The sequence below is a fragment of the Babylonia areolata genome, chromosome 26, assembly GCF_041734735.1.
Source record: "Babylonia areolata isolate BAREFJ2019XMU chromosome 26, ASM4173473v1, whole genome shotgun sequence".
Taxonomy (NCBI): Eukaryota; Metazoa; Mollusca; class Gastropoda; order Neogastropoda; family Buccinidae; genus Babylonia; species Babylonia areolata.
In genome coordinates this window covers 33,819,337-33,932,178 of record NC_134901.1, presented here as the reverse complement: position 1 = coordinate 33,932,178, position 112,842 = coordinate 33,819,337, and the positions used below count along the sequence as shown (strand labels likewise).

The following is a 112,842-nucleotide window of genomic DNA, read 5'->3' as shown; positions in this document are numbered from 1 at the left end:
CCCAGCATACATGAACCACGACAGAATCATCGGCAAATCGATGCTGGTCGTGTAACGGAAAGAAGTCTGTGTGTGTGTCTGACGTCGGGCCTTTCCCTTCAGTCTCTTTGCCTTGGAACGGCCTTTCTGCACAGTCTACCGATCGTTCTGAAGCAACGGTTTCCCAGATGTTCATGTCGATGCTTAAGGCCTTCAGATTTCTCTTGCAGGTGTCTTTACAGCGTGGTTGGGTCTGCCTGTGGGGTGTTTTCCCTGTAGGCCCACCAGTTCTCCGTTACTGAACTTAGAACATCCTTGGGGATCCGTCATTGTCCATTCTGGCGCGTGCACAGACGCACATAGACATACACAATGACTGATCCACATACTCGTGTACGCACACAAACATACAAAGGAAAGCACACCCCAATTTCAATCAAAAATTTAAGATGATATTTGTCGAATCCTTTTCTGTATTAATCAAGACTTATCCTTGTTTCTTTCCGATTATAAAAAAAAGATAAATAAATATAGATAGATAAAAATAATTCAGTAAATATATCAGATGTTTGCGGTGAACAGTGTCTCGTTGTCTGTTCTCTAATTTGCCAACTTATTTTTTCCTTCTTACTAAAAATGTTTGACTGATTGGCATAAATGTCCCGGAAGAAAAGTCAAATAATGTCCGTGTTGGTTGAACACGATCAACTTGGCTGGCATACACTCCTACTTGTTGATATCTTTCTCCTTTTTTGACTCACTTGTGTAAACAAAGTGAGTCTATGTTTTAACCCGGTGTTCGGTTGTCTGTCTGTGTGTGTGTGTGTGTGTGTGTGTGTGTGTGTGTGTGTCCGTGGTAAACTTTAACACTGACATTTTCTCTGCAAATACCTTGTCAGTTGACACCAAATTAGGCATAAAAATAGGAAAAATTCAGTTCTTTCTAGTCATCTTGTTTAAAACAATATTGCACCTCTGGGATGGGCACAAAAAAAATGAAGCCTAATTATATGCAAACTGCATTTACTGTTATATGTATATTTTTTATATTCTCTAAACTTGGCACTTTAATCTGATATTCTGACCCAACAACAAGAGCAGTCATTATTATCATTTTTTGTTCAAACAGGAACTTCTTTTGCTAAGCATGGAAGTTTTATTTATTTTGCAAACGTTTTGGTGCAGATAGTAAAAAAGGGAAATTACTGTGTAATTAATGCTAGGGGACTTAATTCGCTTTAAACTGATCTTTCTAATCTTAAACATTATATTTTGAAATTATACACAATACATAAAAAGCTTGGATTTTTTTAAGTGTATCTCAAGTGAGTCTTGAAGGCCTTGCCTCTCTTGTTTTTTTTTCTTTCTTTACTGCCTTTTTTGTTTTCTCTCTCTCTCTCTCTCTCTCTCTCTCTCTCTCTCTCTCTCTCTCATTTTAGTATGTATGTAGATTTTGCTCCTTTAAACTATCTCCTTTTTTGACTCACTTGTGTAAACAAAGTGAGTCTATGTTTTAACCCGGTGTTCGGTTGTCTGTGTGTGTGTGTGTGTGTGTGTGTGTCTCTGTGTGTGTGTGTCCGTGGTAAACTTTAACATTGACATTTTCTCTGCAAATACTTTGTTAGTTGACACCAAATTAGGCATAAAAATAGGAAGAATTCAGTTCTTTCTAGTCATCTTGTTTAAAACAATATTGTACCTCTGGGATGGGCACAAAAAAATAAAAAATGAAGCCTAATTATATGCAAACTGCATTTACTGTTATATGTATATTTTTTGTATTCTCTAAACTTGGCACTTTGATCTGATATTCTGACCCAACAACAAGAGCAGTCATTATTATCATTTTTTGTTCAAACAGGAACTTCTTTTGCTAAGCATGGAAGTTTTTTTTATTTTGCAAACGTTTTGGTGCAGATAGTAAAAAAGGGAAATTACTCTGTAATTAATGCTAGGGGACTTGATTTGCTTTTAACTGATCTTTCTCATCTTAAACATTACATTTTGAAATTATACTCAATGCAAAAAAAGCTTGGATTTTTTTTAAAAGTGTATCACAAGTGAGTCTTGAAGGCCTTGCCTCTCTTGTATTAGGTTAGTATGGGCTACGTACCGTCTGTACTTACAGTTAAATGCGAATCATGTCTTATGATTTAATCACACACACACACACACACACACACACACACACACACACACAGAGAGAGAGAGAGAGAGAGAGTCACTTACATGTACACATTTGGGATGGTCTGACATATAAAACTTGAAAAAAAAATTAAGGTTATCATCTTCACAATTTAAGAAAAATAAAAATTCATTGAAGCCGGGAAAATTCAGTCCAAGCCACTTTTAACGAAGTCGTGTGTAACGATTGCCGGATAAAACTTGACGAAGCGAAAAGATTGGACACGGCAAAATTCTTTCTTTACATGACTCAAAAAAACCATATGTCAGATGTAATGAAGTCGGTTGTAACCAAATGCTGCTTGTACCGAAATGGTTTTGGGGTCCCTAGCGGGTGATCACGCCATTATGTTCGGCACACTGACCTATTTTTTAGATCATTGGGTTCGGCTCCATATGAAGAATTGAAACCGGAAAAAGCGAAGCGGTTACTTTTGTGTTCAGGCGCCATTTCTCGGAAATGGTTGGTTTGTTCGCTGCGATGTTTAATATATATATATATATATATATATATATATATATATATATATTGCTTCATACGATCGCTGGCTATTCTTGGGAGATGGAGAATGTCCGCATAGGCACATGAAACGTGGAGCTTTCTATGCGTTGCTCTTAACTTGATAGCCACGTTTATACATGTACTTGACATGCTGCATAACCCCGCTTAAAGCTTCTTTCATTTTCTTTCAATCTTCACATACACGTAGGTAGATAGTTAAAAGTTCACAGTTGTTGTTTTTGTTGTTGTTTTTTACTGTATGTTTGCAATAGGCCTATGGTAGTCACATCTGTAGCTCGCAAGCTATAAAACAGTATTCTAACGTCCTGTGAAGCGAATGCCTATGATCAGTTGTCGAAACAATGTGATCGACTCACGTGGGGTCAAAAGTTCAACGACTGTAGATGAATGAGAGATGCCAGAGGGACGAGGGTGGACGTATATCATTTAAAGTCCGTGGTGGAGTGCAGGGGAAGAAGCGTGTCAGGATTTGGTGTCACAGGCCATTTTATCATGGCGTCGGCACGTCACAAAGGTCTGTCGTCAAGTGAAAGCGAAAATTTGAAATCATTCAAGACTATGTAAGAAAACTTGATGTTGAAGACAAGTTATAAAACAGTAAAAATAAAATTTAATAGAATAAAAAAAACTTAACATATTCTTTTCAATACCTTATTCAGACACTGGGTATATTTAATTTTTGGTTATTGTGATTTTTTGTCAAACTGTGAAAAACGCAAAATGCTCTCCAATTGCCTACGGCAAACTAAAATCAGTTAAGTTTTTTATTTCTATACCAGTGCATACTCCAGTGACTTTACAGTGTGAAACAATAAACTAACAGTGCAGAAATAGCCGAGTGGTTGGACCGTGCTTTCAATCTGCTGGAGTGTCTAAGGTTCGAATTTCGGTAACGGCGTCCAGGTGGGTAGAGGGTGGAGATTTTTCCGATCTCCCAGGTCAGCATATGTGCAGACCTGCTTGTGCCTGAACCCCCTTCGTGTGAACACAGACAGAAGATCAAATACGCACGTTAAAGATCCTGTATTCCGTGTCAACGTTCGGTGGGTTATGGAAACAAGAAACGTGACATACCCAGCGTGCACATCCCCGAATTCGGTGCATGGCTGCCATGGCAAAGTAAATAACCAAACACTGTCATACACGTAAAATGTTTACATGTCTGTCTGCGTGCATGTGTCCGTGCTGAAATCTGGATTGAATTACTCAGGGGGAAACAAATGATGAGCGATGGACCCACATTGGCAGCCGTCAGTTGGCTCTACCCATACCTGTTGTGTAAATGATCTGTGTTTGTAAAGTGCGTTGAGCTCGGTCTTCGACCGAGGATACGTGCTTTTCTAATAAGTATCCATATCGTTCATTCATTCAAATCAGTCCCTATTTCCTTTCCTCCCGCCTTCAAATCATGGCGCTGTGTGATTTCTTCTGACAATCTTTTCTTCTGAATTCTTCAGAATACTGTGAATTTTGTTTGACTGTTTTACTTATCGGTTTCAAAGGGTTCCTTCAAATTGCAACCTATGTGATCTGTTTACATCAATTTACAGCCATATTTTAGAAAGAAATTTTTGGAAATTATTATTATTAAAGCATATCACAGCCTAGGAAACGAGCTTGATTACTGCCCATGTGTGATGGCGCACACGTGTGTGTGTGTGAATGTGTGTGTGTGTGTGTGAGTATAACAAAGCAACTTGATAGAAATTCATTATAACCAGTGCGTCAGATGTAACGAAAGCCGGAAAAAATTCAGCAATTTTGAATGTCCATGGTGATTCGTTATAAGTGGCTTCGACTGTATGTGATCATGTGGGCAGTCCAGAAATAACATTGTTTCCATGATCGAAAAATATGCATGAAAATCCAGTGTGAATGTCAATGTGGTGTCTCTTGAATTGTGTAAGCATACTTGATCAAAAACAGAATTATTGAAACAAAACTTGACTCTGCTCTCTTCACACACACACACACACACACACATTAAAGTATCTGTCAATAAATTCTGACAATGTCTTCGCACACTCTATGTGTATTGTCATCAAACTCAAAAAGGAGTTGAGTGTTTCTTTCTGATTGGTTGCTTGGTAAACACACACACACACACACACACACACACACACACACACACACACAATTTACATCGCTAAAGTGAAAAGACAATAAATTAAAGAAAGATACATACATAGGGCACACACACATACCATGCACATTTTCTCCTTTTCATACAGAATTCTGTTTTCAACAGCTGAGATACTCTTCATCACTTCAACTTTCAAGTCAAATTTTTATTGTCCACAGTAATTCAGTATTCAGCACAATATTGTAGATGTCTGATGTGAAAAAACTGTTCAAATATGTTGCATCAATTTGGTTGTACCTGCTTATGCCTTAATGTTACACCCATCCCTGTGTTTGCATATGCAGAAGCTCAATATTCACACATTAGAGATTCTATATTCAAACTGTCAGCATTTGGTGGGTTATGGAAACATGACAACATCCAGCTTGAACCACCCTCCATCCCCCAAAACAGAGAACAGTGACAGGGACATTATTTATAGCCCAATGATTGGAGAGTGGGACTTTCAGTCTGAAGGGTCTGGGTTCCATCCTTGTATCAGCACCTGATGGGTCAATGGTGGAGATTGTTCTTATCTCCCAGGTCTACATCATATGCAGACCTGTCAATATCTTAACCCCCTTTGTGTGTTTACACATGCAGATCAAATATACAAGACAAAGATATGATGATCTATAACATAACAGTTCAAAGAGTTATAGAAACATGAACATACCAAATATGCACAGTGTACTTGGCAGGGTAAATATGGTCATACACATAAAAGTTCACTCAGATTCTGTACAAGTGACCATTGAGTTTCAGCCCAAAGAAAGAAAACAGGTATGACTGCCAAACTATCAGGGTAAAAATAATCTTACACATGAAAGCCAGCCATAGAAACAATTCAGCATGGCAGTAGCAGGCTACAGAAGCAGAAAAGATTTTGATGTGTTTTGACTTCAATGACTGACATATTTGAAAGCATAGGACTAATGTATGTATCATAAGAATAATGTATGTTCCAGTTCATATTATAACACAATGTTCCCATCAATACAAATATAAGCATGCACTTTCTACTAGATACTTCCTTGGTATTCTGGATGCATTTTTTGGTAGTGTTTCAATAAATATGGCCGGCGTGTTAGGGCTTTGCCACACACTTGACATTTAAACTGGGGTTCGGTGTGTTTTAACTGGTGTTTTTTTAATGTATACTTGTCACGGAATTTCTTCTTGCACACTTCACACTCAAACTGCCAGGTGTCCAGATGGGTGTTCATGTGAGTCTTCAAGTTACACTTGTAAGTAAACCTCTTGCTGCAAATGTCACAGACAAACCGTGCTTCTCTGTGTTGATGCATGTGCGCAGACAGGTACTCAAAGTTTTTGAATGTTTTTGAGCATACTTCACACTTGATCACTGATGCAGAGGTGGCAGATCCAGAGCTGGAAAGGTGATGACCAATGGGGGATTCTCCACTGAGGCTTGTGCGGCGACTGTGAGACAAGAGTGCACCTCTGTGCCACTTGACGTGTTGATAAAAGAGAACTATGTTGCTGGTCATGTCCCCACACGTTGGACAGTGGAACACTTCTTGGCTACTGTCTGGATGGGAGAGACACACACCATCCTCCAGCAACCCACCACAGACAAGACACTGACGACTGACATGTCGAGAAATTGCCTCCCTGTCTACCTCCACCCCCATTTTCTTCAGCCCACGAATTCGATGTTCTAATGAAGGGCCACACTGGTGAGTCTTCAGAAGGTGCTCGTTCAGCAGATACTGTGCTTTGAACATCTGTGAACAAATGTCACACTGGTAGGACTTGGTAGAGATGTGAACAGAACTGTGATTGTTCAGAGAACTGTTGTGAACAAACCCTGCTCCACAGATGTCACAGAAAAAGCGTTTGATGCCCTCATGACCTGCCATGTGCTTGTCAAATGATGTCCGTCCTGCAAACTCTGCCCCACAAATGTGACACAAGCTGTTGAAATGGTGACATGCTTTCTTGTGGGCACTGAGAGCAAATGTACCAGGCTGCACTTTCCCACAAATGTCACACTCCACTGGCTCTTCTCCAGAGTGCTTCCGCTTGATGTGTGCTTTCAGGGAGTATCTGTTCATAAAGATCTGTGCACAGAACTCGCATGTAAAGTTTTGTGGGCTTTCTTCTTGTAATGATCTATTTTCAGTGCTGTGAGATTTTATGTGCTGGTTAAGGAGACTCTTGGTACAAAATGATTTACAACAGTAAAGGCATCTGTATTCATTCTGAGATGTTTTCAGTGGGGTTCTCAAGCTGGCACTGGCTGGTTTAACCTTGCAGTTGGCTGTCTTCTTTGACTTTGTTAAAGTTGAAACAGAAGATTTTTCTGTGCAAAAACTTTCTTGAGTCCCGACAGAATCCAATTTGACATTCTCTCCAGTCTGTGAAAAAACGCCATTACAACTGCTGCTTGATTCCTGGGATGAAAAAATTCCATCTGCAGCAGTGTTTGTGATAGAATCTCCAAGACCTATTGATATTTTTTTGCCAGGTTGAACTGAGTCAGCACCAGAAGCTGGCCTGGTCACTGGGTGTTTGTCAGAAACAGGCTGTGAGGCTGCAAACATCTCTTCATCTTGCATAACAACTGGCGATACATGCTCTGCTGCATACACATCTTTATGGGCATTCAGACTTGGCTCCTGTAATAAATCCATCTCAAAATGCACAGGAATGCAAGAGGTATCCAGATCTGCATCACACATCTGCAACTCTTCACAGTTTGCTTCACACAACAGAAGTAATGATTTATCATCCTCCATGGCAGTTGAGGAGGATGAGCCTGTTTGAACAGATTCACCATTTGGCTTATGCTCAGCTCTTTCACAGTCAGGTGTCCGTGACAGAAAACTATGTCTGCTATTGTCTTTCTCATGCTCAGAGTCTGCTGCAGTATTTTTACACCACACACACAGAACCCAGCTGACTAGAAATCCTTGTACAAATGCCCATGCAGTGCGTGTCAGAATATCTGAACAGTTTGAGGAACATGATACTACACTCCAGGTATGACTACGATATGATTTGTTTTCAGCAGCCAGGGGTTTCTGACAGGTTAGGCAGTACTGCTGGTTCTGGTTGAATCTGTCTTGGAGCTGCTGCAGATGCATGGAATTCATGATGCAGTATAAGGGCTGTGTGCTTTGCTGTGACAGCACCATGGACTTTATGTATTCAGCTCCAGTGGATTCTGGTGGTTTACAGCACAACCACCTGCACACATTGGAAGAACACCAATCATTTTCTTTTAAAAGATAATGTTAGAAAGTTACAGTACACAGGATGATGTGGTGAAATTAGCATACATCCTAATATCCTTAAACAATAGAGTGACCCAAAAGGAGTACACAGGATGATATGGTGAAATTTAGCATACACCCTAATATCCTTTAAATGCACAGTGACCCAAAAGACTAATAAAGCTGTTTAGAGGTACATGATGATAAATGCATGTGTATGTATGTGTGCATACTGCATGCACATGTGTGTATATACTGTGTGAATGCATGTGCACATGTGGCACATGTGTACAAGTGTGTGTGATATTGGGGGTGGGTGGGGGGAACTGGATGGGGGGAGGGGGGTACATGTTGGTATGCCAATGTGTACATCTAACAGTGCTAAAAGAAGGAGAGATGAATCATCACCATTTGGATAAGTGTTGCTTTGCTGTTTGCTTTCCAATGCATGACCTGGAAAAATAAGCAGAGCTTTTTTCGTTTCCCCTGGAGTCACTTGACTTACAGTGAGTCAGAGTATATTATATGCTCGCATGTTTCCGTCCAAAAGTAACAGACCTTCACTTCCTCTCTTCTTTTGTAATTGGCTTCCTCTTATTCCATTATCGAGAAAGGCTCAGTACACAGAGAGATGTGGTATGGGAGCAAGCAACAGGTGGAAAGTCAAGTGCCATAGATTGTGGAATAAGTTTATTACCCTGGCTCCAGTCCTCTCCTAAATAAAATATTTTTTTAAATATAAAAAAAATTTGAATATGCATTTTTGGGAGATCACTCAAGAGAATAATTGATTTTTTTCCCCTGTAAGACACTATGGATAAAGCAGCAGACATCAGCTCTGTTCGCTGTGTCTCACTGTGCCTCACTCAGTCACTGGGAAATTCCAGTACTTTTCCAATTCCTGGTTACAGACAAGACAGTGAGTTTCTCTGGATTCATGTCAGGCCATGTTCCCACTCTTCACCCACCTGGCCTGCTGATGGGGGTCATGCTTTTAAGCCAGATGTTGTATTGACTTACAGCTATTTTATTATTTTATTTTTTGTTGTTGCTACTCTTGTTACTCAGACTTTTTCAGTGGCATTCCCCATACGCTGCTCATCCCAAATTCCCCATACACAGCCACAACAGGGTTTATCTGCTCCAGTTCAAGTACCACCAACCCATAGGGTGCTATCATTCTCATGTCACCATGAGGGCACACACCTCAGGTGTCCCTGCACTGCTGCTGAGTTACTTTGGTGGTGTCCACATTTGTCTACCCTTATTTAACACTCAATAGTGTTGTCAAATACATTTTGTTTTCTTTTTCTCTTGTGATTTTAATCTGAATATACACCAAATACAATGAATCATTCAGTGTTGTCAAGAATGCTGTTGTTTTGTTTGTTGCTTTAATTAAATTTATCACGACAAAAACTACAAAGGCACATTCATTTTGATTGGAGAATATGTGTTAAATTTATACACTTATTGCACTTGTACTTCTTTAAATTCTAATAGTTCATGTGCGTGTGACTCACTCGATCTGCGCGCGCGCGTATGTTTGTGAGTGCGTGTGTATATGCTAATGCGTGCATTTTGTGTGTGAGTGTGTGTGTTGACGTGTGTACATCTGCGTCCGTGCGTGTAGAATGCTCGGCTATATATATATCTGAACTCATGTTCAAGTTGTTTTTGTTTGTTTGTTTGTTTTTTACTATAAATATTACACGCTGCCACACACAGTACCTTTCAGCAAGTGTTTGAATACATGTTTTGGAGACAATGTTCGATTGAATCTTTGTCTCGATGTCTCTTCTGGTCTGAATTCATGCTTTGGCTAACCCGGAAAGAGATTAGTATTTGACCTGTGAGCACACGACATGAATCCGTTCACAGACAAGAATTGCAGAAAAAAAAAATTAAGGAACCGTTCACTTGGAAATGTAGGGCTAGAAGTATAAGTTCGGGAATTTATGACACAAAATTGGGGGATTACAGCATCAGTACTGCCTCATTTACGTTATATAATGCATACAAATACACGAACACAGCGCGCTCTTGGACATTGAATTATCGTCTGCTAATTGTTAAAGCCTACCGTTTGAAGATAAAGCTCTGTTGAAACAGTTCTTTTAAACATCGGAGATCAGGCACAATCGTCTCCAAGTCCCAGTCTCTTATGTATTACGTATCTGGTCCAGGATGTTTTCGTGCTGTGTCCCGGATCTCTCTCTCTCTCTCTCTCTCTCTCTCTGGTGTGGTGGGTTTGTCTTTCATGTTTATTTTGTTCTTTTTTTCCTGTGTATTTTGCTACAACCATGCTTGTGCATGTACCTGTTTGTGTGTGTGCTGTGAGTGTATCACTGTATGTCTGTGTGTGTGTGTGTGTGTGTGTGTGTGTTTTGTTTTGTTTTGTTTTGTTTTTCCTTGTATATTTCATTTAACACCATGCTTTGGTTTTTATTTAGTATTGTGTATTGTAGACCCTGTTCATGGCGGGGTCTGGATATAAAAAGGCACACAAGTACTTATCTATTATCCTGTTCATTACATAGAGGATATATATAAAGGATTTCATATCATATAAAGGATTTTCTCTCTCTCTCTCTAAGAGGGGTGGGGGAGAGGGGGCCTGCCAATCACATGATTTTCCTGGAATTTTCTGTGTGAGTGGGCCATTATATTTTGTGTATTTGCACACAGACACAAATCCATCTCTGGAAATAACAGCCCCAGCAGAGTCTGCACGTGATAGGTGTTTTCATTTCTTTCTTTTTTCTGTTTTTTGTTTGTAATATTAGACAGGTGCAATAGCCGAGTGGTTAAAGCACTGGACTTTCAATCTGAGGGTCCTGGGTTCAAAACTTGGTAACGGCGCCTGGTGGGTAAAGGGTGGAGATTTTTCCGATCTCCCAGGTCAGCATATGTGCAGACCTAGCTGCTTGTGCCTAAACCCTCGTCATGTGTATACACGAGCAGAAGATTAAATACACATGTTAAAGAACCTGTAATCCTTGTCAGCGTTTAGTGGGTTATGGAAACAAGAATATACCCAGCATGCACACCTCCAAAAACGGAGTATGGCTGCCTACATGGTGGTGTAAAAAAGGTCATACATGTAAAAAAAAAAAACCCACTCATGTTCATACAAGTTAACGTGGGAGTTACAGCCCACGAACAAAGAAGAAAGAAGAAGTCTGTTACTTAGCCTGCTTACATTTACAAATTGGCATCACTTAAATTCAACAGGAGACAGGTAGGACAATGCCTCTGGTTTAATCAGTTATCACAGCGTCAGTTATCCTACTAAGTTCCTGAATAGCATGTGTTAGTGATTTGTGTGTGTGTGTGTTTAAGTCACTGTTTCCATAGTTTGTTTCTCACATGTCTATTTCAGCACATAATCTTCACGATATTCAAAGGACATCTGCAGAAATGGGTGAAGATCAAACGCTTGAAAAAATATTTTGAATTGCCTTCTTCAAATGTAGATAGACAGAGACAGACATATAGATAATAAAGAAAAACATTCTTACTGTTCATACATTCATCAAGTCCTGGCATAGTAAATCCACTATTTATCAGACACAATCATACAAACTTTCGAAAGTACTGTTATTCAAACCAGTTGACACAGCACTGGAATGCTTTCACCCAACAACCTGAATAGGGAGCTGTACTCATGAATAGAATATACACTCAAAGAAGAAAGGGCATACAAGGAGTGCAAGGCCCACCATTTTAGTCACTACCATAACGACAGCTGCTTCTTTCTCAGTCAGGATGACCTTTTCAGGTCGGTGACAGGATGTTTCAAAATGGACTGATAGTGATTTTTGTAACATGTTTTGTAATGTTTTTACCACACTCTGTGTTATCCATCTGGAAAAGTCGGGGGGGTTCCTAGGCAGCGAGGCTTGAATGTTGAAATGTAAATGATTGCTGTGTATGTACTTATGTGTCACAGAGTCTGTGTGAGCAAGTTTGTACTTGTATGCATGCATGCGCACTCTCATGTGTGCACACACATGTGCATGTGTGTGTTGTTGACATTGATTGACATCCATCTCACTCTGAATTTAGCCTGAAGCAAAGAGAACAGACAGGCCTAACAGTGTTTCAGCCATGAAATAGCCAAGCTGAACGCTCTCAGTGTTCACAGTGTTTTAACCTCCTGTATATCCCATTGAATCCAGAGCTGATTTTGCAAAAATAAGTCTGCTTTTTATTTTTACTATTCTTCCAAGTGTTTTGACTGGATTGAGATTTAATTTTTAAAGAGACATTACCAGAACGGATAACTCCAGCTGTGAAAGTGGACCTGTCAAGTGACAGATCTTTCATGTTCATGGGCTGCAACTCCTACAATCACTGGTACCAACAAGGGGGCTTTTGACAAGTAGGAGGAGACATGGTACAGTATACGACACCAAAATGACCATTTTTACCCATCATGTAGGCAGCCATACTCACAGTATCCATAGCAGGTGGGTATGTTCTTGCTTCCAAAACCCACTGAGCCCTGACACGGATTATGGGATGTTTGACATACTAATTTTATCTTTCACATGTGTTTTCACATGAACAGAACTCAGGGCACTAGCAGGCTGGCATGTGTGTTAAACTGGGAGATTGGAAAAAATGATGCCATCAGGTGGCAATACTGAGAACAACCCCTTACACTGAAAGTCCAAGGCTGAAAGTGTCAGTCTCAGTTTCTCCAGGAGGCATCACTGTGTTCAGACAATCCCATATACACCACAACACATCTTCAAGGCAGATGCCTGACAACAGCATAACCCAATGCGCTAGTCAGGCCTCGAGTGCATGCACATGTATTTGTGTACCTCAGAGTGGATTTCGTCAACAAAATTTACAAGATGAAAAATAACTTTGTTGCCATGGGTTCTTTTTCAGTGCACTCAGTGCACGCTGCACAAAAGACCTGGTTTTCATCTCATCAAAATGACTAGTCACTCAGTTTAATTTTCCAGTCAAACCTGGCACAAAGGGCAAGAGTGGAAATCAAACCCAGACCCTCACGGACACTGTATTGGTAGATAGGCATCTTAACCATTCTGCCACATTCCTCAAAGGTTCTCACCTCTTGGATATTGCACATATCGCACCTATCAGGGGGCAGATGTTTGACAAAATGGGAGCAACATTCGATTGACGGAACTCATCAAAAACAACTCTATCACTCAAGTTTGATCCTTCAGTGGAGAATTTTTGTGAAAAATGGAAAACATTGGCATTGCTCAATGGAAAAAGCTTTGCAGGCAAGAGAACTTTACTAGTTTTTGTTGTTGTTGTTGTTTTGTTTGTTTTTTAATCAGCAACATCAAAGTGAACAAGAGGTGTTTGAAATGTCCATGGCGGTATTATCAGGAAATTTTGTAAAGTTAGAAATAATGTCATTCTCAATGATATTTTGGTGATGAGAAGAAAACCAACTCCCAGATAAAGTATACTTCACAGATTGCTCATGTTTGTCCATGTTTTCACTTAATTAGCAATGAGCATCCAGTGCTCAGCATGAAAACTTGTAAATGAATGAAGTCCTTTAATTCTCTACCTCTCTCTCCATCTCTCTTCATTGATAACTTCTGTATGTTAGAGCAGCATAACTGGAGAATCAAAAGTTCTCAGGACTTCTCTGAACATTAATAAAATGTGAAATGATGGAGATGATCCACTCTAACCTTCCACCCACTCCTTTTCTGTGCCCTGTATTGCTTGTTTGATGCTTATCCTCCCCACCCTTCCTTCTCCATCACAGAGAGGGGGACATTTTTTTTTTGATACAGTATATTTATCAAACACAAGAAACCAAAAATGTCTGAGTCAGTGACACTTTATTATTTGCTCATCATGCCACAACAGCTCACCTATTCCTGAACACCTCTCACACTCTTGTAGTATACACTTCCCTGTCCACACCCATAAACATGCACACAAACATGCATACGAATGCATGCATGCACACAAACACACACTATGAATGTATGAGCTACATTCTCAAAAACTAGCAACCAGTAATAATTGACACTGTCATCAAATCTTTATCAGCTGCCTCCAAAGCAATTTCTATAAACTGACAACTTACTCTGAAACAACTAAAATGGCTTTAACCCAAAAAAGCCTCATAATTTAAAACATTTTCACGCACTCCTAAAATTCTAAATTCTGTATATTTCTAGATAAAAAGTGCTCCAACCACTCTATACAATCAGTAACTCACATAATCTTATCCCTCTCCAATAAAATGTACTCCAACCACTCTATACAATCAGTAACTCACATAATCTTATCCCTCTCCAATAAAATGTACTCCAACCACTCTATACAATCAGCAACTCACATAATCTTATCCCTCTCCAATAAAATGTACTCCAACCACTCTATACAATCAGTAACTCACATAATCATGTCCCACTCCATTAACATCAAGCCAGTAACAATAAAAACTCTGAACACGTCATGCAAGAACAAAATAATTACACACAGGTACAAATTTCAGGCAAACTTAGCTTTATCCAATTTCAAGATGAAGAAATACAAAGATTTACTTTGAAAATAATGTTTAAAAAAAAAAGCATTTAAAATGTGTGTATTAGTTAATATGTTAGTCTCACTGCTGTATTGACACTAATCATAGATGCAATGATTTTCTTTTTAACTGTAGTTTTAATTAAGTGAACATGGACCGTCGTTAATATTCTTTTGATCTTGAAACAGGAGACGTAAGACCAATCAGCTACGACTGCCACTGTACGGTGTTGATCTCTTTGCTGCCGTAATTCTTTTCCCTTTCACTTTGCTCTGTGAAACAAATATTTCATGTTTAATGAACCAGACCAGTGTTGCACACACACTTAAACGCATGTACATGCACACTACTCACAGAGACACGCACACACAACATCAAAACAAAAAACCACACACACACATGGAGCAAAGGCTGATGGCAAATGATAATCTATTAAAACCTTTGGAGATACAAATCATTGTTTCAAATCTAGATTACTGCACAAACCAAAGAAAAGCATCTTTTTATGATTATTTTAAGAAAATACAACTGCACAAGTGATCTGACTGGTCCATATATAACTGTTCTTGATATTTATAACCAGTTAAATTCAGTGAAATAATTTTCACAACCACTGAATAAATTCTGAGGCATGTAGTACTCTGCGTTCACTTTCACTGTTGTTCAGTGGCAGCTAAATGATGTCCGGGATTCATGTTGCTCTAGAATGAGTTCCTTTCTCTGCTCTCTGCTTTAAATCAATTATAATTTGCCCTAATTTACTGGTTCTGTTATATTCTAATTTTCAAGTCTTTTTCAAATATGGATTGTGAAGGAAGTGATGGTTTCTTGGGTGTTTTTTTTTGGTTTTTAACTTATATATTTTTCCCTGCCAGAGTACTTTTACCTGTGGTTTCCTTAAGGTGTTAAGATATCTGTTCTCCAAACAATACTCCAGTAACTGATTTTAAACATGGGTCTGTTTTAGAACAGATTATTCACTCAACAGAACACTTAATTGTGTATGCAAGTGGACGTTCATTGAAAAAATGTTCAATATAGTCTACGATATCATGGAAAAAAAGAATGTATATTTTATTCTGCTTCATTTATATGAGGAGAATATTCGTTGAGTATATCTCATGTAAGATTTGCAAGGAAGTAATGCCTCCAAAACAGTGCAGATGATGGGGCAGCAGCAGTAGCACACACACACACAAAATAATAATTCAAAAAACCAAAAACATCAACAAATACCTGTTTGGGAGTAGGTGCAGTCAACCCTGCACTGTTTGGGGACCACAGGCACAGCAAAGAATCTTCTCCACCGGTCACCAGTGTCTCTGTCTGTTCAAATCAAATCAAAATACAGTATGGATTAAAAATTAATCCAAGTCCACTGCATGATATTCCAGTTGGACTAAGCATGCAAATACCCCCAAAACAATAACACACACGCACATGCTCACACACACACACATACACACACACACACAGAGGCATTTATCATAATTCAAAACATTGCTTTAAGCCTGACTAACCACAAAGGCCAGCAGGACACAAAACAAAAACCACACAACACCTAAAATCTTAACAAAGAACAGGGTTCATAAACAAAACATGCAACCAACAAGCTCTCTTTGAGTAGCAGTCTTTCACCAAGAAAGGGACAGGGCTGTTTCCTTTCAGGCATCTGTAGATCGCACAGAATGACAATCATCGCCAAATTTTGATGAAGTTTTAAAAATCAGGAATTTTTCACCAAAATGACAATACAGAGAATGTTTTTTTGTGAATAAGGAGTTCTTCATAAAACCAGGGAGCTCTGGAAGCCTTCGTCAAATGGCGATAAGCTTAACAAAAAACAAACACACACACACCCAAAGTGAGAGTTCATCCTGAATGAAATGCCTTATTAGTTATTCTATTTTACCTTTTTATCCCAATGCAGACATCTCACTGTGTCCGAGTGACCTCCAGCCAATGACCTTATGACCTTGATATTTTCTGGGTCAGTGACATCAAGAAGGTGAAGGTCACCTGAATGTGTCCCTGCCACAATGCCTACAGCATCACAGGGTGTGGCTGCCAGTATACAGTCCACAAGATAGTCCACTTTGCATGTGCTCTGAAATCAGCAATATGAATTCAGTTATGCTTTGCATCTGACTGTAGTAAGATTATCTACTTTGCACCCACCCTAAAATCTGTAATACATATAACAATAATGTAAGTATAACCTGCCACAACAAGCCTAGCATGAGCACTTTTAAGCAACAGTTATCAGCTTTGATCCATAGGAAAATTGCTTCTGAAATGCCCAAATCTTAATATGCCTGTCCTAGTTAATGAGAATATAGTTCTTATTTCATAGTATATTTTCCTGACCCTTCCAACCCCCTTCCACCCCTCCTGTACACTCCCCGTCCCCTTTCCCACCATGAATTTTATGATTCAGGGTCAATACCTGAACCTCATGCGGACAAACACACACACACATACAGATACAAACACAAATACACAAACAGAACACACACAAATTGTTTTTTTGTCAAGTTTTCCTTTAGAGATCAATGCTTCTTGCATAGGGCATTGAGTATTTCAATAATCGAATAAACAAACAGCAGTGGCAGATATCCTTGTGGTTCATGTCTCAAGAAAACAGTCAAATGTTCACTACACTGTGCAGCAAATGTGATGAGAGAAAATCACACTTTACCTCCAACTTCTCTGCAAACCCTGAGATGTGTTGAACATCTTCATTCTGAAAAAGTTCAAATGCGCATCGTCAGTATCTCTTGTTCAAAGCAGTGACCTACTTTGTACAAATGATCAAATTATTCTTTTCATGCATGAGTGATTAGTGATTATACCTAAATTATAAAAGCATCTACTGACAACTTCACACAAAAAGTTAAACACTGCATGTCCTGGATGTAAACACATAGGAGAATGTTGCTGCTGAGATGGAGATTTCCGAAAACAGAAGCAAAAGAAATGAACACAGAATGGTGAGGGAACATTCTGGTAAAAATACAACTTTTTCTTCTTTTTTTTTTTTTTTTTTTTTTAATTATTTTTTTTTTTTTTTTTTTTAGTACAGCTCACTGCACAGGACAACATGAGGGCTGGAAATACTTTTGTAAACAAAAACAAACCCAAACCATGTCAGCCACAATACCTGAGAAAAAAAATTGTATAAGAAAATAAGGAACCATTACAATTTATTGCACACAATTCAAAAGATATGCCTCTGGCACTGACAATTCTTCAAATTTACTAACAGAGGACTTAAAAAAACAAAAACGAACTTAATACTACAGCATAACTATACATAGTACATTGAAAATACAGACAATGGAGTCCAGCTTGCACAAGTCTCAATAAGAGAATAGTCCGGTTGACGAAAACAAATTTCATAATAAATGTAAATGGTTAAATGTGAAGTTTTCTGATTGGTTTAAAACATGTATATCACTGACCCAATTCACACACCCCTTTGCACACTTTTACCATATGCATAGGCATATGGCTGCTTACATGGCAGGACAGAAATTAACAAAGAGTCATTCTTGTAAAAACTTACATGTCTGTGTGAGTATGTGTGCGTGACTGAAACCTGACCGAATAACACAGGAAACGAATGATGAGTGCCCAAATGCATCTCTCAGTCAGCTCCACTCTGGTAGGCAGCCTGTTGCACAAATAACTCTGTGTTTGCAAACACTTACAGCTTGGTCTCTGACTGAGGATAGGCACTATATAAATATCCACATCACATCATCATCATCATCATCATAATCATCATCAACACAGCAGTTGTGATGCAGAAGCCCCCCACAAAGAGGCAAGGACTTACAGTCTCAGAGTCCCACACATGCCAGGTGAACATGTGAGTGGTGCTGTACACGTGCTTCGCCTCAGGCCCACACCACCCTGCTCTTTCCTGTACACAAGTAGCAGGCCTCAGATGTTACAAAAGTTGGGGGTTTTTTCCACAAAGATTTTTTTCCCATGCACAGAAAGTATTCAATATACATAATAAAAATAATCTCTTTGCTGTACATAAGTAGCGTACATATTATTTTCACAGCATATGATGCAGTCTTACTTTCATAATGTTAACTCTTCACTGTGCACAGAAAGTATGCATCATGCGTGATAAAAATTATTCACTTTACTGTACACAAGCAGCTAGCATCATGACAAAATCTTTGTGCACAGTACATAAGCTAATTTCCATCATGCTCATAAGTAAAAGATTGTATCATACATCATAATAATATGTATTTCGAAAATTCAGATTTACTGACAATTTTTTGTTTTTTTCTAAATGATGATTAAAAAGAGAGAGACAGAAAGAGGAAAGTATGCATTAGCCCAGCATTGAGACAGCAACACCTGTTGGCCCCAACTTCGGAATGCAAGATGCTAACCCCACAGCCGTTATCCAATCTATTCACAAATCGTCTGTACGTTTTATACAGTATTTATTTAACTGCCCTGTTCACCTATTTGTGTTTGACAATTAAGCATAATTCCTTACTTATATGAATCTATTCATTTCAATTTTTCACTGAACAACACCAAACCCCAACACCAAACGACTTGACCTTAAAGCTGAACACCAACCAGTCAAAAACTCAGCTCTGATTTCCAATTTTCATTTGATCATGCAAATTGTCAATCTGACAAACCTGAGCTTAATTAGTTTAGTAAATAAGGGCGTGTGTTACTTTCAACAACATACAGAGGTTGTTGTTGTTGTTGTTGTTGTATTTCTTTTTATCACAACAGATTTCTCTGTGTGAAATTCGGGCTGCTCTCCCCAGGGAGAGCGTGTCGCTATACCACAGCGCCACCCTTTTTTTTTTTATTGTATTTTTTCCTGCGTGCAGTTTTATTTGTTTTTCCTATCGAAGTGGATTTTTCTACAGAATTTTGCCAGGAACAACCCTTTGTTGCCGTGGGTTCTTTTACGTGCACTAAGTGCATGCCGCACACGGGACTTCGGTTTATCGTCTCATCCAAATGACTAGCGTCCAGACCACCACTCGAGGTCTAGTGGAGGGGGAGAAAATATCGGCGGCTGAGCCGTGATTCGAACCAGCGCGCTCAGATTCTCTCGCTACCTAGGTGGACGCGTTACCTCTAGGCCATCACTCTACACTATTTTATTGATAGTCTGGTTTAAAAGCCCAAGGGATTATAGTCATTACAAATCCTGAGGAATGACAGTCTGATTAAAAGCCCAGGGGATTATAGTCTGGTTACAAATCCTGAGGAATGACAGTCTGATTAAAAGCCCAGGGGATTATAGTCTGGTTACAAATCCTGAGGAATGATTGTCTGGCTAAAAAACCTGAGGGATGATAGTCTGGTAAAAAATTAGGGATGATAGTCAAGATAAGAAACCAGAGTAATGACGGTCTTTCTCACCACTGTAGCCTCTGTGTTGTAAGTGGACACCAAGGCATCATCCTCTGAGGTCTGCATGATGTCAAACACATTGACCAGACCATCTGTGGAGCCAGTCAACAAGCTCTGCTCTGTTGTGGGGTGGAAGTGTACCTGCAGCATCACGCACACCATTCAGCCTACATCCACATCCATCACTGCAAAGGAATTGTTAAAATTCACTATATTCCCCTCCCCTTCACAAACACAAACACCCACAACCCCTATGGTTCCACATTCCATACAACCCTACCCTCTCCCCTCCTCTTGCTTGATTTCTCTGGTTAAAGATAAATCATGTGACATGATTTCCACTGCCCCTCAACAATTATCTTCCAGATTTTAATAGCATATTACATGTAACTCCTTACACACACACACACACACACACACACACACACACACACACACACATCAACATAACCAATGGCTTACCTGAGTTACATCATCATCATGTGAATCCTCGTAACAACCCAGCAGTTTGTTTTTCCGCCGATCCCTATTGCAAATACAAAAGAGAAAAACATATTAAGAAACAAGCGTGTACATTAAATTGTGATGTACTCTCCTTTCAGTATCACTTAAATTTTACAAATTCATTTATTCACTGAATGTTTCTGATCCCAAGGCACCTTCCAAACAAAAATGTTAAAAACATTATATTTTTCACTAAATGAAATCACTTCATGCAATTTATGACATTAACTGTGCTACGTACCATAACACAGTACTTTAATTCATTGTATCAAAGCCTGTAAACTATAATACAATGAATGTGGTCAAGGAACAGCTCAGCTATCTATAATAATTGATTACAGTTTCTAATTCCAGGTTCTGTTGACACAGGTAAAAGCCATTTTCAAAGAAATAGAGGCTGAAACTGAAGTAAACAAACAAAAAGCTTGTTTATGCTCATCAATGGTGTACTCAGTTTGCACACACCAGTTTACTGATGAGTCTACCAGAAAGTAAAATTGAGTTTAAGAAACAATTGGGATTACCAAAATAAAAGGTAGGCATCCTCTTTCAGTTTCTCTGTCCCAGCACACAGGATTTTGTCGGACAAGTTGATATCACAAGAAAGAATTCTGCACATGGTGTTGTTATCTCCTGAAAAAAGAACAAACTGCAGTCAGTAAACACAAAAAAAGCCAGAATGCGGTAATGGGGGATGAGGGAGAGATGAGACATGCATGGAGAATGGCTGGAGGGGAGAGGGATGGGGCTCTAAGCATTAACACCTCTTGTGCAATAGGAGATTTGTTGATCAGTACTGAACCTAGAAAAAAATGGTGAAATCTGAAATACTGGAACATGTACCAGTTTCTTTGTTATCACTGAAGCTAGAACATGGGTTGGAATATAACTGTCTTGGATGAGCATGACCTTCACTGCAGGGATGAGGGGGGTATGGGGGGTGGGGGGGGGGGGGGGCAGGGCGAGGGGAAAGACAAACACACATACTGTTTAGTATTACAAAAAAATCTGATGCTGCCTTTGAAAGAATTTTTAAAAAAAAGAATACTTTCAAAACGGAAAAAGGAGATATAAATCTTCCCATATATATTGTTTGTGCATGTTACACGATACATAAATATCTGCAGCATGTCTACATAATGTCAGTATGCATGAAACATCATGGAAGACATTATCTGAAATGAATTTTTCATAAACGTTCAATCATGACATACACACATATATGTGTGAGAGTGTGTGTTTGGCTGAGTGAGGTGTGTGTGTGTGTGTGTGTGTCTGTGTGAGTATGTCTGTGTGTCTCTTTCAGTCTTTGTGTGTGTGTGTGTGTGTCTGTCTGTCTGTGTATCTGTCTGTCTCTGTCTGTGTCTTTGTGTGCCTGTGTCTTTGTGTTTGTGATCTACAGAGCAACTGATCACATTGTAATACTTATGGTGTCACAATCATTAGTTCCACAGAAATATGAACAAAAGCTGTACAATAAATACAAATACAAAATTCAGAGATGATACTACCAAAGCTAATTTTAGGTCCAGTCTATTCATCAGTTTTAATGGACTGAAAAAAAAGGCATAAAATCCCATGCGCTAAGCATGAAAAACATATACACACATTTGTGTGCAAAAACACAGGTAAACCAACATTCAGATACAAGCAGTTGTACACATACATACACATATTTTAAAGTAACAATCAAATACCTGTGAACAGTTGTACTTCTTTAGAAACACTTGCTCGAGGATCCCATATTCTGCACACAAGAACAGAACAAGACTTTGGGTACAGTGGTGTAAAATTTCTCTTTTCACCCATTTCAGTATATTCCCACTAAGATTATATAAACATTTTCAAAGGATGTGCTTTTCTTTTTTTTCAACAGTATAATTCATCATATCGTAACTTTCCATATCAGTCCACAGGTCTAGAATCCTAAGATGCTGATCCCAATCCTAAGAAATTCATTTGAGTGACTTTTGACATTCCAAACTTAACCTCCAGGTATCACACTGTCTGGTGTTTTAGCAGCCATTCTCCAGATTCCTAAAAGTATTCAATTAAACCCACAAATAAGTTGCTCCAATTCCAGAGATCTTTTAAAATTGTGCTAAACCGACTTGAAATAGATTTTAAGTAATGAATTTGAAACATTCAGTCATAGAATTTCATGCTGTAACTGCTTTTGTACTTGAGAAAGTCATTGTGTGCAGAAATTGGCTTCAGTGTTGTTTCATTCGTTAAAAATACATTCCAAAATGTTCTTTGTCATTCTCAGATTTTGTTTTTTTCACAACGGTGCTACAGCAACTTTATTTGAAAAAATTTTCTGCTTTTGTGCCCATCAAAAACTAGCAAAGAAAGGTGTGTTTTTTCTGCAACTAATGTGACATTATATGTTAAAAGTGAATGTTGAGGTGACAGACCAAAATTTAAAGTGAATTGTAAAGTCCAATCCACTGGGTATATAAACAGACACTGTGCACACAAACTGAATATATTGTGTGCACACATATACATACCATGGCAATATACAAAGCTAGGTTTAAACTCAAGATTTTGCTAGTGCTGTATACATTTATCAGTTTTCAACATAAAGCTGCCCATGCTTAGTACACAGAAGCATGCATGTTTGTGGACTTCATATCTTAGGCTGTCACACAGGAGTTATGAAACACTATTAAAGGAGGAAAAAATCTCTTGGTACCTGTGTTGTCCCCATGACACACATGTTTCAAAACATTTTCAAGTGTATTTTCCGTAACGAGTGACAGACTGTTGGCACACCAGTGAATGGCACCATGTCATGTGAGCCCCCTTTCTGCCACAACAGCTGGTTACAACTAAATCTGACACTGGCCTTATTCAATATTTGAACCTGGAAAAAATCTAACTCTCCAAGACCTATTTCAAAGGCCTCAACATGCTGTGGAATACAGAAACAGATTTTTAAAAAAAATTATAAAAAAAGCATGCAGTTGGATTACATTCAGGATTATCTTAACCTACAATCACCTGTTCAGTGCACTGACATTGTGCTGTTTGCTGTCAGTTTTAGGGCACAATATTCAGGGCACAATATTCAGTGTGCATTCTGTTTTGTTGCATTCTGGACTCAAATAGATTCAACACACACACACACACACACACACACACACACAAACAAAACAACAACAAAAAAAACAACACCAATGTGACATCAACATATCAAACTTTATATAAGAAACAAAAACTTTCTTTTATATTAGCCATAAATTGTTGTGACAGTTTAGTCACATCTTTTCTTTTGCAGATTATTATCTTTATGACTTTTACATGCCATCTTCAGTTCTCGCTTTCTTGCTCACCTCACTGATTTGTCCTCAGAAGAAGTCATCACCAGGTTTGGATCCGTGTGCAAGAACTGAATGCCAGTTACTACATCCTCATGTCCTGACACAAAAACATTGCAATATCTTGTTTTCACCACACATTCTTACACCTTTACACAAATGTAAAAACATAGCTATATTTTGATTGTGCTTAAACCGTCCATACTTTAACAATGTCTATTCTCATAATATTTCATTTATTGTATCATAATATTGGAGAAATTTGCAGCATCAAATATATATCAGGTGTCCCCAAAAAAGTGAACCGCTTTTTGACAAGTATTTTCTCAAAGATAGAGAAACCGAATTCATTAAAAAATTTCACACAGTAACCTTAGGGTATCATCAACATGTCAAAATATCTAAAAGTTCGGATGCAAATTATGCGAGTATTGTCAAATTCAAAACAGCATGTCAAAAAATCCAATATCAGAGCTGTGCAATGTGACCTTCATCATGTTCATGCCAGCTGCCAGGTGTTGGCATCTGTCAATCAGTGTCAGTCTAAAAATAGCCTGTCTGGGTGTCAAATCTATTGATTTTTTTATTGTCATCTATATCCAAAATGAGTTCTGTCCAAAGTTTCAGTTTGGAAGGATCAACCATGCCTTTGAGTGAAAGTGATAAGGTTACCATTGAAAACTGATTCAAGGAGAAAGGCTGGGGTGGATGAAGGATTGTAAAGGAATTTCCAGGCAAGGAGTGAAGTCATGTCACTGTAAATAGACTTATTGCTAAAATACGCACTACTGGGTCAGTAGCAAGTAAAATTGGCAGTGGGAGACCCAAGACTGCATGTTCGGAGGAGAACAAGGACCGTGTTGAGGAACTGATTCAATCCCAGGAGAACCCAGGAACCCACAAATCTCTTAGAGAAGTTGCAAGCGATTTACAAGTGAGCAAGTCTTGTGTGCAAAGAATGGCGAAAGAGCTGGAGCTGAAGCCCTTCAAGAGGATACGGGTATCAAGGAGGGACCAAAATGTTAGAGGGAAAAGAAAAACTCACTGCTGTAACTTGAATGACTGCTACTCGGCCACTGATGTAAAAAGGATCATTTTCACAGACGAGAAAGACTTTACGTTAGAGATAGCTAAAAATCTCCAGAACGATCGCGTTTATAGGAAACGGAAATGAGAAATTCGGGCATCTCACCTCTATCATGAGAATTCTAGATTTTCAAAAAAGATAATGGTTTCAGCTGGAGTATCCTGGAAAGGAAAAACAAACGTTCATTTTATTGACACTGATACAGCCAAGGTGAAAGCTACATTCAGTTACTGGATGACAATCTTCTCCCGGATTGTAGGCATCTTTATCCCAGAAACAATTATGTGTTTCAGCAAGATGGGGCTCCTTCACACACAAGTAGGGTAACCCAGGCCCATCTGGAGGAGGCTATACCAGAATTCATCACGAAGGATGAATGGCCTCCATAAAGTCCTGACTGTAACCCAATGGATTATGCCATATGGGACTCTCTGAAGGAGAAAGTTTACTGGGGAGTGAGAGACAAATTGACTGAGCAGGTGTGAAAGGACAGGATAATTATGTCAAGGGAGGAGATATCGGTGGAAGAAATATGTAAAAGCATTTCTGCTTGGAAGAAACGGCTTCATTTAGTCGTGGAGGAAGATGGAGGCCACACTGAGCAAAAACTGAAATAAGTGTCTTTTCCTCTGATATCGGATTTTTTGACATGTTGTTTTGAATTTGATAATACTCGCATAATTTGCATCCAAACTTTTAGATATTTTGCAGCCTTGTTGATGATACCCTAAGGTTACTGTGTGAAGATTTTCAATGAATTCGGTTTCTCTGTCTTTGAGAAAATACCTGTCAAGAAGCAGTTCACTTTTTGGGGGATACCCGATATATATATATATATAACATATGTTGATTATAATGATAAACGTATGATTAAGATAAAGTTTCTTCTATTATCACACACAGACACAAACACACACATATGCCCATGCTCACTCACACACACACACACAGCCTGTGCATTCAACCATTTCCTTTGTTCATCATGCCAGTACCTGTGAGAAGGTTTGTCTGTGCAAGGCGACAACGTGAGAAGAGGCGGACTGTGAAGTTGCTGCTGGAGGCAGCTACAAGACTTTCCCTTCCAACTCTGAAACACAGTAAGACAGCAGAGGAATGGAAACCTGTCTAAAAACATAAAAATCCATGATATTTGACAACAGACGGAAAAAGAACTTGAGGACTTAGGCACAGTGCAGAACAGCAGGAAATAAAAAGCTGAAGAATGGCTACCCCTGGAGGAAGCTATTACAGCTAGCTGAGACAGCACAAGATAGACAGCAGTGGAGATCTCTGGTGGTGGCTGTACTCACCACAGGGTAAAAAAGGGATTATGTAAGTAAATAAATTGTGTCCCTCTCTCAAGGGAACTGGTTATCATCAAATTCAAGTGGCTCATAACTGTTGTATCTTTCACAATAGCAACAAAGAACAAAGCAACAAACAAGCACACAACATTAAAACTAACAAAAATACACATGTATACAGATTTACGCATAGTTGCTCGTGCAAATACACACAATATGTGTACACACCTACATATGATAGTCAGTCATGTTTGACTTTGACCATCAGAACAGCAGAGGAGGTAACTGCTGTAACGACTATCTAGGCTAGAATTTGATTATAGTGGAGAATGACTTGCCTAAGTTACATTCCCACTCTCTTGGCTAAGAGGGTGTTCAGACACTCAGTGTTGGGATGGTTCTCAAAAAGCCAACTAGCCCCCAAGGCTGCAGCACTAAGAGCCGGTGCAATTTTGCCTCCTAGTTTGAGAGTCATAGTCCTCGACAAAAGACTAATCTGTAAATGATTTACCATTGCAATGGAGAAATCATTGATAATACAGCTCTCACTTTGCTGTTGGCCCAACTGTAAACTTATGTCAATCTGTGATATAAGCTGAGTGTTGGGCACACACCCACACCCACAGGGTCATACTCACATACACGTCACACACACACACACACACACACACACACACTGACAGACAACATGCCACATGCACATTGCTTCATAAGTTACAACTCAAACATACTCACATATCCTGTGCTGCCAGGTCCAAGACATAGTGGGGCTCTGTCTTTTCCAAGGACACAGCCACCTTTTGCTGAAGCCCCAGTCTCTCCAGATGTGTGCTCAGGTCTTCCATCTTGGTGTCTGTCATCAAAGTAACATGAACAAGGGGATGCTTCACATCTTGCAGCAACTGTTTGTAAGATACAAATAAATACATAGATACAAATAAATAGATACAAATAAATCAGTATCATTAAAAATAAATGAATAAATCTATATCATTGTTCAGCATAACAATGTACAAAACAAGAAAATAAAAGGACATGACCTGACAGACATCTTTTTTTTTTCTTTTTTTTAATCAATAAGTTCAGAAAACAGTATTTTTCATTAATGCTATTCGTAAATTTCTTTTTGCATCAAGTTTAATCAAAACGAATCAAGAGCAGCAAGGCCTTCGAAACTCACATGTGACACACACTTTATTACAAGAAAGAAACAAATCTCAAGAAAATTCAAATAACTAACAATCACTCGTGATGCTCCACAAGAAGAGAGGCAGCAATCATCAAGAAAAAGAATCAATCATGAGTTTCAGTTTCAGTAGCTCAAGGAGGCGTCACTGCGTTTGGACAAATCCATATACGCTACACCACATCTGCCAAGCAGATGCCTGCTTCAGCAGATGCCTGCTTTCATGAAGAAACAGTAACCATCATTGCATCATGAACAGCACACACACACACACACACACACACACACACACATGACTGGAAAAAGTAGAAAATCCAACATATAACAGCAAATTAGCCTAAACTGTTATTAAAATGCAAGACAAAAGAATAATTTAAAAAATAAATAAATAACAAATAAAGAAAGAAAGAAAGAAACACTTGGTTGGGGCAAACGTTGCAAAAGGCCTGGGGAAACGATACGAGAAATAAAAAACAAAAAAACAACAACAACAGAAACACATGGAAACGCAGAAATACCAAGTACACACCAAACAAAACAATAATCATCAGCCAGCTGAAGTTAGCTGACCAACATTGGTAACTGAGAGAATAGTGTGGGCACACGTGTTCAAGCAAAGCCTAATCAATTCTTTAACTCACTCTTTAAATTATTCAACTCTAGTTAATCACTTTGACTTGAATTACTAATAAATCTGCTTTCTGTAGACAGTGAAATACTTACAAAGAAAAATTATGAGTGCAATAACAGATATGTCACAGGAAAATAATGAGACGAACTGGCCAGTCTGTTCTTGGACTCAAGCAGTTGTTTTTGCTCGTCAACATGTGCGCTGGCTGCTCAAGGGATATAACTCTATTCATGTCCATGCATCGTGGCAACATTCCTATTGTTGACTATAAGAACATAATTAAAAATGTAATATGTGCCCCTAGATTACATTTAAAGTTTGATTACAAATCTGATGCTTTTTAAAGCTACGCCATGAGAGAACTTCTAAACACTTCCGATAAAAAGACGAAAATAAGCACGGGAGTTCACTCTCATAGCCAACTTAGGTTCATCCTCGTGGTAAGAGTGTCACAACAGAAAGAAAAAGTAAGACTACCAATTTGTCTATTCCTGTTGCATTGTACCAGACTGATGATTACATTTGGCCTTTTATTTCATTTTATTTTTCCCCCATTTGTATTATCCCCCCTTTTGTTTCTTCATTTAAAATTATCTTCGCTCTTCCTCTGTGGCCGTCATCCAGTTATTGTTATGTTTCCTTGTTTCTCTATGACTCAAAAGAGATAATGGGAATAAACAAACTCTGAAACTCTGAAACCGGTGGATTTTATTCCATATCGTTTGTCAAATCCCGAATTTCAGTGTATTATTTTAAGTGATAAAGTAATCTGAATTTGAAACAAAACAAGACATAGGCCATATGCTCACTGTATCAATATGGCGTGACTTGGTGTTTTGCAGGGCTGGCTCATCAACAAGGAAAGGAGCGTCAGCACAATGGTCATTGCTATTGGGTTTGAGGGCAGTGCCAACAAGCTTGGAATAGGAATTGTTAAAGATGGGGTGGTGCTGTCAAATCCCCGTCATACCTATATCACCCCTCCAGGACAAGGTAAAAAGTGTGACATGTAATGGTACATGTCTTAGAAGTTAGATGTGCACGCTTATGCTGCAATACTTCAAACACCCCAGGAATGACCTGGTCTGCATATAGCACACCATACACTCAAGGTATGTACATGCACACACACACACACACACACACACACACACACACACACACACACACACGAAAAAAAAAAAAAAGCACACACACACATGATCAGACATCATAGCACACTCCCACCATCTGCAGTAAGAATTAACCAGTATTTTATATCCACCTTTTAGATATGAAGTCAATGCCTGCAGATATCACACTATGTGACACTGTAGTGCACAGGCACCAAATTTACCAGAATAGATCAGCTTAAATGTCTCAGGCTCTTCAAACTGCTGTAGCAAGGCTTGTGAGAGTCAAGAAGTTTGAACACATCAAGCCCATTTTAAGGAGACTCCAATGGCTTCCTGTCCAGCAATACATCCATCACAAACTGCTTTCCATTATATTCAAGTCCAAGACAGAAAATCTACCACTGTATACATATATAGATCTCAGCTTCTTCACTCTCAAAACCCATGTCACACGTGTTCAGCGCTTGACGTTTAGTTCATCCGAGGAGAGAACTTGACCCTGCATTCAACTCAGGAGGGAAAGGCGCCGCCTAAAAATAACACGCTACCGCGGGAAGGGTTAAAGCTTTAACTTGGAAGAACTGAGAGCACAAAACGCTATGAGTTCTCTTTCACGCTGCGCCTCCAGCCGTTATCAGCTGTTGGGAGGGAGAAAGACCAGTGTGCTGTTACGCGCGATGGCAGCGGCCACAGGGAGAAAACAACACCTCTTCGTTAACTTTTGATAACATGTTGCTTGTCAACGCAATCGCTTAATGAATAGTATGGTCTGAAAGAGCACAGTCTTAGCTTTAAAACAATAGGAAACTCAAATGTGAACATCCGATTATTTTTCTCAGGATAACTGTTTGAAAATAGCAGGTATGCTTACCAACAGTTTGTTAACATGCATTTTGACACATTTTTAACACACTGAATCTAATCTCACAAAATTCGCTCAACACAGACAATACATTCCATGCACAGCATTACACATCAGCATGCCTCTCACTAACCTGTGTTGATAGCTGGAAATTCTGAAGGAAGCTGTGGCGTGTTAAAGATCACAACTGTTTTGCAGCTTGTACAAGTACTCCACAGGCACACTGATTCAGTCATTCACGCACACTGAAGAAAAGAGAGAGAAGGAAACAGAACGAAAGAAAGGAAGGGATGAAGGAGAGAAAGAGAGGGAAGGAAACAGCATGAAAGAAAGACAGGGAAGAAAACAGAATGAAAGAAAGGAATGGAAGAAAGAAATGTGAGAGAACAGAATGTGAAGGAAAACCAAACTCACGGTACTTCTGCTATGAAAAAAACCCACACCACCGCCAGTCACAATTGTCAGCACAGTTCTGTCAAGTAAATACTGCTATCTTAAAAAATATTTTCCAGCCAAAGAAAGTACTACCACCAACAAAAAGAGAAGTGTCCGCTCTTTCCAACAGTGCAAATATTAATGCCACAGAAATTCTGAAGGAAGCTGTGGCATGTTAAAGATCACAACTGTTTTGCAGCTTGTACAAGTACTCCACAGGCACACTGCTTCAATCATTCACACACACTGAAGAAAAGAGAGAGAAGGAAACAGAACGAAAGAAAGGAAGGGATAAAGGAGAGAAAGAGAGGGAAGGAAACAGCACGAAAGAAAGACAGAGAAGAAAACAGAATGAAAGAAAGGAATGGAAGAAAGAAATGTGAGAGAACAGAATGTGAAGGAAAACCAAACTAACGGTACTTCTGCTATGAAAAAAACCCACACCACTGCCAGTCACAATTGTCAGCACAGTTCTGTCAAGTAAATACTGCTATCTTAAAAAATATTTTCCAGCCAAGGAAAGTACTACCACCAACAAAAAGAGAAGTATCCACTCTTTCCAACAGTGCAAACATTAATGCCACAGATATAGGAGTATGCTCACCAGCCCGCTCAAAAGAGGCGCGCAAATTGCCACGCTTTAATAGAAGACAAAGAAGGGTCAGTGACGGGTTAGCAGGCACAGCAGCTGACCTACTTATCAGTGTCTGGCACTATCAGGCCTGTCAGGGGGATCTCGCAGTCGGCTAAGTGTGCGTGGTTCTGCTTATAGCCCAGACAGCAGTGATGTTCACAACATACATTCATTGTTAGATTGTAACTATATATTCATGAACATTGTAGATAGTTCATCAAACTGAAATTACATAATATCATAAATATTGGATGCATGTCATTTAATGATGATTTATTTTCTTGTTTCATATATATCCATGGTTCCTCATGTCCAAATATTGTGATTTGATTCTTTCTTCTTTTTTTGGTCAGGATTCCTTCCCAAAGACACAGCTCGTCACCACAGAGAACATGCCCTCAGTGTGCTGAAGCAAGCTCTGGATGAAGCCAAAATCTCTCCCCAAGACATTGATGTCATCTGTTACACTAAAGGTGACTTTCATTCAGTGTTTTTCTTGTAATTTCTTATATGTTTTTTTTTAATTTTCCATACACATAAATAATTATCTTATTTTATTAATGTAGGTTTTTCTTTTCAATCCTCTAGCATCAAATGGCACAGGATAACCAAAAACTTACTTACTGCCCTTTGTGCCCTCTGGCATGAAGGGCAGCAACAAAGAACCACCACTCTTATCTGTTTTGGGTCAGTCTCATGGTACCCCATGTGTGAATCAGGGTCTTTGAGTTCCCCTTTGACTGTTTTGCGCCAAGCGATCTTGGCCTTCTATTCTTGCATCTACCTTCTGGTGTCCGGAGGTTTATTACTGGTTCAGGGGCTGCAATGTAACTGTGATTGTGCCATATTTGCTTTCCGAGGGTTGATGGGATCATCACTGCCACTGGCTTGATGTGAGTTTGTTTTCAGCCCTGGTAGAACCATGTGCAATTAGCAGGACTTTGAGCAGTGTCTGATAAGAGTGTTTGATAACCGTCATACGTTTGTGCCTCTGGAGGAAGGTGGCAGAATTGTTAAAATGCTTCATTGAGTGTCTAGGTTTGAATATAAGTCCCACCCTTTCTCCCGAGTTTGACTGGAAACTCAAAGTGTGTAGTCATTCGGATGAGATGACAGATAAACCAATGTTTTGTGCAGCACGCACTTGGCACACTGAAAAAGAACCCATGGTAACATAAGTGTTGTCCTCTGCCAAAATTCTGTAGAAGAAATCAACTCTGATATGTACACAAATATAAGTATGCACTCAAGGCCTGACAAAGGGCATTGGCTTATGCTGATGTCAGGCATCTGCCCAGAAGATGTATGGATTTGTATGAATGCAGCAACGCCTCCCTAAGAAACAGAAACTTTGTGCCTCAGGTCCGGGTATGGGAGCCCCACTAGTGTCCACAGCTCTGGTGGCCAGGACTGTGGCCCAGCTGTGGAGGAAACCTATTGTGGCAGTCAACCACTGCATTGGACGTATCCTTTGGCTGTATTGTTTATTCCCAGTGAAACAAGGCTATCAGATCTGAATGCTGGGATGTTTTTGTGTAGTTACTGGATTGATGGTTTTAAAAAAAGTTTTACATTTTCATTTATAATTCAGAACTCTGTCAGTCTGTGATGGCAGATTTCTCTCTTCCAATTGGTCATTTGGTCTCTTGAAAGTATTCAGAATATGTTTTATTCTGTTTGCTTACTTGTTTACAATCACGGATGTTTTATGGATCTTTTCACTTACTGTCATCATCACTATCAGTATATATCACCATGGTATGGTCATGTTACATGCAGATGCCTCAGACAATACTGATGGTTTCTCCAAATCCATCAGATTAGCAACAACAACAACAACAACAAAAAGTAGCAGTCTTTGTTTATTGATAAAAAAAATATATGAAAATCTTTGCCAATGTTGACAGTGATCAGTGGCAAAGCAACACTGTGTGAGTACACATTGTTTCATCAGCTTTTTCACATTCATACCAAGTCTTGACATTTTATTTTGTATAAATACCAAGTTCAGACAGTCTTGACATTTCATTTTTTATGAGCACCAGGTTATGTCAGTTTTGACATCTCATTTTTATTTATACCAAGTCATATCAGTCTTGACATTTAATTTTCTTGAATACCAAATTAAGTCAGTCTTAACATTTCATTTTTATGACTGCCAAATTAAGACAGTCTTGACATTTCATTTTTATGACAAGCAAATTAAGAGTATTGACATTTCATTTTATCGCGTCAAAATTTGGTTTTGCAGATCTCTTTCGTGCATTGAAACTCATGCCATGTGAGCTTATATACAGCATGTGTCCTTGACAGTGTCCAGATATTGAAATGGGGCGCTTGATCACAGGTGCCAAGAACCCCACCGTTCTGTATGTCAGTGGGGGCAACACGCAGGTCGGTTCTAGTCCTGAAAACTATGATAGCAGTGTGATTTATTTCTTCTCTATCTCCAATTGTAGTTTGTTTACTTTCTATTTTATTTTATTTTATTGTGTCTGTTGTCTTGATAGACTGATCAGTTCAACATAATTAGAAATAATAGAAAGATTGCTGTGTGATTTTAGAAGCTTTTTTTTTTTTTTTTTTTTTTTAAAAACAATCAGGTAATCAGGTTTGAGTTTCTTTCTTAATATTTCTGATTTTTATGCTTGTTTGTAAAACACACACTGACACTATTGCAGTCACACTCAAAGGCACAAACCGAACATGTGCACACACACTTACAAGCATACACATGCATGCACGCATCAGTGACATATTTCTTACATGTCATATGCATGTGTATACATGTAAAGTTTGTGATGTACTGACAAATAAATGTTCTTTCTTTTTTCTTTTCTTTTTTTGTAAATTATGCAAATTGTTTGTATGTAAATTACTGCATAGTTTGGAACGTTGCTGTTAACCAGGTGCAGTTGCATTTAGAACATGTATTGATGTTAAACCAAGTATAGTTGCATATGGAACATGTGCTGCTGTTAAACCAAGTATAGTTGATTTTTATGATGCTGTTCCCCAGGTAATAGCGTACTCTGAAAGGTGTTACAGAATATTTGGAGAGACCATTGACATCGCTGTTGGAAATTGTCTTGATCGATTTGCACGTGTTTTAAAGGTCAGTAAATGGTGTTTTTTGTTGTTGTTTTTGTTGTTGTTGTTGTGTGTGTGTATGTGTGTGTGATGTATATTGTGTGTGTATATGTGTATGCGTGTGTGTTTATCAACAAGGACACTTCTTTAAAAACTGGAAATGAAAAGTATGGGTCACAATGGATGTCTGGATGCTGAAAATAGATTTCCTTTGTTCTGTTCATGTTGTTCGGTAGTCATGTCGTTCAGTATTTCCTTTGTTTCATTTTTATGAGGATAAGCATCAGCAAGTATTGGAATGATGTTAACCTTTTTTCATGTAAGTTTGTTGTATTATCCTGTTGCCTGCTGAAGGATGTATGGCTTACATCTCAGTTGTTGTATACATCAATTTTTTATCAACTGTCCATGTCTGATAAAGGGAACTGACCTACTCTGTTTCTGCCTGTCTTCTAGAATGTTTGAGGATTGTTTACATCCTTTGGACTTGTTTGGTCTGCACAGTGTGACTCAGATGCAGTGGAAAATTTACTTGCTGATGGTCAAAATGGTATTGTCTAGCACCAATTGATCTTAGCTCATTTTTCAAAGGTTTACAGCCATAAAAGTGGCTCAGGAAATAATCAGACATATGGAAAATGGGGGAAGAAAGCCTGTGTATTTGTGAGGGTGATGATTCAGGTTTCGGATTTAGATTGTGATGATAACAGTCACCACCCACTTTTGTGAAACAGAGTGAAAGCGACAGTGATGTAAGTTTTGTGTCTTGGACTGATCAGTCTGCATCTGAAGCATGCCAGGGGTTCAAGTGACAGTGGACACAAACCAGTTGCTGGTACAAGCACAGCTTAGATCATGTATAGCCTGGAGAGGGAAGGGGGGTGAGGAGAGAGGTGGTCAGTCAAGCTGGCCAGGAGGGGTGGGGCATGGTCTGTTGGCCGTGTGCCAACACTCACCTGGCTGGCCAGTTTCTTTTCCATCAAGCACTGCGATAATGCTGGGCCACAGGCACCCAGAGAAAACAAATTAGACTGGAAATCCTGGAATTAGTTGTGATACAGAGAATTTTTAACTGGTTGTTTTCATGGAAATATTCTGACTCGGACTTAAAAACAATGATTTTTCAGTGGAATTAAGTTAACTTTATCATTTTTTTTAAAGTACAATGTACGAGCAATCATCTTGCAAATTTTTTTTTTTTTTTAGATGTCTTTGTATTTGAAGTAGTACTTGTGGGGTTTTTTTGTGTTTTTTGCACATTGACTTAGGTGAAAACCCCAGTTTTTTACACCAGCACACAGGAATAACAAATTGTCAAAATGTTTGGCAGGTGAGGGGTTTAGACATTTGGATATATTTTTGTTAAAGCAGATCACTTTTGATATTTTGATGGTTGCTATTGCAGCATATTGTCAAATGTGAATTCTGTTTCCTTTCAGTTATCAAATGATCCAAGTCCTGGGTACAACATTGAGCAGCTTGCCAAAAAGTGAGTTAGACAAGAAAGAGTGCATTTCAAGTTCCTTTGTTGTATTTCCAAATAATTGGATTCTGCAGTGTGTGTGAGTGTGCAGATCATAGTAGTTATAACAGCATAATCATAGGGTTTTTGTTTGTGTAATAATGTGCATGTATCGTGAATGCAAAGGTGCTGGTGTCACATGATGGGGTTGAACACTCAGGTTCAAGTTAATGAAATGCACTTTATCTACTTTAGAAAGTGACTCTGCTGTCTCATTCCCTTTTTATTCTTCTTTTTTCAACTCTTTTTTAAATGATTGACAAATTGGGAGGAAGAAGTTTAACCCCAGTTTCACACATGTGCACACACACTCACATGCACACGCAGATGCACACACGCATGCATACATACACATGCACATTCACGCAGACACACAGACACACAAACACAAGCACACATACACACACATAAATATACACACAGAGAAATACATCTCTGTAACTTTAATTGCAATAATCCGGTCAGAACAGACATGCTGTTGAAATGCAACCTATTTCACTGATGTGGTTTGGACTTGCATCACTGCACTGAATCCCAGGGGTGAGAACATGAACTTGAGGCATTCAGCACATTCACAAACACACATGTAAGCATTCACACATGCTTATGCACACACACATGCACACACACACACATGCACACACACACAGAGTGCTGTTGAAAGTGACCAGTGCTTCACTTTCATCTTTTCTTTTTTGACTGTCAGTGGTCTGTGTTTCAGAGGGGAGAAATTTCTGGAACTGCCGTATGTGGTGAAAGGCATGGACGTCTCCTTTTCAGGCCTTCTCTCTTTCATTGAGGTCAGTGTGTACATGTGTGAATAAATCAAGCCTCACATTTGTACATTTAGTTTTGCTTCAACCATTCATTTCCATCAGAGTTGTGGTTTGTTGGTGATGATTCGTGCACTACACAGAGAATGAAAGAAATGTGTGAATGCTCAGTGTGAATGTGATGCATGCTACTGATTCAGAGCGGAAAGTGACTTTTTTTTTCTTTCTTTGAAGACCTAGGCTTTTAATGTAAATTGTGTGTTTAGGTCATTTTACATGGTGGTGTGTCCATCGAGATCGATGATGACCATCGTTGTCATCCAGCTGGGGGATGGGGGGAGGGTGGTGGTGGGGTGGGGGGGAGGATGCTCATGAATCTATCTGTGAATGCGCAGATGACTGAATAGTCCAATCTGCGCACGAAATGTTCGCTGACAGTTGGGGCAGACAAAGACATATCATTGTCAGGGGGCTTGTTTGCCCGTGACTTTCTGGCCTGCCTCTTCTGAACAGCTGCAGCAGCAGTCCTGTTGGCCTCGCACAACTTGGCGCCTTTGTGCACAGCAGCGCGCCATTTGTCACGGTCCACTGCAGATTCCTCCCAGGAGTCAGGGTTGATATCAAACGCTTTAAGAGAGACTTTCAGAGTATCTCTGAAGCGCTTCTTCTGACCTCTGTGTGATCTCTTCCCTTGTTGCAGCTCGCCATATAAGAGCCTTTTGGGCAGCCGATGGTCTGGAATGCGCGCCACGTGTCCAGCCCAGCGAAGCTGGGACTGCATCAGGATGGTGAAGATGCTGGGAAGGGTGGCTTTTGCGAGCACCTCTGTGTCTGGGGTCCTGTCTTGCCACTTGATGTTCAGTAGCTTCCTGAGGCATGTTGTGTGGAAGTGGTTCAGCTTCTTGGCATGTCGTTGGTACACTGTCCAAGTTTCGCAGGCGTACAGTAGTGTGGGGAGAACTACTGCTCTGTAGACCTTTAGCTTGGTCTCAAGACTAATGCCTCTTCTGTTCCAGACATTTGCACTGAGTCTGCCAAAAGTTGCGCTTGCTCTTGCAATCCTGACGTTCACTTCATCGTCGATGGTCGCATTTCGTGATAGTGTGCTGCCAAGGTATGTGAACCGCTCCACCGCACTGAGTCTCTGACTGTTGACTGTGATGTTGGGCTCAACGTAGGGTTTCCCTGGGGCTGGCTGATGGAGAACTTCAGTTTTCCTCGTGCTGATGGTAAGGCCAAAGTTCCTGCTGGCAGTGGCAAACTTGTCGACGCTGAGTTGCATGTCAGCTTCAGATCCAGCGTTGAGGGCACAATCATCAGCAAACAAAAAGTCTCTGATGATGTCTGTCATGACCTTCGTTTTTGCTTGAAGCCTTCTGAGGTTAAACAACTTGCCATCTGTTCGGTACTTTAGGCCGATTCCAACATCGCCATCTCTGAAGGCATCAGTAAGCATTGCAGAGAACATGAGGCTGAACAGCATTGGAGCCAGGACGCAGCCTTGCTTGACACCATTTGTGACAGCAAAAGGAGCAGATGTTTCGCCATTGTCCTGGACTCGAGCCTGCATGCCTTCATGGAATTGGCTGACCAAGGAAATAAATTTCCGAGGGCATCCGTACTTGGCCATGATCTTCCACAGTCCCTCTCTACTCACGGTGTCGAAGGCCTTAGTGAGGTCGACATAGGTGGAGAACAGATCAACATTTTGCTCCTGACATTTCTCTTGCAGCTGCCTTGCAGCAAACACCATGTCGGTGGTTCCGCGCTCTTTCCGGAATCCACATTGGCTCTCAGGCAAATGACCTTGGTCAAGGTGTGCTGTGAGGCGGTTTAGTAGGATCCTGGCAAGTATCTTGCCTGCGATGGAGAGCAAGGAAATGCCCCGATGGTTATCACAGGCTTGCCGGTTCCCCTTTCGCTTGTACAAGTGAATGATAGATGCATCTTTGAAATCCTGGGGGATCGTCTCTTCTTTCCACATGAGTGAGTACAGCTGATGGAGCTTCTCAGTCAGCACAGTGCCTCCATCCTTGTAGACCTCTGCTGGTATGGAGTCTGAGCCAGGTGTTTTGCCACTGGATAGCAGACGGATTGCTTTCTGGGTCTCAAGAAGTGTTGGCGGATTGTCCAGTGCTTCATTGATGGGGACTTGTGGGAGACGGTCTATGGCTTCATCATTTATGGAGGAAGGGCGATTTAAGACACTGTTGAAGTGCTCAGCCCAGCGTTCGAGAATTTTCTCATTTTACATAACCAGTGTTCTAAGACTATGTATGTCGGCCTGTCTGTCTGATCCAGTGTTCACCAGTGATAGGGGTTTGAGGCCCCATTTCAGCAAGATGTTGTGTCCTTGAGAAAGGCAGCTTACTTCTATTTTCCTCACTCCATCCGGGTGTGAATGTGTACCTGACTTTGTTTGAGAAAGGTTAAAAGGGCAGAAGGGGAGGATTGGGCCCCACCTTCCTATTCTGTGCCCTAGACACTGGATACGAACTCCCTGCCCTGATGGCCATCAATGGCTGTAGGACCTTCAAGAGGCACGGTGAGGCCTCACAGGTGGTAGGACCTTCAAGAGGCACAGTGAGGCCTTAGAGGTGGTAGGACCTTCAAGAGGTACAGTGAGGCCTTAGAGGTGGTAGGACCTTCAAGAGGCACAGTGAGGCCTTAGAGGTGGTAGGACCTTCAAGAGGTACAGTGAGGCCTCACAGGTAGTAGGACCTTCAAGAGGAACGGTGAGGCCTCACAGGTGGTAGGACCTTCAAGAGGAACGGTGAGGCCTCACAGGTGGTAGGACCTTCAAGAGGCACGGTGAGGCCTTACAGGTGGTAGGACCTTCAAGAGGCACAGTGAGGCCTTAGAGGTTGTAGGACCTTCAAGAGGCACGGTGAGGCCTCACAGGTGGTAGGACCTTCAAGAGGCACGGTGAGGCCTTAGAGGTGGTAGGACCTTCAAGAGGCACAGTGAGGCCTTAGAGGTGGTAGGACCTTCAAGAGGCACGGTGAGGCCTCACAGGTGGTAGGACCTTCAAGAGGCACAGTGAGGCCTTAGAGGTGGTAGGACCTTCAAGAGGCATGGTGAGGCCTCACAGGTGGTAGGACCTTCAAGAGGCACGGTGAGGCCTTAGAGGTGGTAAGACCTTCAAGACGCACAGTGAGGCCTTAGAGGTGGTAGGACCTTCAAGAGGCATGGTGAGGCCTCACAGGTGGTAAGACCTTCAAGACGCACGGTGAGGCGTCACAGGTGGTAAGACCTTCAAGACGCACGGTGAGGCCTCACAGGTGGTAAGACCTTCAAGACGCACGGTGAGGCCTCACAAGTGGTAAGACCTTCAAGACGCACGGTGAGGCCTCACAGGTGGTAAGACCTTCAAGAGGCACAGTGAGGCCTTAGAGGTGGTAGGACCTTCAAGAGGCACAGTGAGGCCTTAGAGGTGGTAGGACCTTCAAGAGGAACGGTGAGGCCTTGCAGGTGGTAGGACCTTCAAGAGGCACAGTGAGGCCTTACAGGTGGCAGGACCTTCAAGAGACACAGTGAGGCCTTACAGGTGGCAGGACCTTCAAGAGACACAGTGACACCTTACAGGTGGTAGGACCTTCAAGAGACAAAGTGAGGCCTTACAGGTGGCAGGACCTTCAAGAGACAAAGTGAGGCCTTACAGGTGGCAGGACCTTCAAGAGACACAGTGACACCTTACAGGTGGTAGGACCTTCAAGACACAGTGAGGCCTTACAGGTGGTAGGACCTTCAAGAGACAGTGAGGCCTTACAGGTGGTAGGACCTTCAAGAGACACAGTGAGGCGTTACAGGTGGTAGGACCTTCAAGAGGCACAGTGAGGCCTTACAGGTGGCAGGACCTTCAAGAGACACAGTGACACCTTACAGGTGGTAGGACCTTCAAGACACAGTGAGGCCTTGCAGGTGGTAGGACCTTCAAGAGACAGTGAGGCCTTACAGGTGGTAGGACCTTCAAGAGACAGTGACACCGGTGGTAGGACCTTCAAGAGACAAAGTGAGGCCTTACAGGTGGTAGGACCTTCAAGAGACAAAGTGAGGCCTTACAGGTGGCAGGACCTTCAAGAGACACAGTGACACCTTACAGGTGGTAGGACCTTCAAGACACAGTGAGGCCTTACAGGTGGTAGGACCTTCAAGAGACAGTGAGGCCTTACAGGTGGTAGGACCTTCAAGAGACACAGTGAGGCGTTACAGGTGGTAGGACCTTCAAGACACAGTGAGGCCTTGCAGGTGGTAGGACCTTCAAGAGACAGTGAGGCCTTACAGGTGGTAGGACCTTCAAGAGACAGTGACACCTTACAGGTGGTAGGACCTTCAAGAGGCACAGTGAGGCCTTACAGGTGGTAGGACCTTGAAGAGGCACAGTGAGGCCTTAGAGGTGGTAGGACCTTCAAGAGACAGTGACACCTTACAGGTGGTAGGACCTTCAAGAGACAGTGAGGCCTTACAGGTGGTAGGACCTTCAAGAAACACAGTGAGGCCTTACAGGTGGTAGGACCTTCAAGAAACACAGTGAGGCCTCACAGGTGGTAGGACCTTCAAGAGGCACAGTGAGGCCTTACAGGTGGTAGGACCTTGAAGAGGCACAGTGAGGCCTTAGAGGTGGTAGGACCTTCAAGAGACAGTGACACCTTACAGGTGGTAGGACCTTCAAGAAACACAGTGAGGCCTTACAGGTGGTAGGACCTTCAAGAGACAGTGACACCTTACAGGTGGTAGGACCTTCAAGAGAGACAGTGAGGCCTTACAGGTGGTAGGACCTTCAAGAGGCACAGTGAGGCCTTAGAGGTGGTAGGACCTTCAAGAGACACAGTGAGGCCTTACAGGTGGTAGGACCTTCAAGAGACACAGTGAGGCCTTACAGGTGGTAGGACCTTCAAGAAACACAGTGAGGCCTTACAGGTGGTAGGACCTTCAAGAGACACAGTGAGGCCTTACAGGTGGTAGGACCTTCAAGACACAGTGAGGCCTTAGAGGTGGTAGGACCTTCAAGAGGCACAGTGAGGCCTTACAGGTGGTAGGACCTTCAAGAGGCATGGTGAGGCCTTAGAGGTGGTAGGACCTTCAAGAGGCATGGTGAGGCCTTAGAGGTGGTAGGACCTTCAAGAGGCATGGTGAGGCCTTAGAGGTGGTAGGACCTTCAAGAGGCACAGTGACACCTTAGAGGTAGTTACATTTAATGCCCAGATGCAGCAGTGGCTTCAGAGTGCTCGTTTCTGTGTATTGTGTGGCAGTTGTGGACATTAAGAAATGATGGTGAATATTTGGGGGCTCATTTATGAAGCAGAAGTTAAATGTCATCAAAAAGGCAACTCACATCAGGCCATTAGCTGATGTCTTCAGGCAGAGGAGGTGGAGCAATAACAGCTGGGAAAAGTACATATGAAATCATGAGTTGAAAGGGAAAGTTAATAGACATTGGGTGACATGAAGATAACAGGTTCATTCTTCAGTTTAATATCTGTCAGTGGAAGTCATATGATATATGGGAAGGGGGAAATATGTATGTGTGTGTTTGTATGCATGTAAGTGGATGTGAATCAAATGTGGCTCAAGCAGCTGTAAACAGTCAGGGTAAGAGGGTCCTTTTGGAGGCTTAAGGGTCTTTCAAAGGTTCTCTGATAACATGCTTGTTTTCAGGGAAGGCTTTGGAGCTTAAATCCTGCATGGTCATCTTAACCTCCAACACTTGACTCTAAATTTTATTTAATAAACATTTCTCTCTGCACTGAACACAGTGTCACAGCCATCCACCACAAAGCATTAGGGGGTCAAACATCATCAACAAATCAGAATGCGATGTACAGAGCACACTGGTAACTCCCACAATGACAGAAGGAGATAGAATGTACGTGTTACTCTGCCCTAGTCCTGTCCTCTTCTTGGTTTCTAGGATGCCATGTCACCCACTGAGCCACCAAAGTCACTTCAGTGGGGGCCTATGTGTGCTGCAGTCATTTTTTTTTCTGCCCCATCATCTACACTGTTTCAGTGGCATTACTCCCACGCCGCTCATTTAGATTCCCCCATACACAGCCACACCCGGGTTCATCCGTCACAGTTCCACCATCAGCAGTCCGCAGGGAACCATCCATGTTAGGTTGCCAGGAGGCCACACACCAGAGGACACCCTGCACTGCTGATGAGTCATTTCGGTGGTGTTCAGTGGTGCCTGTTCTGATTCAACGTACTTAGGACACCACCTACTAAGCCCCCTACTAACGACAATAATGGCTTAGTCGTGGAGCCAGACTGCTGCAGTCCTTACCTTTCAAGGAAGTATGAGAGACAACAGTTGATGGTGTGCCCTATACTGCAGTACCTGTAACACTGAAGAAGGGCAGCAATCCCCATGTTTCTGCTGAAGTGTTGGAACTCTCTGTTGTGTTGTTAAAAAAAAAAAAAAGAAGAAGAAAATGATAATGATTTGATAAAATTAATGTGAATGTCTCCATGAGTAAAACATGAAAGGAAAAACACAAATGTTTTTTGTTGTTGTTTTTTTTCAGGAAAAAGCCCCAGAACTGATAGACAAGGGAGAGTACACTCCAGAGGACTTGTGTTTTTCTTTACAGGAAACTGTGTTTGCCATGCTCATTGAAATCACAGGTTAGTTATTTATATATATTGATGTTATATACAATAGAACTAAGAAATTACTGTGAAAAACCTGGACTGACTGGATGTTCTTTTACAAGAATCATTTAATTCAGACATTTATTTGATACATTTGGAAAAAAAAAAAAAAAAAGTGCAGATAAACTAAATGCGCAAAATTCAATCTATATTTATGATGGTTTTTTGTTGTTGTTTTTTGTTTTTGTTATTCATCAAATTGTTTTCACAAAATTTTCATGTTTTTTTTTTCTGTTCCATTATTTCCTTCATTCAGTCACTCTTCAGGTGATGGAAATTAAATGAAATAGCTACTGGAACATCATGAATGATCATAGCAGTATTCTTTGACAGCCAGCATACTCAAAGAAGAAAAACAAACAAAACAAAAACATGACTGTAACACCAACTAGTGGGTCATCAGTTTTTGTCAAAGAAGGTGGGGATCTCCAAAAAAAAAATCAGTTCCATGTTTTTTAATGATAATTCTTACTGAATCAGTTCTTGTTTTTTTTTCACTCACACACATTTCCTCTCAAACTTTCACCCATATATGCCTGTTTGTAACATGGGTTGTTATGATTGATTTAAAAAAAAAAAAAGAGAATGCAGTGTTACCTTTGTTGTAGTTAAGTTTTTATCGGTTTTGTGAGAGCAGGACCTTTGATGAAGATGGTGTTCACATGTGAGATGGGTGTCTGTTGCAGAAAGAGCCATGGCACACTGTGGCTCAGAAGAGGTTCTGATTGTTGGAGGAGTCGGCTGTGAGTTTGTTTTTACATGTCTTTGCATTTCTCTGTATGTTCAGTGTCCGTGGAATATTGTGAATCCCCAATTCTGCTGGTGACATTAAACAATGTCGAGTTCATTTCTTTTCTGCTTTGTTCCTCTTCCTTTTGTTGTTTTCACAAAAACTGAAAGGGCTTTTGTTGTTAACTATTTCAGGTTAATTATTTTCATGTCCTGTTGAAAGCATGCACATGATTTTTTCTGACTTTGGACAGTTCAGATAAAGTGTACTTATCTCATATGAAAAACTACACTCGTAATGCTTTTCCACATCCTAGCTTAAAAGTTTCCACACATACGTGCACGCATGCACACACGCGTGGAGCCACAATAGAAACTGTTGTGGTCTGTGACCAGCCAAAACAGATTGATATGGTTGTGTTATTTTTATCTAGTATTTTGAATCACTCATGCATTTAGCCAATTTTGGGGTTGTAGTATATACTTGGTATCATGGATATGTCAAAATCTTTTTTCTTCTCAAATGAAAGACAGATAAAATGTTGGCTGTGTTTTCAGGTAACAAAAGATTACAAGAGATGATGGGGGTGATGGCTGAAGAGCGAGGTGCCACCTTGTTTGCCACTGATGAGAGGTGCTCTATATGTATATACAGTGATTTTTTGGTTTTTATTTACCTGATATAGCGCAAGTGTCATATGGCTTAAGCATTGGACTTTCAATCTGAGGATCCTAGGCTCAGTCCTAGTATAGCTTAAAATCTTTTTAGCTTTACCTTATTCATTTTGTGATTAGACAGGTGCAATAGTTGAAGGATTAAAGCATTGGTCTTTGAATCTGAGGGTCCTGAGTTCAGTCGCAGTATTGGGGGATATATTTATGCAGACTTGGTAGTGCCTTTGTCCCCTTTGTTTGTGTACAGATGCAGATCACCTACACACATTAAAGACACAATGAGTCATTTTATACCTTTCCAGATCTTTAAAAATGTATGTTTGTGGTTTTATGAATTTATGTGTATCTGTATACTTTATCAGTTTGCATATATATTTATAATCATATATAACGAATTCGGGGATTCACTATAGACCTTTAGATACTTTTTTTTTTAGATTAATTTTTCTGCTTCTGCTTGCAGGAAAGCCTTTCAGATGCCTTTTCAACATTATCAATTTTGGGCAATAAGTGGAGTGTAATACAGCCAGCATGCACACCCAAAAAAACCAGTATGGCTGCCTACACAGCGGTGTAAAAATGGTCATAGACATGTGCAGATATGAGTGAATGTGGGAGATGCAGCTCACTAATCCAGATACAGATAAAAGGAAGACTGAAGATTTATGGTTTTATAGTTCTTGTTTATACTTATTCATTCATCTATTTAATCTTCTGTTTGTATTTGGAAAACTTTTAACACTGGCTTTTTTTGTGTGCTCAAACCATGACTGAAGAAAAGGTCTTTCAAAACATCTCCCACATACACATAAATATCAACTGGTAATCTTTAACACATGTGTGCAGGGTTGTATAAAGCGAAACGGATGCAGCAAACCATCGAAAGAATTGGCAGTAGACATACTTTTTTTTTTTTTAAGTCCTTTTCTCATATAAAACTAATCTGTTTAGATGAATCACTTTTTAAAAATCTTTTGTATGAGAATTAAGTGAAGAGACACAGGAGGAGATGATGTTTATTTCTTTTCTGTTTGTAAATGTTTGGGGGGGGTTTTGTTGGGTTGTTTTTTTCCTGAAATGGACTTGTTTTCTCTGTCTCCAAGGTTTTGTATCGACAACGGCGCCATGATAGCTCAAGCGGGCTGGGAGATGTTTCATTCTGGCATTACCACGGAGCTGAAAGATACCACCTGCACCCAGAGGTATGGGCAGCATCACACCATCAACAGGATTTCGTGCAAAAAACAAAACAAAAAAATTCAAACACATTACATGACCTGTTTTGCTTCTTGTCAAAAATACTGTTAATATATTTTTCCAAATATTTTTGGGTGCAGTACTGGATTCTGTACTTGGTTTTTTTTGTTTGTTTGTTTTTGTTTTTTTTTTATGGTTTTATCTGAGAGGAGCACATTTTTCTGGTAAAATACTGGATAGTATTGATACCTGTTGCACAGTGAAGGGGAAAAATTGAAGGAAAAAAAACATGCTTTTTTTTGCAGCACAGTTTGTGCCCCCAAGATCTTATCACATTGTGGAATGTTTTCCAGTGCAGAAAGGAAATTCTGTAAAAAATTGTGTGATTATGATTTCATCACAAATGTCGTTTTAAATACTAGATTGTGTTTTCTTTCGGTCTCTACCACCAGCACTATCCCATTTTGTTATCATTTTTTTCAGGTGGGTTTTTATGGTGTGGAAACCATAACTTGTGCTTCCATAATAAGGATTTGTTTTAATGCATTCTGCTCTTCAGGATGCTGTGCACAGCATCCCACTGTGATTCCAGGAATCTTTGATCAAAATCCTGGCCCAGTAGTTTTCCTTATTTTCTAGATTTACAAAAGGTCTCTTCCACATGTTGAACGGAGGGAGTCTCACTGTAAAACCCATCTTATTTCCAAACACCAGTTTATCTTCTTTTTTTTTTCATCAGTATTGGTGTTTTAGATTGTGCTTTTCTGTGTGATAGAAAATCCCCACTTGTTACATTTCCAGTTTTACCCATCATGAAGGCACACTCAATGCAGAGATCAAGGTTGAAGAAAAAATATAACCCCATAGAGTCTGAAAATTATGGTACACAAAGCACCTTGCCTGAACCTGATTTCCAGTTATAGCTTCTGTGGTGGATTGAAGCTGTACACAGGGAGCTTTTGTTCTCAAGTTGTTGTTTTTTTATGATCCTTTTGTGGTTTCTTTGTGTAGACATTTTCTTATAACATTGAGTGGGATTATGCATTTAAGGGTTACAAGAGTATTTCTCATAGTACTCAGTTTTAATGAGACAGACACATTTGTAAAAGGAATACAGATATGGAGAAAATGCCATTCTTTTTGTATACTATTCTGATGCATGTGCCTGTTGTTTGTTTCTCATGACCAGTGTGTTGTGTTTAAACCTTATTTTTTCTTTCTTTTTTTTTTAATGGTTGGGGCTGGGGGTTGGGGGGGTGGGGTGGTAGGTATCTTATTGTGGTTGTTTTTTTGTTGTTGCTTTTTGGTCGGAACAAAATCTGTTAAGTCTATATGTTAGACCTTCACAGTGAAAAATGACATCCCTGGCAGTCTTAATTTAATTCCTGTTAACATTTATATCTTTCAGGTTTCGCACAGATGAAGTTGAAGTGACATGGAGGAAATAACGTGGCCGTTTCCGTGAGAATAAAGTGGCAGCAGCAGAAGCAGACTGGTGCAGTAAAGACACACTTGCAGTGAAAGGTTTGATGCTGAACTTCTCAATGACGGTGTTGTTTTTCATGGAAGCAGTTTCACCATCCAGTGCTGACAGAAAACATTGGGTGTTGAGAGCAGTGGCCATGTAGTTGATGGTCCACATATACCGTGTGGTCTGCAGTGATCTGACAGGTGTGACATGAAGTGCTGAAAGACTAACTCTAATTATGTGTGTATGTATGTGCAGTCTGTGCATAGGAGAATGTTGGCTAAACCTCGGATGAGGCTCACACTTTCTTGGCTGGTTTTATGCTAAATACATGGCTGAGTGTAACACAAAGACGTACTGAAAGCCAGCCCATGTACTAACACTAACATAAAATTGCATAGAACATATAATAACAAGCATCACTCAAGTGTCAAAACATTCATTGAATATCATTATGAATATATACAGATGCTCAACACAATAAATAAGTGCTGAAATTTAGAATTGCTGTCATTTCAGTTGATATGGCCCGTCTCGTGCCAGAACAAATTGAAGAAAGATGCATTTTGTATGTCTTTTAACAGTTGCATGATACAGTTGATATCTACAACACAAGAGTTGCTGACACATTTGAAGGAGAAAACATTGAAAACTGAAAATATGAAAAGACAAGCATTCACCAACTTTTTTTTTGTTTTTGTTATGACCTGTTCCTTCTGGTCAACTGGAATAACTGGACAAGTGCTGTTTCGTTAGCATGGCGTTTTGAAAGGAAGAGCAAGACTTTTAACTGTACAGTTTGTGTTCAAGATGAGCTTTACACAACACAACTGAATGCATGTAGATTGTGTTCACTTTTTCTTTTGAGACAATGTCTCAAAAGTTCCTTTTCTTAATGACTCCCTCATCCTAGAAGGGCTCTTTACTGATGGAGTTAAAGCAGTCTCAGTTCCAAGAGTGTTTATGTGCTCTGGACTGGCAGTAATTGTTGATCCTTAAGGATTCCCTGTATCACAGAGAGTGATTACATTTCATCATTGAGTTTTAACCTTTTTCTTCAGTTTGTCATTGTCCAGTTCAAGTGTTTTACAATCCAATTTATACATAAGAAGCATGCCTGCTTCAAAAGCATATTGAACAAATTGTAAAAAGTTTAAAAGATGCTACCATACGCACTCAGAATAAATGGCCGTTATTCTTCCAAGAAGATATTGATTGTCACACATCCTGTTAACCACCACCTCAGTAGGATATTGCTCATCACACACCTTGTCAGCCTCCATCCACCCCCATACACCTTTTTCTTGTGGTCTGTCCTTCCTGTTCTATTCAAAGTTGATGTGCTGACTGGAGTTCCCACCCTCTTCACCCAATCACTCTCCCCACCAGTCACTCCTAGTATTTGACCAGCTTCAGGAGGGAAAACTCCCTTCAGCTTCTGCAAAAACAGTCTGTAAATACAAACACACAAACAATCAGGCCTGCATAAGCTGTGAAAATGTTGGATAAAATTTGTTTGAACCCTATTTCTTGTTTAAAAAGGTTCTCTCAGTCTAGGATTTCCATTCATCTTGAAGCTAAATAAGGGTGAACATTCACCATTCACTTCAATGAAAACGATACTCACAGTTGTAATTTTAAGTTTTGTCTGAGAAAAAGAGTGAAAGTTACTGTATTAACCTGTTCTCACTTTCTCAAGAAACAAATCAGAATCTGTGTCCCAGTTTTGCATATTTTTTTCTCTTACATAACTAATCATGGACATCTACTCTGGAAAAAAAATAATAATAAAACCCATCTCCTCTTTTTCTCTCATCCAAGACAAGTTTTATGTGGAACTGAATATCATGTACATGGAATATGTTTAAGAATGCATTTACTTGCATACTCACAAGTGTTTTCTTTGTGTAATAGATTATCAACAGAAACATAGCAGTACACTGGTTTAATTGAAGCATGATATGTGAACTGCTGTTTCACGACAATCTAATGATGCATGTCCAGTATTTCACCATGGAGTTCAGGCTGAAAGCAAGTCATGATGTGGGATCAGTTGAAGAGGACCGTCCCAAACCAAGTCTGCTAGAGAGTACTGTTGTGACCCTATGGTCTCAAGGAATCCATAGGAAGTCAAACCAGTCATAGTATACATCAGTCATGTTATGCATTGCATTCATCGTTTTCATCTCATTGCATAAGGTAGTGAAAGCATTCACAGACTCGACTACTGGTATGTATGACCGAAAACAATGCATTGTAGTATATATACTGAAGCACAGACACCTAAATACATAGAAACTGAGCTGGTATAGTGCTTTTTTATGTGTTTTTTTAATGCACTGTTTGGTTCATACAAACAAGGTATCGGTATCACATTTATAAGCCTCATTAAAGTGTACGTTAACAGAACATAGGACAGGAATGGTCAATATAACATAAATGCAGTGCATTAAGAATTTTTTTCAAAGTAAAATGTACACTGTTAATATAAAAACTGAACACTTGTATATAATAATTTCTGATCAAGCAATCACAAGATTGTGAACCAAAAAAGTGCAAGTGTTTAAAAAAAAAAAAGAAAGAAGTATAGCCCCACAGTTTTGCCCAGTCAGTGTCTGTTGTAAAGTGTACATTCACACTGCAGAACCATCCAAGTCTTCCATACTACTGTTACCGAAGTATCTGTTTAATTATAATTCAAGGACATTCAGGTCTACATCATGCCAGTACAAAAAGTCAAGACAGGCCCAAAACACTGGCATAACACATCAACCATCAAAATTTTAATCCACATTGAAATAGCATACAATCCCATTCAACTACTGGTCTATATCTGCCAAATCTTTGCAAAACAAAAAACATTTAAAAAAATTGTTTCAATATAAACATAATCACTCCATGTGGAATGAGGCGTACATCTCTAGAAATGTACCTTGCAAAGAAATACAATGCACATTTTTCATCATTATAATCAGAATAGTTTATTCATTCTCATTTAAACATCATAAAATGCATACACCCAATGACATGAACAGTGAAAACACTAAAGAAACTGGAACAGAAATCCATTCAAGTGTTTGTATGTTCAGTTAAAATTGGAGATCATTTTGAAGGTCCTTAACCCCTTGCCTGCCAAACATTTTAACAATTTTGTCATTCCTGTGTGCCAAGTGAAAACTCTGGGTGTGCACAAAAAAAAGAAAAAAAAAGAAGTGTACTACTTCCTAAAATACAAAGATATCTCCTTGAAATTTTGCATGATGATTGCTCATGCAATGTACTGTAAGTAGATGACAAATTTGTTGTGATTCAATTGTATAACTTGTTGTTATTGTTTTAAATCTGAGTCAAAGAAAATTTCCATGAAATCAAGTGGTTAAAAATTCTCTGCATCACAATTAATTCCAGTATTTCCAGTCAGATCTGTTTTCGTTGGGTGCCTTTGGCACAGTATTACATCAGAGCTTGATGAAAATGATACTAGCTGGCTGGCTGTGTTTGTGACCAGCCAACAGATACCGCCATCCCCTCTCTCTTCCCCACTGGTGGCCAGCTTGACTGACCCACCCCTCCAATCATCCCCCTTCCATTTCCAGCTACACATACAGTGTGACAGTACTTGTGCTGCCAACTGGTTCATGGTCACCGTCTACTCCTGGCCTTCTACACACCAAGACTGATATTTGCTAAACAACACCATCTTGACCAACTGTGTATGCAAGTGACTTGGGAATTTCCTACTGCCTATGAGTCATACAGTACAGAACCTGCAAGTCCAACAGTCTTCAATCATTTTACAAGACAGAGAGAAACAAATCAGGTCGTTTCCATTAAAATATCAACCATGAATTGCTGATGAAAACTGGACATGAGAGATACGTCCGGTAGGTGTATAACAGTTTCAGTTTCTCAAGGAGCCGTCACAGTGTTCAGACGAATCCATATACACCACATCTGCTAGGCAACAAAGGGATGCAAGTCTCACATCCCAAGGCAGGCAACAGGTTAAGAACCTGTCTGAAGCTGCAAAGGTAGGGCAAGGAGCTTCTGAAAGTCCGTAAACCTGCAGCAATATATAAGAGGTCTGTGTTTGTGTAATGAAAAGACTTGAGCACTGGTCAAAGTATTGTGGACGTAACTGTTACCTGTGTTGTAAAAGAGAAAAGTTGTCAGGTCTTTATATAAAATTATGCACAAAATTTTATACACACACACACACACAAAATAAAAACAATGCCTGCTCTTTCTTATTGTGTATATGATGAAAAAAGGGGAGAAAAAAACTCAATAAATAAATGGACAGTCCAAACACTCATAAATTTCTTTTCAAATATGCATACTGAACAGAACTTCAATAAATAAAAATTACAACAACAAAATCATTTGTCCAAAAACTGATAAATGTCTTTTCAAACATGCATACTGAACAGACCTTCATCACACAAATTTACAAGAAAAACAAATCAGATGTCTGAACATTGATAAATTTCTTTTCAACATGCGTACTGCACAGAATTTCAACAAACAAACAAACAGAAAACAAAAATCATATGTCCGCTTTGAGTTGTTGCTGGGACAACTGAATCTTCTCCCCAGGTTTGAAAGCTGGCATGCCGAGGTAGGGACAACTGGCACAGCGGAAAGCATCACCCAGATAACACTGAAACACACACAGCAAATGCATTTCAGTCAACTTGAAGTGCATATTTATACTTTTATTTGTACAGTACTAACGAAAGGCTTCTGAAAATAATGTGTAACTTTACTGTAACATTCATCTTTTTCAGCTTGTTAATTATGAAAAGTTTATGAGATGTCCTTGATTCTGACCATTAAAACCACATGTTCTTTAGAAGAACTAATATTTCCTAAAACTTCCCTCATTTTTTCCCTTTTTGTGAAATCATTAACTGGAAGATGAAATATCAGCAAATTTCACTGTCCTGTTTATCTTTTCAGGTTGCCGCTCTCTAAATATTAACTCTTTTTTGGCTCATGTATACAAACACAAAGTGAGCCAATGTAATTTACGCTGATTTCATTGTGTATATATATACACGTATGTGTGTGTGTCCATGGTAAACTGTAACAATTTCATTTTCTCGGGAAATACTTTACCAACACCATATTTGGATTAAACACAGAAGACTGCGCCCTCAATGCTATCAACCAGAATGAAATGCAAAGAAGCAAGAACCTTTCCACCTCAGCCTGCGAGAACTTTTGTCTCACCATCAGCACCAAGAAAACTGAGGCAATGCACCCACCAGCCCCTGGTGCCTCCTACACTGAGCCCACCATCACAGTTCAAGGCTAGAAACTAGCTGCTGCTGAAAAGTTTGTCTACCTTGGCAGCACACTGTCCAAGTCAGCCACGACAGATGAGGAAGACACCCTCTGCATCGCCCATGCTAACATAGCCTTCGCAGACTCCAAACAAATGTGTGAACCCTAGGAGGACTTACCCTAAAAACTTAACAAAAAGTCTACCAAGTAGTCATTTTGCCTTTACTGCTGTATGCCTCAGAGACCTTGACAGTATACTCGCAGCACGCAAAACAACAAAACTCATTCCATCTCCGTTGCCTGAGGAAAATTCTTCACGGAAGTTGGTAGGATTACATCCATGACATAGACATCCTTCAGAAATCTGGGATGGAAAGCATTCACACTCTACTGATGAGGTCCCAGCTCCGGTAGACTGGACATGACTGATGAGTGCCTCCACAAGAGACTGCTCTTACCAATATATCAAAGCGAGTACCAAATAAACCAGACTGCACATGCTGGAAATTCCAGTCAATGAAATGATAACTACTTCATCCGCCATCTTGCCTGAAAAGTTCATCACTATGGAATTTGTTCAGAGATAGCTACTTCTGCTATGAACTATCTGAGCAGTAAAGTCACAGAAAACATAGGAACATGTTCAATCAACAGGAACCACAAGTGAGCCACTAAGGCTCTGCCTCCTGTTTTTGTTGATACCAAAATTACCTCGACAGGATATAATTCAATCACTATTATACTGATCTAAGAAAATATTGCTTGCTTCAAGTATGTTTGACAATGTACAAGTTGCAACATTCAACTTTAACTTTCAATATGATATGGAAAAGTGTAGAAAGTGATGGACATAATTTCTGACTAGTTCTAAATATAAAATTAAAAAAAAAAAAAAAAAATTTTTTTATCAAATTCTAAGAAAAAATATTTCCAAATGTTAAAATTAATTAATTCAGAAACATGCATCAAGATGGTGACTTTCTTTGATGTGCAGCATCTTCAGATAAGTGAGGGTTAGGTTGGATATTCAAATGTTAAAATTAATTCAGAACATTCATCAAGATAGTGACTTTCTTTGATGTGCAGCACCTTGATATAAGTGATGGCTAGGTTGGTTTTATTAATATATGTCGCCCTGCCCAGTTTGGTTTCTCTGTTACTGCTATTGTTGAGAAAATCAACTTTTACAGTTTACCACTTACACACACATCACATTCAGACACACAGATTACCAAAACAGTGCTATTTCATTGACTCACTAGGTGTGCACACATGAGCCAATATTAGTATACTGTTATGTAATCCTTTAATATTTGTGGAAGAAATAAATGCGGGCCTGGGAGAGTCTCTTACCGAGTCTCAATCCCAGCATCATGATCCCCTGCCTTCGTGGTATGGAACACGAGGCATGGAACCCGCGCTTAGGCACCCAGCGAAAATCCGACCCCCAACAGAGAAAGGAAAGACAGGATCGACTTAGAGGCAGAAAAAATCGAACGAATCGAGGGTGCCGAGTCGAATCGAGTACACAGAATGTAAGAATACAATAAACACAAGCTGCATGCAACAAAATAAGGCCAAAAGGACACGCTGAACAGCCGAAAAAAGCGTAAGACGAGACAGAGCGTAAACCTGACAAGATGGCGTGGAGAGCCTTGGCCAAAGGAATGATTAAGCGCTTATAGTTTTTAGAGGCGTTTGATTGGCTGAGAGCAGGTGGGCCCGTCTTTTCACTGTTAGCCGCGCGAAATTTGGCCAAGCAGAGCAAACCAATATGCCTAGTTTGCATCAGTTTGACATGGTACAGTATATGACACCAAAAAATGCTTATCATTTTTTGGAAAACACCTATCTCACATTTCTACAAAAAACACCAATCTCACATTTCCACAGGCTGATGTTTTGGGCTGTGTTGTTGCCTTTCCTGCCTCCCCTTCTAGTTCTTCAGCCAACCCACACGTGCAGTTTTTACAAGCTTTCTTCTTCTTGGGCCCGTCTGCACAACTGGCTGTGATGGACACAAACACACACATGCACACTGTGATGCGAACATTTACACATGATCAATGAAACATTTGCAAATAAATATAGATGTTTCCAGCAGATCTTCATTCCATCGTGTGGATGATTACAGAGTGAATAGGAGAATGCAATCATTTTGGTCTCTCTCAATCATCAAACAGATCATAAATACAACAAGGTTTCTGACATTGCCCACACACATCAAAATATTGCCTTGCAATTTGATTCTGTTTGATTTCTGTCTGGTTAAACCCAAACCCAACAAATGGACTGGTACTCTCTCATGCTAACCCTGATATTTAAAAATAAGGCTTACACTGAATGTCACTGACAAGTATTGATTGTCAGGATTCATACTTGACATTTAAAGAAACAATGACAAATTGGTCTGAACAGCAAAATGACACTTCAACCAAGCAAACTTCCTGTACATCCCAAAACCGAAAACTTTACTTGAAAAAGGAAATTATAATCACAGTTACCTCTGAGTAAGGAAGGGTCTGGCTTTTTCAAGTCATCTTCATCTAACAAATCATCGTCATTGATCAGTTCCAGGTCATCATCCACCAGATCATTGGCTGTTAATGTCCACACATCTGCAGCCTTTGTTGCAGGAGCTAACAAACACAATAAAAGAAAAAAACAACACAAGAAATCCTTCAGAACAAAACATGATTATCATAATGATCATCATCAATGTAATGATTAACCACAACCATCCAACAACTCGAAATCTACAAGATGAATTACAATCAATCTCTTGAGTAACAAATTGAGTAAACCATGTGGATCACCAATAATGCAACAACAGATTTTACACTCCAACAATGTGAATAAACAATGCTAATAGTAATAAACTGAAGGGATTTTCTAGGAAGATAAAAACAGACATCACTTTAAAACAAAAATTAACCATTTCACTTCACAGATGTGTCTCTGGATGGGTTGCTCAAATTTCCTTACCAAAATTGCAAGTGTCTTTATCTCTCAGGCCTGGTTACTGCCAGAATAAGGAAGTGTAGGGTACAGCCTTGATATGTAGTCCCAAACCTAAATGGACCTCCAAATCAACATCATCATCCACACTGGGGGAGACATCTGGCTCTGCGACTAAGCTATTATTGTCGTTAGCAGGGGGCTTAGTAGGTGGTGTCCTAAGTACATTAAATCAGAATAGACACTACTGAAAACTACCAAAGTGATTCAGCAGTAGTGCAAGGTCCCCTCTGGTGTGTGGCCTCCTGGTGACCTAACATCAATAGTTCCCTGCGGACTGCCGTCGCTGGGACCATGACAAACGAACCCAATTGTGGTTGTGTATTGATTGGGGATTCAGAATGCCACTAAAACGGCACAGATGACGGGACATATATATATATATATATACACACACACACACACACACACACACACACACACATATCCCAGTTGGACAAATGTCTGACATACTTGAAGTCCCAGTTTAAAAAAGAATGACTAGAAAACAGATAATCTGATAGTAATGATGTTCATTATATTTTTGTATATTAAGGTCTCTTGCACCTCTTCTTTCCCAGTAAGTGGAACCAATATTTGCAACAACAAAAAGTTTCTAACAGAAGTGATATTTTTTACACCACTGTTGTGCTAATATACATTAAACTCTTATTTGATTTCATATCAGTTCAAAATATGTTAAACTCGCATGCACAAAGTGACTCAGTGCCTTTACTTTACATGTACATGTATTATGAATCCATGCTGATACCAATGGCCATTTCATCAGAATAATATGAATCCTGAAATCCTCCCTCTTTGTTTCATTACCAAAATATAAACAAGCATGCAAACTGTTTTCTTCAACAGCAACAAATTTAACCTCAGGAACAAAATGAAACATCATCCACATTGTTTTTCAAAGTGAAGTTTATTTGGTACCTTTGGCTTTTGGTGCAAATGAAAGTTTCAGCTGTGCTGAGGAGCCCACCTCGTAGTCAGGTTTGGCGGCATGGATTCTGTACAGCTCTCCATTGTCTGAGGTGGAGCCCCCGTTGTTTTGTTGTTTCACTTTGACTGGCTGTCACAGAAAACATGGATGCCTGGCTTTTTGAGTAAGCTAGCAGTAAAAATCATGCATCAAAACTGCGAATGTTTTGGCTTTTTTCCATTTATGGAGCAAACAAGTATATCACCTGTTACAACAGCAGCTGACAACACTGGAGTGTTGGCCTGGAGGTAACGCATCCACCTAGGAAACGTGAGAATCTGAGCACACTGGTTCAAATCATGGTACAGTCGCTAGTATTTTCTCCCCCTCCACTAGACCATGAGTGGTGGTCTGGAGGTCTGGACGCAAGTCATTCGGATGAGACGATAAACTGACGTCCTGTGTGCAGCATGCACTATGCGCACGTAAAAGAATCCACAGTAACAAAAGAGTTGTCCCTGGCCAAATTCCGTAGAAAAATCCACTTCAATAGGAAAACAAATTTTAAAAACTGCATATTTACATATGTGACCCTCCATCACGGAATGAGTCGCTTTGTCCCTGACCAACTTTCCTGCTAGCGGCGATTTTAGGCGTGTGGGGGTCAGGTTGTCGATTTTCAGATTTTGACTTCATAGTAAACTTTAGGCTTTCTTTTATCTCATATTGAAGTATCTAGGCATAACTGTGTCTTCTTTTGCCTTAAAAGTGTGCTTAAAATGCCTAACCCGTCATTCTGATCGCCTATGACTTCGCGAAATCGATCAACTTTGACAAGCTTGCCCTCCGTCATCTCTTGGAATCGACCGGTCAAATCATACATTGTTTTAAAGGTCAAGTCCGTCTCTTTCAATCTATGTCCTTCTCATTGGTTGATTTTTTAACTACGAGCGAATCGTCGCTTTCAAAATAAGGATACACTACGTAAACAATGCGTCACTATGAAGGAAAATCCCCTCTGTCATTGGCCGAGAGAGGCCACGTGACGAAACCAGCCATTCAGCACGCTAGCTCAAATAAACATGGTCGCAGGGTTCGGAAGCACGTTTTCAAGAGTGACTTGGCGATTTCCTGACAAGATACACTTGCGTTGCACACATTTTGCCATTCAGTGAAGAAGACGACATTTGTGAGTTTCTAACCCAGTATTTCATTGATGGAACTGACCGTTCATGAAATCGATCTCAGTGAACACGAAGGCAACGCTGATTTTGAAAGCAGACGACGCAGGATTGTCGTTCAGTTTTCATCAACAATAATATTAATTTTGATGTAGATGACGAATCAACATTTGCACTAGATACAGAAAGATTGGAAGCCTTCGCCTGTAATTGCCGAAATCACATGCACCAGGTGCCATCAGTGTTTGACTGACATGGAAACAGGTGAAACTGACTTCCTGCACTGAAGTGATAGAACTGGGTTTCTCACAGCTCACACAAGGAATATGCAAGCAAAGTGACTGGGGGACTGGATATAGCTGAAGTGTCTGAAGGTAAGCTTTCTTATTTTACCCACATTGACAAATACTGAAATGTAATGATGGTATAATCAATTGATAATAATTTATTTAACAATGATTCACTCAAGACTGATTTATTGTCTTACATTGGAACAGGAATTCACTGTTTGACATGTGGAGTAAAAATGATTAAAAGAATAAAGTGAATCTGAGGAAATTAACAGAATGTAAATTAAAAGATCTCTCTCTCTCTCTCTCTCTCTCTCTCTCTCACACACACACACACACACACACACACACACACACACAATGTGTGACACAGTGTGTATACATGTCACTCACACACACACACACACACACACACATACATACATACACAATGTATGTCACACAGTGAGTCACATACTCACTCACACACACACACACACACACACACACACACACACAATGTGTGACACAGTGTGTATACATGTCACTCACACACACACACACACACACACACACACACATACATACATACACAATGTGTGTCACACAGTGAGTCACATACTCACTCACACACACACACACACACACACACACACACACACACTCACACACACACTGTTCCTTCACAGTTTAACCATTTAACTGAGCAAGGGGAGGTTCAGGGGCATGACATTATGAACAGTTTTCAGTTTCACAGAATTTGCTTCAATGGATATTTTATGTGAATGTGTGTCAGGTTGGTGGGTGTGTGTGTGTGTGTGTGTGTGTGTGTGTGTGTGTGTGTGTGTGTGTTGTTTTAAATAAATATAGAGTTGTGTCAACAGTAAATACTAACAGTATTACTAATAGTTCAATTTCTTTTTCAGCCCTGAAAGATATGATGGTACTTTATATGCCTGCCTGTACACCAATGAATAATTCTGATATCACTGCTGGCAAGTCATGTCATCAGAAGGAGAGGCAACACCACCAAACTAACTACAGTGTCAACTAAAGAACTGTCTGCTGGTGAACTATCTATGAGTGAGTGAGTCAACTGTTAATGTACTATGATTTATAGTATAAATTTACCATGAAGTGTGCAAACTTAGTTTCTTTTTACAAACTTTGTCTAGATGTACATGTATGGAATTGTAAACTTTTGCACAGACATTTACATAAATGATATAAGTGTGCATGTGCTTGACATGCCACTATGCATAAATTAACTTAATGGATTGCAGCATGTCATGCACATGCACACTGATATGCACACTGATACTCATAGTGATACAACATTAATAATCACTATTTCATACTTTTATTATCAGTAAACTGCTTTGTCTGATTATATTATGATATATATATATATATATATATATATATATATATATATATATATATATATATATCATAAGTGTATTCTTTTTTTATTTTCTGATAAAATACATAGAACTAGAAGTAAAGCATTTTGTAAAGTCCTGTGTAAAGAATGAAAGCTGTGATGTAAATGTACAAAACTGAAATTACTGTTGATATTTAATCTAATATTATTAGCATTAATGAATAAACTTTAGAACATATAGAAAATAATTCAAAACAAAGGAAATGAAAAGAGATAAAGAAGTATTACATAACAAACTGTTTCAGGATAAACCATGCATTTTTGGAACATACTGACACCACCGGTGGAGAAAAAAGAGTGGAGGAAGAAGGTTCAGTATCAACACCATCCACCCTGATGACACTTTGTACCACAAGAATTGATTACCTGTGCCACATATCTGCACATTTTTTTAAATTTTTTTAAATTTTTATTTTTTTAGCAGATCGAGTGTTTGTTTGATGAGGTTGTGTGTCTTTATTGTGTGAAGTATGGGTTTGACAAGTAGGTTTTCTTTGCAGATGAAGTGTCTGAAGTGTTCATTTGGATTATGAAATGTATTTCATTTGATGCTATGCTGGGATAAAACACACATGAACTTGTACCTTTTGTATGAGCAGTTTTGTTGTGTGGATCTTTTTTGTTATTTTGTTGTGCTTGTTGTATGGATTATGGTAATATCACAAGCACACTAAGCCAGTGAGCACATTGAATTACAACAATTACATGATTCGGCATCATGATTTAGCATTTTTTACCTCTAATCTGGCATAAATTTTAGTACACATACTATACAAAGCAAAAGTTTCATAGTAATTGGACCACAAACAACACCACAACAAAACTGATCTTAAAACTGGAAGGTTTTTAGTCATGTTGAGCTGATTAAAAAGTAAGTATACTAATACTTCAGTTGCAATTCTTTCCAAAAAAATTAGAAAATTCTTATTTGAATAAAATCAAATACACTCAATATTTTTCTTTCAAACTTTGTGCAATTGTGGATATTGCCACTAAGTATGTGTGCGCCAAATTTCATGAACATATCTTGCTTAGAAGTATGTGGTTGCTATGAACATGTTCCAAAACTTTTCGGCCTTGATTTCTCAGTTCGTTACTTTCGCGACTTTAGAACTTCAAATCACAATAACTTTTCACAGAATCATCCGATTTACAAACTTTTTTTTTCGCTGTAAAGGTCATTTATTGCAGATTTATGATATACCAATAACTAAAAATCGACCTCTGGTGCAAAGCGACTCATTTCGTGGTGGAGGGTCACATATCTGCAATATGTTCTATTGTATTCACTGTGCTCTGTTGAGTTACTTTCTTGTCACAAAAAAGTTTCCACCAACACAAACTCAGGTTGCTCTCCCAGGAAAGAGTGTGTCACCATAATGTGGCACCATCTTTTCTCTATACTGTGTGCATGCATATTTCATAACCTACCACAGCATTTGAGAACAGAGAATCGCATCAGACATCAATATACATATAATCTGCCACAGTATCTAAAAGCCTACAGTCATATCAGTTGTCACACAACAGCATAACACAAAATTCTGATTGAAAGTCATCTAACCTGATCAATATCCACAAAGCCTGACAACTTCAGCAGAGAAACCAGTTTGTCCTTTGACTTGCTTTCTCCTGCCATCTCCTGCAGAACCAGCTTTCCCTTGGGCTTTAGGATGCGACATACTTCCCCCAGAACACTGGTGTCATGGACAGCTTGGCTAGGATTCAGAACGCCAGACAGCACCATGTCAAATGAAGAGGTGCTATGTGCAGCTGAAATCACATTGTTGTAATGGTTTTGAAGATAATGATGACAAGAATTTGGTACAATATGACCCTTTAAACATCCACACAAATTTTGTTTTTATCAGTTCTGGCACAACTGTTCTCCCTCCATCTTATTTTGGATAAAAATGAATGACATGTTTTTCAAGTGTAAGTGTGTATGTGTTTTGCATGTGCATCCTTTTAATGGTACCATTACACATAATGAGTGGATGCACAACAATGGGCAATGGGTTGCACAAAAATGAGATCCATACCATATAAATTACATCTGTGTGTGTGTGTGTGTGTGTGTGTGCATGTGTGTGTGTTTCGCATGTGCACCCTTTCAGTGCTACCATTACACATAATGAGTGAATGCTCTATAAAGGGCAATGGGTTGCACAAAAATGAGATCCATACCATATAAATTACATCTGAGTGTGTGTGTGTGTGTGTGCGTGTGTGTGTTTCGCATGTGCACCCTTTCAGTGCTACCATTACACATAATGAGTGAATGCTCTATAAAGGGCAGTGGGTTGCACATAAATGAGATCCACACCATACATCTGAAAATGATGGAGTTTGTTGTTGTTTTTAAGGTAAAAGAACAAAGTAATAAAAACATTCCTTAAGATAAATTCATCTCCGAAAGTCTGTTCCAGAAATATTCACCAGCTATCTACATGAATCTCAGGTCAGCTTAATCAAGGAGTGAAAGTGAAAAGGTACTGCAAAAGAAAACAGTTTTACTTTTAGGAGGAGGGCAGGGGTGGGGTCTGAAGCATGATAAAAGAACAACACAATGACAGCAAAACCTTTGAACCATGTCACTCACACAACATGAGGCGTTCCATATGTTCCACCTGAACTTTGCCAGTGTCTCCCACTTTCTGCAAAAGCTGGTTCACAGTGTCCTTCATAGAGGCTCCTGGTTCTTGGCCAAACCACAGCAGCAATATACACTGTCCTGCATCCACCTGAATGCCTTCCATTGTGCACACCTTATCACCTGGTTTTTACTGATTCTCACTCTGAAAAATGAGAAGCATGAATATTTTTTTCCATTTCCATGGTGCATTTTTGTCTGACAGTTATCATCAAACTGATCAATATCATGCTCATGTCAAATGAATAAATATTGTGTCTTCTCTTGAGACATGCTGAATGGACTAATCGCCAACATTTAGTCAAACGCAATTTTCACAATAAACCTGTGTGGAAAACAAGAATCCCTAGTGTGTTAATAAACCTGTCATTTGATTGTGCACTGTGATTGTCAGACAGAAACACACACACACACACACACACACACACACACACACACACACACCACACCACACCACACCACACACACACTAAATGAAACTACTACTACTTTTGCTACTGCTTTTGATGTGTGATTGCAGTTTAAGCTCTAAATGATGACACTGCATATTCTAGAACCCTAACACACTTCTGGGAAGCAAACCCTAATGTTAGACTAATCAGGTTAACTCTACTCTCTAGTGACCAATAAAATAATTTTCAATGAGTACTTCATCATTCATGAGATCATCAATAACTTGAATAAGACTGAAATGTGTGAAAGCTTTCACAATAAACCAGTGTGGAAAACAAGAATCTCCAGTGTGTTAATAAACCTGTCATTTAATTGTATACTGTAATTGTCAGACAGAAACACACACACACACACTAAATGAAACTACTACATACTACTTTCGCTACTCCTTTTGATGTGTGATTGCAGTTTAAGCTCTAAATGATGACACTGCATGTTCTAGAACCCTAACACACTTCTGGGAAGCAAACCCTAATGTTAGACTAATCGAGTTAACTCTACTCTCTAGTGACCAATAAAATAATTTTCAATGAGTGCTTCATCATTCTTGAGATCATCAATAACTTGAATAAGACTGTAATGTGTAAAAGCTTTCTTTTTTTTTCTTTCTTTTTCCTTTCTTTTAGGGAGGGTGGAGGAGGGTGTGTGGGCTGATTGAATTGATGAATGTCAAATTGTCATTTAAAATCAGTTATATTTTGCTTATGTTATTTGCAAACAAATGATATGCTGTCACGTTATCACTGGAAACTCAAAACAAGTTTTTAACAAATCAAAAATAATCATTATCATAGCTACCATTACAATCGATGTGTAAACTGTTTTTAGCTTTGTCATAGTGACGACTTAAAAATTACTAGATCTAGATCGCACGTATAATAATTAATATACATGCTTTTCGGTTACTTTTATTTTACTATATTCGCAAAATATACGTCCAGCTTTAAAATCAAGCTAGGCGTGGCCTGTGGTAACTATAACACCAGCTGTGTTAGTCACAAACTCAAATCCAACCTTGTATACACAGTTGATTACTAACTGATGAAAGATTGACAGAGGAGTTCGTGTGGTGATCGTCCTCACACATCCGATGGTGTTTCTTTTCTAACTATATACACAGAAGCTTTTTCCATTGACAAATCTTGCAGCCAAGTCAGAACACAAAATCATTCCCTATCTAACGTGACAACACGTCGTTGATGTTTTATTGTTTTGTTTTGTTTTTGTTTTTTGTTTTTTTCTTCTCCTTTTTTTTCGGCTCGCCTTAGGTACATGTGTGTGTGTGTGTGTGTGTGTGTGTGTGTGTGTGTGTGTGTGTGTGTGTGTGTTGTTGTTATGGTTGTTGTTTTTAGTGTAAGATTTTCTGGGTGTGATGATTCAACGATATTGTCACCTTGTTTTGTTCAACAGCCAGACTGAAAAGGTTTGTTTTCGTGCTTTCAGTTTACCTGTGCATAAACCCGATAATTTCCTCATACACTGTACATCTCTTTCCATTTGAAAAGATGTACGCCGCTAGTTATGAATTATAAATCCGTCAAAATGCAGTGATTATTTCATCCGTTTAATTATTATCTTTTGAGATGTGTTGACAACACAGAAACCGTAAGAGAGATGGGGCTGTTAATACAGTGTTGACACAGTGCAAGTTTGTCTTCTTTTTCTACCAGTAAAAAAATAAATTTAAATTAAAAAAAATTTTAAACTTTTTTTTCATTCCTTTCAAAATTACATTGTTCCATCCAGATCTTTCTTTCAGACCATGCAGTAACTGCTATCATATTCATGGTTTGGAGGATCTCTATGGTAACCCCCCCCCCCCCTCCCCCCACCGTGCCTGTCTTCTTCCTTCATTTCCTAGCTCAGTCAAGCAAAAAGACACTTAAATGAGACTGAAATGAAAATAGTAAATGAAAAGTCAATATAATTATATCAAAAGAAATTGACAAATCCATAGCAGAGTATCCTTGTTCTCACTGTCATGTTTGCATGTTCACATCGCAGCTAGCCCGCTACTGACAGCGTTTGTTTTACAATTGCCTCTTTTTCTTTCTTTTTTCAGTTTACACTCCGAGTCATCGCCAGTTGTCATGTTTGTCACAGTGTGTTCGCATTCAAAGTGACATACACCCAATTCGTGTAGAATTAGTTTACAAGATACTATAATCCTGCTGACACTACCAATGGAGAATTGGTTAGTGCTCTGATACGTGGAAAGAGGGAGGAAGCCTGCCCGCATATCTAGCGCTCTTGCTGCGATGGCGTTCTTTTCAGGAGTGAAGGGAAAGTCGAGAACTGCCAAGCATATATGCTCTTGCATATTTATACTTGTAGGTCATATCATACTCATCTACTCATTACTGATTTCAGTTTCCCGGCCCTTTCCCCCTTGTACGCATCACTAAATGATGATATGGCCGGATAGCGCCTACTGTATCCTGAGTCGGTCGGAAACCAAGCCGTCTAAGCGCTTTACAAACACGGAGTCATTTGCACAACGGGCTGCCTAGCTGGGTAGAGCTGAATGACGGCTTCCACTGAATGGGCGCTCGTCATTCGTTTCCTGTGTCATTAACTGAATCAGATTTCAGGCATGTACACCGGCATGTAGTAGTACACACTCACAAAGACAAGTAATATTTTACGTCAGTGTACGTTCGATTTGTTTATTTACCCCGCGGCCATGTAGGCAGCCATACTCCGTTTTCTGAGGGGTGTGCATGCTGGGTATGTTCTTGTTTCCTGCATAACCCACCATACGCTGACATTGATCACACTGAGGATCTTTGATGTGCGTATTCAGTTGATCTTCTGCCTGCGTATACACAGGAAGGGGGTTCAAGCGCGCGACAAACAGGTCTTCTCACATGTTGACCTTGGAGATCTGAAAAATCCACACCCTTTACCCACCAGGCGCCGTTACTGAGATTCGAATCTGGGGACCCTCAGCGCTTTAACCACTCGGCTATTGCGCGTGTATGTGTGCGTGTGTGTGTGTGTGTGTGTGTGTGTGTGTGTGTGTGTGTGTGTGTGTGTGTTGGCTATATATGTGTGTCAGTGTGTGTGTGTGTCTGTGAGTCACAGTGTGTCTATGAGCGTGTGTGTGAGCGTGTGTGTATGTGTCGGAATGACCGGATGGGTATTTCTCACTGGCGGAACTGTGTACAACCATGACTGAGGATATGATGATGGGTTATGCAAATAGAGTTCTTACGCACTGAAGATGTGAATAGGCCCCATTTACAGGCACGATAGTTTAGGTTTCCGAATTTAAAAGCTAAAGCATCATACCTAAGGCGAAGAGTTACCCATAAATATTCGTTTATTTGTGGCTAATTTGGTTTTGCATCACTTTCTCCACAAACTGCCTGGACACATAAAAGTTTATAAAATGACCGGATTTCATGTCATCCAATAAGAATTATTTACAAAGTCGTCTCTCTTTGTTTCAAGTCCATTGAGGCTTCTGGTCCACAGCATCTTTCTGATCTCATTCATCCTTACATATCCTCATGCCAACTTCGCTCTTCTTCTGACACCCGTATACTTAGGATCCGCCCTGCTCGAACCAAAACGTATAGCCAACGCAGTTTTTCATACCAAGCCCCCGATTTCTTTGAAATCAACTTCCTCAGCATCTCCGTCACTCATCTTCGCTGCAATCTTTCAAATCCAGTCTGAAGACCCACCTTTTCCGCTCCTGATTAATTCTCAACAGGTCATCCGTTTCCAGTATGAACTAAAATGACTATTTGCGGGTTTTGATAGTTTCAGAATTAGTTGGTAGTATTTTTGATTGTTTACAATTTACGATTGTGTGCTATGACTTGTGTGTGCGCGTGTGCTTGTGTGTATTGTGTGTGTGTGTGTGTGGGGGGGGGGGGGGGTGAGGTGGGTGAATAGTTTCAGTGCAATGATGTTTGGTATCTTGTGCTTAGTTTTTCCTTGTTGATATTTACATATGTATTGCAGGGCTAATTTTCAAGATTAGGCGTAAATGCTCATAATATAATAATGATAATAATAATAATAAGTAGAAACACTAAATTATGTGTGTGTGTGTGGGGGGGGGGGGGGGGGAGGGGGCGGGGAAGGGGGGAGGGGGCGGGCAGGTCACAGTGAGCACTAAAGATCTAAATCAGTACTCTTTCTGTCCCCCCCCCTCCCCTCGCACACACACACACACACACACACACACACAAAATCTGTAACCTGTATTTATTTTTTTTTTTTTATAATTTTTAAATACTGTTCCTAACAATATCTCAGCACTGACCTGGATGGGAGGAGGGGCAGTAAGCGATGTCACCCTGTGAAAGTACACGCGAACGAACAAATCATTTGTGCATCACGCTCGTTATGCATCAGGACAAACTCCATGATCATTGGCATCTTTCCCTGGTTGTCTTTTGAAGCGACACTGACTCTCCAAAAGATGTCTGTCTGCAGCCCCTGTACAGGTGGGTGGGTACATGTACTTATAAGTCTTTCTTTTCTTTTCTTTTCTTTCCAAAGACTTTGCCAGCGGTGGAGAGTAGAGTTTTCCAATTGTTTGACTGAGCAGGACTTCCCCCTTTATTTTTCTAAATGACGATGATAAGTGCATCACTTGTGTATTGAGAGTCTTCACTGTTTTTGCTGTATAGCTTACGGCGAAAACTCGACCTCGTCGTTCTTTTCTTTCAAACTTCAGGTGGAATCCCAGCGGCTTTACGTACCACTGCTCAGCTGCCATCTGGCTTTGAAATCTCCTGCAGTATTGGTTTTAATTTTGATTGTATGCAGTCAACAGGAGGAAGGTGGCACAACGGATAAGACGCTCATATCTCAGTGAAAATACAGTGTCCGTGCCAGTGGGGGTGTGGGTTCGAGTCCTGCTTTCGCCCTTTCTCCCAAAGTTTGACTGGAAAATCAAACCGAACGTCTTGTCATTGGGATGATACGATAAACCGATGTTCCATGTGCCTCACGAACTCAGTTGACACACAAAATGCCAGAAGTGTTGTTCTTTAGCAATTTTTAAAATATTTTTTTAAAGGAAGAAATCCACATTGATAGGTACACAAAATCATCGGTAAACATGCATGCACTCAAGGCTTGACTAGCGCGTTGTGTTATGTCGCTGCTGTCAGACATCTGCCTAGCAAATATGGTGTGGCGTATATGGGGGGGAGGGGGGGGGATGATTTTTATCTTAAATACCTACACTGGGAAAATGATCTATTGCGACAGTCGACGGCTATGGAAAGCTAAACTGATAATTCCAGACTGCCAGACCACTGTAGATGACCATTTGCTTTCTAGATGGAGTAGTTTGCATACATTGCACCAGTGTATTTAGCAGTCTGTCTTCAGTCTTGCAAGGGATCCGCTTGAAGATCCTGAGGTGGGTACAATCATACATTCTCAAAGGGTGCCCTGCGCTTCAGATAGACTAGACATTTCATTGCAGCCAGAGCACTTCGATTTTGTAGATCGTGGACTGCTTCCAGTCCGTCTGTAGTCTTCAAATGATCCAAGGCCATACAACAGACCTAGTGTTCATGTTGCAGACAATCCACCTAAGACTGGTTGTCAAAAGTGACATTTTGGGGCAATGCGAATATCATATTTGTTGATCGCTCATGTATTAAGGGTTCTCTATATTAACTGCGTGAAAGATTATTTAGTTCCTTTTGAACGATTTCAAACACCAAACACATAATGGACACATCTATGAACACACCATGTATCAAGAACAATTGACAGTATTAATGATCAAAACACATATATTGGTTTGAATGTTTAAGAGGGTCACATAAAATTGCATTGACATCACCCAAGAATCAGAATAACTAAATTATCTCAGCAAGAGAAATGTGGTGTGGTGAAGTCTCTGAAACAATTACATAATGATACTGAAGGCCTATGTAGAATGAATTGCAGCATAGAACAATTAGATATAGTGAATTACGACACAGAAAACAATTAAATGTGATAAATTGCAACACAGAACAGTTATATATGATAAACAGCAACACATAACAGTTATATGTGATAAACAATAACACAGAGCAGTTGTCGCATATGATGATTTACAACACGGAACAATTAAATTACAAAACAGAACATTTAAATATGGTTTGGCATGTTTGGTTAAAGCAGGGTGTTGGTGTTTTTATGGTTTTACATGCACTTTTCGAGAACGCTTTATTGTTCGCAGGTGGCAAACTTGGAATTCACATTCGTGTGAGAGATTTGATTTTCATTGAAAATTTCCAGTGATCATGGTTTGAAACCTTGTATTTTGTTAGATATTGACCATATAGTCATATTCGGAATATTACAAGACTTCGATTTTGTATAACTGATTTGAAGGAATTTGATCTGTTTTGTCCATTATGAAATCCAAAGAAGAAGTTCTTTGTTGAAAAGCATTAAGTAACGGTAGAACTCATTCGACCTAAATACTATAAACAGCCTTTTATGATTTGTTGAGTTGAAGTTACTGTTGTCAAGCACCGATTTTACTGTTATATGTAAATTATTTCTGTATTTGTACAATGCTTTTGTGTTTAAAGAAATAGCTATTTGTTAAATCTTTTGTTTCTTCTTGTCAGGATTTCTTGTTTTCGTTTCAGTCACTGTATGTTCTTCACATTTCATAAAGCTTACATTGTGAACTGTTCGCCCACCCCTTCACTGGGAGCAATGGCCTGTGATGCCGGAATAAATCATGACTTTTCTATATCCGCCCCTCTCTCTTTCTGTCTCTGTCAGTCACACACCCAGGTATACAGCCTCACAGACACAAACACAGACACCCACAGACACACGAGACACAGACAGACAGACAGATAGACAGACTCGGACAGACAAACAGACAGAAAGACACACACACACACACACACACACACACACACACACACACACACACACACACACCCGGCACACATGCACGTACGAACATTTTGTTGACATTATTTATTGCTATTTCTGGAAATGAAGAAAAACGAAAAACTGAATCGTGATGGTCATTATGAAGGCGTGATATCTGTTTTTAGAAACCGTGATAAAGTCATCTGGGTAAAATTCAGTCTTTTGTTAGTTTCCCACTTTTTTTTTTTTTTTTTTTTTCAGAATGGGTGCTTCCTCAGTGGATAACCCAGTGTCATATGAGTGAGCCTCTAGATACGGAACGAAGTCTTGGTTTGTTTGTTTTTTTCCCGCGCTGGCACACGTCAACTAGAGGCACAATCTTATATGCTCTGCCGCCTTGTGTGGAAGCTTTTAGTTGGTATTGACGGCCGGCGAATAGAAATTAACTACCAAGTATCTGATCTAAACTGAGATTCCGTATGGATGATATCCCGGCCGAAACGGGGCATCGGACCCGTATCAGCCGATACCATTCACGGGCGCGGCGACTCTTTTTACTAACTTGAACGGTGACAGAGTTTAAAAAAAAAAAAAAAAAAAAAAAAAGGAAAAAAGAAGAAAGAAAAGAAAAGAAGTTAGTATATCCAAAACGATCTGTAGCGAGCTATGTTTATTTGGCCGGTCTGCCTCACGGCAGTTTGCCAGTTCTGTCCACCACTGACTTTCATGGAAATTTGTACGTACACGCACAATAACCGCGTAGTGACTCAGCGGTGTCAGTACACATGATGATTGAAAACTTGAAAAAACTGAGAAGAAAGTAAAAAGAAAAAGAAAAGAAAAAACTGAAGAACAAAGCGGAAAAAAAGAAAAGAAAAAAGCCGGACTTCCCTGCTTTGATAAATTTGATTTCTCAGTAAGACGAGACCAAAAAATTCTACCTTTTAAAACAGTCGTAAAAAAAAGAAGAAGAAAAAAAAGAAAGAAAAAAAAAGAGAAAAAAAAAAGAAAGAAAAAAAAGAAAGAAAAAGCGGAAAACGAAGATTGAACGCACTGGCAAATACACATCCGAGAAGAGTATACATGGATTGAACTTGGATCAGTGGAAAAACAACAACGACTAACAACAACAACACCAACAACAGCAAAATGTAACCGGCAGTATCCATACTGAATAATTGCACAATGAAGCATTTCTACACGACATTCCACCAATATTTTCAGTCCGCAGTGTTTACTATCGTCCTCGGCTGGACCCGCTCAACTTGATCGCATGCCTGACGCATAAGCCTATGCGCGCGCCGCAATCCGGTCGCACACAGACACAGACAAACAAACACACACACACACACACACACACACACACACACACACACTGACACACACACACACACACACACACACACACACACACACACACACACACATATATATATATATATATATATCGCTGATTTATATTTATTGTTCGATTCAGTTTAGATCACTTCTTCTTCTTCCACTTAACGACCAACATCAGTATGCTGATGAAAATTGTCGTGTTGTGGGACTTTTTGCTGTTGCCGGGGCGCAATATAGCTGGGGTACCGAGGGATGTTCTGTTAACTGATAGGGGAGACTGATGGGGCGCAGTCCACTGGTATATTCGCATCTCCAGCTAGGCCAATCCGGCTACCGTAGCGGTCCCCGGGGATACACCCGACCGGCACAGCCCCAGCCTTCTACGACACGACTTACATAAAAAAGTTGGGGTGGGTGGACTTGCTGGCTGGGGGGCCCCGGGGGTGGGGGTGGGGGTGGGGGTCAGCCCGATACTTCTCCGTGTCGATACTCCCTCGCGTCAATACTCCCCCGTGTCGATTCTCCTCCGCACGCTCCCGGTGTGGGTAGGGGACCTAAACAGAGGTGTTGGAGGGTAGTGGGGTGGAGGGGGGGAAGGGGGTGGAGAAAGGGGTTTCGTGTAAGTCTACTCTGTTTTGTCTCACTGAGCCAGGAGGCGAGTCTAGTCTTGAAACAGTCCAACTGCTCGGCTGTGACAACCTCCTGGGGCAGTGTATCCCATTCAGGGATCGTACGGGGGAAGAAAGACATCTGTCAGTATAGTGTCCTGCACAATATATTTATACTCAATTAATCAATCAATCAATCACTTATCCACTCAAAAAAGGGCTTGAAAGCAATGAAAGCAATGACACTGAATAAGAAAAAGTGTATGTATATATTTTAGGTGAATAAATCTTTGATTATTTCTTGTACGCTGTGCAAGTAAATGAGTGTGCGGTGACTGTGCGTATAAACATTGGATTGTTTGTGACCTTGATCTATGCAAAGCAGAAGTGGTCTCGACGCAATTTTTTATCTTGTAGATTCACAAAAACCAAGAACCAAAAAGTGGTTTTTGATTTATTAAAAATATCAAAATAATTTATAGATATTGTGTTTGTAACTTAAACGTGTACAGATACCGTCAAATACCTAAACGGTGACACTGACTCCGCAGTATCAAATAGTTAAATTTGATTGGCTGCTTCTTCATTGTGCGGTCAGATTGAATTTGCGCGTTGCAACTTAGAAATTTAGAACTTTATTTTGATGATTTAAAGTATGGAGCATCATGATGACGACAACCGTTGGGACTACGATTGTCCCCAATTTGTAGATTTTACTGTACCAATGCCTTTCAACGACGGAGCGGATCAAATGTTTGGTAAGCAAACAAACATCGAACGTTCAACTCTGATCTCAGTCTTTCACATTCTGATGTTCATTTACTGATTCAGTCAGTCATACATGCCGCTGACTGTGATTGTGCACTTCTTTACTTGATATACTAAATCCGAAAAGGTGACGTAATGTGGCCTTACCTTACAACTTTATTTATTTGTAAATATCGCTCCGCCTCAGTGCAAGTATCAATACTTTCCCACTTAACCAGAAGTTAAAAATTAAATACTAATTTTTATTCACAATTTTGTAGGACAAATGTTCGCAAATCATCCTTCAGCATCAGAGCTCTTAAAGGATAAAATGCACTAATAAATGTCACAAAATCAGCTAACACTATAACCCACTAAAAAAATCTTCAGGATATGGACCCTAGATCATTAGCTGAGAAATATGATTTTGACAATTAATTGATAGACAAATTAGCATGCAAATGCAAACCCCAAAAATGGCAAAATACATATTTCAAGCCGTGAGGCCTATTATAGTGCCAATTTCTGTATCTTATCTGTATCTAAGTTTTGTCCTTTGCCCTTTTGGGTAATGTCTTGTTGAATCCGCTATCCGGGCTATCGTTATTCAGACAATTCTGATTATACTTCTTTCTGTAACGACTGCTTTCAACCAGTTAAATATTAAAGATATTTAAATGCTTGGAATTCTGAATAGTTGAATTGTTGAAACACCATTATTAAGCACCAGCCCCAATTGGTGCCTGATCTATATTTGACCAGCCTTCTGAAGATCTGGATCTGGATATGTACATTGCTGGAGCTGAAATTGACAAAAACTGCAGTGGAATTTGGGGGTGGGGTGGGGGGGGGGGGGTTCTGCACAACAGTGGGTGGTGTTGGCTCTGAACTGTATGCCTGAAACCAATAGACTTGGATGTCGCTGTCAGGCAGGTTGTTCCACTCGCCTGTTGTAATTGTGCATGTGTATTTTGTGTTGTGCAGGGTGTAAATATCTGGATAGGGATGCACAAATACTACACACACAGTCACCGACCAAAAGACACACACACACACACACACACACACACTAAAATGAGGACCATGTCACATATGAACTGGTTGAGATTATATCCACCAATTGAAATGGTGGATTTAACTTCCACCTGTTTTGCTGTCACTGCCTAGGAAAGTAAGGTGTAACTATAGGCCTTAGTTGGCATACAGATAGGTAAATGCATACTGATAATATTACTTACACACAAGAACTGATCCCTTAAACTTAGTTAAAGTCAAACTATTGTATAGATTAAATGTTTCACTTTCAGAGAGCACCATTATGGGAGAAGGACCAAGCACATCAACTCTCCCGTTTCTGAGTCAAGGTAAGTGTACCTTTTTATTAGTATTACTGGAGAATCTGTTAAGTACGTTCTTTCTATTGTTATTTTTTGGGGAGGAGAGCAGGTCTTCAATGTTTTTACATTTTACATTGATGAATGTGTCAGACACTACTTGTGGATGCGGTGGGGATGGAGGACTGTGAGACTGCCTTTCAGAGTAGACAAAGACTTTGATAGAGTTTAGACTGAGAGTGGAGAGGAGAGAAAGAAAACATGTAACACCAACTAACCAAGTTAAAAGACAATGGTCTCCATGGACATATGTTTATAGTTGCAGTGAAGAAACAGATAAAGTAGCAAAGCTCATGGAGTCAAGGCATATATTGTAAATTACACGAATTTATAAATGTGGGGCTCTCACAACACTGTGATGTAAGATCTGGCCTCTGTGTCTGTGATACTTATTGAGCATATCTTAAGTTCTTTGGGTGGGTTTTTTTTTTTTCTTGCTTTTCCTGTTGTAAAAATTTCAACTTGAATTTACAGATTTTCAGCAAGATTCAGACAGACAAATAAGAGTCAAGTAAAGAAACAATAGCACTATTGAAGGTGCCACTGTACCTGAAGTAATCTACAGATACAAGGTGTGCAACTTATTATTTTAATGGTCAGCTTTTGTCATTACTTGTCTGTGTTTTCCATTCTTCACACTAATGCATGGCAAATTTTATGATGTTCTGCAGACTTGTAAAGTTGTTTGGATTGGATTTGGAGAAATGAAACATTTCAAATTCCTCAACACTATTATATTGCATTTTGAAACGGTTTAACTTTAATGCTTAACATTGTGGCATGTTGATGGTGACATGTCAGTCAGGAACTGAGGAAGAGAGGCTTGATATATTATATATAATTTATTACTCTCCAAAAATCGAAGCTCACAAAAGCAAACAATTCAACAACATAGCAGACTGCAGTTGAAATTGTAATATGGCAAAGTGATTTTGAAGGCCTGTTCAGAAATAAACATTACATTAGAATTTAGATTGATCTGGAAAACAATGACCTTTTTTTGTTTGTTTTTGTTGTCATTGTTGATCTGTATACATGCGTCACTATAAGTATAACTGTGTGTGTCCTCAGTAATTTTTAGAAAATTTGACATTGTAGCATATTGCCATTTTTTCATCAGCAAGGAATAGTACAGAAACAACATCTGGCAGGATGATAAACAAGATCTTGACAATATCTGTCTAGATACATTACTTTTTATGTTGGTGCTACAGTGGGCAAAAGTGGTAAACCCTTCATTTCCTTAACAATTTTTTTTTACATATATTTGTAAACAAAGGGTGTATATTTTGAAGTGGCCAGCTGGTCTTGGTTATAATATATTCATTTTTATGATGAACTTTCAATGCTGACATTTTCTTGGTGACCACAACGGCACAAGTGAGGAAGTGGTATTGGATTTCTAGGAACCAAACTCAGAAGAAAGTAGTGTAATATTCTCACCCCCACCCACCCCCCACTTCTTTTTTTAAGAGTGAAGGTGAAAATGGTCACAGCATACCCTTAAAAAATCCCTTAAATTTAAGGTTAATATTCAGAATTCTTGCTCTCTTTGTGTTCATGACAACCAGGCCTGACCACATTTAAAAAAAATATTTTAATTCTTTTACAGGGGCAGGTGAGGATTCCCCAGTGGCATCAACAGAGCCCAAAGAAGAACATCCTGCTACTTCAGAAACAACAAAAGACGAAAAGGAGACAGGGAAAGAAAATGACCAGTCAGGGGAAGAGTCTGATAAAGCTACTGAAGATCCTAAGAAATCAAGACAACCCACGAACATTGTTACATCCCTTGACAAGTGGAGGAATCCCAAGAAACATGGATCAACTGGGCCAGAGTAAGACACTGATTTTTGGATGAAAGTATACAGATGTAAATGAGAGAGTTCAGTTCTAACTTTTTGAAGAAGGGAATGAGTTTGTGGAAATAGCTTTTCTTTTCAGAAGGGAGAAAAAGTATTAACTAGAATTTCATTCTTTTGAAAAGCATGGAAACTTATCTGATTCTGCCTACTATGAATTACCTGGCTAAAGAAAGAAATAATTCTCTCTCAGGGGCAATACTGTGTATCAACATTGTCTTGAAGACTTTTTAGGTAGCTTCAATCTAGTATTAAATTAAAGAGAAAATTGGAGCCTCAGTGAAAGGAATTATTTCAGATGGTTGCAGTATGAAACAAAATAATATTAGAGTGACTTGTTTTTTTGCTTGTTAGTATTCTTTATGATAAAAAACTTATGTATTAATTTTTTTGATAAAATTTTGGCAGAACTAGAAATATAACTTAACAACAAATAAGTCATTTCTTATAGGCGACATGTGATACATCACAATGAAAAGACAGGTGTGAAGTTATCTCATCTTTAGGCTTCATTTATGTGTAAACAAAGTGTCACTATCTATGTAATCACCTGGTCTCGGTTGTCTGTGTATCTACATTTCATGTGTGTGTGTGTGTCCTTGGTAAACTTTAGATTTGTAATTTTCTTGGCAAGACACAAGAAGTAAAGGAACCAAACTTATGATGGTACTTGGTAGATATGCATCAGACCTTTCCAGTCATCCCCTTTATGATGACCAGGGTGAGTTTAAGGTCATTGACAAAACTGAAAAAGCTCAATAGAGCTTATGTTTTACGTATTATTTTTTTAATTCAAACTTTGTACTTGTATTGTGACTGGCTGTGAAAACAGCATGGTCCGTATTGAAGTGTTAGGCCAGATGTTAAAGGTCAAGGTTACAACATGCCATACTAATATAAAAGAAAAGGCACGTAGGGATAAAATGAATGAGGTCTTGTTTTTTTTATGTTTTATAGTTCTGATATAATTCAAGGTAATAAGTGAATGATAGGTATTGATTTGAAAGTATCAATTGTTCATTTGTTTACTTTGTTCTTATGTGAGTGCATTCATGATTGTGTATTCTGTTCCTGTTCCCTCAAGTTGATTAACACATTTCTTGTGTATTCTCTGTAAATATCTGTGCTTCTCATGAGATGACGCTGATGTTTTCTGTTTTTTCTCTCTCTCCTTTTGCCATATATTCAGACCTCTTGTCTGCAGTGAGTCATCTAACAGCAAGAAGCCCCGCAAGAACCCTGAAAAGGTCTTGACTGAAGCGCATAAATCATCTTCTTCATCCATGCTGACTCGGTCAAAATCCCTACGTGTTCAGAAGAGCAACTCAGCTTCAACCCTGCCCTCAGACAAGACTGCAGCACCCTCAACAGCATCAGGCTCCAGACCTCAACGAAGTCACACACGCACACTTTCCCAGGGACGATCCCGCAGCAACTCGGTTGACATGAGCACAGCTGGGAAGTCAAAAGGAGATGCTTCCACAGCAGAGCGCCCGGCAAAGGTTCCAAGTCTTCTGAAGTGGGTTGCTTTTATACAATTTGATTCCCAAGTGTTTTTACTGTTAATGTGATGGTTCTGCTACTATGACAGTCTACTTTATTTTATTCTATTTACATTAGTGTTTTGTCTTATGTTTGTCTCCCAATTTTTGTTTTGCATGGAAAAATGAATGAAAAGCTCCACTGAGTTGTCATGAGACATGTTCCTTTTTCAAACTTGTAACTTTTTATTTTGTTGGAAGGATGTTTGGTACTCAGTTTAAATGAACCTTCTGACTGCTATGAAAGCTGTTCTCATGCTACTGCAATGAAAGCCATTCCCAAATAGCAGCTAAATATCTCCATCTTGTGAAAGCTTTTACATTATTATAAATTATTGTATTTGTAGCTTAAGCTTCGCTGTGGTTCTCCTGACTCATAATAACATGGAGACACCGTACGTCACCCAGGAGTGTGATTTTTCAAGTGATTTTATTGGCTGACTGGAGTATGTCTACTCATTATGATTATCAAATCAGGCAAGCAAAATGGTCTTGTCCAAGCTGAGTTTGACTAAAAGTAAATGCTGTGACACAGGATTTAGCAGCTGCTCAGTGAAAATTAGAATGAATGCTTGAAGAAGACAAACTGCAATCTGATGATACTTTTGAAGAGAAAGGTGAGGAATATCGGCCTACTCTTCACCCAAAGAGCAGGACAGAGTTCAACTTTCCTAGCAGGCAGCATTGAATGATCTGAGAACAGAACACACTGTGTTTGACAGGCCAGCGAGAGGTAGTAGGGGAGAGGGGAGGGGGGTTTAGCAAGCAGGACATGAAATCAAATGGGAAGGGAGGGGGAGAGACAGTGGAGTGGGCATGGTGGTGTGCCTATTTTCAGTTCAGTGGGTTTGACATTGGGTTGATGATTAGATTTTGATCCAAACATTTTTTGTTGGAGATTGTTGTGTGTGGTGTGTGTAATGTTTATTTTTGAAAAATTAATGAAGATCACATTCATTTAATCATAACAAAACATTTTTTTCTGTATTGTCCACTCGTTTTCCTTTCAGAAAATAATAATGACCTGTGTCAATTGAGAAATTAATCCAGAATATTTTTTTTCTATACCTACCCATTTTTTGTGTGAAAATTCCCAGGCAAATAAAAATCAGTTATTTGCTAAGTCCTTTGGCAAGCGAAGGAATAAGCTTTTAAAAGTCAACAAAGCATCTGTATTTAAGTTGAGAAAGAAGGCAGCTTATACTGTAATATGACCTCCCTGCTGATTCTGTCTATGGTAGTCTTTGATGGAAATCTTTTTTTGATGGGCGCAATAGCTGAGCGGTTAAAGTGTTGGACTTTCAATCTGAGGGTTCCGGGTTCGTATCTCTGTAACGGTGCCTGGTGGGTAAAGGGAGACTTTTCTGATCTCCCAGGTCAACATATGTGCAGACCTGCTTGTGCCTGAACCCCCTTTGTGTGTATATGCATGCAGATCAAATATGCACGTTAAAGATCCTGTAATCCATGCCAGCGTTTGGTGGGTTATGGAAACAAGAACATTCCCAGCATGCACACACCTGAAAACGGGAGTATGGCTGCCTACATGGCGGGGTAAAAATGGTCATACATGTAAAAGCCCACTTGTGTGATACACAAGTGAGCGTGGGGGTTGCAGCCCACGAACAATGATGATGTTGATGATGATGTAAATTTTTACTTTAAGCTTTGTGCTGGTCTTTTGTTGTTTATCCCCCTTTTTATAATTTATGGTTTTAATTTTAACATGAGCAGGTATTCTTTGACATTAGTTTCTCTTGTAAACTGTCACATGTGCATTTTGTATATATCTGTGAAGACTTTTAATTTCAGGAGAGAGGAAGATAGTGGACAAAGTTTAAAACTGAGTGTGGGTACAGAAGCAAAATTCATTAGATTTGAATAATCAATAATAATAATAATAATAATAAATTGTACTTATATGGCACAAACTCCCCAAAGGTGGGCTCGAAGTGCCTCACATGAAAGTCCTTATATATGTTAGTGCATTGTACAACACAAGAGTACATGAAGACATAGAAGTGAAAAACAAGATCAGTATCCACCAGTATGACAAACTGCAGATATATAAATAATCACAGGACAAAGGCACAACCCACACACACGCACACTAATCTTAAGCGCACACACCACAGGAATACTACAACGGCGGGGGAACACGAAGGGAGTGCAGAGGGTAGGAGGAGACAAAACTGTTTTGTCACATCCAAAGGCCATTTTGAACAGGTGGGTTTTCAGTTTATTTTTGAAAGAGGACAGAGTTGGTGAGTGCCGGAGATCCAGGGGAAGAGAATTCCAAACAGAAGGTGCTTGATGTTGAAAAGCCCTTTGACCGAATGTCTTTGAAGAGACTTTCTGGGACTCAAAGGAGCTTTTCTTCAAAAGACCAGAGAGAATGGGATGGAGTGTTAATATGAAGGACAGAAGATAAGTAAGATGGGAGGGAACCTTTGAAGTGGTGACAGGCCAATATGCCTGTTTTGTACTGAATTCTGCACTGGATGGGCAACCAGTGAAGTTGACGCAAGAGAGGGGTAACATCTTTTTTTGGTAATCAGTTCTGGTAAAGGATAAAGGTCATCTGTGTTTTGGCGGTCAGAAAGGTCAGGTTGACTCTTTTTAGTTGCTGAAGTGATGTTGCTTACACAGAAATATTTATAGACTGTGTTTGAGAATAAAAACAACAGAGAAATAGGATTAGAAGGGACTTTCCATTTACAGACAGAATTTGTACTTTTGATGCGCTGATATCCACCTCATTGCCACTCTAAGTATTCATACTCACATTGTTGCTATTCTGCCTGCTATTGCAGTTGCTCAGGGCTTCCCCTTGACCATTGTGCTGCATCACGACAGCCATCAGATTACTTGGTCTTGTTTATTGTGGCTGCCAGATATATCCCAAGTCTTTTTAGTTGCCAAAGAAAGACTGATCCAATTTGATGAATTTGATATGGAAATGACATGCTCTACTGGTTACATACCAGCAGTAATGAAAAATATGATTAATTTCATAGAATGCTTTGTAGATGGTGTTGTCACAGTATATGGCACTTACAGGCTTTGCTAATTTTCACCATTCTTGCTTTACTAGGCGTCTAGGTGAAGGAGCCATTTCTTCCAAATTGAAAAGCTCAGAAGAACTGGAGATGGAACGCATCAAACAACTGAAGAAAGAGCTGCAGCACAAGCGACAGATGGCACAAGAATCCTACAAAAAAGCCATGTCCAAACAAGGGCCCTTGACTGTCCACTCCAAGCAAACAACTGTGCCACAGGAGTTCCAATTCCAGTCAGACCTACGTTTGAAATCGCAGCCTAAGAAACTGGAGGAGAATAGCATTGGTGACTTTGTCAAGTCTCTGCGTTCTCGCACTGTGGTGTCTCCGGTACGAATTGTGGTGTGCATCTGTCTGTGGTGGTGTCAGACTTCTTTTTTAGTCACTTTTTGACTCACTTGTGTAAATTCTGGACAGAACACATACAGTGACACAGACTATATTATCGACATATTTACTGCATATGAATATTTTAAAGTGGATATTGAATTAACTAGAAGGAACAGAAAAGAGGAATTGAATGGACCGATTTGTGTAAGCCTTCGAAAACAGATCTCTGGAGAAAACAGCTAGGTTATATGTTGTGGTGCGATGGCAACGTCTCCTTTTCCGCGAAACTTAAAGAATTTCACAATTAATCGAGATATGTGAAAATTTAAATGGCGTTAACAGCATGAATACTGTAATTGATTTATCATGCCAAAAAAGAAAAAAAAATTGGTGAACGACATGAGTGGGCACTCTTTAGCGCTACTTATTCTCCTCCTGAAGATGGCTGGTTTGAACCTGCTCTTATGCCCCCCCCCCCTTTTCTTTTTTCACCAAAGCTTTATAGTATTTGATACATATCACTTAAATGACTTAGAATTTATTATGTTTTTTAGAATTATTAATATGTTTTTTTAATTATGTTTTTTAGGTGTGTATCACAAGCGAGTCTTGAAGGCCTCGCCTCTCTTGTTTTTTTTTGTTTTTTATTTATGGATCTCTGTCATCTCATCTAAAATATTAGATTTTAAACTATGACTCGAGGCTTAGAAAAACAAAACTATTTTGTTTTATGCTCAGTTTGAAGGTCTTATTTAAACGATCTAATTTGCCCCAGTGGTCATTTTGTCATTAATCAGCATTGCACCTATTCCTTTCGATGAAAGATTCATATGGAGCACATGCATTTAACCAGTAATTCATGATCATGTATCAATGGAGGAAAAAGTAGCAGTTAAGTTTTATTTGGAGAAAGATTTTTGCATAGGCTTTATCAATTACTGCATTTTGTCCCTGAATGAACATAAAATTCAAGAAATCTGAATTATAGACCACAGTTTGTGAGAAAATCTAAGTCACACTACACATTCAAGTATATAAACATTGGTCTACTTCCGCCATTATTTTGTGAGGAACAGTCCAGAATTTACAGCATTCATTTTCATAGTTTTCGGCAATGAGTATCCTTTTTCTTTTGGATATCATCCTTGATCGGATAGACAGGTGGTGATGCACTGTTCGGAGTGTGAGAAAATGTCTGACAGAGTTGGATTTGTCCAGATTGATTGTGCATATTAGGCCTGAAAATGTATTTCGTGATTTTGTAATGATTTGTTAAAGTTGAAAAGTCATGAAGACCGAGACTGAAACTGTGATAAGTCTATGTTATGATTGTAAAACAGTGAAATACTGATTGATGTGGGCTGCTTCAGATAGATTTGCTCTGTTTCCAGCACACAACTTTTGGTTCAATACACATTTCTGATGGTGAGAAAAAAATATGATCTGGAAATTGGAATTGGATTAATATGTACTCGTAACCACCCATCCCCTTCTGCCCTTACCCCTTTTCACTGTTGGCATTATTGGTTTGGTTGTTGTGCAGCAGGAAACACACATGAGCCATGAAGGCTTTGCCTCTCGTTAGTTATTGAAAAGATGTTTTAACTCACTCCGGACGATGGAATGCTGTAGTGTTCCTGACGTAAGGTAGTGTTCCAGACGACGGAACGCTATAGAGGTTTCGACATGGGGTGCTCGCAGCTGCACCAGGCATTGCGAACGTGTCTAGGGTCGAATGGAAGGTTCCTTCATGAGATAACGTAACAACACACTCTACAGCGAGCCAGCGAGTTTTGGACCCCACACAACAAGCTAATCTGCATATGTATCGAAAATGGCGTCGCGGGCGATACAAATGGAAAATTTTTGAGCAAACTAGATCACGACAGGGCTTTTACTGCTGCTGAAGTGATTGAAATGCTTCAAACTGAAGGTTTCGAATTGACGAGGATGATAAGACGTTGAATAAAGTATCTGTAGTGAAGAAAGCTACCAGCAAGAAGATACTGACACTGACTCAGCTTCTGAGAGTAGTGAAGAGGGAGGGGGGTGGGTGTTCACACGATGTGAGGAGAGGGGTCAGTGGGTTAACTACAGTGAGTTTCATTCAGTTACTTTATGTTTTGTATTTTTTGTGATTTTTTTTCCTAACCCTAACAAATGGGTTGTCTGTAGGGAAAAGCAAGGGAGAAAACTATTTGTCAAGAATGAGTTAAAATGGAGGAACAAAGATAAAGCTGTTGTTTATGTGTGAATAGTAAATGTATTACTTTTAAGTCACTAATTAATTTTTGAATTTATATTCTTATCTGTAGTGTATGCCGCCTTAGTAGTAGTTTAATGTATATATTTTGTTACTTAAATTTCCATAATGAAATAAAACTGTAGATGGGTTTATACTATTTAAGTTCAGTAAGATTACTAAGAACTCAGTATATATTTATCAGTTATTTTCTTTTTTCATTTAGGGCCCATCTGCCTCTGCCCCCAAGAAGCTAACAGTGCCCCAGCCATTCCATCTGACAGAGAAATACACTGGGAAAGGATCGCAGGCATCTGCTGAGGCCAAGTTTGAATCTGTGGCTGCACAAGTGGCAGCTTTCCACAGGAAGACACCAGAGCGATTCCGGGCACGAGCACGCAGTAAGATATTTGTTCTATTTGTTGTTATTCTTGCCAGAAATTATTTACGTTATGTTTTGTACAGTCTTAAATTCAAAGCATCAGCTGTTATACCTCTGATTTGTATTGGTTCCAAAGCTGATGCTTTCTTCAGTGTCATTCTTGTCAAAGTCACATTGAAATTGGGAATGTCATAAACAATGCTTGGGCCAGTCTGGCACAGTGATCAGCACTGAACAATGTCATAAACAATGCTTGGGCCAGTCTGGCACAGTGATCAGCACTGAACACTGCCTTTTCCGTTTCTGTAATTCTTGCTGTGAACTGAGTGTTACATGTGAAACTTGAAGGCCTTGTTTATTGTGTTAACGAGTGAAATTTTGCAAGCCATATCCCAACTCCAGATCTGTCTTCTGTTCTTTTATTCAATTATCACCAAGTGCAAAGTAAGGAATCAACCAAGTGTTGTTGAACTATTGCAACTACTACTTCCAAGTATTAGAATTTCCAAGGTCAATAGATTGTCTTATGTCAGTTTGTGACATGCTGGTTGATGTGAAGATGCAGCTGCGAAAAAAAAAGCAAAAAAAAAAAAGCACAGTCCATAGTCAGCCTTGCAATGGATCTTGAATGTCCTAGAGTGCTTCAACAGGATCCTTGGGTTTACTGCCTCAGAAATGGTATTTCATTTTGGCAGGATCACTGTCAATTTTGTGTGGCAGGGAATCTGGTAACACATCTATAATCTTCCAAGGAAGGCAACTAAAGCTCCTGCAGCATATGGCTGATATTTGCTGTCTTGTATCTTTATGGCAAACTTGGCTGTACTGTTTTAGATGGTGACCTGCTTATCAATTTCTTTTTAATTTTTGTTGAAGGATTCCATACTGTATTGTCCGAATGTTGGGTGCATCAGTTTGTAGGCTTTGACCATCTAGGTGAGAAGTTTAACATTTCGTTTTTATTTCACTGAAGTGTTTTTTTTTTCAGGTGGGGATAAGGTGCATGAACGAGGTTCACGTTCAGTCTCTCCAGGACCCAGGCTAACTCAGCCTCACACCCCCAACCTGACAGCACGCAACCGTCAACGCCCAACTCACTACATATCACATGAACAGCTGGAGATGCAAGAAGCAGAGGAAATGAAACAGTATGTATCATTTTCATCTGTCTCTTTTTTTCATTCTCATTTGTGTGTTTTTTTGTTTGTTATTTTTTTGTTTTGTTTTTTTTAACAAGAGGGAACGATTGTGAGGTTCTTAGATTGATAGTATTCACTGCATGCATGCTTAAATATTTTTATAATATTCACAGCCTTCATGCATAAACATTTGTCTAGAAACAGAAAACAGTGAGGTTTTCTGGTGTTAGAGAATGTTGAGGGGAATATGGACTGGACTTAATGAAAATTGAATAAGTAATGCTGATGTTATTGATTCAGATGCATAGTCATTAATCTACAGAACAGTAAGGTTTAGATTTGTATGTTGAAGTGTTTCATTAGAATCTTTATCATCGAGTTGATTGACAGAGAGAGGTTGACATGTAAGAACTGGGGGTCTGTCTTGTGAATAAATACATTTGATATTTTAATGTAAAAAAATTTGTTTTTCAGCACTGGTTCATGTATTACTGGCTTGAGAAGTATGGTGTAATTTTTTCACAATGTGACAATGTCATGGTAATATTGCTTTTATAAAACCATTAAACTACAGATGATTTGGGGGATTGGAAAAGGGGTGGGGAGTTGTATATGATGAGGCCCTTGAGGGACAGGTGTGGGGAAACAAGAGAGTGAGTGAAAATGTTTGTGAATAGCTCAGTAAAGCCACACCCAGTTGATAAAGGAAGGAACACTCAACAGGAACCAGTTCAAGGCACACCCAGTGAACACCAAGATCCTGAACAAATCTGGCCTGGGAGTTAAAAAGCCACCTGTCAAGCCACCCACAGAGATTGAAGAGTTCTCCCTGTCCTCGGGGTTGCAGAAGAAGAAAGAAGTTGAGGAGGAGTGCTTTGAGTTTCATGCTAAACCCCTCAACAAGAAGATCTTGGAAGGCCCTGTGGTAAGTTGTAATGTCTTGTGGCTATGTTCTTGGTTGTGTCCTGGCTTGGTTACCATTGCTGGTTTCCTGGTGAGCAGATGCATTGCTACATTTCTTTCCTTAACCCCTTTCCTGCCGAGCATTTTAACATTTTTGGCATTCCTGTGTGCTGCGGAAAAACTTGGGCTTTCCTCCTAAATGCAAAGAAAAAAAAAAGTGCACTGCATCCTCAAATGCAAAGGTATCTCCTTGAAATTTGACATGATGATTGCTCATACAGTGTACTTTAAAGAGATAATAAACTTATTATAATTCTGTTGTATAACTGTTTTGGGTTTGTTTGTTTTTTTAGGTTTTCAAAATTTTTTATTGTTGTTATAAATCTGTGTCAAAGAAAATTTCCATGAAATCTAGTGATTAAAAACCCTGTGTAGTTAATTCAAGGACTCCCAGTCAAATTTCTTTTCATTGGGTGCCTATCTCCTAGTTTTACACCACATCTTGATAAGAAACTTGCCACCTGTCCCCCCCGTACCCATTGTGGGGATCCAGACTGACCACCAGTCTCCTCAGCCCCCTTCCCTTTCCAGCAGCACATGTGTAGTGACAACAGTGCTTTTACTGACAACTGATTCAAGTTCACTGTCACTTTACTCCTAGCCTGTACAAACGCAGACTGAACACAAAACTTAAATCACTTTTAGTCTGTGTCACAAGTAGGTTACTTTATGACTGTTATAATTCAGAATCCAAATATGTACCTGAATCATCAGCCTCACCACCACATAAGCTTTCTTCCACACTTTCCTTTCACATTTCCTGAGCCACTTCTATGGCTGAAAACCCTTGAAAAATGAGCCGAAATTGATCTTTGCTAGACAACACCATTTTGACCAGTGGTGTCTGCGAGCGACTTCAAAGAATTTCCTACTGCCTATGAGCAATACACTACAGACACAAGTCCAACTTGTAAACAATCTTCAAACATCTGAGAAGACAGGGAGAAACAAAGTAGGTAATTTCCCTTTAACTATCTACTGTGAATTGCCGATGAAAACTGGATGTGAGAGTTATGTCCTGTAGGTGTGCAACAAAAGGGATGTAAGTCTCATGTCCCCAGGCAGGCAATGGGTTGAAGTATTTTCTCCCTTCTTCTTAAAAGTAATGATGAGATAGCATGAAAAAGATAAATATTTTGATTTACTTGACTTGACATGAAGTCCAGTATTACTCTTTTCTTACAACTACAAGAATATTACCATTGTATCATCAATGTATGACTTCGAAAAATATCTGTCATTCCTAAATATGTGTCACATCATTCAGGGTAAGGTGGTTTTATTATGTGCCACTGATTGATAACCAAAAATAAACATAATCTCGTCACAGAGTACTTTTTCATCCTTTATTATTGCAGAATCAAAGTAGTTTTTCAGATCAAAACAAATAGCTGTCACAATATAGACCATGCAATAATAAAAGTATATATTATTATTATTTTGTATTGTTTTGTAACTTAAGATCATTCACACAAACGCAGATTCTTCTTGATGTGCATGGGTGCGCATGTGTCTGTATTTTGTTGTAAAATTTTATTCAGTGTCTTTTTTTTATGACTTTTCAAAATTCAGATGTTTTAAGTGCTTAGAACCTAAGATGTGGGACTGTAGGATTCAGTTTGCTGGAGTCAGGTGACACAGGTGCACAGAGGTATAGCTTGCTCCTTAGTAGACTGGCCCTCTTTTTCTCATTCCCAGTTTATCAAAGTGACATTTGAACTGAAGTTGCGGGTGCAGTCATTCACGAGCTGTAAATGGGATGTGAATTGTGTTGAACAGGGGATCAAACCAGTGAAGCCGGCTCTGCCCACTATCCCCCAGTCCCCTGCCTTTGCCCTAAAGCATAGAGTTCGTCTGCCAGTGGAGCTGCCAGAGGAGAAGGTAAACAATAGTTTGTCTTGCATTGCAAGACCACTATTGGTCTGTACAATGTATACAGATTTTAGTGGTCTATAAAATTTGCTGTGAGTGTGTGTGTTGCTGGTAAAGATGTAATTTCTCGTGAGATGCTGCATATATATACACGCACACATAAAGCAAGGCAAGACAAAACAATTTAAGGAATTTTATTTCATGAACCAATTGGGGGCATTGAAATGTACATTGAGTGGTATTTACATATTTTATTCATGTTACACAGATGACAAGAGTGGTGTTTAAACGCGTGCGCGCGCACACACACACACACACACACACACACACACACACACACACACACACACACACACACCACACTACAACACAACACAACACACAAAATTCAAAAGCACACAAAACACCACAAACACCACACCCCAAACACCACACCACATCGCTCACACTCGCCACCCCTCTCCCCCCCCCCCCCCCCCCCCCCCCACACACACACACGCACCATACCACACCACACACACAGACACCCAACACACACACACACACATACGCTCAAACTACACCTTACAACAGACCTTACTATGCAAGGACTCTTAACATCCTCCTTTCTGACAAATGAACCTTACTGTGTGCAGGAGAGTGGGGGACCCACGCGTGCCAAGCCAGTGCCTCACATTGGCATCCCCTTCCAACCCAAGCTGCCCCACCAGCACACTGTGCCTGAGCCCTTCTCTGTGGAGGAGCGCAGCAAGACCATGCTGGCTCAGAAAGAGGAGAAAATCAAACAGATTCTGGAGGAAGAGAAGAGGGTGTGTGGGGGATTTGTGTTTGGGAGTGTAGGGGAGTGGGGAGAGAGTAAGTCAAGAGTGTGTGCGTACAAATGGTACGACACCATGTTTGTTTCCTTCTCCCTTAACCATGCCTTTCTCCGTGACACTTTTGAAATGCTCAGTCACTCTCAATGTTCCCGGTCACTCAATCATCGTCTGTTGTCTCTGTCGTCCTCCTCCTAGTCGTAAAAACAACCTAACATATCTGTTTCACGATGAGTTCCGAACATTACTTGATTACTACAACCTTCGTTCTGGCAAACTTATCATCCTCGGAGACTTCAATTTTCATTTCAACAACAAAACTTCCACTGATGTCAAATGCCTATGTCTATCTCTGTCCAATCATTCTCTCTCTCAGCTTGTTACAGAACCAACACACAGATCTGGCCATATGTTGCACTGGCTCATCACACGTGACTCTGACGAACTCTCTTCCGACCATTCTGCTGTCATATTCTTTCTTAATACTTCAAAACCAACCAGAACCAAAAATCCGTTACTCGTCGCAACCTGAAATCCATCAACATTAACACTTTTTCTTCTCAAGCTGCTGAACGCCTTTCCAAAATTTCTTCCCGCATTGATGTCTCTACACATTACAACACTATCTTCTCTCAACTGCTGGATGAACATGCACCCCCCACTATCCGCATGCTCCCTGATAGACCTTCCGCCCCATGGTACACACAAGACATTCGACTTGCAAAACGCAAACGTCGCCAGTTGGAACGGCGATGGCGATCAACAAAACTGAGTCCACAATCAAATCTTCTGAAAACAAATAAAGTAAGTCAAACATATGATCTCATCAGCGAAGACAAACTTCTTTTCTTCTCAAGTTCCCGATGCCACATCCACCAAATCTCTTTACTCTATCATGTCAAATCTTCTGGGTACTGCAAAAAAGACTCTTCTTCCTTCTGCCTACACTATATCTGAACTCCCCAATGTCTTCTCCTCTTTCTTTTTCGACAAAGTCCAAACTATTTGTACCATCTTAGACCAAATGCCTTTCCAACTGGCTCATCCTGATCCTCAGTTCAACGGTACTCCTCTCCATTCCTTTAATCCATTAACTGAAACAGAAGTCCATGAAATCCAGAAAGAAATGACAATAAAATCCTGTGAGCTCAATCCTATACCAGCCTCTTGTCTTTTCCCAGTGTTTTACAGCTTCTCCCCACAATCACCAATATTGTCAACTCATCCCTTCTCACTGGAATGTTTCCATCCACTTTCAAAACTGCAATTGTCCGGCCTCTTCTGAAGAAATCCAGCCTTGACGCAAACATTTTGAAAAACTATTGACCAGTTTCTTATCTGCCATTCCTGTCCAAACTCCTTGAAAAAGCTGTCCTGAAGCAGCTCAACAATCACCTTTGTTTTAACAATCTCATCCACTCATTTCAGTCCACCTATTGTGCTGACTACAGCACTGAAACCATTCTCCTCCACATCCTGAAAAACCTACTGCTAGCATCCGACTCGGGACAAATCTCCCTTCTCACTCTTCTTGACTTGTCAGCTGCCTTTGACACGATAGACCATTCAATCCTTCTTTCCCTTCTTCATTGACTCACTTGTGTAAACAAAGTGAGTCTATGTTTTTGGTTGTCTGTGTGTGTCTATGTGTCCGTGGTAAACTTTAACATTGACATTTTCTCTGCTAATACTTTGTCAGTTGACACCAAATTAGGCATAAAAATAGGAAAAATTCAGTTCTTTCCAGTCATCTTGTTTAAAACAATATTGCACCTCTGGGATGGGCACAAAAAAATTAAGAAAAAGAAGCCAAATTATATGCAAACTGCAATCTATTGGCTGAGTCCCGAAGGTCGTGGGCAAAAATCAGTTGTGTACACATATTTATACACATTCAAAGCACGTGCTCATATTCTTCGCGAATGCGAACGACGCCATTTTGTTTCAAGTTGTTGACCTGCCCGTTCAATCCTATATTCAATGGACAATACACGATAACATGTGATGGAAAGTTGGAGAAGGAGACCGTTAAATATTTATTCAGAGAAAGATTTGTGAACGCCTCATCACTTACTGGATTATGCCCCAAACTGCCATAAAAATATCCACAGAATCAGTCGGAATTCACAGTTAAAAATTGTAAACCATGTGAGTTAATACCCTTGAATTGATGAACCGAAAAAATTTCCAGTTTTGACTTTTCTCAAAATGAAGTCCTTTTCACCTCATACGATGTTTAGAAGTACTTGTACTTGGCTCTACATGTTATTAGTTTAACAAAATACTAAATTTTCATATCAACTTTAAAACTATAAAACTACAATGAACATAAAAGAGAAATGGAATTGACCGTGTCGTACTACATTCCTGCCGGGTGTAACTAAACTTGTACATCTATCTAGATCTAGAGAAAATGGCTAAATGTTGCAGTGTGATTGCAGGGATAGCCACATCTCCTTTACCACCGACTTAAAAAGAATTTAAAAAATTTTTTTTTTTTTTTTATTGCCCTTAAAGATTTTTTGAATCCCCAAGATACACCAGAATAATATGATTTAAACAGCGTTCTCACTGCAGATACCGCAATTGATTTATCGCCCTTTAAAAAAGTATGTACAAATATTAAATTTTAGAACGTCAGTTAAGGAGCCACGATAGTGTAATGGGTAAGACAGTTTCTTCTCACCCGAACACGCGGGGTTCGAATCTGGTTAGGACTTTTTTTTTTTTTCTTTTTTTTTAACCCGAAGATTTATAATAATACAGAACACATTTTAAAGATTAGATTTTTTTTTTTTTTTCAGTGTATCACAAGTGAGCCTTGCCTCTTTTGTTTTACATTTGGTATCAACGGCACTGTTCTTAACTGGTTCAAATCATATCTCACTGATCGATTCCAGTCTGTCATTGTTGACAATTTCCAGTCTGAACCCGTTAAAATTGAACATAGAGTCCCACAGGGATCTGTTTTAGGCCCAGTGCTCTTCACACTGTACACGGCTCCTCTTGTTGAAATTATCAACCGTCATAATGTCAGTCATCATTCTTATGCTGATGACACTCAACTCCAGAAGAGTGATACCCCTGAAAAACTGTCGTCATTCTTGCAAGTAACATCCAACTGCTTCCTGGACATTCAAAATTGGATGACTCTAAATAAGTTACAGTTGAATGCGTACAAAACTGAAGCAATGATCATAGGAACTAAACAAAAACTCTCTTCCATCACAACTGACACAATCAAACTTGGCATCCATCCCTCTTTTCAGTTCAGTCAGGAATATTGGCGTTGTCCTTGACAACACACTGTCCATGCAAAAATTATCAGTCACACATGTCAATCCTGCTACTGTCAATTGCAGCGCATCAGTAGTTCCATCCGGAAATATCTGTCCATTGACGCAGCATCTAGACTTGTCGTTTCTTTCATTCTCTCTCGCCTTGACTACTGTATCTCTCTATTGTCTGGTTTGCCTGCTTCATCCATTCAGTCCCTTCAGCACATACAAAACTCTGCTGCCCGACTTGTCCTCAGAAAGAAAAGATCTGAGCACATCACTCCTCTTTTGCAATATCTCCACTGGCTCCCTGTCTCACACAGAATAAAGTACAAGATCAGCACTCTGTGTTATAAATGTATTCACAAATCAGCCCCTTCCTATCTCTGTGGCTGCCTTCACCTCTACACACCATCTCGCTCACTACGATCAGCTTCGGATCCACTCTGTTTACGCATACCCAGATTCTAGCTCTCTACTGTTGGCCGCCGTTCTTTCTCTGTCTCTGGAACTTGCGATTGGAATGAACTTCCTCTTTGGCTTTCGTCAAGTCTCCACACTCAGATCTTTCAAGTCTGGCCTTATACCCACCTCTTCCCAAAGTAGCCTCCCTTCCCTGCCTCTTCCTTGTCTTCAGTTTCTCCAGTTTTAGAGTTATGCATGCGTGTGAATGACTTGTGCGAAAGCACTTTGATTTGTCTATGCACAAGATTCAGCGCTATATAAATACCATTATTATTATTATTGTTATCATTTGTGTCGTTTGGAAGGCTGTGGTGAATGCTGTGTGACACTATGTTTGTTTAGAATGCTGCATGACACCATGTTTGTGTTTAGAAGGTTGTGTGACACCACGTTTGTGTTTGGAAGGCTGTGTGACACCTTGTTTGTGTTGTTTGGTAGGCTGTGTGACGCCATGTTTGTGTTGTGGAAGACTGTGTGACACCATGTTTGTGTTGTGGAAGACTGTGACACCATGACCATGTTTGTGTTGTGGAAGACTGTGTGACACCATGTTTGTGTGTTGGGAAGGCTGTGTGACACCATGTTTGTGTGTTGGGAAGGCTGTGTGACACCATGTTTGTGTGTTGGGAAGGCTGTGTGACACCATGTTTGTGTGTTGGGAAGGCTGTGTGACACCATGTTTGTGTTGTGGAAGGCTGTGTGGCACCATGTTTGTGTTGTGGAAGGCTGTGTGACACCTTGTTTGTGTTGTTTGGTAGGCTGTGTGACACCATGTTTGTGTTGTGGAAGACTGTGTGACACCATGTTTGTGTGTTGGGAAGGCTGTGTGACACCATGTTTGTGTGTTGGGAAGGCTGTGTGACACCATGTTTGTGTTGTTTGGTAGGCTGTGTGACACCATGTTTGTGTTGTGGAAGGGTGTGTGACACCATGTTTGTGTGTTGGGAAGGCTGTGTGACACCATGTTTGTGTTGTGGAAGGCTGTATGACACCATGTTTGTGTGTTGGGAAGGCTGTGAGACACCATGTTTGTGTTGTGGAAGGCTCGTGAGTTCCACGCCCAGCCGATCCCCAGTCATGACCCAGTGCTGCCAGAGAAGGTAGTGAAGGAGCCCACCAGGCCTGAGCCATTCCAGCTGGGAACAGACCAGCGTGGCGCTGTCTATGCTCAGGAAATGGCTCACAAGGTGGGCAAATTACAGGTAAACAGTGTTCTTGTTGCTGCCTGCCCTCACTGGGTTTACTCCCCTGTAAGTTAGACGATGAATCATGCCTTATGCTGCCTCCACTGGGGTGGTGAGTGTTAAAATCATTGTTTTTCTGCAGTTGACATTTTTGTTCGTTGGTTTTTACTTTTTTGGGTGGGATGAGGAGTAGTTTTTGGTTTGTTTTGTTCTGTTCTTTTTTTTGTGGCCACTTAGCTGCGTTTTTTCACTATTTTATTTTACTGGTATTTTTTTAAGGGTGGATAGAAAATGGTTAAATATATGCAGGGGTTCAAGTTATCTGGCTTGTGCAAAAAAACAAAAAAAAAGTTAGGATTATTTCCATTATCGAGAAATGTTTAAACTAATTAATCCTGTTAGGAAAGGTGTCATTAGAATTTGATTTGCTGGGGGCATGAGGGAGAGTTGAGGAATTCATAACTGCATAACACTTTTGTCATTTGTCATCAGATTAACCCTTTCCATGAGAAATACTGCAAATATTACAGCTTGTGCACACTTCCCTTTCCAGGTTGTTTATCAATAATTTTTAGATGATTAAAAATCAACAGAATAGTTTGTGTAGAATACTTACTACCTCAGCTGTTAATCTTCACAATGATCATTCTAATGTCAATGTCAGGATCAAGAACACTGCATCTTTGAACAGTTTATTTGTAATTTTCTAGGCATGATCAGAATCAAAACATGCAAAAAAGTGTTTGAAAATGCTCACACCGAGTCCAAACCTTGACAACAATTCACTTTACACTTTGCCTGCATTTACCAGCCGCCACTTTCACCCTTGTGACTATAGTGACAAATCCATCAGAAAAGAGAAACGTGAGTAACGGAGAGGCTGAAGGGAAAGAAGTGATAGAATGATGCACAGGTCAATTTGCACTTATAAATACCTTTGTATGGCTTGGAGTTGGGGCATTAGTTTAGTGCTATGAAACTGTGTGGTGTCCTTATAAAAGATTTGTGACGTTTTGCGTTTTTTCATGTGCAATAACTGAATAGCATTATTGACCTGTAAATATTATTTCAGTTTGAAATGCGTGCAACACAACCAGTGCCATTGTCTTTCATCGAGTTCAGCAGAATTCCTCACCTGTCGTTTGTTTGCCATATTGTTCCCCATCATCATCTTGAGTGCACTTGTTTGATCAAGCAAAAATACAGTGGCCTGGTCAGTTTAGTTGGAAAAAATAAACTTAATGAAGATTTTAGTTTTTAATTCCCCTCCTTTGTGCTGCATCATAACGATCAGCTGTATCTGGTTCAGTTGTAGTTTGTTCAACAGTTGTAGGTCAGCCTTACTGTCATACCTGGCTCTCAGATCTGGCTCTAATTTTCTCTCATTCACACAGACACACAGTATGCTTAGCACATTACACAAGAATCAGCTGAACTGTTTCTCTCACCATTAAACATGCAAAAACAAATTGTCATCTTAATTTTGTTTTGTCGTAATCTTGGATATTTTCTACATTCTGTGACAGTCAGAATCTACTTCTTAGAATACTGCAGTATTAGGGAACACATTTCCAAACAGGTGTTTAAAGCATAGAAATATTCTCGTACAAATAAAAGAATTTAAATATTCTTTGGCAACTACTTTATTTGGGGGAAATTTGAACAAACATGTTCTGTGTGTTGTGTAATTGCAAACCTTCCAGCTTCTGGGGAAAGGCCCTAACCATCCACAGGGGCATTGTCCCTGCCCTCATCATGTTATGTGGGCCAGTAATGGTCTCTAGGATCCTGTCCATGTGCAAGTAATTCAAACATTTTTCTGTCTCCTCTATGATGAATATTTCTGAATTGCGAGGATTGTAACAGCACTGTTCTGTTGGTGCTTCAGCTGACAGAGGAGGAGGAAGAACAGAAGAGGGCTGCTCAGTTCCGTGCACAACCAAACCGAACCATCTACAAAGAACCATTCATTCCTGTTCCATCTACCAAAGCTCTGACAGGTATGTACTCACCAAGTTTTTTTTAGTTTTTGTTTTGTTGCCCCATTATCTGCACTAGTTTGGTGGCATTACATCCATGCTGTTCATCAGGTTCCCTACAGTCACACCCAGGGTTGTTGCTGCAGTCCCAATGGTCAGTATGTCTCCAGGAGGCCACACATCAGAGGAGACCCTGTGCTGTGCTGAGTCACTTGGGTGGTGTTCAGTAGTGTCTGTTCTGATTCAGTATACATGGATCAACGCTTATTATGGCCCCCCATTGACAGCAATGATCACTCAGTCACAGAACCAGACTTCCCCCCAGGATGTGAGACTTACCATGATAGTCCCCTCTCAATCTGCTGACACTGAAGACCGACACTGACAGAACTCACCACAAACATGAATTGAAACCGAGTTCACCATGAGAGCAAGGCATGAAAGGCCACACTTCTTTCCCATGTATTTGATAATGAATGATGATGTAGCTAGGATGTTGTGTATCCAGGTGAATTTTAACAAAATTACACCTGAAGATGCCTTTATCAAAGCTGGGAAGTTGTGATGAAGACAGGGAACCCTGGAAAAAAACAACAAAAGAAGTCAAAGTTCTGTAGCTGAGCAGGAATTATGGTAGCTGTGAAGACTGCCTTCACAGCTTGGGACTTGGTGACAAGGCTGTACAGCGTACTCTAGGCCTAGTATTGTCCACTTACCAGACTCAAGAGATGAAGGCAACTGCAGTGTTAGTCAGTAAACTTAAACTGCACTACAAAAGTTGCATCAGCTATAGGTAAGAGCTGGCTACAGATTAAAAATCTCTACCTTTGATAGGTCCCTTTGAAAAATAAGCAGATAGGTTCCATTGGAAAATAGGCAGTTGTGTTTGTCCAGCTTTTACCATCAATGGTAACTTGGCAGCATGTATTTCTACAAACTGTTTATTGTTCCAGACAGATTAAGAAGTTTCAGATGCTTTTTAAAAAATTATTTGTGAAAGAGTTCAACATCTGAATGTCTTTTGTGTTCTGTTTTGCAGAAGTATCTGATTTTGAGCTGAACTCTGATCGTAGAGCCCAACAGCGGGAAGAGTTTGAGATGCGCAAGAAAGAGCGTGAAGCTGAACTGGAAGGACACCGTCGTGAGAGAGAACAGCGTGATAAAGAGGAAGAGGAAGCAGCCATTGCCAGACTTCGTGCTGAGATGGTCCATCGCCCAAACCCCATTCGTCATTATGCACCTGTTGTCATCAAGCCAAGTGAAAAGCCTCTCACTGCGGCAGAGTCCCCACAGTTTTCAGACAGGCTTCGAGCAAAAGTGCGTCTCTGATATATCATTGGAAAGATTTTGCATGGTAGTCGTGTAAAGCTGAGGAGTGAATTTTTCTGAACTTGACTCATGAACAAGACAATGAATAAAAACATTGCAGGTATTTGTGTTGTTTTCTGAACGCATGAATATGATAGTTCTCCTATGACTGAATGAAAAAAATGACATGTGTTAAAGCTTCACAATTATGCTTTTGTGTCTGTGCCCTCATAAACATTGTGTATTTCAAAGTGTCAGATCTTGTGTAACAGAAAAGTTGAGGTTGATATTCCATTGCTGTAGGGTCAATCTTACACAATAGAACTGTTGAGAGAAACGCATTGGTTTTTGAATGTAGAAGGAGAGTGATTGAATGAAGGACTGGAAAACAAGTTCTTTGCATTTGCTTTAGATTCAATTCACAAAAGCCATTAACAGTTTTTTGGTGTACACTGACCATCCTCCAGATACAAATCGTGTGTCACTGATGTGCTGTGGGCAATGGGGAGGGGGAGGGGGGGTTCAGTACCTTGTGCCTGATTAGTGATAAAGTGGGGACATACATTTGAATACTCAATTCAGTGAAACGCTTGTGTGAAATATCAGGTAAATGAATTAGGTGTTGAATGGTAGGTTTTAAAAAAAGTTTGTACTTGTATCCATCATTAGGATGGATCTTGGTATAATTTTAGTGCCACTGTGATTTGGGGATGGGGTTTGGTTGATCACTGGAGCACCATTTAATTTTTCCACAGGAAATTAACACCCGTTTTGAAATTAGATTTGTTTTCTTTTGATACTCGGCTCACATTTGCGAAACTCATCTGTCACTGATGATTGGAGATGAATGCAATGTTGAGTCTGTCCATGTTACATAAAGTGACTCAGCTTATTTGACTTTATGGGTTTTATACAAGTTTGCTGTATATATTCCAAAACCAGCATGTTCTGATTAGCAAGAGAGTAGGAAATTTTGTCTGACAGGTTTACATGTGTGTGTGTGTTTTAATTTAGAACTTTGGTATTGTAAATATTGTCATTGGAAGGACAGCTCTAACTCACCTATGCCCCTTATAAAGAAGGAACTCACAGGGTGGCACATTGTTACATGAACACAATCTTGAGTGTAGACTTTGTGTTGCTTGCTTGACTGAGTGTGTTTATATGTTAGTTTCTTGTATTACAAGGGACTGGGTGCTTTTTATGATGACAGGAAATAGAAGGTAAGGTAAAAGGATTTTCTTGTGGATGCTGCAAAATAAATATCAACAAAAAATAACTGAATTGATATTTACTTCAAGGTCAAGATGTTTGAATTTTACACTTTCTTAATTCTTGAGGTCATGGGAAAAGCTCAAGATGCACGAAAATAGATTCTTTGTTGATTTGACAGCTTCTGAACACAGGAAGCTTGGTTTCTTTCTTCTTTCAAGATAACGGAAATTTTGTAGGGATCTTATGCAACTTGCACAGAGCATTTGACTGAGTTACTTTGGTTCATATTAATGCGTACTAGTGTGTGTGTGTGTTTCTGGAAATTGTGCTCAGTATTTATAGTTTTGTTGCAAGTGGCATATCCCCAGCCTTTGGTTTCTTCCACCAGCACCCATTTGTTTGGCAAAGCTCTTATCAGCGTTTTAACCTTTTTGATGCTGCTAAGGGACTCTTCTTTTGTGGAAAAGTCAAGTTTGTGACATGCAGTTCCTGGAGTAACATGGACTGTTTGTACACAGTGTGCTTGAGGCCACTTCATTCCTTCACACTGCACATGAGTGGACTGACTCTTTTTTTACTTTTTCATTCTATTTTCTGTATGAAAAGGAACATGATCCAGATCAGTCGGGTATCTGGCTATGTGGAAGAACTTTTGTTTTTACATGTTTGTGTGTGTGTGTGTCTGAATAAAAACAAAGCAAAACCTATGTTCCTGAGAGCATCCATCAGATGTTTACAGGCTCAGTGTTTTAAGGCACATTAGTATAAATATTAAAATGTACATAATGTTCATAAAATTTAAACGAATGATCGGTGTTCTCGTATGTTGTAGCTTGATTTGTGTTCTGGTATAAAAAAATTCATAGAATCTTCTTTTTCTTTTAAATGTATAAGTGTCACAGTGAAGTGTTTTCAACATCCTTTTCTTTCACTTTTAAGTTATGTTGTTTACACTTTGTCTTGGAACCAAATCGAGGTGTGGGATGGGTATTTTGCTTGTACCTGTATACATTTGCTTTCATACATGTATACAGTATTTTCATGTGCAAATTGAATTATCAGCTTGTGCATTATCCCCCAAATATGTCAACTCTGGACTCTGGGATTACATTGTTCATTAAAGGTTTTTAAGTAATCTCTGTATGAAATTACTTTCCATGATGATGCAATCTTAATAACAGACAGATGCCAATACATAATCAAAGCATAAATCGCACAATACATATATGGTATAATGTGATGGGCCATTAAATAGTATGGGAACAGAAAATCAATGGTATGTACATCCTCCTTTTTGTGCCCCCTTCCCCTTTGTAAAATGTGACTTTTAATGTGGCTGTTGGCCACATACAAAGTTAACGTACACTAGTTATGCCCCCTTCCCCTTTGTAAAATGTGACTTTTAATGTGGCTGTTGGCCACATACAAAGTTAACGTACACTACCAGCCGCCGTGGCGAAGTGGTTAGCGTCGCGGACTGACGGCTGGGAGGACGCGGGTTCGAATCCCAGCGGAGGTGGGTTTTTCGGCCCGTGGCCGGCTCCTACCCAGAGTTGAGTGTGCTGTGGGCTTAAATGGGGAGACTGGGACCACACAGTCGAGTGTCATCCGCTTCAAGGATGCGTCTTTGGGTGTGTTGCTCTAATTACCTGACCAACACTGCAAGTGTCTGTATCTCTCGGGCCTGGTTAACGCCGGGATATCATTATGACAGGAAGCGTAGAGTACAGCCTTGTCACGCAGTCCCAAACCAAAATGGACCTCTATAGCAACATCGTCATCATCATCGTCATCCTCCTGCTCCTTCATCATCATCAATATAAACAAAATAGTCTCAAAGTCTGTGGCCTTTCATACCCTGCTCTCATGGTGACCTCAGTTTCGATACCCCTCCACTTCCGTGCTTGGGGTGAGTCCTGTCAATGTCGTCAGTGTCGGCAGATTCATGGGGGGCTGTTGTTTGAGGGACGTGGTGGCGGTCTCCACTCTGGGAGGGACGCTCACTCAGTCTGGCTCCGCGACTAAGCCATTATTGTCGTTAGTAGGGGGCTTAGTAGGTGGTGTCCTAAGTACGTTAAAACAGAACAGGCACCACTGAACACCACCGAAGTGACTCAGCAGCAGTGCAGGGTCTCCTCTGGTGTGTGGCCTCCTGGCGACCTAACATCGATGGTTCCCTGTGGACTGCCGACGCTGGAACTGCGACGGACCCGGGTGTGGCTGTGTATGGGGGAATCTAAATGAGCGGCGTGGGAGTAATGCCACTGAAACGGTGCAGATGATGGGGCAGCAAAAAAAAAAAAAAAAAAAAAAGTTAACGTACACTAGTTATGTAATTTATTTACAAAATCTTGTTCTTCATATAAGGTTTTTTATTGCTCTTATTTTCCTAAGATGCACTTGCTGTTTCCACAGATATTTAGTTGGAAATAAACTGACATGAACATTTTGTTGGCTTCATGACATGTGTTGCATGAACTGTTTGATGGTGGTGTGTTCTCATTGGCTTACAATGGAGAGTTGTGCTAAGTCTTCTATTTTTAAAGGAAACCCTACCTAACCTTGGGTGCATGGTTGGGGACAAGTGCTGCAGAACCAACTCCCTGTGCTTCGTGCATTTTTCAGTACTTTGCCTCGCCAGCAGCACTGGCAAGCCAACAAAACATACATGTTTGTAAACTCTCCACCACCACCCTCTAACGTAGAACAGTGCTACCAGAAAGGGTGCACATACCTCCCTGACCCCCTCAAAAGTTACATCTTAACCATGCAAACCCCAAGAAAACAAATAACTTACATTAACTGAACTGTCCACAAAAATATTTGCACTCAATTATAAATACTTGTGTTTAATTAAACATTTGTTCACACAGGAATATGTTATGTTTTTAATTTTTCAAATTAAAAAAAAGAAAGCTGCAACATCTGAACCTATGAGAATGATATTTTAGTTTTTAATTTTTCAAATAAATTGAAAATTGCACAGTCTGAACCCATGAATGTGTGAACTCTGGCTGTCCCCCATGTCAACCACAAAGGTTATCTCATGGCAATCTTTAACTCATGAAATTGATCAATGTATTTTTTAACTCATGAAGTTGATATACTTTTTAATGTTTGCAAAAAAAAAACAATTGATTTTTTTTTGGGGGGGGAGGGGGGGTCATGATTTGTATCATAAGTTCATGGTTACCATTACAAACAAAAAAAAGCTTTTCAAATATCTCTGTGGGCAATAACTGCTTTACAATTCACTTGCTGAATATGTTTCAAGGTACGCCACCTGCATTCCCAGAAACTCCTCTGCAAAGAAATGAAATAAACTGTATATATTAAAAACCCCAGCCCCAAGGCTCATTGCTTTGTTCTTTCTCCAAAGAAAGTTTTCCTGAAATATGTATGTGTGTCAGTGATAGTGTTATAAGCCCAGTCCGTTGCATGGGCAATCTCTGAGCAAATGATGAAGCCTAAAAAATGAACAGTCGCACCCAAATTCACAAGCAATGATGCTCTGCAGATAAACTGAAGCAATCCAGTGACAGAAATAATTCTGATTCAGACACAGAAGACTAGAAAGATAAAAACGTGAAGTTTGCACAAACAGTTCGTTCTTTAATCCCTTTAGTGTTTACACATGTTGATTATCAAATTTGCATGATAAAGGTCTGCAAATTGTCAATGGTGGCTTGATTATGGAAACAACACATAGCAAGCATGAACAAACTCAATTGTAGCTTGATTATGGAAACAACATACATAGCAAGCATGAACAATCTCAAAATGGATTATGGCTGCCTGAACAGCTGGACAAAAATGGTCACTCATGAAAAAGTCCACTTGAACATGTGAGTGAAAGTAGGTGCTGCAGAAAAGACCACTTCATCAAAAACATGGATCACACACACTCCATGACACTGTCTACAAATCATATCATGAACAGGAATGGTGTAAATGACCAAAGAATGCTGCAGGCACTGCAGTTTTTAAACCGTTTTTTTCACAGAGGATCTGAGCCAGTTGCATTGCTTGGTTCTAACTTTTTGACAGTTACACATGACTAAATGTCTACGTTGACCAAACTACGCCACTGGTCAGTTCCATACTACACACAGTTAGAAGCAGGTTATGACCATACTAGGCTCTTCTGTCCGAGCAATGCAACTGGCTCCTGAAGAGAGAACATTGTGATGATGGGGAAGGGGCATGTGTATGGAACATGAAGAGAGAACTCTGTCCTCATATTGTTTTGAAGAAAGGTCAAAGGAGGCAGAGTGCCTTGGTGAACAGAATGTACAGGCACATTTGCTGTTGTATGTGGCCATGCCTAGAATGGCTGCTAACACTCCCAAATGTTTTGGGATCTTATTTCTGGACCTAGAATATCTGACTTAAAAATACAAAGTTTCACTTTTAAGTGTCAGAAGATGCAGTGACAAAGCTGACACAACACTGTGCATGTTTGAAGTATGTGGATTCCCTGCTTCATCACTTTTGACTCAGGGAGTGCAGCAATTTCACGTGGAAAGCCTGATTTCTGGCTGTGTCCAGAAGGAAGTCTGCCTGCAGTACCACTTGCCCTGAAGACAAATCTTCAGGCAGAAGATGCTGGCCCAGGGTACACATTGGTGTTGATGTTTTTCAGTGGAACAAAGTCTGGTCAAATTTGGCACCGTAAAAGTGTTTCCATGAAGTTGGAATCTTCCAGTCGACAATGCCTTGGGCTACGTCTTTAGATTCTATACTGTTTCGTCTCTCCTCCTGAAACCAGATATACCACTCTGTTAAAAAATTGTTTTTGGATTATACATAACACCATTAAATTCCGGGATGTTAGAGCCGAGACCCAAAAGAAAAAGGATAGACAAGAGTGACTGAGAGTCACTACCTGTCTACCTGCCTACCTACCTACCAACCAACCAGCCTACCAAGGCCTCTCAAGGCTTGACTAAGCGCGTTGGGTTACGCTGCTGGTCAGGCATCTGCTTGGCAGATGTGGTGTAGCGTATATGGATTTGTCCGAACGCAGTGACGCCTCCTTGAGCTACTGAAACTGAAACTGGTCGCCAACAATGGCTGTCAATGTTGCGATGACAAATTTGAACAACAAAAAAAGCCACACTTTTCATCCCTCCCGATAATGAAAGGCCAGTTTCTGATATGTTGTGTGTTTGTAGAACTAACTCTTGTGCCAAACACTGCGTTTCTTACATCCAGCTGATAGTCAATCCCCAGTTTTTTTAATGGAGTCTAGTGTACTTTAAATCAAAAACAAGAGACAAACGCGCTTTGAATTGAAAACAACAGACAAACAATATTATTCACTCCTGTCAAAAGGAGCGTACTGATGTTGCCATGGCCTGACGTTTTTCACACTTACCCTAGTTTTAACAGGGAACACACACACACAGAGGTATATGCATGTACACAGATGCCCCCACCCCACAGACACATACAGACACAGATGCACGCACAAACGCATGCACGCACACACATGCACGATCTCTGTCCCTGTGTAGCCATTTTGGCCAATCATCACTTGATGCAATAAAAACCGCAGCATTTAACAATGCCTTTTTTGTGCTAGAATTACATCATCCGATGATGCTGTGATACACGTGATGGTTGCAGTTAGTTTTTTCAGATTCATATGTATAATTAACTTTTGCTGGCTGTCGCTTCTGACTTCACACGGAAGCTCATGTGGGTCATCCACGACCCATACCGCTGTCGCTTTTGACTACACACGGAAGCTCATGTGGGTCGTCCATGACCCATACCTTTAAAGAGACAAAAACCTGTATATTCCTCCAAAGCTTATAACAAAATATAGAAAAGGAAAAACATATCGTGACAATTGATTACACACACATGCGCTCGCACACGCACACACAGACTCACACAAACACATACACTCAGAAGAAACACATGCTCACACATTCACACAAGTTTCAAGTTTTAATTATCCTTTCACTCCTATTGGAGTATGGAGGATTACTGCAAAATAAACTTTCCATGCCCAGAACAAACATTTCCAAATACACAACAATGTCACATAAAAGTTGAGAAAACACAAATGTCTTTTAACTCCAAAAGTATAACTAGGCAACATTTGCAAATCTAATCATCTTACTTACAGCTAAAATGAGTTTTTTGCCTCCTTTGAGCATATTACAAAAATTATAAACCGATTTTGGAGACAAATATTTTTTAGGAACATATCTATTTCGTAACTGATCATAAATGGGACATTCCATTATAAAATGAAACTCATCACCATTCAAAGACATGTTACAAACCTAACAAAGCCGTAACTCTCGTGGTATGCCTTTGTGTCTCCCTGTTTCTATTTCCAGCTTATGATTACTACTTCGAAATCCGAAGAAGCTGATAACGTAATTATCAGGCATTTGACATATATTTTTCTCTACCAAATCCAGTTTTGAAATTGAGATAAAACAAACATTTACTACTTGCCTCTAAAGCATGTCTCCATAGATTTTGAAAACTATCTCTCAAAGCAATGTTGACATTCTTGCAGAAAGATTCCCTCTCCAAGAAGAATTGAGCATCCCAAACACAGTCATACCCTGCTTCTATTAAAATTTGTCTAATACAACTAATCCATTTTGAAGAATAAATACCATTTTGATATAAGTCAAGTAATATCAAATATATTTTCCCAGAATATTTTTCTGTGTTTGATATCACTAAGCTGGTCCAAAATCGAACTAATCTCATTTTCACTAACACACTAATTGGATAAATACAAGTTTCTCCATAAACAATTATGGATCATAGTATTTCTGTTCAGTTTAATTCTATCATACATGTTCATTTTGACATGCAAAATTTTACCATTCACGCCTTCATGAACAAGTTTTTGCCATAACCCACTTCTCCAAACTGAATCAAAGGCACATACACACACACACACACACACAACTATCACACACACACAACTGATCACACACACAAACGCATAACACCACATGCACATACATACAAACCCTACTTATGCACACAGAGATAGATAGAGAGAGAGAGAGAGAGAGAGAGAGAGACTGGGACAGAGAGAGAGACTGAGACACAGAGAGAGAGACAGACAGACAGTGAGACAGAGAGACAGACAGACAGTGAGACAGAGAGAGAGAGAGAGAGAGAGAGAGAGAGAGAGATGACTCATAGCATTCTATACATGCACAATCAAAGACATTCAGTCACACAGGTACATGCTGTTAGAGAAAGGGATGGAAGGGGGTTATAGCTGAAGACAGGAGAAAGGGACGGGGCGGGGAGGTAGGGGGGTAGTGGGAGAGTAGTGGGGTAGTGAGGCTACTGAAAGTAAAACTTCTTTATTTTCCTTCACTAATTGCAAATTAAACCTTCTGAAATCACTATTAAAAAGGTATGGGTCGTGCATGACCCACACGAGCTTTCGAGGGGTGACCACGTTTTTTTCCTCTTTAAAAAGCATGGGTCATACATGACCCACACAAGCGTCCGTGTGTAGTTAAAACGCCACCTTTAATAATTCATTAACAAATTAATGAATTTTTTTCATTTTTTGGCAAAAGTTGGCCTTTTATGTGTAGGAAGCATTTCTGAAATTTTATAGAAATATATTAAGAATTGGCTGAGATATTTGCGTTTTTGTACCCTTCTGGGTCGTGTACGACCCACGATAGCCAGCGAAGGTCAAGCAAACTTGTTTACAGAGTCATTTTCATAATTAACTGCATAATTGTCTCCATCATCACACTGTTCCAGATTTTAAACCATTCTTCTCGTTCAAAGAAAGACAAAATAAGCTGTCCAAAATTATTCTGCTGTGAAACTAATTTAAGTAAATTGGAAGTGTGGGATTGCACAGCAGATAGGCCTGAAGATCAACCAAAAGAAAACAAGAGTTGATGACAATGAACATTACAAACCCCTCATCAATTCAAGTAAACATTTATTATGATGACATATCACCAGTACAGAGATGAAATAAAAAACAGACTTATTTTCCAAGGGGGTACAGTCAGTATGCTTATAAACAGAATACAGAATACATAGGAGAAAAAAATGTGCAGGAAATATAATGATTTTAAGATAATCTCATTAGGTAAAATCTGGCATGTGATGGAATCATTGATACTACAGCCTCATCATCAGATTTACATTCCAGTTACTTTTACCACTCATGCAGTCATTCCGTAAGAGGATACACAAAGGGATGGAGGAAAAAATCCAAACACTCACTTTTCTGGAGATGAGGTTCATCCATCCGTTGAGCTGCTGGGCCACATCAATGGCATCCTGTGCATTGTCCCCCTCAGAGCAAAACATCAGGAACAGCAGAACTGGCAAGTCACGGCTGTGACAAAAAGTCAGCGATGACATTCTCCCAACTTTGACTGATGGGATGATCTAAACAAAAGCCAACAACATTCAACAGAAACAGGTACATACCTTTACGTCCTATGCAGTGTCGGCTTACAAGGTCTTTGTCAGACCACTCCTGGATTATACGATTTCTATATGGGACCCACATATGCAGAGGTTAAAGGTCCCATAGCCTTTACAGCCATCAGGATTGATTTCAAATCCACTGTGTCTAGTGCTCAGCATTGGAAGGCAGGACCCAGTCATTTCCTTCTGCTGTTCTAACCTTTGCCAATTGAAGTCAAGGAAAACTGGAGCAAAGTACCTTTCCCAAGCACACAAGCCCATGCAAAACGGGTTCTCAAACCCTTATCACAGGTGGACACTGGATCAGAAATCCACCTCCTGACTTGCCATGGCACCTCTATATACAAAGGAATGTGGACAAAAAACCATACAGAGAATGGCTTGCTTTATACTCAACAGATACCACTCCCGAAGTCACAGTGAGAGAAATATGACTATCACTATCTGTCCAGAAAGCAGCAAGCAATCCTGGTGACGTTCAGGACCAGCCACAACTGATTCAACGTTCACATGAACAAGAAGTTAAGGTGAGCATCCTCACCAACCCGCCCCTGCACTCACAAAGACCAGACAGCTGACCATGTTCTCTAGAGGTGGTGTGGACAGATGTAGCAACTCCACAGTGGACCAGGATTTACGGCAGCTGGCAGGATCTGGAGAAGACAGCTGTTGATTACAGGGTGACCGTGTGACAACGAAGTCTGTTTGTCACAAGATGACTGTGTGACAATGAACACAAAGAATAAAGATGAAGTGCTGCCATGATACCTCTGGTGTCAGGTGCTATCCCCACATGGATGGCCTCTCCAACAGTGCAGACAGACTGCAAGACAGACCATTCTGTGCCAGATAAAAACATCAACAACATCATCCCATCAACCAAACCAAACTACACCCAGCCCCAAGCCACCAGAAAGGACATGAATTACACAGCACAGTCAACATCCTGTGCATTACAAAATACAGACAGAACCTGTTATTTGCAGCAACCATTGAAGAGTGGAATGAGCTGCCGGCATACTACCACCAACTCTTGACATATTTCAGCGAAGAGTGACACTACTGTGTGCCAACTATGGGGCACAACCTGTACAGTATAAAAAAACAACAAAAAAACAACCAAACAAAGTATAACATCACAAGACCTAATGTCAACACAAAGTATAACCACACAGGACCTAACACAAAGTATACCCACAAAAGACCTAACACAAAGTATACCCACAAAAGACCTAACACAAAGTATACCCACACAAGACCCAATATCAACACACAGTATACCCACACAAGACCCAATATCAACACACAGTATACCCACACAAGACCTAACACAAAGTATATCCACAAAAGACCTAACACAAAGTATATCCACACAAGACCCAATATCAACACACAGTATACCCACACAAGACCCAATATCAACACACAGTATACCCACACAAGACCCAATATCAACACACAGTATACCCACACAAGACCCAATATCAACACAGTACACCCACAAAAGACCTAACACAAAGTATATCCACACAAGACCCAATATCAACACACAGTATACCCACACAAGACCCAATATCAACACACAGTATACCCACACAAGACCCAATATCAACACAGTACACCCACAAAAGACCTAACACAAAGTATACCCACACAAGACCCAATATCAACACACAGTATACCCACACAAGACCCAATATCAACACAGTATACTCACAAAAGACCTAACACAAAGTACACACATGTAAGACCCAATATCAACACACAGTATACCCACACAAGACCCAATATTAACACACAGTACACCCACACAAGACCCAATATCAACACACAGTATACTCACACAAGACCCAATATCAACACACAGTATACCCACACAAGACCCAATATCAACACAGTACACCCACAAAAGACCTAACACACAGTATACCCACACAAGACCCAATATCAACACACAGTATACCCACACAAGACCCAATATCAACACAGTATACTCACAAAAGACCTAACACAAAGTACACCCATGTAAGACCCAATATCAACACACAGTATACCTACACAAGACCCAATATTAACACACAGTACACCCACACAAGACCCAATATCAACCCACAGTATACCCACACAAGACCCAATATCAACACACAGTATACCCACACAAGACCCAATATCAACACACAGTATACCCACACAAGACCCAATATCAATACAGTACACCCACAAAAGACCTAACACAAAGTATACCCACACAAGACCCAATATCAACACAGTACACCCACAAAAGACCTAACACAAACTATACCCACACAAGACCCAATATCAACACACAGTATACCCACACAAGACCCAATATCAACAAATAGTATACCCACACAAGACCCAATATCAACACAGTATACCCACAAAAGACCTAACACTTTGTAACAATATACCCACACAAGACCCTATATCAACAAACAATATACCCACACAAGACACAATATCAACAGACAGTATACCCACACAAGACCCAATATCAATACACAGTATACCCACACAAGACCCAATATCAACACACAGTATACCCACACAAGACCTAACACAAAGTTTACCCACACAAAACCTAACATCAACACAACATATATCCATACAAGACCTAACATCAACATAAAGTATATCCACACAAGGACTTGACATCAACACAAAGCACACTCACACAAAACCCGACATCAACACACAGTATACTCATGCAAGAACTAACATCAACACAAAGTAGACCCACACAAGCCGTTACACAACACACTCACCAGGCCTCCAGCAGTGGGCGAGCAATGCCACTCCCAGGCATGTACAAGGTCCCGGTCAGACTCTGATCCTGTGTGGCGCCGTCACTCAGGAGGCTGGGGCGGGGCTCCATCTCTGTCCAGCCCAGCCGGCACTTCAGCACATCGCCTGACCTCTTCTGCATCTTGTCCGACATGACGATTCTGAACGGAGGGCTGAAAGAAAAGAAAAAAGAAAAAAATCTCACACATCACAGTATTTTGTTCTCCACTAGACCTTGAGAGGTGGTCTGGATGTTAGTCATTTGGCTGAAATGATAAATCGGGGGCCTGTGTGTACACAAGTGAAAAAAAGAACCAACAGCAACAGGAGAGTTGTCTCTGGCCAAATTCTGTTGTAAAATCCATTCTGATATAAATGCACATGCATGTATGCATGTGAGTGTGCACGCACATGATTGAATCCTGACTCAACAACACAGGAAACGAGTGATGAGCACTTAAGGCTGCTCTAAGTTGACTTTACCCAGGTTGGCAGCCTGTTAATGCAAATAACTTTGTTTGGAAATTGGCCGATGATAGGTGCTATGTAAGTATGCATATCAATCAATCAAAAGATAGAAGAAAAAAGAACAGAAGGTGGCTATGATAACGCTAGTTGTGAGACCACAATCAGTTTTGCTTCATTAGGATTCTAATTGTTTTCAGCATAGTAACATATCCTTCTTCAAGCAACAAGCCATGTACATTCAAATCTTGGCATAAGATAATACCCAAATGGTAGTACCTAAGTAAACAAATGGGATGTAAGAAGATTGATGATTCAAAAACTGATCATGGAAACCTATAAAACAATTATTTAATTAAAAACAACAACCCCCAAACCCAAAAAACAAAACAAAAAACTCAGCATTGTAATACTTGTCAAAAATTTAAGCATTTACAATTAACAATCTTGAAACAAACCAACTGCAGCATTCTTGGACATATTACCAAGTACAACAAATAAATACACAAAAAGCAGTTCAATAAATAAAAACAGGACATGCTCAACTTTTGCTTTGATTTGTACATTTGCTGGACTGCCTTTCTAAATTAAACAGGCAAAGGATTACCAAGAGGCAAAATTACAACAAACACCTATACAAATTTGTTTTCAAAACAGAGTAATAGTCATAACTACCACATATCTGGTCTCATTCAAGACAGGGTAGCCTGACAGAAGCAAGACTGTAGAAAAGTGTTTTCTATTAGACTATATGGCCAGTATGAATTCAGTGAGGACTGTCACAATATATGTCTGCTTGGCACCCAACTGAATTCTGACATGGATTTTCCCAGTTTATCACCTGAAAATCTGTTGGAAGGAAACCTGGAAAATTCTCCATCTTGATCTGCAAGGCAGTGCTGGGGTCCAAACATGACATAAAGTCTAATGCTCTAGCCACTCAGTTATCACCAATATGCACCTTTAAATCTGAGGCTTTGATAAGAAAGAATGAAAATCCTGCCATTACTACTCATTTGCCAATATCTATGTCTGAATTTCCAGAATGGATCAGTAAAGATGTATTGTACTGTACACTCATCCAATGAACAGACATCAAACTGAGGAATGGACACACATACAACACACTATGTTCTACCCCTGCATCTGGTGGTCCAGGCGTTCGTGAGAAAAGGTGCTGCCAACAAGGACCACCTGATAGAACTTCTTCTCCTTGATCCAGTCTGACAGAAATTTCACATATGATTTCACTCGACCCTGTAAACAACAGAAAAGCATAATTACTCTTTCATAAGTAATAAAACTCTATAGTTGTGACATTATAATAATCATGTATGCCTTTGTTAGTTTGAGTGGTGTATGTATGCATGAGTGTGCTCACATATTTGCACATATACTTGACAGTGTTTGTGTTTTGTGCATGCATATGTGGCATGGAATATTTTTTAAGTTTGCATAACGTCACAGTGCAAGCTCAACTGGCTCATTGCATGGGGAGGTCTGGGAAGACCCAGTGGGATTGATATGGTAAGCAAGCTTTGATTGCCTGTAGTGGGATAGTAGGAAGTGTCAGGTGCAATCAGGATGGGTCCTAGCTTGAATCTGTCATCTGGAAAGTGTAAGTCTGCTGTCAGAATCTAAGGATGTCAGACAGCAAAAAGACAAGTAGGTTCTCTCACATGTGCATAAAAATCCTGCCATGAGAATTTCTGAGGCTTATTTCATAAAAGAGTTCAAGTAATTTGTGTTAATCATTCTTCCAACAGACATAAAAAAAAACACAAAAAAGAGAGTGAAGAAATGCACGAGTTAGTAATTTGCCGTATGGTAGGAATGCAGTTGTATCATGAATATTTTATAATTTATGTGAGTAGTTTTACATTCGCATGCATAGACAGTGGGAGTGGCGTAAGGCATTGAAGAAGAGCAGAGGGCACCAGACTCTGGGAGAGAGAGGATGTGGAGACCTGTAATTGATCAGGGGACAAACAAAATGTAACACCAGTGGTATGATCAGTGTAAACCTGGTGCCTGACAAAGTGTAACCACACATCATGTGCTGACTGATGAACCAAACAGCAGTAGGAACTGGGCCATGTATCCACCCCGGAGGTAACAGGACTATCATCACTTGGCTGTCAGCTGTCAAGGAGAAATCACCCCCACTTAAACTGTCATGTAGTGCCTCATGTGACAAACAAGCCAAGCAATAGAAACACTCTCCCAATTCCCAGCCTTCCCCCACAAACCCATGTGAACACTGAAGGAGCATGAACTTGTGAGAGACTTTATTCATTCATGTCTAAGTGCAAGAGGTAACTTCATGAGGTATGGTCTTTATGTTGTGTGTAAAATAGAGGTTGCATTGATAAAAGAACAGCAGCAGAAGTGAGGAAATACAATATCCAATGAGTGATTCCATATCAGAAACATCTGCATATGGAAACATTTTTTTCAGAGGGGCACTACACTGTATGCAATCTGCAGTGATACACATCACGAGTTGTTTACATTATATTATCTAAACATTTCTATGTGGTGTTTGAAACTGAATCACTGCAAAACAAATGTCCTTTTCCAAGTACAATAAATGATTCTGATTCTTGATAGACTGATATGGATACTTATATATATATAGCTCCAATCCTTTGTCAGGGACCCAATATCTAAGTGCTTCACAAACAGAGTAATTTGCACAACAGGCAGCCTACTAAGGCACCCATCATTTGTTTCCTGTCATTAAGTCAGGCTTCAGTAAGAAACACACACACAAGATTCTGCTGTACTTAGTTATAGTTTTATTTACACTGCTGTTGACAAGCAGATGCATCAGTGAGAATCTGGTTGTTTCAAAGTAATGAAACCAAACATTTAACTCAATAATCCTCAATCTGTGTACTTTGTACAGATATTGTCATAAAATAATATCAAATCATAATCAAACCAAGCAAGCAAGCAACAACAACAAAATAATAATAAAAAAAGAAGAAAGGTAAAAAAAAGAAAGAAAAAAGACATATCATGATATACACATATACGGAACATGATAAGAGGAAAACAAAAGCAACTGAACAACTCTTTTGTCATTAAAAAACACACAACAACTTTACTACTTACCTTTATGAGTGGGGCTCTCTGCTGGATGACCATCACTTGTGTTGAAGCACTTTCGTAAACTGGCCAACACAGATGACATTCTCTGAATCAAATTCACTACTTATTTGGAACTGTAAAAATAAGGCAAAAGTATAATGTTCTAATCATTAAGTAAACTGATTTAAAAAAAAGATTGCCTGAAGATGAAACATGTCATATAATATATATATATATATATATATATATATATATATATATATATATATATCAGTGTTTTGGGTGTTTTTTTTTGTGTGTGTATTGTTGGTGGTGGTGGTGGTGTTACTTACTATCAAAGTTATTTTTTGGCAAAATTCAACCTGAGACAAAAGAATGTTACTTCAGCTGTTACAGCACATCATGAAGTCTACAATTACAAAGAAGCTGCCCACACAAGTTTTTCAGTTATATCACTGAGGACCATCAGAAGTGATGTAAGTCCACTGTGCCACCAATGTATGGACCCTGTCTTCCAACCAATCAATGGGCACCTGTTTTAGGCAAGATGCCTATGATATGGTACCCAGACTATTCCAAAAATGGCAACAAGTCACAAATAAATATCTTGTGGTGTGTGTCCACTGAGATCGATGACCACCATCGTTGTCATCCAGCTGGGGGATGGGGGGAGGGTGGTGGTGGGGTGGGGGGATGCTCATGAATCTATCTGTGAATGCGCAGATGGCTGAATAGTCCAATCTGCGCACGAAATGTTCGCTGACAATTGGGGCAGACAAAGACAGGCATATCATTGTCAGGGAGCTTGTTTGCCCGTGACTTTCTGGCCTGCCTCTTCTGAACAGCTGCAGCAGTCCTGTTGGCCTCGCACAACTTGGCGCCTTTGTGCACAGCAGCGCGCCATTTGTCACGGTCCACTGCAGATTCCTCCCAGGAGTCAGGGTTGACATCAAACGCTTTCAGAGAGACTTTCAGAGTATCTCTGAAGCGCTTCTTCTGACCTCCGTGTGATCTCTTCCCTTGTTGCAGCTCGCCATAGAAGAGCC

The 112,842-nt window shown here is 39.8% G+C and overlaps 6 protein-coding genes and 1 long non-coding RNA gene across 11 annotated transcripts in view; 3 read left to right on the top strand and 4 right to left on the bottom strand.

Annotated features, from left to right (window-relative positions):
• Positions 1-4,955: 4,955 nt before the first annotated feature.
• Positions 4,956-10,261, bottom strand: LOC143300250 (uncharacterized). Of its 2 annotated transcripts, none has more exons than XM_076613840.1 (2): positions 10,131-10,261; positions 4,956-8,021 (listed from the first exon to the last, which is right to left on the bottom strand). In XM_076613840.1, the coding sequence occupies exon 2, from the start codon at positions 7,967-7,969 to the stop codon at positions 5,831-5,833; it is 2,139 nt and encodes a 712-aa protein (XP_076469955.1). In that variant the 5' UTR covers positions 7,970-8,021; positions 10,131-10,261; the 3' UTR covers positions 4,956-5,830. The 2 variants fall into 2 exon arrangements, with proteins under 2 accessions (XP_076469955.1, XP_076469954.1); XM_076613839.1 differs by lacking the exon at positions 10,131-10,261 and adding an exon at positions 9,779-9,887.
• A 3,618-nt stretch (positions 10,262-13,879) lies between these two features.
• On the bottom strand, positions 13,880-28,386 carry LOC143300385 (WD repeat-containing protein 89-like). The gene is made up of 13 exons (XM_076614007.1): positions 28,122-28,386; positions 26,948-27,065; positions 25,901-25,995; positions 23,837-23,921; positions 22,196-22,245; positions 21,023-21,131; positions 20,457-20,520; positions 20,004-20,135; positions 18,424-18,510; positions 17,284-17,328; positions 16,498-16,692; positions 15,822-15,911; positions 13,880-14,857 (listed from the first exon to the last, which is right to left on the bottom strand). Exons 2-13 carry the CDS (start codon positions 27,055-27,057, stop codon positions 14,789-14,791), a joined length of 1,131 nt encoding a protein of 376 aa, XP_076470122.1. The 5' UTR covers positions 27,058-27,065; positions 28,122-28,386; the 3' UTR covers positions 13,880-14,788.
• A 49-nt stretch (positions 28,387-28,435) lies between these two features.
• Positions 28,436-47,741, top strand: LOC143300119 (putative tRNA N6-adenosine threonylcarbamoyltransferase). Its single transcript, XM_076613651.1, has 13 exons — positions 28,436-28,496; positions 28,872-29,022; positions 31,429-31,548; positions 32,438-32,539; positions 33,396-33,469; positions 34,095-34,190; positions 35,605-35,654; positions 36,409-36,487; positions 42,988-43,087; positions 43,801-43,857; positions 44,402-44,477; positions 45,622-45,720; positions 47,124-47,741. The coding sequence occupies exons 2-13, from the start codon at positions 28,908-28,910 to the stop codon at positions 47,161-47,163; spliced, it is 1,008 nt and encodes a 335-aa protein (XP_076469766.1). The 5' UTR covers positions 28,436-28,496; positions 28,872-28,907; the 3' UTR covers positions 47,164-47,741.
• Positions 47,742-49,848: 2,107 nt separating this feature from the next.
• Positions 49,849-63,513, bottom strand: LOC143300120 (anamorsin homolog). Of its 2 annotated transcripts, none has more exons than XM_076613652.1 (7): positions 63,412-63,513; positions 61,894-62,089; positions 60,856-61,064; positions 56,409-56,547; positions 54,974-55,108; positions 54,353-54,477; positions 49,849-51,843 (listed from the first exon to the last, which is right to left on the bottom strand). In XM_076613652.1, exons 2-7 carry the CDS (start codon positions 62,048-62,050, stop codon positions 51,730-51,732), a joined length of 879 nt encoding a protein of 292 aa, XP_076469767.1. In that variant the 5' UTR covers positions 62,051-62,089; positions 63,412-63,513; the 3' UTR covers positions 49,849-51,729. The 2 variants fall into 2 exon arrangements, with proteins under 2 accessions (XP_076469767.1, XP_076469768.1); XM_076613653.1 differs by having other exon boundaries at positions 63,437-63,484.
• Positions 57,062-59,695, top strand: LOC143300121 (uncharacterized). The gene is made up of 3 exons (XR_013057615.1): positions 57,062-57,952; positions 58,774-58,930; positions 59,537-59,695. It is a non-coding gene; the product is annotated as an uncharacterized LOC143300121 (long non-coding RNA).
• Positions 63,514-71,803: 8,290 nt separating the features above from the next.
• Positions 71,804-98,353, top strand: LOC143300558 (targeting protein for Xklp2-like). Of its 3 annotated transcripts, none has more exons than XM_076614313.1 (13): positions 71,804-71,962; positions 73,259-73,315; positions 74,958-75,183; positions 76,412-76,726; positions 79,843-80,137; positions 82,606-82,780; positions 83,750-83,909; positions 84,624-84,825; positions 86,643-86,744; positions 87,371-87,544; positions 92,337-92,495; positions 94,366-94,477; positions 95,496-98,353. In XM_076614313.1, exons 1-13 carry the CDS (start codon positions 71,860-71,862, stop codon positions 95,783-95,785), a joined length of 2,370 nt encoding a protein of 789 aa, XP_076470428.1. In that variant the 5' UTR covers positions 71,804-71,859; the 3' UTR covers positions 95,786-98,353. The 3 variants fall into 3 exon arrangements, with proteins under 3 accessions (XP_076470428.1, XP_076470429.1, XP_076470426.1); XM_076614314.1 differs by having other exon boundaries at positions 76,397-76,726; positions 92,337-92,480; XM_076614311.1 differs by having other exon boundaries at positions 76,397-76,726.
• Positions 98,354-100,565: 2,212 nt separating this feature from the next.
• LOC143300585 (proteasome assembly chaperone 2-like) overlaps positions 100,566-112,842 on the bottom strand; it is a 19,146-nt gene continuing 6,869 nt past the window's right edge. The window contains exons 3-7 of the mRNA XM_076614360.1: positions 111,821-111,879; positions 109,842-109,960; positions 108,220-108,411; positions 105,224-105,338; positions 100,566-101,737 (exon numbers count right to left, since the gene is read on the bottom strand). Coding sequence (XP_076470475.1) covers positions 101,618-101,737; positions 105,224-105,338; positions 108,220-108,411; positions 109,842-109,960; positions 111,821-111,879 — 605 coding nt within the window. The 3' untranslated portion in view covers positions 100,566-101,617. The remainder of the gene's footprint in view (positions 101,738-105,223; positions 105,339-108,219; positions 108,412-109,841; positions 109,961-111,820; positions 111,880-112,842) is intronic.

Coding starts and splice junctions, on each gene's coding strand:
- LOC143300250 (XM_076613840.1), bottom strand. CDS start 7,969: ATGGTGCTGTCACAGCAAAGCACACAGCCCTTATACTGCATCATGAAT.
- LOC143300385 (XM_076614007.1), bottom strand. CDS start 27,057: ATGGAAGACCTGAGCACACATCTGGAGAGACTGGGGCTTCAGCAAAAG. Junction 22,246..23,836: donor TCTGAGGACAAATCAGTGAG/GTGAGCAAGAAA, acceptor TCTTGTGTGCAG/AATATGGGATCCTCGAGCAA. Junction 18,511..20,003: donor ACAACACAGAGGCTACAGTG/GTGAGAAAGACC, acceptor ACTTGTGTACAG/GAAAGAGCAGGGTGGTGTGG.
- LOC143300119 (XM_076613651.1), top strand. CDS start 28,908: ATGGTCATTGCTATTGGGTTTGAGGGCAGTGCCAACAAGCTTGGAATA. Junction 31,549..32,437: donor TGTCATCTGTTACACTAAAG/GTGACTTTCATT, acceptor TTTGTGCCTCAG/GTCCGGGTATGGGAGCCCCA. Junction 32,540..33,395: donor AGTCAACCACTGCATTGGAC/GTATCCTTTGGC, acceptor GACAGTGTCCAG/ATATTGAAATGGGGCGCTTG.
- LOC143300120 (XM_076613652.1), bottom strand. CDS start 62,050: ATGGAAGGCATTCAGGTGGATGCAGGACAGTGTATATTGCTGCTGTGG. Junction 56,548..60,855: donor GCTTTGTGGATATTGATCAG/GTTAGATGACTT, acceptor TTTCTGTGACAG/CCAGTCAAAGTGAAACAACA. Junction 51,844..54,352: donor AAACATCAGCCTGTGGAAAT/GTGAGATTGGTG, acceptor TGTGTGTTTCAG/TGTTATCTGGGTGATGCTTT.
- LOC143300558 (XM_076614311.1), top strand. CDS start 71,860: ATGGAGCATCATGATGACGACAACCGTTGGGACTACGATTGTCCCCAA. Junction 71,963..73,258: donor CGGAGCGGATCAAATGTTTG/GTAAGCAAACAA, acceptor TTTCACTTTCAG/AGAGCACCATTATGGGAGAA. Junction 75,184..76,396: donor CATGGATCAACTGGGCCAGA/GTAAGACACTGA, acceptor CCATATATTCAG/ACCTCTTGTCTGCAGTGAGT.